Genomic DNA, 144,179 nt, shown 5'->3' with positions numbered 1-144,179 from the left:
GATTTCAAAGTGCTGCTCGCACTGTGGTTTCTGCAGCCGCTAATGGTGGTGCGGCATAAAGTGTGGTGGTGCGGAGGTGGTGCGTTGTAGTGGTGGAGCGGCGGCTGGAGTGTTGCCGCTGACAACAACAACAACAACAAGTGGAAGGCGAGAGGACAAAGCAGCCTAAAAGTGTCGCTGCAAATTGAGTGGGAAAGGCAACAAATCACATCAAAAACATATTTGAATATTTGCCGTCACTTAGCTTTCAGTGGGGAAAGGCCAGTGTTTGAGACAGTGTGGGTGTTGGCGTGGGTGTGTGTATCTGTGTGTGTATCTGTGAGTGTGTTCGTGCTGGTGTGAGTCTGCCTTGGGTCGTATTGCTTGGTGTCTATGTCGCTGCCAGTGTTTGACTAAGCGCCACCGAGGCGCAGTCGATGAAATTGACACTTTTCCAGCATGCAAGTGGCGAAGAAGCTTTCCAAAATGGGTTGGATATGGCGGCCTATATGCAGAGAAAAAAATAATGCACCTTTTCCCTCAGAATAACATTTTTACAAAGTTCAATATATACATTTAAACACTGCTCTCTGTTCTTTGTGGATAAACTAATAATAAACTAATAGTTTAAAGGCAAAACAAATTCTCCAAAAACAGTTTAAAAGTCCACACTTAATTCCTATTTCCTACCTTAGACTTCAGTTTATGTAAATCATGTGCCGATAATATTAGATCGCATAAAACTTATGTTATAGCATGAACTCCTATCCCTTCCAAATGGTTAAAAAAAATTTTAAATATTTAAAACAAAAAAGTTGTGCATTGCAAATTTACATTGTTAACATTGTTGATTTTATATTCTTTATTTATTTGTTTCTCTGTTCTTCCTTCCTTTATACCTCTAATCCAGCTCTTTAGTTATGGAATATTTCTTGCAGTGTATTTACCGACAAGTGCTGGCTGATAAAGAGGTGAAATCTGTACAGTTTACTTTTGGCCGTCGCTGTCTCTCATTTTTCGGTAAGCAAAGCTTAACGGTTAGCTGACACTTTGCATACAGTGGGTGGGTGGAGAAAGTGGGAGAAATGGGGTGAAAGTGGCAGAGCCTATCCACCTGCCACCAAAATGCTCTCTGTGTCTGTGTGTGCGTGCGAGTGCTATGTTTACATGTGTATTGTAAGTAAAATGCCTCAGGCAAAAGTGTACATTACGAAGTTTTAAATTACACAAAAATGTACATACAAACATGGAAAGTACAGAGAGAGAAAGGATAAAGAGGAAAGGAAAGGGAAGAAGGGGTGAGAGAACCGCAAGGATATGTGGTAAGCTGTGCGCGTCAGTCCTGGCTCCTTAACCTTCTGTTTAACATCTTCGCATGTGAGTTCACTTAGGCAAAATAGGCAATGAATTCTAGAAAATCTACTTTAAATAGAACTAGTCTATAAAATAATTTCTTGAAAATCTACTAAAAAAGTACGTATCTATAAAATCCAGTAAACACAATTTTAAAAAATAATCTAGATCTATGAAATTATAGCTTAGAATTTTGATTATACATATATGGATTGTAAGTATCATAGTTTTGTATTATAGTTTTTTTTTAGTAATATTCCACTTTTTGATTAAGTAATAAAACTTACTTCTTTAAATTTTTATTTAACTCCTAGAAATGGTTCACTTTGAAAATATACAAGTCTTACATATTTCTTTCAGTGTTTCCGTGTACATACAAACTGGGTTGGTAATGGAATGAAATGGGTGGCATGTTCGAAAGAGGAGGAGTGAGTCCTGCGGGGTGTTGTATCAATGGCAACTCCGGGATTGGCGGGTGCACGTGTCAAAATTTGCGCAAAGGATATACAAAGTAACTCATGCTAATTTCGCCATTGTTGCTCAGCGATGAGGGGAGCGGGGTGTGTGGAAAGTAAAAAAGGATGGGGAAAGGGGGGAAATTCACAGCCATCGATTTGCGTTCGCGTGTGTGTGAGGCTTTTGTGCAAATTATAAAGCGGTGTGTGCAAGTCTGGTGTAATGGATAATGGTTAAGTGGAGTGGAATTGTAATTTCTATTAAAACGGAACGGAAAAGTCGCTTATCTGGGGCTAGATGTGCCTAGAGGTTTTCCATTAAATAGACGCCTTCAGAAATGGCCGGGGTGTCAATCAATATTAGGCAAAAGTATCCAAGGAAATTCCATTTCGATATTCGATTTTCCTCTGTCATTACGGGATGTTATCAGCTCGGGGCCAAAAAACACAGAACCAAAACAGGATCGACCTTTTCACTCTGCCGGTCCACAGTGGGTCAAATGGGCTCCGGCTTAAGCTTTAATTTCAGCTAAGCAAGCACATTGACAACCGTAAATGGTACACAACTGCCAGTTGTACTTACACTGAAAGAAAGGTTGCAGAAGAAGTTTACATGCATTTTTTATAGAGAAAGATATAAGTAGTTAAAAACCCAATAAAAAGAAAAACACCCACAAAACTCCGGAAAAATGACTTAGTATTTAACCATTATTAACAGAGCAGATTTAGTTATTAATTCATAATATTTTAAAAATATTTATTTATTGTTAAATGTCCAATATAATGTACTGTGGTATCTAATATAATTTAATGTCCTTTTATAAATAAATCTTATTTTTTCCGAGTGCAGGCTTTGCATATTTGCATGTAAATACGTGAAGCCCTCACATTTAGAGATGCACATGTACACACACATGCGGCACTGCAATTCTCAGAGAAAATTGCAATTTCGGGTTTTATTTTATCTCATTTGGGAAGCTGACTTCTAGTTACGGCAGTGACAGCAAATAGCAGCCAGGCAACTGCTAATTGACTGGCCTATGTCGAGACCTTTGACTTTCGAAGGTTGTCCCCCTGTCCCCGTATGCCAAACCCCCTCTGTCACCTGCTCCTTGGGTAAATACCATTTGCGGTTGCAATTGCCCTAGCCTACATAATTTGACCGCACTTAAAGTGCACAACTTTTTAAATGCCAAAAGCCGAACACGTGCAGCTGATGCAACTCAAGCTGCAGCCACAGTGTCAACTAATTGCGAATGGCAAGCGCTGATAATTGAGCCCGATTGCCGCTCATAATTATTGGGCGCCCCACATCAAGGGCCCCCATTGCCCCACATCCACATGCATTGGCACTTGATGGCCTCTCGAGCTCTGAGTCCTGAGGTCTGAGTTCTGAGCTCGCAGCAACCCAAGGAAATTCCACTGGCAACAGCTGCTAACTGCTGGCAATTGCATCGCAGTTTCCACCCCGTGACCCCGTGCGGCAATTCATTTCCATTATCATTTTCAAAACTTTTCTGCTTTTCTCCGCTGCATGTGATGGGATTTTGTACCTTTTCCAGGAGGAGTGGGTGTTTGCTTTGGCTGCAAAACAAGCATTTGTTCGAGGATTAAGTTTCAATCACGAAATAGGGAAGAAGCGTTCTTTGACCATTGTAAAGAAATTTTCAAAAATATTAGCTGAATATAGTAAACGGAATAAAAGTTATATAAAAAGTAACAAAATGGGTTAACAAATTCATAACAACTAAGCTCTTAAGTTTTTGAAAAGCATTATAAAAGTTTAAAGCACAATAAAACAATAAAATTATGTTAGCCTAAAGATGAAATTTTTTTAAATACATCTGAGGATGATGAAAAAGTAATGAATACTTCAAAATTGATACACTTTTTGTTTTAAATACAGTCCCATAAAAAAGTCCTTCATTAACAATTAAAAATCCTTTAAACAAGGGTCCTGACAGGTACTTTGCAGTCGATTCTCCGGGTGACTTTCCTCTCATTTGTTTTCTTTCTTGCACTCACATGTGGGTGTGATTTACGCGACCTTGTGTGTGGGGCGAAAGTGGGTATCTGCGAATGTCTTAGATGGCAGCATCATCATCAAGAGCAGCAGCAGCAACCGCCGCACTTCTTAAAAAAGCAATTACATTAAAAAGGATATGCTTGTGGCAGCCCTTTTTTTGCTGGCTCGCTGGATGGCTGGATGGCTGGCTGCTCACATTACGTATACGTAATCGCAATGCCCGCTTACGTGCCGCCGCTGCAAGAGGACGACGTCGTCTTGCGAAAGAGAGCGAGTGTGTGTCTCTTAAATGTTCATTAAATTGGATTTTTAGTGCGCATCGTAAAAAATTCAAAGCGTCCATTTAATTCGCCCGCCAACAGCCATAACAACAACAACAACAGAAGCGGCCAAAAAAAAAGCTTGGACAGAAGGTGCCGCTTGGTCAGCACTTCAATTCCGTGGGGGTCATAAAAGCGATCCAGTCGCAAGTCGTGAGTGGGGCCAAGTGCTCGAAGATGTCGATTTAAATTGAAATATTTTGCAATCCTATTGATTTTTCGCTTAATGATGCACTGCATTTTAAATGGTCACTGCAGCAAGTGCAGGGCATTACGAAAAGCGGCTTCCCCGGCAACTGCAACTCCATTTCACCCACTCCGTTGTCATTATGTGAGGGCTTCCCTGTTTCACTGCCCTGTTTTTTTTTTTTTGCCCCTTGCGAATGTCGTGGAAAAACCTTTTTACGGCAAATTGTGCTGCATTTTAAGCGGAAATGATGCGCATCCTGCGGCATCACATCCTGGCCACAAAATGGCCACCCCCCTTTGTTTTTCTTTCACCGAAAAATATTTGCATATTCATCTCAAAAACAAAACACCAACTTCCAGCCGGGAAAAGACAAACGGCAAATGGCATAAAAAAATAAAATAAACATTTGAAAGAAGAAAGCAGCAGCCGCAGCCGCAGCAGCAGGAAGGAGCAAAGTTTAATGGCCAACATGGCCATGACCAGTGTGCTGCACTCAGAGAAAATGCATTCTAAGTAGATTAATGTTAGTTTAAGGGACTTTGAGTTTAAGAAATAAATAATATTGTGCAAAGAATACGCAGAAAACTAAAAGGAACAGAACATATAATAGCACATTGATTGTATATAGATTGCTTCAAGTATTCTTTACAAGTATAACTATTTATTCCATACTGTGGTATTTAAATAAACACACTATTGCTTATAAAAAATATTTAAATTATTTTATATATTATATTATTATATTATATTATATTTAACTTTTCTAATAAAAGAGACTTTCATAAATGCAGACCATTTTTATAATTATTGGGACTTCGTATTTAAATTGCTAATATAATTGCTAATTTATTTAACTCTTTAAAAAAATGACTAGTTTTTGATATTTTCTTGGTGACTACAAATTAATGTATTGTACTTGGAAAGCAATGTTTTAAAACCCCAATGACTTAAAAGTAATCTTTTAAAAGAATATTCACCATCTTTAATTTGTAATTAGTCACTTATAATACAAAATTAATCTATTTTTCTCAGTGTACGGTACGTGGCAGAGGTTTGCGTTGGGTGGTGGGCCTGGCTGGCTAGGGGGCGTGGCAGCAAGCCATCTCCAGGCAGTGGAAGTGGCCCATTAACCGGCCGCCCCACCGTCACGGAGGTCTGCGGCATATTGGTGAAAAAAATGCGAAATAATTGACACCAACAGCTCCGTCTGATGAAGGGGGTTAGGAGGGGGTTTTGGTTGGGGTTAGATCGAGTCAGGGTAACTCTTTTTTTTTCGGTGCACCGGCGCTGCGTCAGCGGACGATGCGATGCGATGTATTTTCTAATTGCCTTATCGCTTTCAGCGTTGACGGGCGCTCGGGCGCAAGGACTCAAAGTCCTTTGACGATGAGTGGACACTTTTCGAGCTGGGCCATGGGAAAAAAGTGCGGGAAAGAAGCAGTGTTAATTGCAATTTGCCTTGGTATTCGTGTTCGGCGGACACTTTGAACAGTGTTTGCATTCCGAAATGGATTTTGGTCCTGCGTCTGCAACAGAAATATTTCATAAGCGTTGGCCAAAAGGATCAATTAATGTCAACCGCCATGAGAAAGCGACAAACTGTTTGACATCAATTTCGGTGGATTCACCGGGATTGCAGATTTCCATTTGGCTAATTGCGGTGCCTGGATAAAACAGATCAGGGGTTAATTGAAACCCAGGTCCCGGAAGGAACCCTTATAAGTGTGGACTACTTTTTCAAATAAGAAAAGGCGACGACTCACCTCGCATGCAAACTTTCGAGCACTTTGCCGGCTTGAAAGATGAGGCCAAACTTGCGGATATATCCTGCAGGATGTGAGGGGGGGAGGGGGTATGTCCACTTGACAGAGGCAGGACAGCAAATTTATGGCATTGACCACAGAATGTGTTAGTGAGTCGAGTCCCCACATGTGAGGGCCACTGCTGCTGCAGCTGAAACTTCACTTTGTAAGTAACTTTTGGGCAAAGTCTAGCAAGTGCGCTACTAAATAAAAATTTATGGGCAAGGGGTCGGCAAAAGGGGTGGGGAGGGGGGAGTGAGGTGGGCAGAACTATTGCCCAGACACTTGACCACTTCCACACTTATGCAATTATGAAATTGCCATAGAAAGTGACACTTTTATTCGTCATTCTGCTGCCATTGTCCTTTAGGTGGGGGTTGTCCTTTCAGACTAAGGAGAATTGCGCAACGAAAACTCTTAACAAAGTCATTTGGTCCAGCTGCTACCAGTTAAGTTAGTGGGAGCTCCAGACTCTGTCCCTCCTGCCCTCCGATGTCTCCCCCTTTTTCCACCCACAAACAACATCCGCTTTTCCGGGGGCAAGGAGTTTTCCAAGCTGGCCGGGCAAAACACATGTGGTTAAGGCCGGCCCAAGTGGACTGCGAAGGGTTAAGTAAGCGGCTGGAATTTCGGCAAAGTGGGCTACTTAGGGTGGTGTTGCCAACCCACCAACTAAACACCCACCCACCCACACACACTGCACGCACTCCGGTCACTTACTGTAATTGTCTCTGCCCCAGCGGGAAACTAAGGCGGCGCAAATTAAGTGCAGAAAGCGATTACACTACTGAGAGGACACTGGAAAAATAGTTTCTTTAAGAGTACATAAAACTACAATTTATTATCTGCAGAAATTGGGTACATTAAAAAATCTGCTTTGGCAAAATAACAGGAATTTAAATACTACACATGTGTTTTTCAGTATATTATTTTATTCTAATTATTTTAAAATTTAATTCTAAAAATAAATTGTCTATAAGGGATATTCGCTTTAATGTCGTTTAAAAAAATTATGAAATTAAATTGAATAGTACCATTTAATTTTAAAATTTGACTTTGAATCCGCTCTGTTTTTATTTTATTAGATATAAAAAGCAGATATTCATAAGATGCGATTAAATTTAAATATGTCATATTGGTATTATTTAAATTTTATTAATTTTATTTTTCTAATCATTGATCTACATTTTTCTTTGTGTAAAATGGAGTGAGTGATTCTGAAGCAGTTCCCAAGTGTCGCAGCAGTAACGTCAGGGTCAAGGCGCAGCGTTTGATGAACTTGTGGGAAGAGTCCTTGGCAGGATGGGTGGCTCAGTTCGAGGATGGTGGCTCTATCACCATAACTTTGGCACAATATGCTGCGCAAGTTTCCCAGCTGAACTTCGCCGAAAATTCTGTTAGACATTTACTTAGCTAGTTGGACACGTGGCCAGCAATTGCCTTTTGCGATTGGAATAAACGGGTAGCTGAAAAAAAACAAACTAGTTGACTCTTTTCTCAGGCGCTATAAATTTTCCGCAGTTCGCTTTCAATTTGTTGATTCTGCTGCTGCATTGTCAACGCTGGAATTTTCATTGCATTTCGCTTGGTTTTTGTCAGTACAAAGTCGTTTGCTTCACTCTACTGCATAACTATTCATTTGTTTGATTTCAGAAACATTTTCAGAGTTGTGCTTATCAAGTGCAGTTGTCTTTGGCTTGGATTGTCCCCTCATGAGCAACTTTAACCAATGCCACTTGGCTTCTACAGGCATGTTAGCGATGTCTTCTTCATTGTTAGACTGGCAAGCAGAAGGAGTCCAAGTCCTGTGAGCAGGCGGAAACTCACAAAATAAATGCAACATTTGGCAACGCATTGCATGGCAAACGGAAAAGTGGCTCCCCTGCACGTGTGTTGGTGTCACTTCTTTAAGTGCACGCAGGAAAATAATTAAAATTTAATTTTACCAAAAGAATAAACTGCTTATATGCATTAAGATTTTGATATAATTTAAAGATTAATAGAATAAAAAACAAAATTATAGTGAAATCATAAAAAATTGTATTTCCTTTTTAATTTCATGCAGATATTCCTAGTTTTTCGCAGTGAGTATGCAATTTCTCGTCTGTGGCAAGGAAAAACACACAGGATCTGCTGTTTTGGGGCACCCTGCTGCTGCTTCTTTAGTTGACGTTGCATCCGAGCAGTTTGGCTCATCTTCAGCTCCGCTGCCATTTGCGTCTTCACTCGGCAATTTCCACTTGCTGCTCTGGCAACTTTCGGGCATCGTCTCCTTGGCTGCGTCCTTTATTGTTTCAAATTTTATTGCTGCATCAGTTTGTGGCAGACGCACCAGCTCAAAGGGATCTGGGTGCATCCTCTGGCAGTCTTCTTGATGCCTGTCCAAGTGCTCCACTTTTTCAGTATGGCTGGTGGGTCGCATTTTATGGCCAGCAAGTTGGTCACTTCACAGTCAGCAGCCAAAGCAGTTTCTAATCTTTTGATTATGTACGGCAGACGCAACTGCGACTTGAGTTTTGTGCATATGGCATTTTGAACTTTCAACTCTGGTCCTTTATTTATGGCTCTATCAATAAAAAATATAAATTATGGTTATTGTTGTTCCTCAACTGCAACTGCAACTGATGTTGCTGCTGCTGCTCTGTATTGAGAATCGCCCATCGTGCAAAGGTCAGTCAGTCATTGTTGTTGCAGCAACTTTATTTGCGCATCTTGTTCTTCCCCGTGATGTCCTGCCATTGGCAATGGTAGTCGTGTTGGTATTGGTATTGGGATCCTTCCATGACCACACGTGCAACCGCCAATGTTTGTTCATGTTGCTGCTGTTGCTGTTACTGCTGCTGCTGCTGCTGCTGCTGCTGCTGCTGCTGCTGTTGCTGTTGGACTTCCTGCTGCAGCTGCAACGGCAGCATCAGTCGCTTGTTGACTCGGTTTTCTGTATGTTTGCAGCGCCTATGCAGCTTGCCTTCAACAGCAACAACAGTAAAAACAACATCAGCAGGAGCAGGAGCATCGTCCATACAAAGCGCTTTATGTTTGCCTTTAATTTGCGTTCGCCGCCTTGGCGAATACAGCGATTTTTCTGTTTGCCGCGAACAATGCCGAGGGGCACAAAGAAAGCGCTTCCATAACATCAGTTCGCAATGGTTTGGGAAATTGATTGATTAAAGCATCCAGCTGGCTCTGAAAATATGCTAGAAAATGGTGTCTTTAATGGTCAGCCTGTTCTAATTGTAATGATTCTATTAAAATTAAGGCTAATGCTTAAAAAAATAATACAATAAATAAATAAATTGTTTTTAGCAATTAAGATATTTATTATTATAGTTTTGGCACACAATGAAACATTTAATATGTAACCAAAACCAGTCACAGAGCAATCTTTGAATAAAAGTATTTATATTAAAATTCATTACACATCAAATGAGATTATTCTTTGCTGAGACCTCTCACCCATCGCATTCCTTTTTTATTTTAATATTTTTTTCATTGAGGAAGCTCAAACTTGTGTCTGGAATTGATTGAAAATCAAAACGAAACCCTCGAACCTTTTAAGCATGTTTGAGTTATGCCGAATGCATTGTACCATAAATATAAACACAAACAGAAATGCACTCCACCCAAACACTACCACTAGCAGCAACACACAAACGCATCAAAGAAAAGCCAGTGGGGCGGGCGATCCTTTGGAATTTCCAACTATAAAACAGAGCAGGAGCAAAATGTTTGCAAAAGAAATGTAAAAGCAGGGAAAAAACACAAAAAATTGCATATTAATTATGTTTTTCTGGCACAGTTCCACAAGTTGATGGCGGGGATGGGTGAGCTGGGGACGTTCGCAGGACGAAGGCAAAGGGAAGGATATTTTTTACTTTGAACGTTCGGGGCGTGGCAGATGGTGAACAACAAAAACTTGTTCGGGTTGTGTATTGGGGGCGCGCAAAGTGTTTTACTACAGAGCAAAGAGTGTGAGAACCTGTGCACTGAGCAAAATACTTTTTTCAGTGGGTTTTACTTTGTTATTTGTAACATATATGCGGGAAAACAAAATAGCTGCAATGTTTCCAAATTGATAAAACGAATTTCACTTTATATTTCATATAATTTTAAGTGAAGTCAATTTAAATTTACAATGATTTTTACTGTAGTTTCTTATTAAATTTATTTTCATTTAGAATCTGAATTTCTACAAGTGGAAAACACTTATAGATGTGGTGCTAATCACAACATTAACATTCTGAAAGCTATCCCATAAAATATAATTAGATAAGATTATCTTAATGACTTACTTGTTTAACCTTCGTGTTTTAGTTTTATGAATGTATAATTATTTTATTATAAATATTTACTTGAGTTTTCTTGACTTTTTTCTTAGTGCATCTAGCCTGACTTTTATAAATACACTCACTCACACACTCGCCAGTGCACCCCTTGCATTGCGTGTGTGTGTGTGTGCGTCTCTCAAAGGTGTTTGTGTTTAGCCGCATTCTGTTTGTTTACAGTTTTTGCATGGCTTTCAACACACACACACATGCAGCTCATTCTCCTCATGTTTGCCATTATCTTACATGGCGCTGGGTCCTCAGCACTTCTTTTTTGCCCACCGTACCGTTGCCACCCCCTCATCCGCTTCGCACCCCCCTCCTTCGGCAACGGCTGGCAACTAAAAATGGAAAATTGAACAACAACTTCTGCTCGTTTTGCTGCCCGAGCGAGCGGAAGTCCACAGTGGCTGTGCCTGTGCCCCAGCCCAGTTTTCCACGCAGTGTTTTCCTTTTGCCGCACACACTCAAGCCCTATACAAGTGTGCAAGTGGGGAAGGGGGGAGGGGCAGTGGAAAAGGGGGCGGTTGCAGGCGACTATCAAACTGCAAGGTTAAGCCATAATGAAAGTAAAATGATGTACAAAATTGTTGCCCCTGCTGGTCCAATGAGAAAGAAGAATTTGGTGTGGTGCGGTGAAGGGGGCGAAGCGAACAACATCGTCACACATTCACAATGCCATCAAAGGGGTGAAGGGAGGTGTGGGGAAAAGGAGAAGTGGGTGGCAAGGTCGCTGTTTCACGAGGTGTCTTCAACCATATTTAACATTGCTTTTGATTAAACAGGACACACAAATTAAATTGAATACAAATTTCAATATATATATTTTACAAATAAATGTGTTCAAGGAAGTTATTTTTATACCATCCATAACTAATGATAGTTTTTAGATTCACATTTTAATCTAAACATTTTTAACAATTTAGTGATGTAAATTTTATTTAAGACAAGAAATTTATTTATTTGCCTACTTAAATAAAAATGAACACTTTACCCTTTTGTAAAACCTTAAAAAATGTATCTTTGATTTGGTAAAAGTAAAAATAAAGCAATTAAAATGTCCTTCTTTAAAGTTTGCCCCTGACATTAATGCAGTTACAGGTAACTGACCCACCTGCAGAACTAATGGGGAAATGATTGCGAAACGAACTACGGTCACTCCCAATTAAATCTGGTCCCTCCTCCCCGATCCTTCAGTCGTCCTTCTGGAAATTAATTACATAAAAATATGCCGCAACACTTTGGGCCGGCATTTTTCGTTTTTCGGCTTTTATTTCGCCATATTTTTTGGAGGTGTGTGGAAATGGGCCAGACGTCGCATGAAGAGGAGGAGGAGATGGGTGCCGCATGTGGCAGGCTTCCAAGGATGTTGGCGTTGCACTGTCAAGAGTGCGTTGTGTGTGTGTGTGTATGTGTATGTGTGTGCCACATGTACGTATCCTGCCCTGTATGTGTGTGCGTGAGTTATGTGTTCCGATCCGTCCATCGCCTTTATTTGCCTTCATGCGTTTATCGTGGCTCCGCCAGCAGCAACAACAACATGAAGACCTACCTCCAAGGGAAAAGGATGTGGGAAAGGGGCATCCTGATGCTGATGCTGCGTGCAGTTGTTTGTCTTTAATTATGTTTGGACGCGATGCCATTTTTGCGCTGCCCAGAACCTACTTATGTGCGTCCCGAGCCTGCCAAGCAACAAGCACTCCGCAGCGAAGCGGAGTGGAGCGTTGTCCTGTCCTCATTCGGTTCCACTCTCCCATGTCCTGTTGCCACACTTGGAAAAATATATGTTCCATTATTATAAAAAAAATATGGCCTTTTACTAAAATAAACTTTTAGTAGTAGGTATTGATTGTCCAAGATAATAATTTGTGTAAAAGAAAAGCGGCTATATTTTACACCTAATACTTTTGTGTCCTTACAGTATAACTACTTTAAAGTCAGAGACAATAAGATTTCATAATTCAAGGATGAAAACCAAACACATTTTGTGTGAGTGCAACAGCTCCTTTTGCTCTGCACTCGCTCGCAGTTATTATGCAATGGCGCCAATGGCGAAAATAAAATTAAACGATAACATTTCCTTTTCATTTGCGCACGCATAAAATTCCAGTGAACCCATTATCGCTCACTCGAAGACAGATGCCTTTCGGCCCAGACGGGCTAATACGAGATCGCCGGATGGCGAAGCCAAGGAGTAGTGCTACATTTTCCATGTCAAACGCATGCGAACTAATTAAAAGAAGCGACCGGAAATATTGATTGGACGAGAGGACATGGCCCCCGAAAATTGGAACCGGTGCTTTATGGCTGGTAATTTTAATTGGCAGCCCAAGCCAAGTCCCGTTCCGCACTTCATTGCGAATGTGAACAAATTCACTCCGGGGCGGATGAGTCCGAACCGCACGGCTCCTGCAGGACAGCTTCATTTCGCGACACTGCATGTCAAAGTGAAATATTGGCTGGAGACATGTAATAAATTTTAAAATTTTTTATTATGCGCTGCAGCAAAAATGCGGGCAAGTTGGCAGGGGACAAGCCAACGCATTGCCGCCAAAGTGGTTTGCACGGCTGCCTGCGCGTCTGTCATGCGTGTCCTCACCACACACACATACACACACGCATGCCGCACACACATACCACACACACACACACTCTTGTAGTGTCGGTGTACTCATCCAGCGGCTCCTCAGTGTGGCGTGAATCGTAAATCAACGATTTAGGCGCACATGCAGCGACTGAGGCAAATTTTTTAACCATTTTTTTCTGTTGTCCTCCATCTCTTTTCTCGCCATTTGACATTTTTGGCCTTTCTACAATTGAGGCTATTGCAGTTGGCAATGCCCTGCAATAAGTTCGAATGGCGAACAATAAATCTACTTAGTCGCGCTTAAAATAATTTAATTTTCTCTTGAAATAAAATCAAATAGAATTTCATATTTATGGATTTCAATTGGTGTTTAAAACAGATTTAAGTAATTTTCTAATTATACCATATATATAAAATGCACTAATAAATACTAATTTGTTCTATATATTATTGATACTCAAGTCAAAAAACAAAAGAAGCTGATCATGGCGCCATTGCAGACCTAGACCATTGCTCATTTGTAGCAAGCACAACGTTGCGTATACGCAATAACGCGTTATTCACTCACACAAACGCACATTTATACAGGAGGCAACACCGTCAACACATCAGCATGATACTGTTTCCGATGCCGCAGCATCAGCGGCATGGGGGCAGCCCTTCTCATGACATATTGATTTGATGCCCCGGCTATGTCGAGAATTTCCATTAAATTCGCCTACCGAAAGGTCGGCGAGCGAAGACCGATACACAGGGCTATATATGCCTATGGCACAAAAAGAGGTATGGAAATAGGGAAGTTTTACAGGCATTTGCCATTAGAAAAGCTGCAGCCCCCCATCCCTCGATTGTGTTTTTGCAATTGCAAATCGCGCGAAAAATTGCGACGCACATCAATCAGGGGATGGAGGAACGACGACGTCGACGTTCGGCGGCTGGGTAAAATATTAAATTGGCCATTGTTGCCTAATTGAAAACATAATTAGCCTTAATTTATTAGCTAGCCACGCACCGCGTCCAAAGGGAAACGTGTCAGGTCGCTCGATTACCGTCTATCGGTGGAAAAGCGCGTCAAGAAAATCTGAACGACATGTCAAATGCGGGGCGAAGGGTTATTGGCGGGGAAAGGGCTGCGCGACAGGGTCCTAATTTAATTAATCCCTGCAGGCGTAGCACAGCTAAAACTTAACTACACTGGACTGCATGCTATTAAATATAAATAAAACATTACCAATCATAAAAGGCGAGCCGTGCAATACAGAATAAAATAGTAACTAATTATTTGAACTCTTATTGAGTTCTTTAAATAAAAGTCAAAGCCTTAAAACAAACATGTTATATTTTAAAGTAATATATTGTGATAACTAATTTGAGTAGTGTATTAAACTAAGGTTTATCTTATAGTACTTAAATATATAACATAAATTCTTCCAAATTAATAATGATAAATATTTAGGTGGGCAGATTCTAATTCATGTTTAAGTTCTTTAAAGTTTTTAGAACTTAGCAAGAAGTTAACTTTATTGTTTGTTTTACAAATTTGGCAAAGGATATCTGTTACTTTCCCCGAGCCAAAGGACTTAGTACCTCAGCCCGGTTAACTAGTGTGGCTGCCATTGATGTAGCTGCTGCTAATACCTTAACTAAATATATAATGTTGCAGCCGCCTCTGGCCGCGATCCTGGGTAAGCTTGAGAGCGGAGCTTGCAGGCAGTCAGCCTGCCAGAAGTCCTAGTCCTGGTGTCCTGGCGTCCTGGCTCCGTGTCCTTGGCATCCATCCCTGCTGTCGTTGTCGTGGTGTCGCTTGCAGGCGCAGTTAGTTAATGCTGCACATTATTTCGACAAGAACAACAATCTCGGATACTTTTTTTCGCTAGTTTCACTTGGCAGTTTTCTTTCGCTGCAGCAGCTACTTCTTCCTCCTCTGCTTCTTCGGGGCTCCTGTCGCTGCCAGAAGGACTAACTAGGTTTTTTGACAAGCTCATGCATGTGACTTTGTCGTTTATAACTGCCATCCGCCGTGCACATGTATTGGCATCCCCTCTGTTCGCGTTTAAATGTGTGTGCAAGACGGCGCTTGTAAATGTCTGCTGGTGCAAAAGTCTTGTATCCCTTCTTTCAGCTCCGTGCATTCATTTTAATTTTGAAACTTGTACTTCCCGGCTTTCCTTACACACACACACACATGCACACACACACTTACATACTAGGAGGCTCTGCACTATGGGGTTTTTGACCACTTTATGTGGCATTTAGTCATTTTTTAAAAGTGCTCTAATTAAAAAAAAAAAAATGGGAATGCATTAACAGAACATCAAACTGTTATGCCTCATACTCAAAATGTTAATACTTAACAGCATATGTTAGCATAACAGCTGTAAAGTCAGCTGTTGCATGCGAAAGTACCAGCGCTAAGTTTGCAATTTTTTCAAGGCGTTCTTTGAAATTAATTTATTCGTGTAAAACACCATTTGAAAAGAAAAAAACAAATGTAAACTGATCTCACAGGCTTGTACTATATGTTAAATGTATTAATTTTTTTAATTATGCGTGTTTATACTAATATTTTGTCACTTTATAAATGCACCTTAAGCTGAATTTTGAGGAACAAATTTCAACTTTGGGAAGAGTTTTAAAATAGAAGTTTGCATTAGTTTTCAATGCGTCCAAGTGTATGTTGTAGCCTTGTCAATTCTGAGCAAAAATATGTTAGTCTTATTGTGCACTTTTCCGCACTATTGGTGCAATTTGAATTTTTCTTAGATAACCTCACTTTCTCCAACGCCGACTTGGTTGCTGTTTGGAATAGCGGAAAGGGCCGGCTTGAGCAAGAAAAGGCTATACAATGTTTGATGAACAAATTATTTATAATATGAGGATCATTTTTAAATGTTTGTCCTGTCAGTTGCCCGTTAATTTGGACAAATTCGAATCATTTTGCCGACAAACTGGCGAATTGTTAGTCGATATGTATCCGTGGCTGCCGATGAGTTTTGAGTTTGACGAATTTTTTTCTTTTTGCTTTTGTTGCACTTATTATCATCATCTTTTATAGGCATGGACCAACAAATTTCAGCTCTTTAAATTTCATTAATTTTTTTTTAGTTTTAACCGATCGTTCCTATGGGAGCTATAGGATATTGTTTCCTGATCCAAACGATTTTCACACTATATGTGCCTAGGGACAAATAATGACGATTGGTAAAGTTTCATGTCGACATCTCCAAAACTGACCGAGTTATTAATTAATGCCACAAAAACAGGTCAAAAACCCCATAGTGCTCTGTCTCGCAGCCTGTGTGTGCGTGTGTGTGCCATCCATATTACTTCCGGTGCACGTTACGTATACGCCAAATGTTCCGCTGCCAGTTTCCTTCTCTTTGCCACACAACTAATTATTTCTCGCTTGACAATGAAAATGTTTAAGTTTAATTAAATGCATCTTGCGCTGCTTTCTTTCTGTCTCCCCGATGTCCTTGTTGTTGCTCCTGCACCTGTGTCCCCGAAGCAACAAAGCAACAATAGCGAAAGCAACTTTTGCTGCAGTGGCTGGCAGTAAATTTATGCTGCCTGTTTCCATTCGGAGCGTGTTAAACGAACTCGGGATTGCCGGGTGCCTTGTTCGGCGATGGCCGTCCTTTTGGTCCTGCAATAAAGTTGCGACTGGGAGGCGGCTAATTGTAATCCCTTCAATCGCTTAAAGATTGTTAGCACACATTCTTAATGGCTAGGGGTAAAGCGATCCAAAAATTGCTCAATGGATTTAATGGATAACTTAACAATATAACCTGCAATAACATTTTATAGATTTCAAGACCAACTTTTGTTATGAAAACAATTTGGAAACAACAGGCTTTATGAATTTTAAGAGAAATCGATTACTTTCCTTTTTTCTTTATATTTTTGTATTCAAAGGAACTTAGAGAATTTTTTAGAAATAAAATACTACATTCACCTTTTTTATACTTCCTTTTTTGACCCCCAGACCCTGCCCATCGAAACTCTTTTAACCCATTTATCGGCACTCTAGTGTTTTTTTGATCTTTCCAAGTCATTGACTGAAATAACTTGACATGACTGAAATTTATGCTGTTTTAGCCCCCTTACGAACCCACCTGCTGCCGCAAGTATGCTTTGACAAACAAAACTATTTGTCTTGGCATGACTTTCGGCAAAAGTTGCCGCCAAGCCATTAGGAATCAATAGACGGAAAAATGCCTGAAAAACGATGTGTGGCAGGGGCGGAGGTATTTTTTGGGGCAAAATTCAAGGGTTGCCTTGCGGCCACACTCGTCATGCCTCTGATAAATTTTTAAGCGCGCTCTAAACACTTTCTAAGCACAACTCATGCAGTTTATGCCCGCAAAGAGTTCGTGGCTAAGATACGCGCACACACAATTGCAAACTCACTTTGTAGGCAGCAAAAAATTATTCTAAAATTCCTGCAAGCAATTTCGTAGAACTGGGCCAGATCCTTGCTACCACTCGGAACATCCTTTTCGTCGAGTGTGTTTGTGTGTGTGTTTGGTAACTTGCTGACTTCGTGGGTGACGCTTTTTAGGCACTGCATACATTTAGGATAACACACAAAGAAAATGAAATATAAATACAGTTTGTTGTAATTTTCTTTAATATACAAACAAATATAATAGAATACAAAGACAGATGAGGATATAGTTAAAGTATTTTTGTAGAAAATTTTAAGGACTTTTAATTAAACTTAAGTGCCTTCTCCTTTTTTTCGGTGCATCCTGCCTCCATGTTTGCCAACGTGTTTTTCGGTGTCGCGTCCATGTCGGCGTGCTAATGTTTATAAATGCTGCGTGGCGGAGAGTCCTTTGAATATTTTAATATGATTTAATATTAAACATCAGGGGTGAGGGAGGCGAGATCGAGATAACAAAGGCTTACGAAACGCTTTCATTGCCTCGCCAGGCGCCGTTTGCCCAAGTTGCGAATATTAAGTAAATGTTTTGAATAGTTCTCCGCCAAGTTATTTGGGTTAAGATTTTTTCGCCACGCCCCCACCGAAAAAAGCTGGCTAAAGTACCCATACATACATACTGTATATGTGTGTGTAGATGCCTGGGCCCAATTGCCGCTTGCTGGTGTGTGAAGAGCTCAAATAAACGCATTTTAATTCAAAGTTTTTGGCTTGTCTTTTGTGCGGGAGGGACACGCTTAACCCACTGGAGTCCACCCCGCCTTAACCCATGCTCATGTGTTTGCGTTCGCCATTTTGTGTGCGGTTGAGCGTGTTTGTTAAAAGCTTTGAAAAGATTTGCCATGTAATCGCATGCGGCAGAGGGACACGGGCAGGACATGGCGCGCCAACATGCTAAATCGCTTTGATGACATTGTTAATTTGACATACTTGGGTTTCTTTCTCACTCGCTTTTCGCCATTCGCCACTCGCCGTTGTATCACTTGACTCCGGCCTGTTTGTATAGGCTTTGATTGCCACATAAAAGGCCCATATAAAATATGAATAAAAACTTTTGTAGTGCGCAGCACAATGAGAGCGATAAGTTAGACACATGACAGCACCAAAAGCATTTCGCACACGACCGAAAAGGGATATCAGAATGCATAATCACTGTGGTCGCTGGTACTGCTTCCGCTCCTCCAAGATCCAATAAAATGGAAATAGTTTCTTGTCGCCGATTGCCATTCGCCACAAGAAACGCTTGAGATTGTTGAGATTAAGCACTGACAGTAAATATTGTAAATGTTAAATCGCAAGCAGCTAAATAACTTACGTTTAGTCATAAAGGGGTAATAAAAGCCGAACAAGTTTGGGACAATTCTTCTTAATAATTATTGAAAAATGTTTATTTTAAGTTGTAGATCTTTTAACAAAATATTCATATTTTTCACTCTTTAAAATCGTTTTAAGGTTTTCGATTTAAGGCCATATTATATTTACAAATATGCCAAACAGGTCTTACTATTTACATAAAACGATATTGATTATCAACAGCTTTTATTTAAAAGTAACTCATAGCTCCTTTCTGATTCGCTCATGCCTGCAGCCTCATTCAGCTGACTGCAATCCCCACGTAATATGCTAAGTAAGTGGAAAAAGTGTGTGAAATGTATAAATGAGACGCATACGCACCGTGGTCCACTGGATGTGTGTAAGCATTTGAGGACATGTCAGCTACACATGTCTGAGTACAAACCCCGGCAACTGCAAATGCAACTGCAGACAAGAAGACGAAATGTAGACAAGTTGTCGTCATGTTGGCATCCTTTGCAGAATGGCGTTGCCGGCGGCAGGTGACAACCGACGCCTTTCCATAGGCAGTGGCTCAGAATCTCATCCGAAGGATGGGAATCTGCGCCGCCAAGAATCCCAGAATCGCAGAGAGCCCAGAATCCTGGCTGCAAGTGCATTTGCCGTCTGTCGGAGGAGTGGAATCACACATGCTTTCACTTGTCGCCCGGCAGGCATTGCGTTCCTTGTCTTGTCTTGTCTTTGGCAGTGTCTGCTCATTATGTCTGCCGCAGTGCTTGGGGGTACACTGAAAGAAATTAAATCCAAATTCAAACAACTACGTCTTGAGGTTAATAAGCAAACATAATATATAATTTTGATCATACAAGATTAATTTTAATAAAATGTAATTTGCCAATTAGATTAAATGGATGTTAATAAATATTTTAAAATTATTTAAAGATTTTGGGATCTTTTCTTAATCATCTCTATTTTTTCTGATCATAGTAATCAGTGTTATAATAATGTTATGCTTAATTTAATATGTATTTTATATTAGCAGATAGATTGAAATGAGAACCAAGAAAGTTTAAAAAAGTTTGACAAGGAAAAGTATTTAATTTTAATTTTAGATATCAATAATTTGTGTCAAGTGCAAACTTAAGTTTTAAATTTAAGATAAATGGATATCTTACAAATATATTTAAAAAACAATTTATCAGGCATTTTACCATTTTTTTTTTTGCTTATACAATTTAAATAAAACTGTCTTGTTTTTTTCTGTTTACCTGCAGACGTATGAATGTGTGTGTAATGGCAGCTGCTTATTCGGCAACAAGTTCCACCCTCCTTATTTTTTTGGACGCCTCAGCTAGCCAGAAGCAGTGGCGCTCGTGCGCTGAATTCTTCTTAATGAGCGACATCAAGTGTTGTATTAAATGTCAGTTCTGTGCTTATGTGCAGTATCTCTATCTTCCAGTGGGTGAGTGTGTGTGTGTGTGTGTTAGCCCCGTCCCCTCCCCTGAATACCAAATACCAGAATCGGAGGCCCGCAGCCTTGCCGCAGGGTGAGTGCCGGGCAAGTATCTGTAATAAAATTTGTAATGAGTTGCAGGCACGGAAAAAGGATTTTTGAGTGCAATTTATTTTATTTCAGCGCTTTTATTTTTATTTCCTCTTTCGCTTTGGCTCGCTTTCCTTTTGGCATATTTTTATGGCACTCGCACAGCTACATCCACATTTACAGATGCAGATACAGATACAGATACAGATACAGAGATGGAGATGGAGAGCTGCAGCTGCTTTTATGCTCTCGGCTATGGCATGTTTATTTCTGTTTGTATTCCATTTCTTATGATTTTTAATTACGCCCCCCGAACCCAGCCCTCGCAGGCCCTTTCCTTTTCGTCCATAAAACGTTGCATACTTTACGAGGCTGCAGGGGCTGGGGATTCGGTGCCGAAACTGGAATCTCTGGATCCGAAACTGAAACTGAAACTGAAACCGAGCTGAGCTCCACTGCAGCTGGGCAACTTCATAGAGTTGCAAATTTATCGAATGGCCAAAAGACAATTCATTACATGCTTAGCCATGGCCATCTCCCCTCGGATTCGAGCCAAGCAAAGCATTTGCATTTCAGATAATTGCCGCAGCGTTTTGTATGCATAGCCGTTGGCAGTTACCAGCTACCAGCTTCCAGCTCCAGTTTCAGCCATTCCCCCAACGCTTTTACCCTTTCCCGGACTTTTGGCCGGACAAGTGCGTCACGAGCTGGGCCATAAATTCAGGCCCGCATGTGCAGGGGTCACTCCGTGCCCTCCGCATCCTCTACATTCTCCCATCCTCCCAGGCTCCTTTCTCTCTGGGCCAGTCTGTTTACAGTCATTGCTACAAATTGACAAATTCGCTGTCGCCTGTCACCCGCCTTTCATACCCTGTAATCGCAGGGAGTAATGTCTATCGTTTTGCTGAAATCCACACCAGCAAACAAAAACTTTAAATTTCATTTAAATGGAGCTGGGTTTTCTAATAGATTTTTACGATTTTCTTAAAGTTTCAATTTGTATCAACATCAGACCTAAATTTACTAGGAAAACCAATAAGTCAATCATTAAATAATATCTCATTTATTTTTCTTTAAATTTTCATCTCAAAAACTACATTTTTCTTAAATATTAATCAAAATAATTATTTATATTGATTCTAATTGTCGCTATTCAAGCTTTCAAATCAAAAATATACAATTTACAAATTTGTTGTGTGTCCAAATTTAATGTGTTTTTTTCAAAGTCAAGTTGGTAACTTGAAAACCTAAAAAACTTAGATACAACTTAGTTTTTTCTGATATCAAAAGTTGTAATATCTGTTTGAAACTAACTTTTATTATATATAATTCAGCTTGCTGATTACCGGATACCTTCTAGTCGGCTCACTTGGCACTACTATTCTTTCTGGTTTTCTCTGGGGTTGAGGGGAAAGGGGAAGGAAATCCTGGCCAAGCTGGAAATTCTGGGGGACATAAATGATAACAGTCGCAAAGCGCTGATTCATTTACTAAATATTTGCATAGGCGGCCTTGTCAATGCTGCTGGTTCGTTCTTTTGGACCTCGAGCGTTTGAGCGGACAAAGCGACGCCGCTGGTCATTTTTTCTGTTTTTTTTCCTTCCTTTTCGGCCATGCGTGCTCTATGTCCTGGATTCAGCCTTAACCCCCTCTGGACACATCGGACATTGGACAAACATTGCTCAGATATGTTGGCCAAGATTTACGATTGGCGCATGTCAAAGGCTTAATGCCTGGCCTCCCAGCGCTCCAATCCTGTGTTCTGGCTATCTATTTGCTGAGCTTTATTAAAAGGCCGACACACTTGTGCACCCAACCCCCTTCTGTGCCACCCATGATCGCGGTTGTCCGGCGGTTTCTTCATTAATTAAATGCGTTGTCCATCGGGGCTGTTTCGTATGCCGGACGCTGACAAAAAGCATAAATATTGTAAAGCATAAAAATAAATAATAATGCCGCACGCGTATATAAAAGAGCGCTTGTTTGCACACTCAGAGAAGAGAGTTGAGTAATATCAGACACTTAAGATTATAGTATGGGTAGAAAATAAGAGTTAAATTTATTATCTTAAAATGTGTAAGGTTTATTCCTTTCATATTTTTTTAAGGGATTCACGGTAAGGGAAGAAAAAACCATAAATATACTAATAAAACTGCCGTTTTTCTCGGTGCATCTGTGTTTGTTATTCGCATACAAATTGCGCGCACATGTCACCGATTGAGAAATGTTCGGGGAAACGGAAAAATGGATTTTCTTATTCGCTTCTTAAATTTGATTGTATGCAAATTTGTGCCGCGCCTGGCATTTAATTAACATGTTTGCCGTTGGACAGCAATGTTGCGTGATTAAGCCGTTTAATTGTCTTTAATGCGAAAAGGGATGCCTTGAAAAATACCCGGTCGAATCGCACTGAAATCGCATCCTTTGAGCACTCCTCATTAGGGCAAGCTCGCCAAAGTCCCAGTTTTGTGTAACAGATTTCAGTCGTTTTCTCCTCCATGCCAAGGACACACGTTCCGAATTTCAGCTCATTAAATACTTCAACCTTAGCTACACACAAAACCACCCGCACACGTTTCCCCAGTCAAAGGCCACAAAAAGTGGAGGAGCAGAATAAAAGTGCCAAACATTTTGAGGCAATTTCATTTCCCCCGAAGCAGCAGCAGCAGCACCAGAATCCCCACAGTCACTGATCACAGCAACAAAGTAACGAAATGTGGAAAAAAAGCAAAAGTTAACCACGTTGTCATGTTGCCATGCTTAAATTATAATGAAAAGGACTCGGGCCAGGAGCTGGCTGCTCACGCACACATACTAGCGCAGTGGCTGTGTAACCTTATTTCGCCCGCCTTTCTCCTTTCTCCATTCGCCTTTCGCCTTTCTCCATTCGCCTTTCTCCATCGTGCAACGGCGAATGCACAAGTCGATTTTGTCTCATTGAAGGTTGTTTCTGTCGCTGTGTGAGTTTTCCGTTCTGCCTTCTCCGTTCCGCACATTTTCCCCCAGCTTGGACTCCACAATCTCATCTCGAACCAAAAACCCCCCCTACATTTTCCGTGGCGGAGCTGACTGGCATCACTTACCTCTCGGAAATGGGATCATCAGCCTGCCATTTCCTCGGTGCTCTGCTCCACTAGACAACAGCCCCAGACATTTGGGGCCAAATGATTGTTTATGTGTACACGGTACACTTCAGCGAAATTGTCATTTTAAACAGATTTCCCAGTACTTATAGGTCTAATTTGTGTTTCTATTTATGTAAACTTGTGGTGCTTGTATTCCGTTCTTGGTCGAAAAGAGTAAGATACTTTGTGCATATATTTCCAAAAAAGCCTTATTAATTTGGGAAATGCTGCCTTTTTAAACCTAAAAATTTCAGATATAAACACTCTTGGATGGCCAAATTCAATTTCTAAAGTTATAGCTATTTATGATGCTTGTAACTTATGTCCATTTAACAAAACTTGTTACTCTGTATGAAGTATAAGTTCTTAAAAACTTAAACATTTGGTAAACAGCTTTAAAGCCTATTTTATATATATTTTTTTTTAAATTTATAAACATTGTTTTAGATATTTTATTTATGAATTATAATATTATTTTTGTAAAGTATTTATTTCTTCTTTCTCTTAGCGTTTTAAGGTAAAGTTAGATATTTTTATTCAAGTGCATGCTATTCTTTGTGTATTTTTGTGTGTGTGCTTGCGGCCATACATATTTAATATTTCATATGTCTGCAATGATTTTCTACGCCTTTCCAGCTGTACAGTCCACATGCTGAGGCACATCCATCCACATCCAGAGTCCCTTGACGCGTCGCTGCGTATTATATTAAGTCCAAAATGAGGCTCCTGATGACGACGAATTGTCCTCGTCTGCCGCTGCTTTATTTCGCCCGTTCGTTTGTTTGTTTGTTTGCCTCCTGTCACTGTTTATTTGTCACTGCCTGGCCTAATGCCCCGACCCCCCTCCCCCCATATATATAGCATAGACCAGCTACCATGAGAATATCGAAGCGGCCCATGTGTATTTCATTGCTGGCGTTGCCAGTTCCGGTTGACTTACGCGCCATGTTGACTGCAATTTGTATGGAGGACGAGCCGCGATTCGCTTGGTTAGATGGCCAACGTACATTCGTACATTCGGTAGCAGATCTCGCAGGCGAAGGCCACTCTTAAAGAGCCCATCCCGCTTTAATGCAATTTTAATTAGGCCAAGAACCGGTCCCGGGCCAACACAAATTCTCAAATCTCAAACAAATTGACCATTGACTTTGCCCATAAACTCGGCAAGTCGCAAACTTTCGACCCCTTTTTCCTTTTTGCAGGGCGTTTAGTTACCAGCACTTGTGCAAACACGCCGGCTCTGAAGCTTAACGCTTCTAATGTATGCGCATACACGTGGATTTCATGGCACCACCACCCACTCACTCAGCACCTGGGCCACCTGAACTACCTGATCCACCTGCACCACCCGCACCACTTACACACCCTCGCCAAATCATAAGAACGGCCCGAGTGGCTAAGAAAATATGCTGCCCGACTGCTCGCCACTTTCCAGGCAGCTGGCTAAAATCACTGGCAAGGTAAAAGCCAACTAAGTAAAGTCAAAGTGTATAACCTGGCCACGCCCAACGCCCACTGGCAGTGCATACACGGAAAGAAAACAGTTAGTCTGACATTAAGTTAGATTACAACCCATTTTTAATGTTAAGTCATACGAGTTTATCTTTGATTTATGTTAGGAAGATAGGTGTAATTTAAATCATTTAATATTATATGTACTATTCACAAGATGTTCAATTCAATTTCATGGCTTAAAGATTAAATAAATGGTGGCTTGTAAAACCAAATGAAAAAACATTGTGGATATAATGTATATCATTTATCCTTATACCAAACATTTTCCAAGAGAAATTATACGATATCATTTTTTTATAGTGTATAGGCTGCACTTTGCGCGTTGTCCCAAGTATTTCCAGGAAATTTCATTGGTTTCGGCTCTACGCTTTGCAGTTCTAACATAAATAGTTGAGCACTCTGGACTCGGACTCGAAGCCAAGTGAATGAGGGGGCGTGGCCTTGGGGGCGGCACTCGAGGGGTTGGGGGATGGGAAAAACATAAAGTTTTCACTGCATAAATAGTTGTCGAAAAATTGCGCATAAGTAGGCGACGATGCTTGGCATGCAAGTGTAAAAGATTCGGCCCAAAACTTTTCCACCCAAATGTGGCTAATGAAAAGTTTGCCCAGCGGACCAGTCAAGTCCAGAAGTCCCGATTGCCATCCACTTCAGAAATGCACAAAGGACAAAAATCCAGAAGATTTTTAATTAGTTTTCCGGTTTGGTGTGGCGACACATATACGACTTTATGGGTTGCAAGAATGTCCGGCAACGTATTAATCAATCGAAAGAAATAAAACTAACTTTTTAACTGCCTAAAATACATAAAGTGTGTAGCCGAGTTAGATATTTCAAGGTTGATATTTTACTTGGACTTATCATGAAATATCATCCTCGATTCCAGGGAAGAAATTTGTTTTTCTGTTGGTTGTAATCGGTTTACAAGAAATTAATAAGTTTTAATATTGTAAATGTACTGTTTGGTATTTATTTGTGAGGTTATTATAATTTTGTTCTAAGGCAAATATTTATTCTTTAAAGGAGTAGACCGAATTCCCACTTGTCAGCCAAAACTCAATAGTCCCCTTAGTCAAGTCATTTTCAATTTTTTTATTTGCTGTTTTTATTTTCCATTGATTTACGGTAATTTGCATGCTTAATGAAAGGACCAGGTCCCAACCAATAATGTAAAATCCAAAACAAAACGAGAAAGGAAGGTAACTTTGAAAAGCCGATGTTTTAATCATACCGAAAATTGATAACAGCGAATTTACAAATGCCAGCTGTTTGATATTTGTAACTATTATGTTACGTTAAATTCAGAAATGAAAATTAAACTGTTTTTTAATAAATATTTGTAAGCTATTAGAAAATAGTTAAATTCATTTATAGTACTCTCTGCAAGGGTATAAAAACCCTTGTAAATTTTACATATTAACCAGCAAATGAAGAATTACAAAAAGTTCTTTAAAAACAGAAAATATACCAAATTTTACCTCGTTTTCAACTTGATCTGCGTACAGAAATCAATTGTAAACGTTTTAAGAAAGGTTTGAAAATGTTTCTATTACTGCACTACAAACTTCTCACCAAAACTATAACCTCCTGTGCAAGAGTATAAAAAAGGATATTAAGCTCTTTGGTAAAACCCCCCACGAACACACACACTCACAATTATAAGCAGCTTTATCAAATGCAATAGCACTTGTTCTGGGCTGGCAAATAAGATGATTCAGAGATTCATTCGTTTCGATGGAGATGGATTAAAAGCTCGTCCCAGTGCGCATAGAAAAATGACCGGGCAGCATTAGGGTATTAGTACTGCCATGTTTGCTCGTTGCCACACCACTCTATGCAATTGCAGCTGCACCTTGACTGACCGGCAGATGGAATAATCTAAAAGTAAGTATGCCAAGTTTTTGCCCCTCTGATAATGACGATGCCGTTCTTGATGACTGGCTGAATTTTCATTGGCCCCCCGAAAGGGGAGAGAATTAAATTTCCAGAAATGCACAAATTCTGTGCTCACGCACTCCCGCAAAACTCTTCCGTTGCCAAATCCTGCATCCTTCAGCCTGCCATTACTCTGGGTGCGCATCTTTGCCGCCTGGCATTTTGACTGCTCGTCGGCTGCTACTAAAAAATTCCATTTGTAAACGGCAACCGCATTAAACCAAACTCATCTCCGGTTGTTAATGACTGCTGCCTGCCACTGGAAGACAAGCCACGTAATATGCTCAAACATCCAAGGCGGCACGAAGATTTTCAGAGCCTTCCACTGTAAGAAAACAATACTACTCTTGATACTCTTCACTTTGATTTACTTTTAAATGACAGAGGAGCTTGTATTATAAAGTTTATCGAAGTTTAAAAGATAAGCCAAGCAAAAAAGGGGAAAAATAATTTAATGTTTCTTGGATTGTATTTAAAATGTAGTTCATTTAATAAATCTTTTAAATAGTTGGTAAAGAATCTACACTACTTGCATAGAATCATAGAATAATTAAAATCCGAACAAGCTAAAAATTAATTATTATTCTCATATAAATATTAAATTAGAATCTTCTGTTTGTTTGTCAAATTAAATGTGGTCTCACGAAACGGGCAATAGCTTTCAATGCAGAGATAAATAAATCAATTTAAATTGTCTGTAAAACATTAGAGTATCCCAAACCCAGTTCAAAACCCCATATTTTTTCACTGCAAGACGCTCTGCAACCCACTTTGTCTCCCCTTTGACATCGTGAAGCTTTAACCAGTTGCAGACAATTGACGCAAATGAAAACTGACGCCCGCTAACTGTGACTCTGCAGCTGCCATTGAGTGATGGGCCAGCCATCACGCATACGCCGTGTGAGCCGCGACTCAATTCACGGCGCGTAAATGATACAAACTGGGTGGCTGATTGGGTGGCTGGCTGAATGGGGCGGTGGTGCGAGTGGCAAGCCTGCTGCTGAGTGGACAGCTTGTCGCTGCTTGTTGCGACTGTCAGGAGATGCGGCCGCAAATTAGTGCAAAGTGCCACCCGGGTTGCGAGGATACGGCCAGGATACGGCGAGGATTTGCCCAGGACCCAGCCTTTCGTTTGTTGTGGTAAGATTTGAAAGTTGATTAATGAATACAAAATGCGGAGTACGAAATACGAAATACGGAATACGGAGACCGGAATCCGCAATCCAGAGTCCAGAGTCCAGAATGGAAAGAGATCGTTGGCCTCGGCAGAAGGAAAGCATTTGATGTCGGACGGAAATGAATAAAGTGCGAATTTTTGTGTTCTCCTTCGCCTTACCCACTCCTCTCTCTCTCTGTTTGAAGAATGCAATTTTGTGATGAAGAAAAATTGATTGTCGTCGTCCTTTCGTCCTCGCAAAAGGAAAAGCGAGCAACGACCAGCGGGAAAACTCTGCCGCCACAGTCACAGACGGAGTTTGTAAGGAAGAGGAAATTCACAGACTTGGCGGACAGGTTCATGAATAAGAGCGGGGAAGAAATTAATATTTGCTCAAATTGCGGCAAAGAAAAATCGTTCATTCTCGGGCTCAATAGTGCGTGAAATAAATTGTTTCCGGTTTTAAATCGCCAGAACACTGAGAAAATCATAATCTTGAAAAAAAACTTCTTTTAAATATTAAAGTCAAGATGTTATATACAAAAGTACTTTCAAATTGTTTATGTTTTTGGTTGTTGTGTATTTGACTTTTAGATCATTTAATTTTTTATTTTTATATTTTATTAACAGTTAAAACAAAAAGTTTATATAACATTTTTGCATAACTTTTACTTTCTGCCTGCACTGGCTTAAACTGAGGACGGTAATTTAAAGGGCTGCCTTCCGTGTGCATAAAGCATGCGAGTTGATAATCAATTTGTCACTTTGGCCCAGTGTTTTGCATACCAAAACTCAATTAAAACGCACACGCATAGATACAGATATAATTAAAGTTTACAGCTGCAGCTGCGACTGCGACTGCGAAATGCTGAACTGCTGAAATCGCCCCAACGCTCCATATATTGTATGAACAATATTTGCGCATGAATTATGAATTGTGTAAATTGTGGACACTGTGTGTGCTTGCATCGGCCAAAAAACTTGTCGCCAGTGCTGCCAAGTGCCCCAACCGAAAGGACCAGGGCTTGCCAGCTGGGTCCTGGATCTGCAGGACGAAATGCAGAGGGGGGGATTCGGCATGAAGGAAGCTCTTTTCGGGGTACCCGCAGATACACATAACTTTACAGCCGGAGCCTACAGACGACAAAATTTAAATCACTGCGTGGCCTCGAGTGCTTTTTGTTACAATTTACGCTTTATGGGTGACATTTTACAATTTACTTTGTCGCAGAAGCACTTTGCGACCGTGAGTGTGTGAGTCAAAGCGAAATGGGCAAAATAAATTACACAGTTATGTGCAGCCAGCCAGTGTAACTCTCTCCTGCATCGCGCCGAAGTAACGAAATATTACTTAAACACTAAATTGTGCCAGCCGAGAAGACCGAGTGAAAGACAGCGACAGAGACAAATCGATGGGACGCGCTTCCGGTTGGAAATGCGGGCCCATCAAATGGCCAAGGATGGCGGTAATGTCCCAGCGACAATTACTGCGAAAGCCATTGAAAATGAAAATGGTCCTCGAATGCTGCAGTTGAACCTGCCAGACTACAGAAAACATCTAGGTAATACAATGAAAAAGTAACCCTTACCTTACTTGTTCATAAATAAGGTTTATCCTTTATTTATTTTTGTATCTTATTTTTGGCAAGGAACAACTTCTTTAAATTCTTTGGTATGCCATATAACATTTTTTACATTTTAGTTTAAGAAAGATAGACAGAATAATGGCATATTAATGATTGGTATATTTTCCTCTCTAAAACCTTTACCTTAACTTATAGACACCATTTCGCTTTAACTGCTCCACTAACTCAACCAAAATGAAATCCAGTAAAGGGTGCGTAACTCTTTCGCCGGCAAAAGTGACTGTAAATGTTCGCGCCTTCTCTCTTGATTATTGGCAGTCATAATTTGGTCATGCATAATGGGACAGGCGGAATATATGAACACCACGATTTGCTACAGTTTCACATTTGAATTATTCGAGTTATTTCGCGCTACATTAAGTCGGGCAAAAGCAGAGAGATACAGTTCGTTCTTGGCCAGAGGCCTCGCAGCTTTATATTTGAATGCGATAATTCATGCAGGCATTTCCCCGCCCAGATTCAGATTCAGAATCAGATCCATGGACCCAGACCCCAATGCCGGAGCTCCCAGACTGGAGATTTATCTGGCAGACCGCAGACTGACGAGCTGGCAGTCGCTCTATTTTAAATTCCGAATTTTTTGCGGCAGCAAAGTTGTGTGTTGATTTAGTGCTTGCTTATTCTTTATTTTCCACTGTATGGCAGTGTGTGAGATTTTATTTGTGTTTGACTTGCTTTTTGCGAACACTTTTGTGGCATCCGTTCGTGTTTGGCTAACAGGCGTGCTTGTGTTTCCGTGGCTAGTGCACATTTTAATTAAAAAATATTAATAATTAACATGGCAGGCGGTCGCTCGGCCGACCGGAGAGCTCAAAATGAAGGCTGGGCTTGGGAACGAACGCGGGATTCGGCCGCTCTTTGGTCACATAATTTCATATCTGCGTAAAGTACATTAAAGGGGCATAAAAATTCATTACGCAGCGGCAGTGCCGCCAGTTGCCAAACAAATTATCGTTAGCCAAGTTAAAAGGCAAATGGCGACGGCCTACAAGCCGTGTCCACATCACAAGGCCAGGAAAATTGGGGAAAGCTGGAGAGCAGGGAAAACGGAAACTGTGACACACCACAGTAGCAGCCCGAAAAATGCTCGTACTTTTCCCAGCTTGAACTCCCCTGCCGGGTACTTATTTTCATTATCTGACACACCTATTTAAAAATTTAAATCTCCAAGTGTGACCCCCATTAGGTGGCGCCTAAGACCAAAGAGGGCCTGCATAAATAATTTACTTACTTGGGGTCGTGTAGTCGTCTTGAGCATGCGAACATGAATTTATTTAGTGGCAATTTTTGGGTGCCCGAAATTTGCAAATTCCTTGCTGAGCCATCAAATGTGGCAAGTCTTCCCAGTGCGTGTGTTTCGGCCAAAAGGTGCTTAGTTGTTGTGGCCCAAAAGCATCACCAGTGGATTCGCCACCAACGTTTGCTCCTCTCCCAATTATCCAGCTATCCTTTGCCTTCTCGTCCATCCCATTGTCCTTTAAAGGGTCTGGCTTCGACCTATTTGGCTCCTGCCCAGGCAATTGGTTATGTCAAGAAGTGGCATGTTTGTTGTGGCTTAGTTTTCCAGGGTTTGATTTGGCTCGAACCCGATTAATTTGCACTTAAAACTTTTGCTTTAAAGACTTAAGAGTTATTTGTTCTTTTTGACATATGGTAATCCCCTAAAAATTGGGCCAAATTGGTCAAAGGATTTTAGATTAAGTTTATTTGTAATTTATTGAGCTTTAATTTTAATTTCACCAAAAATGCAACTGCCCTTCTCATAGTTTTCAAGAAAATTCCCTTGAAGTTTTCCCTATGGTTTCGCGCTCTTATCCTTGGCAGCTGTCAACCGCCATAAAATATCACGCATACGCCGTGTTGTGTCCACACGGCTTTCGCGACAGGGCTCTCGACTAAATACCCTAATTGGCTTTAACAATGCCTTAATTTTCTGCTTATGCGGGGGGTGTGGAGGGGTTGGTCCTCAAGTACAACAACAATAGTACCCAATGCGCTATTGTTATGTAGCCACACTCACACACACACACACAGTGACAAACAAACAAACAAATGTATGTATGTGTGTATATGTACTTGTGCATGGTCACAGGTCATACTCACACAGTCGTGCACTTCATTATAAGCAAATATTTTTAGCCTCATTTCAGCTAAAGACGCTTAAGCACGTTATAACTTTCCGCATGATGATATTGTTGTTGCTCTCTCATTGTTGTTCTTGCTGCAAAGCACTCACACAATCAAACTGGCGCTGATTTACCTAACAAGCGAAACTCAAAGAACAAAAGGCCAAAGGCTGGGGGAATCCTGTTGTTGTTTTCATTTAAAGGGATTTAAAAAATTCAAAGGGCAATTGTCATCACAGACATACGAACACAAGTGCATGGAATCGGAGAAGAACACAGCAGGACACATATAGAGAGAGAGGGAGAGGGATGGAGAGTGCGAGTGAGAAAAAGAAAGAAACTCGTCTTTTCCATCGCTCTAAGGGCCGGTTCTTATTGTTTACTTCACTTTTGTTATTACGTCAAGTTGCTGCTGTTTTTGTTGCATTTAAGCACATGCAATGTTGCACAGTAAAAATATATAAGTCAGTCGTTTATTTGCATTTTTCCATTCCAAAGTTAACACTTATAAAGATCTAACAAACTAAGGATAATATTCCGTTTTTTTAGTTCCTTATACTCTGTTAGATATTTTATTTTATATTTTCTTTGGATAATCTATAGAAAAAGTCAATACAAATTTATGATCTTACAATAACTTTTTCTCCAAGTATATACATATGAGTGAGAAATCAGGGACAAAGGACACTGAGGACCCGTCGTCCGCCACACGAGGTATTCCACGGACACTCCATGTCTGTGTCGTGCGACGTTGATTCTATGCTAAATACGAGCAGAACAATGATAATGTCGCATGCTAAATTACATGTAATTATGTATTTTTCTCTTTTCCCATTTCGCTGTTGGTTGCTTCCCATTCTCTGCTCCATTTTCGAGCAGTGCTCTTTGCAACATTACCTCAAAACACCGTCAACGTCTCGGTCGCTGTCCCTGTCACCGCTGTCGACACGAAAAAGTATGTTAATAACGAAAAAAAGAAATAAACGTGAGGAGGAAAGAGTGCAATAATAAGGAGCTACACCTGAAATTGCATTCTTTCTCTTGTCCTGTTTGTGTTACGTTCCTGGGCTGCAATTAAGGTTGGAAAAGCAGGAGACAGGGATATACAACTCATACGACTAATAGTCTGTGCAATTTTCAAATTCTAGAAGAAAAACTCTGTCTCCAAAAGTCAGCCTTAGGGCAGGATTCCTACAGATGATGGTGACAGTTTATTTATCCTTACCCTTTCACATTTGAACGTTTCCTGTCTGACACTCACCACAATCGTTCAGTTTGATGCTACTGTACCTTCCCCTTTTATCGTAAAGATAAAAAGGTATTTGCAAAAATATTTTTAATAGCTTAAAATGCATACTAAATTAGTCTATAATTGTTTAAAAACAATACTTGTTGATGCAAAAGCATCCAACATTTTTGGAGCTTAAAAAATTATAAGCTAAAAATAATATTTTGCCGGAAACCCTTAAAGAGCAAAAATAAAAGCAATAGAATACGCTAGTATATCCCATTATACATATATTCACTCAATAACCACATATCCTCTTGTTAAAATTTTTTTAATTATATACAATTTTATTTTTTTTTAATTTTCAGAGAAAAATATATTAATAGTATTTTTTTAAGGATACTTTATCTAATTAAAAATAGCAAATATATAAAGGTATTGATGTTATTAACATTTGCTTTGGCAGGCTGCGTATAACAGTTTTTAATACCTTGCCATAAAAATACTGGGATTTTCGATTAGGCAGGCAAGAGAAGGAATTTTTTCGAAGTTCCTTTGGAATACCATGAGCAGCAAGTTACGACGCTTTTGATTACTTAAATTACAGATGATTAGATAGTAATTCTTAGTATAAATATGTTATGTTAATATGCTAGTTTAATTAAAATATATTTCAACATTCCTAGAGTAAAGTAAAAAGTTATTAAACAAAAACTAAGGCCCCGGGATTCACAACCAATTTCAAATGTGTCTGGCGCTTTCGAAAATGCCTGCTCTCTCTCGCCGATTGAGGATTCTGCGCTCTGCGGCGAAAGGAGCCGAAAGGACCAGAAAGGACGAGGCGCCCGAACTTGTGAATGGCGCCCGGAGCGAGGAAACGAGGCAGCCGGGATTCCGAGGCGGAGGCGGGATGGAGAGAGGCCCGGAGAGCAAGGACTCAGAAAGGAGACGGCGGCGCGAGTGAGAGCGAGCCATTCGTGAATATTTCATGAACGAAGGCAGCGATGGCAGCCAGCCTCGTGTACGTTTGCCGAGGTCCCTTGCCGCCGAAGAGAAATGTAGGGAAACGCATCATCGGCGACAGCAGCAGCAGCAGCAGCAACAGCAGCAGCAGCAGCGATTTCAGCGGCAGCAGCAGCGGGAAAATCGGCAGCAGGAAAATCGGCAGCCTTTCTGCCGTCGTTGCAGTGGCAGCAGCGCCTCCGAATTTTGGCCAATGCGTGTGCTCCTGGCGTTCAGTAAGAAAAGCGTCGCCCAGCGGTCTAGTACGAACGTATACCGAACGCTTTGTATATCCTGTAAATTATATCCTGTGTGTGCGATTGGTCTCGTCTGCCTGGTTCGTGCGTAGTTCGAAACATTGACTTCTGATTGCCTCTAGTGGCAAATTATTCTGGGCTTGGGCTTGCATATTTTTTGTTTAGCGATCATGAGATGGCAGCATACGTTTAAGTTTCCTAGCATTTTCACAACTTTCACTGAGGTGAATCCACGCACTCACAGTCACTGACTTCTGAAGTTGCCAGCCGAATTCGCGCGCGACAAAAACCCCAAAAGCTGCCGGCAAAATAATTGCCATTGCAGGAGCTGCCTTTAAACTTTGCCAGCGACTTTGAGGCGGCTGAGCAGGGCTTCACTTTTTTGTTTGGCGCTTATTCCCTGTTATTTTCTCACATATTTTCATTATTTTCCCTCCTATTTTCCATTTTTTTTTTGGCCTGACATTTTGCATACCAGACATTGATATTAAAACAGAAGACGTCTGGGGGCACAAAACTCGTAGTACTCGCATGACAGGAATATTTATAATTTCCGCTGCCAGCAGACACAACAGAAAAGAAAGAATAATTTGCGATTACTGGCAGGCAGAAGGCGAAGGAAATCCCTGAAACGATATTACAAGCCAAGTGCGCTTGAGTTCGTGTATTTCCGGTTGAACAAACACATAAGCGAAACATAAAGGAAAGGCGAAAAAAATACACATACCCATACTTATGCCAATAAATATATATGTATAGTATATAAAAAAAAGAGTACCCAGCCAGCACGAAAAGTGAAAATACATAAAGACGAGGCGAGGCGAGGCAAGAGCATATTTCATAAGTTTGCACTCCGTACATATAGAAAAAAAACAGAGGCGAGAGCCAGAGAAAGCTGGCGACAAAGGCTAACGCACGACCTTTGGCACCGAGTTCAGCTCCTGCGGAGGGGTCAGCAAATCAATAGAGACAAAGCCGAAGACCGAACCCCTTGCATCCCCTTAGAGCAGGTCCGAGTCCATCCCAGTGCAGCGACCAAGATTCACTCGCAAATAATGCTGACCATGTCGACCCTGATGATGCCAGCACCGACCATAGCCATGGGTGCCCCGCAGATCACAATGGGTCCGCACAAGCCGCCGGAAACGAAGCTGCTGGCCATCCATCCCGCAGCGGCGGCCGCAGCAGCCGCCCAGCAGCAGCAGCAGCAGCAATCGGTGACAGCTGCCCATTTGCAGCACAATGGCCAGCAGCAGCACTCGCAGCAGCAGCAGCAGCAACAGCAGCAGCAGCAAATGTCGCAGCAGCAACAGCAGCAGCAGCTCGTGGGCAGCAACTCCAAGCCAGGTGAGTGGAAAAGCGAGTTTCCCGGGGTGAATGTCCTCCAACGTTTTGGCGGAATTTCCACCGGCAAAAGGTGTTGCATAAATTGAGAAATGTCGCTGCCATTTTGCCCCTGAGACGTGTTTCGAATGCTGCTGGCAACGAACTCGTTTTTATTGCGGGGTCATTTTTCCCATCAACCTGCTTATAATTTATTCTCAATGGATGCCGATTCCTTGGAAAAACTAACGACTAGTTTTCTTAGTAAAATTAATATTTTATTGAACGCAAAAAGTGATTTGCTGGTGATTTACTTCTAAGAACCTTTTTTAAGTAGGAAGCAAATTATTTTAAAGAAGATAAACAGAGTTAGAAAAACTTAATTTGCTTACAAAACAAATAAGCTCAAAGACAAGTGTCTATCAATTCAACATAGTATTTAGTATTTAATTCAACATAACTTTCCATTACTTATAAAAAGTTCAAGTGAAAGACGCAATTTGTTTATAAATGAATTAATATTTTACATCCCAAAAGAAAACAACATTTAAATCGCCAAAACACTTAAGCGGAATTCTTAAAACCAGCAAACAATTTAATACTATGTAAAAATTAATAAATCAAGTATTAGATTAATTTAAAAAACGTCAGCAAAGTCATTTGCAATTCTAAACGTATTCAGATTGGCTTTTAGCTAGGATTTAATTGAATGAATTTTATTTTGCGATATAATTGTGTTTCATTTTCATGCCAGGATTTGTGAGAGCTTAAAAAGTTAGCAAATCATTCAAACGTGGCCATGGCAAAAACATAATTTATTGTATTAGTTGTATCTTAATGAAATGCTGTTTGTGCTGAAAAATATTTTAATTGCCAATGTTTAATTTTTTTGCCACTGGCAATTAAACTTGTTTCCACATTTTAGAAATTATAAATTTGATAATGAAAAACGAGGAAAAGTTAAAGTTAAAAAATTTTTTAAAAACCTCTTGCCAAAATAAATCCCGTTAAAGCTTTAATCAAAATCATGAATAAGCCATCACCTCTGCAGAGAAAACATCAGCTTATATATTCAAACCAAAGTCTGAACAATTACAATTCAAACCGAAAAAAAGCCTCAGGCAATCGATATCAAAGTATTTCATATTTATAGAAATTTGTATGCGTCACATGGCCAAAATCATCCTGGCAACACATTCAATTAAACGTGTCTCAGACAGTCGGAAGTCAAGGGGTAGATTTCAAAAATTCCAATAAAGCACACTTTCGGCCAGTTTTGAATGAGTAAAATTCCAAGGGGGCAAATTCGCACACGTAATCCGAAAATAACAAAACTCGAACACGCATTTCGGAGATGAATTATTGTGGACACCACCCCTCCGGTCTGAAAATGTCAAGCGTAGGCATTACAAGCATAAATATCAGTTACAATTTTCATATTTTTAACCACAAATGAAAAATTTGATACAGCCTTGTCGGTCGGGGCTGGGAAATTGCATGCCCGTAGAGATTTACAACTTAAAAACAACTTAAGCCGAAACTTGGAAACAAAGGCAGGGATAGAGGCAGAAACTGGGACTGTTCACCAATTTGTAGGCCCTTCTCCTTCAGCTTAACAACAACTACAACGACGGTTGCTAATGGCAAAAACTATACACAAATAGACACTGGCAGGCATAAAACCGGAAACAACGGCACAGGAAGCTGCATGAAAATGAAACGAGGAAGGCAGGGAAAACGAGGAAAAGCGGGCGGACTGGCGGGCGGACTGGCGGCCTGACTTTGGACTGTAATGAAAAATGGAAAATGTCTACTATGTCTACTTCTACTAAAAATAGTGAAAAGTTGAGTGTGCGTCGGTGTGGCATCTCTCGTTGAGTCGAAAGCCAGGCAGCAAGAGCAACTTGAAAATGAATTTAATTATGGCAAAAAAGTGAAAATTTCCACACTTGAGTCTGCGAAGTTTGCCTTTCCCTTTGGCCGCCGGAGCGTTGATGAGCGGCTGGAAAAGTGTGAGAAAATTACTAGACAAGACAACACCAACTGGCAGGGCATAAATAGGAGCTGCAAGCCGGGGCGAAAGTGAAGAGTCTGCCGGTTCCGGGCATTGTGTAAGTTGGCTTAATGCGGGGCGGCTTACTACAAACCCGGGAAATCGTTGGGGGAAAGCCCAGGGAAATGAGCAGTGCGAAAGTGGAGCAAATTCACTAGTGGTTAACCGGACAAAAAAAAATGGAGAGTCGTTTCCAGGACAATTGACTTTGCGATGAGCCGCACTTAGTTACTAATTAGCAGGGATATAGAAAAAGTCGATAGCCGCACAAAGGCAATTGATTGCTGAATGAAAATTAGCATACCGATTAGTTTTTCATTGATATTTAATTTGTCTCTCAAAAGAGAGAATTACTGACTATTGATATGGCAAATTAAAATGTTAATATATTATTATAATATTTTTAAATACTTCTCAACGAATAGGTTTAGTCAAAGGTTCAATTTTATTTGTTATTAAAGAGATTACATTACTTCAGCGAACTGTTTATTAATCTATAATGCTGATTTGTTAATTAAAATGTAAATCTTCTTAAAATCTAAAAATAATTATCTCTTTACTTAGCATAGTTGTATTTACCATTGTAAAAAGTATACCAAAAAAATTCGTAAAATTTTATGCAACAATTACAATTTGTTCTCAAAACTGGAGAACTTTCTAACATGGTTTGCCAGTGAACAGAATCAAATAGGAAAAAAGGAAGGAAGGACAATCGACTTTGCGATGAGCCACACTTAGTTACTAATTAGCAGAGGACTAGAAAAAGTCGACAACCGCACACCGACAAAGCAAACATTGATTACCAGGCCAAATGATTGCAAATTGAAAATTAAGCACGCCGCTGAATTTCCAATTCAAATGCGAGGGAGTCGGCCAAACTGCCGGCAAAGCGAAAGGAGCCGAGCGTAACAGGCACATGCATATAAATTTATATATGCAGTGAGCACACACACACACAGCTGCAGTGCCACACGGTGCATGAACTTTCGAGCAGCACTTACACCCACCCATACACAGGGCAAAAAGGGGGGCGCGTTACACCTACATGCCGCTGTTGCAAAAACAAACAGCGACTGCGAGTTTCTCAAGTGTCGCAACTGCAACAGCAGCAGCCAAGCCAACAAGTGCCACAGTAGTTGGCTGCGGAAAGAGTTCCATCCACAGCTTCGCAACGGCATCACAACAGCATCAACCTCCATAATGGCCAACTACAGTGGCAGTTACCCCTAACTGAAAGTCCATATGCTGAAAAATCCTGGCCTTTAATTTAGCTAGCTTTAGGCCCGTTTTCCCTTCTAATTTAAACTTTAAAATTTCCTACGTTTTCGTGGATTTTTTTTGTGAGATAACTGACCCTAGAAGCAACTCACTCTGGTTTAATTAAATATGGCTTTAGTTATACAAATAATACAATTATTAAAATGACGTTTTAAGCATTAGACAAACCAAATTTAAAAAATATTATAAATGTGTGGAGAACGCATTTGAATGGTTTTATTTATTAATAAATACAACATTAAACATTAAATGATTGACATTCAATTTCTTAGTGATCGAAAAGCAAAGCCTAAACAAAAATATTTAAAATCAAAGTCTTAGAAAAATGTTAAGTATATAAGAGCCTTGCATTTTAACTATCAGTATATTTTCTGAAGATCTTTCTTTGAGAAGAAACACATGTTTTCCTGTCCAAAACGTGATGGAATTTCCCTAAGCTAATTTCCACTGTATTTGGCTGTATTATCTCCATCTGCCTGTGATCCGCCTGCACTTGGCTGTTTTTGCTTGCCCCCAAACGATGCAGCAACAACAACAGCGGGCGCGCTTTACTTTCGCTCAGGCGACGGCGACAGCAAAACTTTTAAATTGGTTGGCAACACTTGCAGCTAACATACACATACAGACTCACTCACCCCCGCGTACAGACAAACACACATACTAAATGTTTGTTTTGGAAATGAATTTGCCAATTTTTGTACAGCAGGGAAGGCAAGGGAAAGCGGGGAAAAGTGGCAAAGTGAGGCGAGAGACAGCAGGCAACACCTCAAAGTAATTTGCCAGCAAATCATTGGAAAGAGTCAGCTGCGAAGGCGGAATAGCCGAAAAGGATAGCAGCAGCCGAAAAGTATGCAATGCCAAATGAAACACACAGACACATGTGAAGCGTATAATAGCTACGTTGTGTGTGTGTGTGTGTGTGAGTTTGTGTGGGTATAAAAACCACCAAAGTGAAATGCATTTATCGACCGCAAAGCGTTCGAAATGAAATCTGTTTAAAGGATTTTAATACCCAAGCAGAAACGTGGAGTCTGCATCAGTATCTTTGACTGTGTGTATGTGTGTGTGTGTGCAAGGAGCTGGTTGTGCGGGTGTGTGGGTGCATGGGTGTGGGCGAACACAAAAAGTCAATGAATTCGTTTGGCGAATTGAAAAATTAATTCAGTTGCCGTCGCTGGCATTGATAAGGAGAATCACAGGGAGCTGGAAAAACTTTTACACGCCGCTTTCCTTTTGTGTGTGTGTCTTTATCTTCAGTTCGTCTGTGTTTGTACTTACACACACATTGACAAGCTTTTTACTTACTAATGATTTCTCATTTCGCTTACGGTATTTCTCAGTTACTTGTGCTTTTTGTCTTACTTTGCGTTTTACAGCTCACACAAACACACCCACACACACACACACTTATACCAAATTACTCACTGACGTTGTTGTGGATTTTCTCCATTTTCCCTCTCTGGCAAAACGAAGGAAATTAAGCAAAAAGCGCAAAGATTTATTTCGCTTTGATCAAAATTAAATGAATTGATTTTAATACGCCCCGTGGGCAAGATATTTTCTCCGCTTTCGCAAATGAAAACGCATAAAAAAGGTGTTGGTTGGCCTTGTGGGCGTGGCCGTTTTCTGAGCGCCCTCGTTGTGAGCTTTATTTTATGCCAGCGGCCATTACAATTGAGTAGCTTTGGCCATAGCTATGCGCCAGTGTCTGTGTGAGCCATTTGAATTCCCATCCGCACTGGTAGTGGTGTGGAGTGCTCGTGCTTAAAGACTCTCAATAAATTCCACTTGAATTGGGTACAAAGTGGAGGATGCGATAAAATGTTTAAGAAAAGCGTGTCAAGGAATTAATGTTGTATTGCCCTAAATAAAGGAAATAAATGTAAGAGCGTGCAATGTGGTTTTGTAACTAAGAAAACGAATAATTACTTCGGTTTTCAGTAACGATTCAAGTGATTTAACTAGGTTTTAGCAATTATAGCACTACAACTCTTAGGTATGCAATCAAAAAATTAAATGGTTTTCTGCATATAAACCACATTTTTGTCTTAAACCTTAATCAATTTACTCAACGCAAGCATACAATCAAAAAATTATATTTTTTTGTCTTTAAACTATGTTTATGTAGAAGAGTTTGTTTTATTATGATTATTGTCTGATTACCTGATAATATTAAAACCTGAAAATCGTAACTTCCATCTAAAAATAGGAAGTAAAGGGCCTCGTCGGCGGGTGAAACACAAAAATCGTGGCTCGATTTGATGTCTCCCCACTGTCTTGTTCATTCCGTTTGATTACGTTTCATTTGATTGGTAACATTTTTGACTGTCCATTTTTACACTGCAATTTCTTTTGTTCTTCGTTTTGCTTCCTGTTGGCGGCTGCAAATGAAAAGTTTACATTTCATTGCTCAATTCGACATTTGACATTTGGCAGCGGCACTGGCATAGAAAATGAGGTTCACTTTTTTTTGCCCAGTCTCCGATTTTCAGTGTTTTTATTTTCTCCCTTTTCGTTTTCAAAATTCAGACAATTGACAGCGGCGTCATTGTTGTTGTTCGTATTGTTTGTCATCGCATTTGTCGCTTTTTGTCTGTCTCTTTTTTCGTCCTGGCGCCGTGTAATAAAAGTGTCTGCGGATCGTTCGCTTGTTGCACGGTGTAACAAATTGCTCATGCCCGCATCGCATCCGAGCAAAGCGGATTTGTGAGGATGGAGGTGGAGATGGGGAAGGGGAAAGGGAAAGGTGTGGGTCCAGCCACTGGTCAACACTTTGGCGCAATTTAAATTTCATGCATTTTTCATTAACGCCAAAAAGAGGCGACCACTCGACTGGGGTCCTGGTCCTCCATTACCCAGCGACAAGGACGTGAACTGTTTTACAGAGCTTGGCCAAGAAAGAGTGCCACAGCAGCGGGAAAAATAGTAAGGGTACAAACTATAAGTCTTATTTATTTTAAAACATAATTATAGGACCCTTAAGACATTTCTTGGAATTAAGGCATCCCAAGAAAAGGCATGGAATTTTTTTACTTACAGTAAAGAACGCTTATAATAGCTATATTTAACATACAGTCATTTTATAGAAAATGTCTTGCCTCTTTCTTTGTTCCGGACATGAGTTTATAAGCAAAAAACATAGAAACATTTTGGCAGACAAAGAAAATTTAAAAACATTTTACTAAATGGCTTTTCAATGACTTTGGCCAACTGATCTGCTGACCGCAACTGTAGATTAAGAGACTGAGAAAAGGAGGGCCGAAACGGGAAGTTGGCTCATCTTAAATGCCCATCTATTTTACTGCTGCTGCCCCATATACCAAAAACACACAGAACACTTGGGCTCGAGAGCCGAGACCCATTTACATTTTCGTACTTTGCAATGCCCAGCCTCTCCACCATGGCCACACTCTGAACACAAGACCATCCTGTAGTTCGGTTCGTATCGATTTTGAGTGTCGCCTGCCATTCAAATGGTTTTTATTTCGCATTTATGTGCCCGTCCCAGACTTTGTCCTCACACTTCTCAGTTTTTCCTGGGGCACTGACTGACTTTGGCACGTTTTAATGCATCGGCCACAGTACCTCCTTCAGTCGGCAAGCTGGGACCCAAGTTACACAGGGAACTAATATTAAAATACAGTTTGTTATATCTAAGCAACTTAAAAAAAAATATGTTCAGCTGAAAAAAAATCAAACAATTTTTTTTAGAAATTCAATAGAACTTTTCCCTAATCAAATTATTTTAAATTGTTCTTATAAAAATATTTCATAATGATAAATATGATAATATATTAAACATTTGACCACTGACTACGTCAGAAAAAACAATAATTAAATTTTGTCATTAATCTATCTAAACCATCTTCAGGCAAACAACAAATAAATAATTTTTTAGATACTTGGACGGATAGAAAATTCCACAAAAGGCCTAAAATATTTTCTCTCCGTGCACATTGTACGTGTGAGTCCTTTTCCTCAACCCTTTTCTTTGCCGCCGAGTCCGCATTGTTTTGCTCGTTTGGCACTACCGCTCTTCGGCCTTCTTTGCCTTCGTTTTTATGCCTGGACAAACTTTTGCATAAAGTCATTTGGGGCGTTGATGGAATTTTTGAACGGACCTCCCATCGCCGATCGCTGGGAAAAGCGTTTAGTCTTGAGCTAAGTTTTATGAGCTGTGCGTGCGAACTTCTGTTTGACTTTGGTCTCACTTGCGCTGGCAAATACGGCAATTTATGCAAATAATAATTTATAAAATTTATAAAATTTCGCATAGTTTTCCGGGGCCCAAAAAGAGAACGAGCTTAGCCGAAAATAAAAACAGTTTGGGCTAAATAAAACAAACTGTAGGTAAATAAAACATGGACTGCGGGCTGGCCATGGGTTTCCGGCTTGGCCAGGCCATAAAAAGTGCTAAGTAAACACATGTGCCCGAGACCCCCGCTCTTTGCACATCCGCACCCGCAAAGCAAATGCCTGCACATAGTGTAAACACATAAATTTATGCATTTTCAATGGAGAGCTGTTAGCATAAATTTACGGCCCAAAAAAAAAAATGGGGAAAAATCAACGACTGGTTGGGAGGGGGGCGGGAAATGGTGTTGGAGGGTCAGCCAGCAACAACAAACTGTGCAAAAGTGCTTAACAAAACAAAACAAAACAGAGCGAAAATAGCGTTAAAGCAACGCAAAGCAAACAGTCGACAGTTGAGTTGCTGCAGAGCTCGAAACAAACAAAAAATGCAAACAGAAAACAAACACAGCAAAAAGGCAACTCGCCGGAAAGCGGAAAGGGGGTCGTTTGGGGTGCGGGTGGTCGGTTAAGGGTTAACCGGGGGGAGGGGATGGACAAGCGGGAGTGCCCAGCTGGGGTGTCCTGCAAAAAACTTGAAGCAAATAGAGAGACTGCTTTAAAAACCTTAACACATTTCCAATGATTGAATCAATAAACGGCGACAAGTGCGTTTGTATTGTTCGGTGGGAGTTTGTTTGTGAGCGGCCTTTTACACTGAGCGAAAGATGGCGAAATTTAAAACAAAATTACTTGTTTTTTTCCTATAATATTTAGATCAGAAGAGGCTGAAGTTACTAGAGGGTTTACAATGTTCTTCATAATATAATGCGGTTTTCATGTTAACCTAAAGACAATCATATTTTCTTTACTTATTTAAATTTATATTAATGGTGCAGTTATTGTTTTACCTATTTTTGATCAACCTATTGTAAAATATAAAAATACTCTTGGGATCAAAATATTTCTTGGGGTTTTCCTCAGAAGTAAAATCATTCAATTCCCAATGTAGACTTTTCGCTGAGTGCACTTTTTGCGACTGCCGCTAACTACTGCCAATTGGCGATACGGAAAAGAGCAACTGCTGCCCTTTTTCGGCAGGATGTGTGTCTCCCTGTTATTTTTGCATACTTGCGTTTGTTGCCAGCTGACACTGCTAGGTACCAGAAGCTTTTTTCTTGGCCAAAAAGAGCGATTTTAACCTGCACCTCTGGCCTGGTGTTTTTTATTTGCCACTTTTGGCCGAGGGCTGTGGCCAACTGCACTCCGAATTTCATATGGCAAACGTTAAAAGCTTTTCCTGCTGGCCAGGGGAAAAAAAGGATTTACCGAGTCAATTTGAGGCTTAAGTCCCAAACCGTCTAATCCTGAAAATGCAGTATTATTTAGATATGTTTCCGGCATAAACCACGCTCAGAGCACGCTTTGTGCTGGCTGCAAAAACTTTCTCTAATTATAAATATCAGTTGCCATGACCGTTTCACATTCGTTGCTCCGGCCAGGAGTTGAATGGAAGCCGCAGAAAACAATTTGCAAACTTTGCAGGATCTGCGGTGGCTTTTTCTCATGTCTTCTTCGTCCTCAAAAGAAAAACTTTAAACATTTTCATCGCACTTTTCAGCGCAGAAGTCATGGCGAGTCGGAGTTAGGTATGTCAATAAGCACGCACACCGTACATCCCCGGCAACTTATCAATTTTTCCATGCTCAAACCCACTTAACGAAGATCCCCAAAGGGGTGCACTTTTTTTTCGGGGAATGGGGGCGGATTGCAGGACTGTAGACTGTACAAACATTTGACTCCGGCGGAGAGGCAATGGCAAAGTCAAAACGAAGCGGAGATGCAGTCGGAAATGCCATTGAAAATAGTTTAAAGTTGCACCAAAAAGGATATTGAGCTAAGCCAGTTGCGGCTTACAAGGAGGAGTATATGTGAATGTGCGTGTATGTGGGCTATTCCCTTTACACTCGAAACATTTTGTAGGTTTTATCAATAATTTTTGTAGTTTTACAAGATCTGACAATATTTTTCACAACGAAGTCGATTTATCAGTAGTATTTTTTGATAATGTTCTAAGAATAACTGAAAGTAAGGAAGACATTTATCAATATTTATATTTTATAATATAAAAGGATATCAACAGAAAACTGTTTTCCAGGCAATAGTTACTTATCGATGAGGCAGACAAATACCTAAGTACTTCCTTCGAAGTTCCTTAAAATAATTCTGCCTAAATGCCTTAGCTATGACCAGGATTTTCCTCGAGTGCACAGTGTGTGTTTGCCCATGTGCTGGTGGTGTCCTCTGTTGGTTTTCTATTTGCCTTCGACTCGCTGCTCGCTGGCTGCTTATGGAAATCCGCATGATGATTGCATATCCTTCGCCAGAGACGCTGCCATATCCCTAATGCCGCCGAAAGTTTGCGTTCATTTGGCTGCTGCATGCCAGCCGGATTCCCGCCATCCTCCTCCTGCTCCTCCTGCTGCTCCTCCTTCTTCCTGTCATATATTTTCTCTCCTCTTTTTCTGTGATGCTTTCAGCTGAGAAAACTTTTACTTGGTTTTTCCTATTTTCCTTGTCGGCTGCGGTGGCGGTGGCCAAAGTGTTTCTCTTGCATTTGAAGAGCTTTTTCTTAATGTCACTTATGCATAAGTTCCTATGAGTTTGGCCACACACACATTCACATACACTTACACTCGCCTATATACATACGTACTCGCACATATATGCATATCCATGGCCGGGGTGGAAGCTCACTCATGTTTGCATGTGGATAAAAGTGCAGCGGGTGTGCGTGTGTTTGTGTTTGAGACTAACTTGATGGCACATCCTCCATGGGGATTTACAAGTGCTTAGTTCTATGTCGCAAAAAACGCTTTAATATTATTATACTTTCTTCTATATGCTCTGGCAATTTTTGCTATTTTTTCATTTGCTTTTAAATTAAATGAAATGGCCCGGGAAAGACGGAGACGCAGGCCACACAAATTGAATGCCCAGATTCTTAAAGCCATCCCCCAAACTCCAGCCACATACAGCCACATCATAAATAAACACCGACGGACACACGCGCCTTGATGTATTACATGTGTTGGCATTATTTACTTAACTCGGCTCTGCTCTATTTTAGCCGCTCCAAAAAGTCAAGTCTACTTTTGTGGGCGCAGCTATTAGTGCAGCAGCAACAACAATGCCACATCCCTGCCACAAGGATGAAGACATTACGGCCCAGCATGCGTTACCAACACACACATACACACACACACAGGCAGGGGCGTAAAGAGAAAGAAATATAATGCCAACATAACATTTAATCCAAGGAATTCCATATCGCAGCCAGTGGGGAAGCCACGCGAAGGCAAACATTTGGCACCGTGAAGCAAAGTTGGATGTTGGCGGGCGGCAAATGTGGTCGAACAAACAGCGGCGAAACCCTAGAAGGGCTTTGAGAATTATCAGTTTAGGTGTTCACCGAAATGGCATAGAATAAGTATTTAATTAGCCGAAATGATGCCTGATTTGCTATCAGCCCTCAAGTGTGTACACAGAAAATTAGTATATTTGATTGGGGTTTTGGATGTTCTATAAATTAATAGGTAAAAAAAAAACACATAGTTTATTTGTAAAAAAGTTTCCAAATAGATAAGCTCTATATATTAGGGTATAAGCAATTGAATGACAGCAAAAAGAAAAGCCCAAATAATGAACAAAGAATAAAAAGTAGTAAGTAAATAATAAATATAATTGAACAAACCCTTTAAAACAATCATTCGATCAAAATTACTGTCTTGAAAGAATCAATATCTAATTGTTGCTTATAATCTAAGAGATTAATTTATAAAATGTAAAATTGTAAGAAGTGTTTATTGTGTAGGAAGCCTTAATTCAGCTGATATAATTTTAAAAATATTCTAAACGTTTTCCTAGTCAATCGCAGTCAGCTTTCAAATAGCAGAATAGCCTGCAACCTTCAGACAAAGTACAAAGCCTTTATGGCTAATGCCTGGACGATCATTGCGTAATCTGAGCAGCTCCCACAAAGATTCAGGCTGCAGGGCCACTCGTAATGTTTATTTCCACTGTGCTTATCTGGACAGAGTCAGATTCAGAGGCGGATTCAGGGGCTGTGTGGTCCTAGCTCTGGCTCACTTAAATGGCGCACGAGAAAAATGGAGGAGCGCAGCAGAAATACTTTTAGCAGCTGAACTGAGCTGAGCTCTGGTCTGGCTTGGTCTGGTCTGATTTCTGGTCTGGGTTCCTGGTCTGAGTTTCTGGTCTGGGGATGAACCAGCAGCGGAAGGAAGAAATAATCATAAAAATTATTTCAGCATACATGTGTGCGAGTGGTGATCATAATGTTGCAAGGCGTCGCTGGGGGAATCTCTTCATTTTCGATGCCTTGGCAGGATTTACACTTTAATGGCGGGGCGGCCAAGAAAAGAAAACGGAGGCGTGGCTGGCCTTTTTAATTTTCGTGCTTCATATTTTCTATTTAGCAGGAGACCTTGGAGGCATGTGTGGGTGCAAGTCGGTGTTAATGGGTCTCGTGTCTGGCCAAATTGATATCCCGCCGTCGTTTTTAATGCCTTATGAATGCGGCTAATGAAACTGTGCGCACTTTTTATGATTATTTTTTAAACCACACTTAATGCTCATCGTGCTCCCTCGCTTTTATTTACTTTGCAGGTAAGCCAGCCGTCTCGACCGAGACTTCATTTGCCAAAAAAAAGGGAGCCGAAAAAGCATGATTGGAAGTCGGTAATTTTGAAGGTCGTGACGGTGAGTTGGCAAAGCCGCAAATTTGATTTATTCGGGCACGTGGATGCACCCGGGGGCGCCAAGAAGCAAAATAAAAGGGCAACTCGGAGACCACCACTGACAGCATCGTTAACATTTAATTATGCCATTTTCATTTCCGTAATGAAATGAACTTGTTAGGGAAGCCTTTGTTCTCTTATTCATTGCCCTGGCAAATTATCATTGATTTTGTTGCTTAATCCGCCTGACCGTGGCACTAAGGTGAGCATTAAATCGAATTAATTTCGGGGAGCACTCGGTGGGTGGGTCCCTTCCACCCCATTTGTCGGTTTCCAGTTGTCCGTTGGAGTGGCCATTTGACATTTGTCGACAAAACGTTTACATTAAATGTCTTGTGCCGTGTGACCATTGCCTGTTCCTTCTTCGTTTTTGTTTCGTCCTTTTGGGGGGCGAAGCCCCACATTTGTATTATACCAATGTCTTGGTGATGTCTACGGGTCGACATTCCTGGAATTTTGCGCATTGTCCGGACGGAGCGAAAGTGACAGGGATGGCAGGGAACGAGAGCTGGACGCTTAGCGCCCAAGTTGAGACATTTGCGTTGACAATTGCTCGGAATTGGAAATAAGATATTTGCCAGTCCTGACTTTTATGTGGGGCTGGGGCGTTTCGCAGCTCGAATTGTATTTATTGCCAATTCGGGGAATGTCATGACCATACATTAGTCAAGTCCAATGACAAATGCAATTAAACACATCACTCTACGACCAATCTTCCCTCTCAAAAATCACTCAATTTGAAATTTCGTGTCGGGTTCTTTGGGGTCTCGCACACGCTCCATTAAACGGCAAACAAATGCCGAGAAGTCGAAGCAACCCGGCGGCATTGTACGCAAATTTTTTAATTTATTGCATAAAATGTTTTCGGGTTTTCCTATGCTGGCAAGCCACAAAAGCCAAAGAAATTGTTTCAATTTGTCATGACAATTTCTTTGAAATGCCGCAGCTAAAAAATGTCCGCCCCCGCGAATTCTTGATGGGCGGGGGGGCAATGGCAATGTCGTTTGCCATCAAAGCACTGAATTCAATTTGGTTTAGGGCGAAGCCCGGCTCATTCCTTTGGTAATTTCCAAAGTTCCCACGTAGGTCTATGCCGCCTGCTTTATTTGCTCGGCTGTAATTTGCAATTTTCACCTTGCCGCGGAGGCAAAATTCGCAGGAAGGAAATCGTTGAGAGCTAGACCATTATCAGAATTGCGAGTGGGCCGTGGGTCTGCGAGTTGACAAATCAGCGGCGCCTTCCCAATGACATTAAAGCCAGTTCAGTTGAGCCGAGGCCGTAATGCTTGGCTGCCGCTGATGATAATGGATGCTGCTTTTGGCTCAGCCATTTGGCAAGCGGCTGCAGTAAATCTGATACTTCCCTTGGCATAAATAAATAGGCACATACTCGCGGTATGGGGGGCCTAAAGCCGATCGCAATCTGAAATTGCAGGCTGCAAAATGTGGAGTCAAATGACCTAAATTAATGTGGTACAATGCTGCTGATAGCGGCCAGCTTTATAATTAAATAGGGACTAACAATGGTCTCTCGAGTATTGACTTATGGAATTTATAAAATTATTTTATAGCAGGACCATATTATAAAAGCATTTGCATCTTTAGTTTCATATATATTATATGACCACATTCATTGTTCTGTTTTCTAAGTCCATTCAAAGAAAATGGTTGAATATACAATTTAAACAAATGCTCTGCTTTCATATAGATTTATTTGAAATTTCATGTAAAAGATTAATTTCCATTCTTAAACTTTGACTGTACTACCTTTTTTCTGGGGAAGTACTCAAATGAAATACCCAAACAAAGGTCAAGTAATAGAAAATCTCTTATAGTATTCATTATAAAAATACCATTCCATATGCCACTACTCTCATGAAATGAAATCCAACCTCTTAAGCGACTTAATCTGAATGCGTGGAAACGAGAAAACAATTTGGCTAATAGATGCATTCTTCCATTCGCTATCCATTCGCCTGCATCTTGTGGCTGCCACTCGAATTAAAAGCAACGTGTCCCTGGGCAACGCAAAGCATCCTCGGACCAAACATCTCACGTGGCAAAACCAAACTGAGCCCGAACAGGACGATAAATCTCCAGCTGGAAGCGTTGGCATCGATGATGCGCCTTTAAGCTGCTTAGTCTCTGTCCGCATCCTGATTCCCCCCTCCCCTTGACTCCCCTCCCCACTCCCCCCCCTTGGCTTTCCGCCGAACTCCATGGCTTGGCTTGCAATTTCCGCTGCGCCGGCGGGACGCATATTAGCTGGCTGTCAGTGGATTGTGAATTCTGGACTCCGGGTGGACAGGCGACGGAAGCATCACGGCGGAAGCGCAAGAACAAAGTAGCTTGATCCGGACAGCTCTGGGCGAACAGACACTGCAGCTGGAATTTCCACAGCCCCTTTTGCGAACTGAACCTGATGACTGGCAGTCGCGGATGTAACAATATGATTGGATTATTATTATATTATTTATTGAAAGGGCCCGGCTCAAGTGTTGCCTGCTCCGGAGATCGGGGGCGGCGGATAATGAATGGTGGCATCGGCATCGGCATCGACATCGACATCTTTTCCTCCTTTTTTTTTTTGGTTTTTTCCCTACTCTGCACTAGTTTTTCTCACCCGGACTCTTTTTTCGTTGGCCTCAAATGGCAGGCAGACATGCAATCAGCCCGGCATCTCTGCCGGTCGGGCGTTTGTAATTGGGCCCTTTTATCTCGTCCACCGTTCGGGCCAATTAAAGTTAGTTTGCAAAGTAATTAAGACGATTATGTGGCGCTCAAGTATCAATAAGCGCCAATTATCCAAGTATTTCGCATCGATTGTTACCCGTTGCGGTGCTCTTTTCGGTTTTTCGCTTGAAATAATTTTGTTAGATAATTTTTTAGCGCCACTTAAGTGATTGCTTTCGTTGGCCAAGGCAAGGTTATGTAAATGGAAAATGGAAAACCTAATTGCGGACACGAAAAATAATTATGGCAGAGGGTCGGAGGAAAAGAGTTGGCTGACATGGATTTAATTGGGATCACAGTAGGTGATGGAAATACGAAAATTGGTTTTTAGAAATTTAAGTATAGGGAAAATATGTTGGCATTATTATTTAAGAATAAAGAGTCAATATTATAAAATATTTTTATATTTTAGTTTTAACCTAGATAAGCCTATAAAAAGCTTTTGTTTTTACTTTACAGAACGTAAGAAGATTTAATTTCATATAATCATATTTAAAGGAATAGAGATTAATCCGAATTTATACTTTCAAATATAAGATAATATTTTTATAATCCCAAATTTAATGATAGTTTTTCACTGTGTACGGCGAAAAGGGTTTCCAAAGCCAAAGCCAACTGTCAAGTGCAAGTAGAAATCATGCAACTTCAGCTAGCTAAACTGCAGTCAATGCTGGGCGTCAATCAAGCAACTTTTGGCTTTTGCTAATGAACTTCAGGGCGCATCCACTCATTTGAAAGTCACTCAGCTTAATTCACAACACTGCCACGCCCCCCGTAAGTCCGCCCCCTCTACGAAGCAGAACTAATTCCAGAGTCTGTCGCTTCGGCAGTGTCAGAAAGCCAAATTTTAATCTGTGAATTGCCAAAACTTGATAAAGAAAGTTCAGTCTTGTATGCCACATGCTTAGATGGATGCCACACCCAGTGGATCAGTGGGTGCAGGACTTGCAGGGATTTCGGGGGCACTGCTGCACTTTGCAGGCCATAGCTCACTCTGACATCGCAATCCCCCATCTATGGCGATTCATACATCTGCTCTCTGCTCTGGCTGAAAATTCCTTTGCGTCATTGGCAAAAGTTACGCGCATTTGAAATCCCCCCCAAAAACCCTTCGGGGAAAAAATAAATCTTCGACTTTAGTGTGTTTGCACTGCACAAGGGGAGTGCTAAAAAGCATTTGTTATCGCCGCAGCAACATAAATTCACTTTTGTAATTATTTCTGGTATTAGTAGCTGAGGTAACAAGCGGAGAAAAGTCAGCCAACGACTGCTGGCTCTGACCGAACTCCATCATGGCAGCAGCTCCTTCCGCCCCCCGAAACCCCTAGAATCCTTAGCACCCACTCATGTCCCTACACTGAAACACAATAGTTTTAAAATTTATAATATATCAGACACAGGAGCTGAAATGTAAAGGGTAGAAATAGCTAAGCATTTAGATAATAAGGGACTAGCTCATTTGTAATATTATTAAATAACTAGTAGTTGAATGCTGAAAGATCTTGACAGGTTAGATTATACATTTGGTAATGTATGAATAGCTATTCTTTTTTCAGAAGTAATAAGAACACAATTAAACTTATTAGGAAAAAAAATTGTTTTTAAAAGTTAATATTATGTTTTGGAGCGAAGATATGGCGATTTAAAAATCCACAATTTTAGTTGCTCATATTTATAGTGATATTTTTCTTAGGTGTACCAAAAGCAGCAACGACTCAAAACGAATGGACGGCAGCGAGATTATTTGTTAAAGCTGGCAACTGAGCAGCAGACTGTGCTTAAAACACACACCAGCGCCCACCCACCCACACACACACACACACACATACGCAGGAGCTTAACCCACCAATACACACATAGCAACAACTTTAAAATTGAATCAATCATTCTCACTTTGATGCACATCAGCAACAGAAGCTGCCATCGTTGCCGTCGACTGCAGTTTTAGCCAAAGAAAATGGTTCATAGGCGAAACGGCTTGGTCACTGGAAAAGCGGGGGAGGGGAGCGGGGGAAAAGCGGGAAAGGCCAAGGAGAGTGGGTTAGGTGGCAGCATAAGCTGTAACTATAAACAAGCAGCTTATGTGTGTTTCAGTCGTTCGTTTTCTGCTTTTTGCACTGGGTGTTAATTTTTGTTGGTTCATGAAGTCGTCTGCTGCTTCTAAAGCTTTCTGGCTGCTCGAGCTCCTTTTTCCCTATTGCTACAGAGAGAAAAATATTCCAAAGCTATATTATATTTTATGGTTTTAATAACAGCGAAGATTTGATTATCAAATGTTGATTAAATGTGTAAAAGAAATGATAATAAAATTTGAATAAATAACACTCAGATAAAAAGTGCAAATTATTTAGTTTATATATTTAAATTAACTTAATCCTTTGTTTTTGAAGAAATATTAACAGATTTTCTAAGGGTTTCACAAAAAGTAGGATTTTAAATTCTTTAAAAATCAGTTCTAATACATCCTTCTGATAATGGATACATTTCTGGTGATATGTTCTCCCTGTGTAGCCCTGCTTAAACACTTCTCAACATGGCCCGGCAGCTGTGCGCTGTTCTAACGAGCAAAAACTAATAAATCCCCACGAAAATGGCTGCGGAAACGGAAGCCGTGTGTTGTGTTCAGCTCCCTGTTCACAGACCCGATCCGATCCCAGTCCGAGTCCGAGTCTGAGTCCCAAAAAACAGAGGAGAGTCGAATCCGAATCCGTATCCGAATCCCTGGCCAGGGCTTGGATGTCTATGTCTGTCTGATGTGTTTTCTTGCTTAATTCTTATTATTATCCCAGCCATTATTATGGCCGTGGCTGTTGCTGTTGTTGCTGCTGCTTTTGCCGACGTCTTTCACAGATTTCCTTGGCCGGGCTTCTTTTATTCATTCATTCTTTAGCACTTGGCACGCTGCCTCTCCCTGTTTCGTGTTGCTTATCGTTTGCTTGTATTGTTATTGCCACTGCCACTGCCACTGCCACAGCCATTGTTGTGGTGTTGTTGTCATGCAATAGTTCATTTTAATCTAGCAGCCGGATAATGCAAGAAGGATTCCGTAATTTAGCCTCAGTGTTTTCAGCTCCTTGGGCCGCCTTTCTTTGTCTTCCCATTATCGGGCGGCTATATCTGCTCGTTGTTTCTGCCGTTGATTGCGCAAAGTTTGCAGTGGCCAACTTGAGTTATAATAAATTTCATCACATTTCCCGGTGCTGACCCCAAATAAAATAGAATACGCTCAGAGCCATAACATGATTATTTCATCGCCGTTTTCAGTCAACTTTCCACTCCAGCATGCCCAATTGCAGTCAAGTGGCCGCAGTTCCAGATGAAATCAGATGCAGCAGATTTAGTTGAATCCATTTACGGCTCCATGGGCGGCGGCTTCAACTTTTTAAACAGTTTGTCACATAAATTAATTGCCGGCAGTGGAAACTATTGCGAGTAAAAATGATAGCAGCAACTTTTCAGTCACGTCTGGCACATGGAACATGGGACATGGAACATGGCAGCTGCACTTCGCCCAACACAACCCCATTTTGCGTGCTCTGGAAACGGGATGTCCTTTAAAACTAGAAGTCCTTTAAAAGCTTAGTTCACATTCAAGGACAACTACCTTTGGTGCTCTGCGTTTTTGTCTTGTAATGATAAAAATTGGTGTACTTTATTTGAGCATAGTTTTAATGTACTTATAAAAAGGATTTTTCATGCTAAAAACACTTAAATAAATAATCTTTTAATTATTTTTGCTATCGTATTGAAACCATTTCTGCGGCTTCGTTTGAAAGATGATATTTTTATACCCAAACTTTCCTGGGGAATGGCTCCCTTCTCATAAATCTTCCCTCCAATTCCTGTGGCTCTCAATTACACATCAACGCGTTCGGCCAATGACCAACCTGCTAGTGGAAAGGAATCCCCATCACATTGGCTCCACTCTGACCCCTTTTACAATCCATTCCCGGCAAACTGCAAGACAAACTTTACAACTGCCCCAACGGATCCAGCAGCAGAAATATATTGCTGGGAAATAGGGTGAATGGGATTTGGGTGGGAAGTCCTGGGAGGTAAGGACTAGGGTTGTTTAAACATCGATGGTGGACACTATCGATGTTTTCGGCTATCGATGGTGGCCACTATCGATACTATCGATAGTATCGAACATTTTGAAAGCTAAAAAAAATAAAACTAAATATTAATAGTAACAAATTCAGAATCGTATTTTATTTCACTGGACGCATTTACGATTATACATAACAAACGAAAAAATAAAGACTTCATATTAATAACATATTAAAAAAATATATATTTACGATACAAGTTTGTAATTATATTTAAAAAATAAGAAATTCATAATAAAACAAAAAGGAAAATTATAAGAGATACACGTTTCTTAAAAAAGGTATTTTTGGTTAATACATAACTAATTAAAAAATGAGAAATTCATATTAAATTCATGTTAATTAAAATTGCTACAGGTCCACGTTTTTGTTCAAAAACAATAGCCGGTTTACATTTTCCGGCTTTAGCAACAAATCTGAACTAATAATATAATGTAACAAGAAAGGAAAGCTAACTTCGGGCGGAGCCGAAGTTGAAATACCCTTGCAGAATATTCTGTAAATTATATTCTTCAAAATTATTCATATGATGCATTCTTAATACTCATAAAAAATCCCAACTTCCTAACGTTAAAAACACAAAGTAATGGCATTTCCAATCGTTCAGTTATATGGCAGCTATAGGATATAGTCGGCCGATCCTTATGAAACTTAAAAGGTCGGATTGATTGGCCAAAAATAAAACCCATAGAAATTTTCAACTTCCTAACTTTACAAACACCAAAGTTATGGCATTTCCGATCAATCAGTTATATGGCAGCTATAGGATATAGTCGACCCATCCTTATGAAATTTGGTACGTCGGATTGGTTGGCCAAATATAAAACCCATAAAAAATCCTAACTTCCTAACTTTAAAAATACCAAAGTTATGGCCTTTCCGATCGTTCAGTTATATGGCAGCTATAGGATATAGTCGGCCGATCCGGCTCGTTCCGACTTATATACTACCTGCAATAGAAAGACAACTTTTGGGAAAGTTTCAAGCAGATATCTTTGAAACTGAGGGACTAGTTTGCGTAGAAACGGACGGACGGACGGACAGACGGACAGACGGACAGACGGACAGACGGACAGACGGACATGGCTATATCAACTCAGGAGGTGATCCTGATCAAGAATATATATACTTTATAGGGTTGGAAATGTCTCCTTCACTGCGTTGCAAACTTTTGACTGAAATTATAATACCCTCTGCAAGGGTATAAATATAGTCAAAAGTTTTTAATATACTCGCTTACATTGATCCTTCTTTAATTTCGTGGAATTGCAGTGTGACCTTAAAGTGGAAAATTCTAGCAAGCTTCCAGAAATATACCACAATATACTAATTTTTTTGTTCAAATATACCACAAATACTTAGAAAAAAATATTCTTTTTCTGAAACGATAGTATCGATGGTGGCCCAAAACCATCGATGTTTGCTAAATTTTTCGACCATCGATACTATCGATAGTACCATCGATTTTTTTAACAACCCTAGTAAGGACAACAAACCGCAAACTTTCGTTTTGTAGTTTAACTAATGAAACATCAGAGTGCACGCAGCAAATGCACAATGCAAATGCCAAAACAACAATGAAATTCAAAAGCAAGTTTCAAAAGTCTACCCACAAGGGTATCGACTATAAGGTATCCAGTACTTAGTATGCTTAAGAGCTGAAAAAACCCGATCATGATAACAATGTAAGTAATCAAATGTTGAATTTATATTTTTAATTTGGAAATTAGTTTTGAAAACACCTCTTTAGGACGGTTAAAAAGTTATGAAAATAAAATTTTTAAAATACAATAAAATAAACAAGATTGCAACGAACAAAATAAGCTCCTTAGTGAACATAATACCCCTCTCAACACTACATAAAGTGCTTATAAAAAAGTGCGCAGCCAAACTAATTAGAATTTCCGTTTTTGTTTCTACACTCCCGTGGGCTCAACTTTTTCGTTGGCCATTCAAATTTTTTAGTTGGCGCTTTGATTTGTCCATCTATCTATCTCTTGCATGAATTTGAAAAGTTTTGAGTGCGAAATACATTCAAAGCCATTCGGGGCCCAGTCAATCGTTGCCATGGCCAGTGGCAAAGCGTTCGCTCAATGGCCAAAAGTTGGACGGCGCTGCAAAAGGACATAAAAATGAAAATAAAAATGAAAATAAAACGGATCGGATCATATTGGAAAGTTAAGTCTCGCGTGTGTGTGTGTGTGTGTTCGCCCCTCGACAACAACAATCTAATTGCGCACAAAATGAATTGATGTCGGTTGCCAAGCGCAAATGAAATGGATGTGACATTCGAGGGTGCGAGGGGGGTGTGTGGATGAAGTGGTGGGGGGGTTAGGAGCGGAGGGACGGAGGAAAGTGGAGCGGTCAGACGACGCCGCTCAGCCTCTCGAGTGCTTTATTAAGCGCTTGTATCCAATTTCGCAGCGGGACTCAAGTGGCCGAGAAGAAGGACAGCGCCACTAATTTATGGCGTTCCATTAAAACTTGAGTTCAATTGCCAAAAATTTCATAAAAATTTTATTTAAAAAGCAGCAACTACAACAACCGACTAGGAGGCTAAGAGGGGTACGGAAAAGTACAACAAAAGAGATGCGCAATCAAGTTTATTACAGCACCAAGAGGGTAAAGGGACTGGGCTTTACACTGAGATAATTGATTTGGTTATTGTAATGGGGCTTTATTTCTTAAGCAGCAACGTAATAAATATTCTTAATATTTTCTATTAAATATAGAATATATATATATATATTTCTATTAAATAATATTATCTATTTGGACTATTTATTAGTTGACCTTCAATATCCTTTTGTTTGAGCCATGTTTGGCCATTTGTTTTTTAAGTTATCTACTATTTTTATACCCTTGCAGAGGGTATTATAATTTTGGTCAAAAGTGTGCAACGCAGTGAAGGAGACATCTCCGACCCTATAAAGTATATATATTCTTGATCAGGATCACCTCCTGAGTTGATATAGCCATGTCCGTCTGTCCGTCTGTCCGTCTGTCCGTCTGTCTGTTTCTACGCAAACTAGTCTCTCAGTTTTAAAGCTATCAAGTTGAAACTTTGCACACAGCCTTCTTTCCTTTGCACGCAGTATATAAGTCGGAACGGCCGGGATCGGCCGACTATATCCTATAGCTGCCATATAACTGATTGATCGGAAATGCCATAACTTTGGTGTTTGAAAAGTTAGGAAGTTGAAATTTTCTATGGGCTTTATATTTGGCCAATCAATCCGACCTACCAAATTTCATAAGGATCGGCCGACTATATCCTATAGCTGCCATATAACTGATTGATCGGAAATGCCATAACTTTGGTGTTTGTAAAGTTAGGAAGTTGGGATTTTCTATCGGTTTTATATTTGGTCAATCAATCCGACCTAACAAATTTCATAAGGATCGGCCGTCTATATCCTATAGCCGCCATATAACTGATTGATCTGAAATGCCATAACTTTGGTGTTTGTTAAGTTAGGAAGTTGGGATTTTCTATGGGTTTTATTTTTGGCCAATCAATCCGACCTACCAAATTTCATAAGGATCGGCCGACTATATCCTATAGCTGACATATAACTGAACGATTAGAAATGTCATAACTTTGGTGTTTTTAAAGTTAGGATGTTGGGATTTTTTATGAGTATTAAGTATGCATCATATGAATAATTTTGGAGAATATAATCTACAGAGTATTCTGCAAGGGTATATCAACTTCGGCTCCGCCCGAAGTTAGCTTGCCTTTCTTGTTTCTATTATATTCTGGCATTATTTCTTAAACAGCAACGTAGTAAATATTCTGAACATTTTTATACCCTTGCAGAGGGTATTATAATTTTGGTCAAAAGTGTGCAACGCAGTGAAGGAGACATCTCCGACCCTATAAAGTATATATATTCTTGATCAGGATCACCTCCTGAGTTGATATAGCCATGTCCGTCTGTCCGTCTGTCCGTCTGTCTGTCCGTCTGTCTGTCCGTCTGTCTGTCCGTCTGTCCGTCTGTCTGTCCGTCTGTCTGTCCGTCTGTCTGTCCGTCTGTCTGTTTCAACGCGAACTAGTCTCTCAGTTTTAAAGATATCGAATTGAAACTTTGCACACACCCTTCTTTCCTTTGCACGCAGTATATAAGTCGGAACGGCCGGGATCGGCCGACTATATCCTATAGCTGCCATATAACTGATTGATCGGAAATGCCATAACTCTGCTGTTTGTTAAGTTAGGAAGTTGGGATTTTCTATGGGTTTTATATTTGGCCAATCAATCCGACCTACCAAATTTCATAAGGATCGGTCGACTATATCTTATAGCTGCCATATAACTGATTGATCGGAAATGCCATAACTTAAGTGTTTGTTAAGTTAGGAAGTTGGAATTTTCTATGGGTTTTATTTTTTGCCCAATCAATCCGACATATCAAATTTCATAAGGATCGGCCGACTATATTCTATAGCTGCCATATACATAACTGAACGATTGGAAATGCCATAACTTTGGTGTTTTTAAAGTTAGGAAGTTGGGATTTTTTATGAGTATAAAGAATGCATCATATGAATAATTTTGGAGAATATAATTTGCAGAATATTCTGCAAGGGTATTTCAACTTCGGCTCCGCCCGAAGTTAGCTTTCCTTTCTTGTTGTTTTATTTAATATTTCCAATTTTTATCTTAAGTAGTCAACCAGTATTGATTAAGGTCTATTAAATACTATTGGACTATTTGTTAGATGACTTTGAATATCCCTTTGGTTTAAATCATTTTTGGTCATTTGTTTAATAAGTTATCTTTTTTTTCCTGTGTAGCTCCTGGTAGGCAAGAGGGGGTTGTGAAGTAATCGTCCTTGTCGCCTGGCTGGCGTCATGGCAGCCCCACGTTCGTCGGCGACCCCCCATCATCATCTACATCTACCAAAACGGCAGGGCTGCACTTTGGCCATGTCCTGCGCAGTTCATTTGAGGGAAAATGAAATAAATTTAAATATATTTTTAGTGCATTTCGCATAAAACAAAAAGATGCCTCGCTGTGCTGGGGTTGGCTCCTTTTTAGTAAGAGGGGCGGGAGGGAGATGAGCGGGAGGGGGCGGGTCCTTTGGCGCGGCTTTGGTCGTCCGCTTTTATTTTCCGGCCGTTTGCCGTCTCAGCTTTTTGCGCCTGCCGCCTTTTATTGTTGTAGTTTTGCGTCTCCGCTCTGTTTACTTATTTACTTTTGCGCTTTATTATTCTCCATTAACTTGACAAAATGAAGAAGCTCCAAGGCGTGTCCTTCAGCATGAAATTAAAAAACACAGGCCGCGGGAGAAACAACAAAAAAAAAGAAAAATAAAATAAAATAAGGGACGGCAATGTTTCATTTAATGCGGCAACTCAAAGATTTACTCGGCCAAAAAAGGATTTTCGGGGAGGGTCTCGTAAAAACCAGGAGCAGGCCTTCCAGCTGGAATAAATTTTCATATTTTGATAGCAATCCAAGCTAATCCTTTCATTAGAGGCGTTCCAGCAATTTCAATTTCTTTTTGCTCTGGCCCTCGAGGCAAGAGTGTAATTGATGTTGTTGGCGAAATTGTTGCGAATGCTTAGCGCCTTAAATGAGTTTCTGCTCTGATTGTGTTTAATTTTGACGCTCTTCTGGTTGCCGCTGGTGGCTTTATTGCCAACATGTGTACAAAGGCAGAGACACAAAATGCTTATGCAAATAGAGCTTGTGTTAGTGTTGGTGTTTGTGTTTGTGTTTGCGGAAAATGAGAGCACAAGCGACATTTCCATTTCCATCTCCATCGCCATTCCCATTGAGCAGCTGTTAATGCGAGCGGAGAAGGGAAAAGCGGAAAAGTGTGGAGAAGAAGACGAAGTCTCTGAGCCAATTCGACTTTAGCAACTTTCACAAAAGCCGGCTCTTGTCTTAGTCCAATTCCCAATGCAAATTCCATTCATACACACACACACACACACACACAGGCGTAGAAGTACGCCCAAGTTGGATATTCAAGTGTGGCCAACTTTTCAGGTTTTAATTAGCCGTCGGCTAGTTAACTTAGCCTCCACTTTGATTCAACCCCGAACAATTTGCGCACGCCTCGCATGTTATTTTGCCTGCATGCATCCAATTAAGAGGTTCGTCCCGCCCCCTTTTCCGAGCCCCCTTTTCCATTTTTTATCCAGCCGGACCGGAGGGTCCCTGCCCCCTTTGCTTTTTGCCTTGCTGCATTTTAAGTGAAAAATACTCAGCGCTATTTTACTTATTTAGTACGTAACTACAATTTACGCCATGCATCTGCATATAAAATGCATTTTTTGCAGCATTTCTCTTTCGCTTTTTTTTTTCTTTTTTGGCCGGTTTTGTTTCGACGGGGGCGGCACGCCCATTTTTTGCACACACACAGACACACACATTCACTCGCCCACAGACTTATTATTTATATCTATCTCTCTTCCACCCCTCCATAAATGGGTGCATGTTGGCCCCTCTCAACTTGTTTTTTATGTACTCGCTGCTATTTGCCTTGCCAAAATAAAAAAAAATGGGGAAAAAAGCGGAGGGAAAATGCAAATAGCATGAAACACAATGCCGAGGCGCCTCCTCAAGCTCTTCGCTCTATCTCCCTCGCTCAGCTCGCTTTTTCACTTAGCTTCTCGTTGCGGATTTTTGTGTATTTTAAATGCATTTTCAGCTTGCACAAACACTCGCAGTCTGCCCCTCCAAATCCTGGGCAGCAAAAAAAAATCTTGCCAAAGTTTCTTCTTTTTTCCTTGTTGGGGTGCAGGCAAAGGACCTCTCTTCCTTAACATTTGATTAATGAGTGCAGCTCGAGCTGGCAGTTCATTTTTGGCGGCTTCAGGCAGTTGCCCCGAATATTGCGCATACGCAGCATTGGCCGCTATCCATTCAAGTTGACTGGCAGTACGAGAATTATGCCAACATCGATTGGCTTAAAGAAAGTCAAACAAAGTAGTCTTTTTGAGAATGAAATCGGATAACTCGAATATTCTTTTATCAGTGGATAAAAGTATGCAAGTATTACATAAAACATGTATGTAATGGATAATAGTTAACATCATTACACCCCTCGAAATCAACCAAATATAAACTCGATTTTTGATAAAAAAAAAATCAAGGGAAATAATATTCAAGTGTTGGAGTGTTATATATCGTTAAACTCGTCATTAAATTTCCGGTCGATTGGCACTCACATCTAAACATTTTCATATTGACATTATTTAAATCTATTTGAACAAAATACACCTTTAAGCCAGTTTAAAAGATAAATTTAACAAAATACTTAAGTAAATGTATACCTTTGGTTCACAACGTTTTTTAAGCCCCTTAAAGCAATAACAGAAAATATTAAGTATACGCACCGGTGAAGACTCAATCAGAAAAGCAGAAGAAGCCCAATGCATCTGCAATAATATACCGGCTTTAAGACCGGTCAAAGTGCTTCCATTGCAATGCTGCGGGCACAAAAGGCAGTCAACGATGTGGCCTGAGCCAAAGTCGGTTCAGAAATTGAATTGTAAGTAAGGACAGCCGGCAAAAGGAAATGCCTTCGCATAAATACGAGGCGAAATAGGGAAAATGAGAGGGACCGAGGAGTCTGTGTCGCAATCGAGGAAGCCCCACATCAATTCAGGGATTAAGGACACTGATTTGATTTACTTTTTATTACCATTAAGCGTAAGTTGCCCGAGTGCGCCGGCGAGTGGAACTGCGAATGCGGCAATTTAATATCCAGCCAGCCAGCCAGCCAGTATTGGGTATTGGAATTTAAAGCTCTACACCCGCACTACATCATCTCTGGGGCAACGGCCAAAACTTCCCAAGCCCCTCACCCAGTCATTAGCTGCGCACCATTAGCGCTGGCGACACCCCCGCCGCTCCAAAAAAATGCTCGCCAGCTCGGGCCACCGAAATCGTGGCTCGTTATTATGGCTGATAACATTTTTACGATGCCGACAATGACATGACATGATTTTTTGCGCCTCCATCCAACTGATGCCGCCCTGTCAGGACACACAAAAACGATTTTTTATGCCGCCCAAAATGACGCAGTTTTATTGCGCTACGGCCGATGGACCCAGGATCCAGGATTTCTTTCCATCCCATCGCCATCGTCCAATTCATCGCCGCTTTTCTTTCGCCGCCCACTTCGTTTCTCTCGCCCCGCCGAGATTTTCATTTTTAAAGCATTAAAAATCGCTCATAAATTTATGGTTAAAGTTGCTGAGGACGACAGAAATATGCTGTCATGGTAATGGCGGCTTTAGTTCCACAAACGGAAAAACATATTTTTCACAATGCGGATTCTTTTCGTAATTTCCCTCCCGAAGGCTTTTAATTTTCCCCCGATTACTCTCATTCGACCACAAAAAGAGATGTTGCTTCGGCCGGCTTTCCATAAGGACCTTAACTAGTAAACATCTCATGCATAAATTAGCGGCAAATGATGGCAAAAACAGCTTTGTCTAGACAACGGCGAGAGGGAAACATGTGTATTAAATATTATGTAATTAATTGGCATTAAAAGCCAAACACTAATACCGAAGTAGCGACGGCGGCGGATCCCACCGCAAAACAAAAAATATTCCTGCCCAACTTGAATATTGAATATGCCATGCGCCGTGGTTACCTCATTGTTCCACTTTTCCACTCCGCCATCCGCCCGTGTTTTATTAATGAAAGGGGCGTGACGCACTGTGTGTTTGTGAGTTCTTGCATAATTAATAATAAAACCAGGCTTTGCTGCTATTATTTTAATTATACACACATGAGGTGAGTGGCAGGAGGAGCCACTTACCGCAGAATCAAAAGGAAAACAATCGGCAGTTTGGGGCATCTTCATCTTGTTTGTGGGATATATGTTAAGCGGTTGTAATCCACAGATAAACAACTTGTAAGTGTTCAATTGAACTCCAATCAATTTGGCAGGGAAAGAATAAGAGTCGTTGAAGTGGTGAGCACTAATTAATTCTGAATATTGTAAATTCTTTTGAATTCCACAGTCCGTTTCCATTGAAACCTGATAATACCTGCTGTACAATAGTTTCCATTTAATCTCCAACCTCATTTGTCTGCCAAACGCACCCATATCCGTGTGCACTAATACGTTAATGAAATTTCAATTCAATATTGTGGTTGTGCACTGCTAATGCTTGAACACCCCTTTTACTAGCCCCAAAAACCCGCCCACACTCCGTGTTTTGGCCGACTGCCCATTCGGCAATTAGTGCATCGAGAACAATTCTCGGCCTGTGTTCGGATTACCTAGCAATAATTCGAAATTACCCAAATGATTATTTAATATAAGCTGCCAACATTATCGGGCAATAAGTGAAATTTGTTTTGGTCCAAATGTCACGTACCCATCGCCAGTGTCTTCCATCAGATGTGCAGAATCGCCTGTGGGGATCTCTCTCTGGGTATGGTAATTGCCCAAGTGAACCGCAAAAACTGGAGCACTTGGGCGATCGATGTGCCTGACTTTCGGCCACTTAATGCCGTTTCGGTCACAGGACGTTGCACAAGTCGGCCAGGACTCCACAGCTCGAGTCCTGTCTGCAGTCTGTCATTATTATAATTTCTGTATTTGCACAAATGTCGCCCGGACGTCGCCGGACCGCAAATTGCAATTGCCAATGATTATTGAATTAAGTTAAACAGCGTTTGTCGTGGTCGGTCATCCAGCCCCTTCCACCAGTCATCATCCTTCGTCTAATCGCCAGCTGTTGTTGGCCTGTCGCCAGGACATTGCCACCTCCACTGAGACCGAGTCCTTGTGATCCACCTCCTCCTTCTCTACCTCCTCCTCGTCCTTGGTCGCCGGCTCATTGCAATTGAACTTCCGCTGCGCTTACGTATCAAAGTCTGTCGGCTCCGTCTGATTGACTTCCGTTGTCCACGTTTGTCAGTTTGGCCATTAGCCATTACTTTTTGTTGTAATCGGTTCTCGGGTCATTTCTCAAATGCTTGGAAAGTAGGCGATTTCGCCGTTGCCCCAAGTTTTGTGGCAATTAAAACGTTTCGGGTTGGACTGTTGATAGAGCTTCACCTTTCACCTCTAAATTGACTTAGCAACACAATAAAATTAGATGAGTGAGGAGTTGGCATTCTCAAAGTCACCAAACATTTTGGGTTTAATAATTAATTGCTCATTAGGTCACCAGAATTGTCTTTCATTGATAAATAAGTAATACACGGAATTATTTTTGAAACTTTGTCAAGAATTGGTTATACATTTTAATCAAGAAAAAATTAATAAGATTTTTCCTTTTTTTCCCTAGTGTAGAGCACATTTTTTCGTGCTCTATATGTCGATTTTAATTAGGGGCGGATACGCAGCTGGCAATTGCAGGGGGCGTGGCTCGCGCAGATGGCAAAAACGAAGCCCGCAATTAAACAACAACATTGTCGTCTGGTTTTGCAATCTCCCTGAAAGTTTCTTTCCCTCACACACACACACATTAGACCCATTGTAATAATGCCGAGCAGACGTATGAATTGTAAATTTAATTTAATCAGACATGAGTGCAACGGCAACTGCGGCATATTTGTGTGTATGTAAGCATAACGTATACGCCACGTTGCCCCGGCAAATATTGAAATTGTATTAGGCAGACAGTGCAGTGGGGAAATGGGAAATGGGAAAAGGGAAAACTGAGCCAAAAGGATGAGTCTCGGGTTGGCTAGACGCAAGCGGACTTTCGCTTTGTTGCCCCACCGGCAATAATTGTTAACAATTTATGAAAATGTCTATTGGCAGTGCTCCTTGCCATGTGTGTGGGTGGATAATTGTTGTTCCAACAACGCACAAATATGGCCATACGTGTGTGTATCTATATATATATATATATATATATACAGATATATTTGTACGGTGGCTCTAATTATATAGAGCTACTGGAGCACAACAAGAAGGCAGCCTCGCCGGGAAAACAAAGGGAACGAGCGTCCGACGAGGCGTGTAAATTGAAGTTGTCGTTGCAACAATGCCAATGAACGCCACAAGGTGCAGGGGCAGGGCCAGATCTCGGATATATGTATACGCACAGGCTATATATATATGCAAGTACACACAATTAACACCGATTAAGATGGGGGCCAACGAGATACGATTATACGTGCACACTACAGTGAACCTCTAAAGGCTAAAATTGAACACTCAACTCTCTTCGACTCAAGTTTTAAATTTAATCAATTTAAGGGGAAGCTTTAATTTGGTCTAACAATTTGACTAACTAAAGTTTACTTATAGATTGTTAAAAATATGAAAGGTGTGGATTTCTTTGAATAACTTTATTTTTTGGAAATATACAGAAATATACAGAATATATAGAAATATATTATATACCATTATAGAAATTCAAGTTCTTGGTATGAAGATATTATATAAGTGTCCCCCAATTTGGGTAGCCTGCACTTTTGACCATACTTCAAAGTATCCGCTTATTGCTTATCAATCAACACAAATTGTGGATATGAAATCAGCAAAAATAGAAGAGGAAAAAGGCAAGGATACTGGCAGGACAAAGGCAAAAGGAAGCAGCAGCTGCTGCATGAATGCGAAAATATGAATGTTTATGAATAAGAAATGAGGACCCTTTCGCCCCCACTCCGAGTCACTCCACTCAAGGGTCTCCCTTTGCCAATTTGGGCTAATGCCCGAAAGTTGAGCCCGCCAGTCTTTGGCTTTGTTAAGCAATCGCATCGATGACCCCAAGGTTGACTTCTTTGCATCAATTTTGTGCGTGTCCCAGTGTGAGTTTGACCTTTTTTTCTGGGGCCTGCGAGGCGAGTTATATATATGTGTTTGCATCACGTTAAGTTGTATTCTTAGCCCGTAATTACCTGTTTAGCCAAACGCCATAGTTGTCGAGTTCTGTGAGGGAAAACGAGCATTCAATTAGGTTATTCTGTGTCAACACTTATATAAATTGAGTTCTATTTATGTGATTTGAGTCATGATAAACTAAGGCCATTAGGTGACTTGACAGACTAAATGGAAAATCTACTAGTTCTTCAAATATCTAACAAATGTTTAGTACTTGTTCTTCTCAACTGATAATTAGCATACTAGATTTTTGGTTTAAAAAATGATTCAGCTGCTTAACAAGCCATCCTTCTCATTTCGATTTTTGCAAACCTTTCACCAACGTTTACCAATATATAAAGTATACACATCCCGAATTCCCCGCTCGCCTTTTTATCCTTGGCACGTGTCAAAGTCCTTGCCGACCGCTTATGAAATTTTTATTGTGTTCGCCTCTCGTCCTTTAATATGCAAATCGAAAAGTTTTGCAATAAAATTACATTAAAGTACAATTTGTCTAAGCGCCAGTCGACGGATGTGGACTCGTGAGCAGGCGGCAGGCAGCTTAAGTGCTCCAGCCGGATGGATATGGATGCCAGCCCGTATCCTGCGGTCCTGGCTCCGCAGTCCTGCCGATCCGAGTGAATCAATCAACTGCGGAAATTATGTTAACAGCGGAAAAAGTTTCTTTCCGAAAGAATAAGACAAGTGTGTGGCAGTCGAGGGGACTTCAATTGTAATCGCCCCGAGTGTGGGTATCTCAGTGTGTAATATATCATCGACTGACCGCAAATGGGACTCGGATGGTGGATGGTTGAAAAAGTGTCAGTAATACCAGCAAGTGAGTGTGGAGGACCTCAAGTATTCATCACTGTCAGCCGGCGACTGAATGAAGGAGAGAGCCCCGGCTCATGCTAATTATTTTACATTAAATTAAATAATGATTCACTTGGCAGCGGCGACACGAAAGGAGTGCCAAAAGGTGGCTCAGATCCTGGCGACTCCTGCGCCATTGCCTCGAAAGAAATCATCGGGGCACGTGACGCAATTTGCATAAATTTCTCGAGCGGCCTTCGTCGTCACGGAAGCGAGCGCGTAATTTCAATTGCGGTTAAACAGCAGCCAAGTAGAAAAGTGGCAAAAAGTGGCTGCGGGACAGGAGCAATCAGTTAGTTTGGGTTGCCAAAACGTAATGCCGACTTTATTGAAAACGAGGCCCCCCATTTAGGTTCGATATAATGGTCTACGAATTTATTGAAAAATTATGAAAGCCAGGTGGCTTTTTGGGTTCGCTTTCGGTTCGCAAGTCGAAAAGTTATTTCGGTCCGTTTTGGGTCCTAAACAAACATTTGACCCAACCGAAGCATTCATATCTATCTGCATGTATTTTTTCACCCATTTTTTCATATTTGCTGTGGGATTTCTAATGAATTTGCCACTCCCTCAACTGCTGGCCAAAGATAACGAAAAGCACTTGAAGTGTTTACTTGCGACAAATTGATGTGTTTGCATAAGTACGAAATAATAAATTAAGTTCTCGTACAAGTCTCTGTTGTGTGAGATAAGTTCGGCCACAAATAATAAGCAGGCAAATACAAAATACTACACTCAGCCAGGACCTCATGCACTCTAATTAATATCCATTTCTCTTGTTTTCTCCATTGCAGGTAAGCAGAGCCACTTTTTGCCATGCATAAGCAAACATTTCCACTTTGGCCCCATTTTGCCCCGAAGAACAAAGCCCGAATCCGAATCCTTCGACTCGAGTGGCGTACGTACGAGGTAAATGTAAGCTGAGTCTGCAGACTGCCAGTGGAAGTGGGGTAAATAGTGCCAATATTTTCTAAAAATAAAAGCAGACGCTTTTCGGCCACCGGAGCCCGGCAATATGCGGCGGCTAAACGTTTCCGTGCACGCGAAGACTCCGGCTTAACCCGGCTATAACCCACTCTAGGCCACACTGGGCCACTCTGGGCCATTCTGGGCCACCCCAAAAAGGATCCTGCACCACCCGGACTTTGCATTCACGACAGGCCAGGCCATTTCTTTACACTTTTCGTGTGCATTCATATTTTTTCTTCTTTTCTAACGTTAATGTGGCCACAAATTGAAAAAGAAGCAAGGGGGCGAAATCAAAAGTTGCCCAAAAGAAAGCCAGTAGAGTTGTACACTGAAAAAATTCCATTAATCTGAAGATTGTAAAGTACTTATAATGTATAAAATTTTAATTTAATTAAGGTTCTGTAATATACCAAAGCAAATGAAACAAATACTTCTAATTATTGTCCTATACATTTTTACTCTATAAATTATAAGAATAGGATTGATTTTTGCAAAAGCCAATAGATCTTAATTTTTTCCGTGCAGAATGTAGACATTGGCTACAAACATAGCCCAAAAAAAAGGTGGGGAAGCACAGCGCACCTGAACTCAATAAAAGCTTCATTTTAGTTTGCTCAAGCAGCAGAAAAGTAGAAGGAAAACAAAAACCAAAAATAAATTATTTAAGAAAAATATGTTTTACATAAAAATGGAGCTGAGCTACGGGGCGAAACAAAAGCAAAAAGCCCTGCTAAATAAACAGAGCTGAGATGGGGTAAAATGGAGAGAAAGCTGAAATAAATGGCATGCAGTTGGAGCGTTGAAAATTGCAAAAGTAAACAACCCAAGTGGGGTGATGGTGATGTTGGGGGTGGTTTTGGGTGGATCTGGGTGGTTCTGGGTGGCTTTGGGGCAACCGCAAAAAATAAAGCATGAAATCCGCGTTAAGGCAGCCCCGGCAGCGAAACAGTTGCATAAAGTTGTAAAAGTATTATGAAATTTCAAATAATAACTACATCTACATGGCGAGAGAGAGTTTCGGGGGAAGTGAATAAGTTGCAAATAAAGTAGCACGTTAGGTTTTCAACTTGTTGTTGCTGCTGCCGCTGCTGGTTGTTTTCCCGTTCAGCTGGTAATGGGAAAAAAATGCATAAAATGCCATGGCCACCATAAAAAAATGTGGCGGCTGTAAAAAACGGGGCATCAACAATAACAAATAAGCAGAAGGTGAGGTTCAATTGAACTCATACTCAGATAGCAACACTGTTTCGCAACCGATCTGACTTAAAGACTTCTCCCTAATAAGTTGATCGAATGAAACACTTTGGCATACAAATTGCCGTAAAGAGCTGCGAAATTGCAATCCATTTATGCCTGTGGTCTTCTGGGGCGGAGAACAGGGGGCGTGGCACACCCATGGGTATCAGCAGAGGGCCATAAATGTTGCAAATGTCAGAAATGTCATGCCACCAAGGGCAGCGGTTGGCTTCGCTTTTGGGCCTGGTCGGAACAATGGCGCCGGCAACTGGAAACTGAAAACTGAAAACTGAACTGACCCATTGTCAGTGGCCAGCAGCATGCAAAAATAAATGTCACACATGCAAAATAAATAGAACTGAAATGGGGCACAGGAAAGTACAGAGGTCTGGGGTCCTGCCAAAGGATCGGGTGTGGGGTGTGCAAAAAGGACCCTGTCCAAGTGGACGGTTGAATGACAAATCAAATGCATCCATCTCTCAGCGGCACTCCAAATACTCTTGCTACGAAATCAGCTCAGATGGATTGGCTATTTACTTGATTTTACTTTTTTTTGGTTTGATATAATTAACTCGAAATCAATCATTTGTTGTTTGCTGTATTTATATGCCTTAAGCCTTACTCTTATGATTATTTTTGAAGTTTTTCTGAGCTGAATTTTGAATAGGAATTTTAATTTTGAAGATTTTTTGATCGTAGGTCTTTGCTTAAATATAAAAAGATATCCTTTTTTATAAAGGTAAAAGGGGCATATCTTAGATGAAAAAAGGTTTATCACCATGCTAAAACTCGCATTTTAAAAATACAATGCATTGACTAATTTTCTGAGATTAAAATCAAAAATTCTAAAATTTTCTTGGCACATAAAGTAACACATCGTTTACTACATCTGCAACATTATTAAGCGGGAAATAGGAACACGCCAAATAAGGGCTGACATTCCGGGCTCATTGGTCTTGTGCGAGAATCCCACCCACTCTTTTCAAGCCTTGACGTTCTTGTGGGCTCATTTTGTTTCTGCCGCTGCATAAATTGAATATTTTGACATATGTAAGCGTGGCGGCGGGAAAGGGGCTCTACAAAAATGAGCACAAATAAATTTACATGCATGCAGTTTTGGTTAAGCTGTCAGACCACAAATCAGAAATACACTAACACCACGACTGAGTCCCTGCCATTGTGGCCCCACTGTATATTTATATGAATAACTACTGACAAAAGTGGTGGCATGGCCATGAGGACGAGAGCCTGGTAGAGATTTATGGATGCGAGGCGGTTTTAGTTGACGCTCCAAATCTGTGGGTGGGTGTACGTGTACACGAGTGCTGTATGGATGTCGTGCACTCTATATTTAATGAATGCCATAATGACTGCAGTGCAACGCATGAAATATTTATAGATGCGCCTCTGTGTATCCTGTGTCCCGGCATCCTCATCCTCATTCGATGCTTTAAGTGTTTGCTCGAACTGGCTTTAAGCTCGCTGGCAAACAGCTGGCGGGAATCCGGAATTTACATTATCCCACAGCCATTCACCATCCTTTGATCGCGGCTTTCCTGTCGTTGTTATTGCGAGTGGTGGTTCTGCGGTGGTTGCCGCATTAAAATACGTAATTTCCTTTAATAAAGCCGCACAAATTTAATTAACCAGCATGCAAATGCATTTACACCTTAATTATTAATTGAATTTAAATACATAAATACGCATCCAGTGTGTGTGTTTGTGTGTGTGCAGCCCTTCCATATACAAACAATAATTCCATCTTTTTCATCGGGGGAAATATGGTAAATAGTTGCTGGTGTTATTGTCTTTGCTTTTGTTTGCCCGCTTTTTGTAATTTAATATTTTTCCGCCACCATTACAAGATAAAAAGAATACAATTGACCAACACAAAGTTTTGTTAGCTGCTGGCGCAATTTTTTGCGCATTTTTTCGCAACAATTCCCTTGTGCATTTAATTTGTATTTAAGTTGAATTCTTGTTAGTTTTATGGTTTCTGCGGTCATGTTCGCTTAACAACGAATATCGAATAGCCATCGAGGGGAGCCGGTGTTTTTTAACAAAGAAAACGAGAATATAATTGTAATTTAAAAATTTTCGCAAAGCATAATTTGATTGCAAGCAAGGGTTTATTATGGAAATATTTTTTTAAATTTGTTTACATGCAATCTAGTTTTTTGCATTGAAGTGCAATAAATGAAAAACCATGAAACTTATTTCTAAATTTTAAAGTATATTTTCATGTAATGGTAAAAGATTTTGTTATCGTTTGTAAATAAATACATAACATGTAATAAATACAGAACATTTTTTCTTTGATACCCAGTTTTAATAATAAATCCTTCTATACTCTTAAATTTTTTCTGCTGATAAATTCAAGTTTTTCTGCCCATAAATATCATTTAAAATTTGTGAAATAAATAGAATAACTGCCAGGAAAAGCCAGGGAAGCCAAACATAGTATAATTCGGAATGCCACCATATTAATGCACTGCAAGCCACTCCTTTTTGGTATGTTCTGCAATCTGACACACGCATTTCATCTCCAGCGATTGTCTTTCGAGGCTTTTGGCCCACAGACGACATACCGATGAACAGAGGGATACGCTGCTATTTATGAACTGCCAGTGGGAGTGAATGGGTGGGTGCAAGTGGGAGTGGGCAGATGGGTGGGTGAGTGGGTGGGTGACTAACTGTCAACGGCAAGTGCGGCTGGGTAATGAAACCGCGAGGAATGCACACCAGCGGATCGCAGCCTGAACAAACAGCGCAAGACACTTGAAATGAAATGGAAGCCGGTCGGTTGGCCGTCAGGAAGCTCGGTGGTTAACAGCCCGATGGCAAGTGGGCGGTCGCTGTGGGCGCGGCCCTGCGCAAATGTCATTATGTAACGGCGTATAATTAACCGAAAATCGTTTAAATGCGCGCGCAATCCGCCCCGCCAACCGCAATGTGCAAATTAAAAACGCAGCAGAGGCGGTTGCGAAAAATGGGGCTGGGAAATGAAGAGAATGAAGCGGAATTTCCAGGTGACAGAGTGGGCCAGAGATACACTGCGAAAATAGTGATGAAATTATGTTCCAAAATTCGTTTGACAAGATCCTTAGAAATCAAATGATCATCAAAATACTTTAGCCAGACTTTTATAAGCTGCATTATTTTTTGGAATAATTAATATTTAATTTGACAAGTTCTCTTGGCTAAATAAATTTAAAACTGCGGCTGATTTTTTTCAAGTGCAGCATCTGCAGGGCGGTGAGGCTGTGACAGCGTGTTTACTTTGACATTAAATAAAGTTGTTTGACTGGACTGATTGTGCCGTCGAAGGAAGGAGCCATCACTTGTCCAACATGGCACGCATAAATAACAAATAAATCATTTATGGTCAGGACAAAAACATTTATTGAGGCGCTGCCAGGCAAACAGACAACGTCAGCGAGACAAAGCGAATGTTGGGCAAAATAAATTAATTAAAAGTTTCACTCGAACGGGAGGATGTCAAACTTTGCCTTGGCCTGGGGGCCAAAATCCTGGCTACCACATACATACTTACACATACACGAACTTAAACAAGTAACAGCACATACAATTGCCAAGAAAGGAATCGCAGTTGCTTCGATTAAGAAACGCTTGCCTGCGCTCGCATAAATGTCAAATTGAGGACACCAGTCGGGAGCTGCAATCAGCAGCCAAGTGCAAATCTTTTCACTCTTATCGCTCCTTGGCTTATTCCTTCAGCATTTGCAAGTGTTACGTGTGTGCACTGCAAAAAACTATGGGAAAATAGCTTACAAACTACACAATTTAGAGTTATATCATACAAAAATTAAAAATATATTAAACAAGTTATAAGATTAAGTAAGGTAAGAATTGCCATTTAAATATTTAAATTTAGTTTTGAGATATCACTGGCTTTAAGTATTGACTTATAATTATTTATAAATTTGCCTATTTAGTTCTTCATTTTACACATTAAGTTATTTGTAAGCACATTTAATATAGGAACTAATAAATTTTAAGTTAAAAAATGCATTTTAGGCAACCCTTATGGTTTACGATTTTTTCTCAAAGTGCAAAACTTGCAGCTTGCCGTTTTTAATTTGTCTTAAAATTTTAATTGCAACGCCGTCGATGTTCAGAACGCTGGCAGGCAAGCGGGCAGCGCTCACACATCTTCATATTCATTTTCATTTCTTATTGACATGTCAATGCACCGCACACACACACACACACACACACACCCACACACATTTACACACACAGTGTGAGCCGTTTAAATATGGCTAAAAGCCCGCGCGAAAAATTCTATAGCATACCTTTGGGCGCAGCGAGAGAGGAAAGAAAATTAATTAAAAATGCGCAACAAACTTGCAAAAAGTTTGCCCTCGTTTCGCCTTGGTGTGCAATTTAAATTTTCATCCCACTTACTCTAGATTTTCCCGCAGTAATTTCAATGCATTTAAAAATTCAAAAGCCAGCACAACAAGTTTCCCACGTCACTAACTCTGTGTGCTTATTTTAGCATACAACTTTTGACGTTTCCTCTATGCCAGATGCTTATCAATAATTTATTTATAAGCTTCACCTCAGAACACATGTTGTCAGTATGCCATGTTGGCCTCAACAGGCTCCGTGTCTTGCCGTCGCTGCCGTTTTGTGTTTTGTGTTTAGTATTTTGTGTTTTATGGCCAGCCGAGTCTCGTAGTTGGCTAACAAGTTGCTGCCAACTGGCAGAACTGGCAACTGGAACACACATGTGTTTTGTGGGGGAAACTCTAGCTGGTAGCTGCTTTGTGCTATTGCATAATTTATGATTGCGAAATGTGTTCATTTAGTTTTGCAAATTGTTGACATGAACAATCATTAGAGCGTTGCACAGATTTCAGCATCATTTCATCCACCGTCGGTAGTTATAGTTCTGGCTTCCAGGGAAAATTCCTCGTCGGTGGAATTTCTCTTATTAACGGGCTAATTTCGGGTGCAAAATGCGAGTGACAGTCGTCGTCAGACGTGCGCTCAAGCTCAACCCCCCTGGCAGCCAAGTCAAATTCGTTGTATTTGGTTGCTAAACAACTTAAGAAGTTGACATTTGCCAGGCAAAATATTTTCATCAACAACTCAACAAAAATTAGCAAGTGTCAAAGATAAATAAAAGACGGCAATGTGCCCCTCCCCATGTTTATTTGCCTGTTGAAATAGTGTCAAAGTGAGTGGACTCTTCACATGCGGGAAACAGCAGTTGCCACTGTCTTAGCCACCCGACCCCAATACTTGGCCATCCCCATTGGGCCAAAGAAAACTTGACTAACTATGCAAATAAGACTGCCATGTGTGTGTGCGTGCAGTGCCAGAAGTACGGGTGCACTGATAAAAATATTTACTTATTAAGAATTGTGTACCATTATAAAAATGATTTGTTCATTTTAATTTATCAAAACGTTTTAATCTTGAATCACATAGATTGCAAAGAAGGTTTTATAGAATTTAAAACAGAATATTGTGTTCTTTTCCTCTAATCAAAAATTTAATTAGCTTTGTTTTCCTTTGTTGTTAACTTTTCATTAAATAAATCTGTCAAAAAAATACACATATTTTAAAGTATAAAAAAACAGATAAGGCTCGAAGAAGTACAATGAACTCATCAGACATTTTTTCTCCGTGTAGTTTGTGGAAAAGAAGTAGTATAACCAACTCCTCCGGCGACAGTTGGCGCAGAGTAAGTGCAGTTGGTAGAAATTAAGTAAGTTTTTAGCTGCAATTTTTGCCGAAATTATGTCAAGTTTGGTTTTAGTTGCCAGCAAAGTTTTTGCTTAAGAAAATGCCATGTATAAGTATATCAAAGGAAGCTGGAAAAGCGCGACTTGCGAGTAAGACACTAAGCAGACGTCGGCAGAACCTAATGAATTTCATGCATGGCATGCAACTCACGAGTCGGAGTTGCAGTCGCTTAATTAAAACCATTAGGCGTGTGTCAAACTTGCCGGGGGAATTAAATTTGATAATAGAATGAGAACGGGGAAGGGGAAGGAGAACACACCAGCTCCTTCAGAGGCCACGCCCCCAGCAGCAGCAGCCAATTTACATAGTTTCTTTAATGTTTGCTGCATAATTTTCACATTTTTCAGTGTCAAGCTGCATGGCTGCATTGTCTCTCTTTCTCGCCCAGCCCTTGGCAAACTGCTAGCGAGAAATCTTTTGCATGTTTCGGTCATATTCTAAAAATAATAGCATGCCACCGCACTGGGAATCCCCTGAACCCCGGTCAAGTGTCCCACTTAGCCTGACCCTTCGTGAGATTTTTATGACTCGCCCAGCCAGCGACAGATGCAGCTGTGGATAAAAGTAGGGGCGGTGTGTGAAATTATAACATTCGCCTGCAACTGAAAGCGAAAGCTTAACAAAATTTAGACCGGAGATTAGACAAGCCAAGGAAACCCTTTCGGAGTTATGAGCCCCGTGGGAATGCTTTAAAGGGTCGGAAAGATTTAAAACAAAGCCAATATATGTTCATAATAAAAGATTTATTAAACGATTCACTTACAAATTACATAATCGTATCTGAAACTTGATTAAGCTAGACTATATTATTTGAATTATCTTCACTGCCGACAACCAAAATTCTAACAAATTTCAAAGTGTATTCGCTTACCAATTATAAATTTGGTAGCTTAGAAATATTTCCTTTAATATAAATGATAAATTCTTACGATGTTCATTTGTTTGTATTATATTATTCTATTGTCTCTAAACTTATATTATGGTATTGAGTATATACCTTTTCGAAAACATTTTCAATTAATGCAACCCACATTAAACAGACGTTGTGGTGATTATTACTACCCGTGTAGTTACTGGTAACGTATCTGCTGCATTTGGCAAAGTAATGAGACTCTCGGAAATGAACTTGTTTCAGTTTGGTGCAAAGTTTTCGCCCAAGTGGTTGGCGTTGGCCAAGATTGCCACAGCGGGCTAAAAGCTCGGCAGTTGCTTTGCCAGCTCAGCAAAGTTTAATTCAAAAACTTGTACAAAAATGCACATTTAATGGAAATTTACAACCTGGAGTCGCGTCAGCGACAGCAACAGGAGTTTTTCCCAGCCCGGAAGCCCCGAAACAAGCGCCACAAAGTTGCAAAGTGAGGGGGGGAGTGCAGAGTGGTGGAAAGAGCAGCGCAGAAAAGTGTTAACGGATTGTTTGTGCGCCAAATGGCTGGCGAGGATGAGGCCGGGATGTTATCCTGCAGTTGTCTGCTTTTGGCCCTGGTCCTGCGCAACCGGAAACGGAAATTGCGTAGCGCAGCCAAGTGCGTTGCAGTGGTGCAAAAAGGCAGCGAGCCATAACGTGGACACCATCACTCTGCCCCTTACCCACCCCCTTGTTGCACCACCGATCCACCGGCAATGTAGCACAGGTGCTGGTCGGGCTGCCATTAACGCGTTTTGCATTTTTAAAGTGCTGCGTGGGGGTGGAGAAGGGGCGGAAAAATGTCAAGGCTGCGGTTGCTGGGAAATGGAGAGGAAATTATATCTGCGGATGAAATGGATCAGCCTGTGCAGCTTAGAAGGTTGAAAGAGTTTGACTTGATCTTTCACAGCTTCTAAAAATAATTACTTTATCAGGGAAATAAGACAGTTTGAATGGCAGAAACCCAATTAGCTAGATAGGTAAATTTAAATTACTACACAAACATTTATTAAAATATTCTTTAAGTCTAAGCCAAGAATTAAGGTTAAAACATTGGCTTTACGATATTTACAAGGTAAGACTTTGTAATTACCCCAGCTAAAATCGTCTTAACTTCAAGTTGGACAACAAATTAAATAGTTTGCTTCTCAGCACCTCACTTTCGCTCCCAATACATAAATAATTGGGATAATCAGAAGCATCTGTTAAGAATAATATTTTGCATTTTAAGTAATACAAAGAAATTCGCATAATTAGGCAAAACTTAAATTGAATTCGTTGCGCAGCTGGCTTCATTAGCATTATTCCCCATTACGACTGCATGGCCATCGAGAGATCATCCAATCAGCTCTTAACTCTCGACTCCTCAACAATGCTAAGCCATTTGCAAAACCGAATCAAAGCCAATGAAAATACGAAAAGTTTTTCATGTGCAATATCCCGTTGCCCAGAGAGTGAGAGCAAATGAAAATGGAGCACTCCATTTGCCGGCCAGTCGCTGCCACATGGCAATCACAGTTTTCCCCGCAGTTTTCCTCGCAGTTTTCCACGCTGCACCGCAAGAGCCAAACAAATAAGAAATTAGTTGGGGCGAAAGTTGTTGCAGCTGCAGCCGAATGAGAGAAAAATCGCAAACAGCTCTGCGAAAGAAAAAAAAAAAACTTTTCCGCTAATGTCTTAATGTAAAAGTTTGTTAGCTGTAAGTGGTGGGAGTGGGAATGGGCGGTGGAGCGAATGGGGCGTGGCACCACCACCTGAGTGGGGTGGTGCAACTTATGGCAACTTTTTAGCGAGCACGTTTGATTGAAATTTGTGGCAAATTGCTTCAAGCTGCAGCGAGCTGTAATGGAATGATCAAACTGCTATCAGTGAACGGGGTTCTTCGAACCACTGGAAATGAGGCATAAAAGGCGGCATCGGCACTCTTATCAATTCCACCTCAAATGAGTGTAGCAACTAAGCCATTCCAGCACCCTAAAAGCCACCCACACGTATCTGCAGTTTGTGCAATGGCCAAAATGGCAACGGCAAGAGCCAAACAAATTGCCAGCCATTACCAGCCAGAAGGGTAATTTTTACTTTTCCAGCTTTTCCAGGCGCTTTATTTGCCAGCCAAATTTGTACGAATTGCTGCAGGAGCAGCACCACCACCACCACCACCAGCAATTGTAAGAACCAACAAAGCTGCCTGTCGATTTGTAATAGGTGATTTGGCAAAGGAAATTGAGACATCAATAAATGTGGCTTGCCTTGGCTCGACTTTAAGTTGGCTAAAAGGGTGGCCGGTGATTGAGAATGGGGGATCTTGCAATATGCAGGAATATATTTGCAGTGGCATGCGTTCGCGTTGCGCATACGACACGTTGTCTGTGGTGATGGTAAGAATTGTAGACAGGAGAAGATTTGAACACTTCTTACCCAATTGCAAGAAGGAATATATTCTAAAAAAAGTTCACCTCATCTATATATTTAATTGGAATATTTATTTAGATCAAACATGTTTTTCTTTATATAAATCAAAGATTTTAATAATTCTTTGCTTCAAAACCCATACTGTTTTTTTTACCTAGGTTAAGCACTTGACAACACTGCTACTCTGCAGGTGCAATTACAAATTAAAATTGCCCGAACCGAACTTATTTTGTGGTGAACTTTTTCATGGTTTTTGACTCCTTTTCCTTGCAAACTTGTTGTGGCTTGGACAAATTGAACGTTATTGCCACGATTGCACAATAAACGTGACCAGGAAATTGCTCGGGCAGCCAAAATCAATGCAGCTTGTTGGCCATCTAAATTCGATATGACAATTTGACGAGACAGCCGCAGGAAGTGGTAGTCCCTTTGGAAAATAATCCGTGGGTGAAGGAAAAAACGAATGTCACGTTTAAAGCGTCAATAGAAGGACAATATAAACCTAGAAAAAAGTTTTTTTTTTTGCAAAATGAGACCCACAACTGTTGGCCGTGCACAGATGATTGCGTTACATAACGCTTCAAGTGATTTCCATGACATGTGGCACAGGTGCAAAAGGAATTGGTCACAGAAATATAATTTAATGTTAAATTTAAAGAAGAGGCCTAAATTCGATTTCAAACATATGCTCACTGTATTATGTTAGAACAGATTTGAAATACCATATTAATATTTCTGCATTTGAACTATTTTACACATGAATAATTATAATATCTTAAATAAAAATGAACTAAAACATAAAGCACTCACGGTAAGTTCCCTGATCCCTGTTATAAGGTATAATAATATGTTTTCGTCCCGCAAAAATAAGTGAAAACAATAAATAACAACGAAACAAAGGCGGCTAATGAACGTCATCACAAAATAAAAGGGAGCACAGGGAAAATGTGACAGCAAATGCAGATGAGTAACAGAATTGGGATGAGCTAAATGTTTGTTCAAAACATTAAAATAATAATCAAAACAATGATAATTGAAAGCACACAGAGCGAAAAGAAACGGGGAAAAAAATTAAAACAAATATCAGATCTGCCATGGAAAATCGTCTGGCGTGTGGATAATTTCCAGCAGACTTGCCGCAGCATTAGTGCACACAGACATATAATCACACATACAGACACACACACACACACTCATCCTGACAGGCAGGACAATATAATCTGCCGACAATTTGCGCCTAAAAGTGGGCTGCATTTTGTTGAAATGCAAACATGGCTGGTTATTCCGCTAGAGCGCCGACACATTGGCAAATCCAAATATTGTTGCAGCCACCTCCACCCAAAACTCTCACATATCATTTAAAATGCATAAATTCTGCCGCCTGCCGGGCATTACACAAAATTTCCGTTAACAGTTTTCGTTGCCAAAGTGTCGAGTGTTTGAGTTTGAGCCGAGTTTTCCCACCAGCAAGACAAATACCCGCCTTGTTCATATATTATTTGCAGTCAAATTAAATCTAACAGCTGTGAATTTTACATGTGTGCGGACGGCGAACAAATTTCGAGGCAAATATGAATTTTTAACACAATTTTTGGGGCGAAACTTTTGTGAAACGTTTCTGCTTAATTAAGTATGCTTGTAAGAGGATGTAAAGGGGGCGTTTGGAATATGTCGTCAAACGGTTGAAATAATCAAATGACTTTTCATAACATCATATTAATTTGAAATAAAGTTTGCCAGGGAAAAGTTGTGGCAATAATTTACACAAATTGCCAATTCTGCTGGCCGAATAATGTCCGTCAAGTCGAGCTGGGCAAAAGTCAGAATTCGGTCAAAACTTTTCTCCGGCTGGCCCACAACTTGTTCTCACTTTATCGCATCTTTATCGGCTCCAGCTCGACAAACACGTCGCCGGAAAATTCAAATGATAAGGCTGTGGCGCACCGAGCTCAATCTGTGGGTGGTTGGGTGGTTTGGGTGGTGCGGGCCCTTAAAAAAGTGGGTGTTGTGGGGGGATGGAGCCTGCAGGGCATTGCGCGTTATGACAACATAAACGATATTTACTTTTTGTGCCTGGCTATTGCCATTTCGCCTGCCATTTCTTTATTTCTCTCGATGCCTTTTATGCGGAGTTTTGCTTTCCCTGGCTTTCCCATTTTCCCACCCCCTCCCCCCCTCTCGCTGTCCCTTGCTCTATCAAAAGTTTTCGACTGTTTCTGTGTGGCGTTTTCTTTTTGTTCGTTTCGTTTGGGTTCTTTTTTCTACTTTTTGCTATTTGAAGTACTTCAAAGATTTTAGCATATTTTATTTGAATACTTTATTTCGTGAAATGCGTTTGTGTGTGTGTGTTAGTGGGTGGGAGTAGGGCGGCTGTGAAACGACATGACTTTTTCAGCTTTGTTGGCCCTACTTTTCACTAGCCTCCCGTCTCACATCCGCACTCCTAACTAGTTTCTATGTCTTTGGTGCAAAGTTTTCCTTCAGTCGTTGTGAAATGAAATTTTTTGAAAATTTTTCCGCGGGGAAATGAAAAAGTTTGTCCTGGTGGACACAATGCGGCTGGCCCTCGATCTTTTCACCCCGCTAGCCCCACACACACACACACCACTTGCCCTGCAAGTTCTAGTTAATATTACGCATACGCCGCGTATGCCCTTTTGACTTTTCGCCCCCTGAACCCGAGTTCCAACCGTTCCTTCGTCCATTTTGCGTGGCAATGTGTAGGGACACAGAGCAAGGCGTGGGATAAGCAATAAAGGATAATGTCATTCAATGTTTTGTGTGTCCCGCGCACAGCAACCAGGACAACAACAGCAACAATAGCGACAACGGTGACAACAACAAAAGCGGAAACGCTTGCCATCATCAGCGTCGTGCTCATCGTCTTTCGTTGTCGTTCTCGTTGTCATTGGCAATAGTTTTGTACACCTAGCAAAATAGCATCATTTAAAATACTTTCTTAAAATAAACAATTATTTTAAGAAAGAGTTTAAAAGTAGACTTTCCTGCTTAAAATCAAACAAACACGATACATTTGTTGAAATCAATGAATAGTATAAAATATTTAATAATATCCAAAAATTGCCAGCAAATAGTATTGTCATAAATGAAAATGTATCTTTTAAAAAAAATCTTCTTTCTCATAACAAAAATCTTAAGTCTCAAACCTTATTTCATTAGTTTTTTCAAGTGTACCGACATTGTTGCTGTTTTCGGCTGCCTCAGCTTCTACTTTTAGCTCGCTGCTCCGCCAGACAATAGTCAAAAATGTCTTCATGTCGAGGGCGAGGAGCATAACGGAAATTCGCATTTGAAAAATACTTTCTTCATTTAACAACAATGTCAGGCGACGACAAGGGCATTGGGAAGGTGGGAGGGAAAGACACTGGCAGGGTGGCAAAGTGTTGGCATTACTGTAAATCGTTTTCGTTTTACGTTTCATAATGACAAAGACAGTGGCAGCGGATCCAAAGGAAGGCGATCCAAGTCGATTGACAGACAATGGGCGGAAATGTAAGAAGCAGCTGCCAAAAAACACAGAAACTGAAACAAAGAAATCAAACGAAGTGTTTTTTAATGAGTGGTGCAGCTTAGGGTCTGAATAAATCGGATCAATAGTTCTTAATAACTTACAGAGCTTTTATAGTAATTATCTAATGTAAATAATCATATTGAAAATATGTAATCCCCTTTGGATTGCCGCCATTGTTCCTTTGTGCAGGGAAAAGCGACTCAAGTTTCATGGGAAAACTTTTCACATAAGCGTGTATACGGATAGGGAATTGATTTTTATATAAGCCGCAGTGAAAACTTTCAGTCGCTCTCGTTGTATAAAATAAAAATAAAAAACAATCAGCAAAATGCTGGCGTCCCATATGCGCGACAAAAAACACTTCACCCTGCCGACAGCTCATTTTCATCGGGATGTGAGTTTCCAGGAGCAAGCGCAGGACATGCGGTGACATTTCGCCAAGAGGCGTTTGCGGGTGGGGCATATTTAAATCTAATTTTGTCACTCAACAAACACTGACAAGCTTACACATTCTCCATGCAACTGATGCTGCTTATACACAGGGACAAAAATTGAATACGGTTAATATATAATATATTACAGTAGACGAATAAGCCCAGAAATATGAACTTTAGATAAATGAGACTCAAGAACTTTTCAGAAATAAGTATCTAAGTAAAAAATGGGGAAAAATGTTATAAAAGTAAGCAAAACATTGAAGAGCACATATATCAAACCATTTTTTGTTATGATAAATAATGTGTATGTGGTAAGAAACTTATGTTGATAATGATATATTTTTATTGCAATTGATGGAAGGGTGTCGTTCGATGTTTAAAATGCTTTTGTGCATTTCGTTAATATGATATTGAGCAATGTATATATTCATAAAATTTTGTGGACTTTCGATTGATTTTTTCTCAGTGTACTACTGCTTTTGACTCAGTGTAATCGTGATTTCCTGTGCAACAGACGGTGAAAGAGAAGGCGACAGGGTGAGCGAAAGAAGTGGAGATAGAGGAGCATTGTTGTTGGCGCTGCAGCTGTCTTTGTTGGACGCGTTAAAAATGTCACAGCGCATTGCATACTTATTGGCGCATGTGTTAATGCACCACCACGGGCATCGCACCACCACAGGCATCGCACCACCACACCACAGCTCCATCGCTCTAACGCCGGCAGGCTAAATGTTACGCGCTGCATGCATTTGCGGCTTGCAAAATCCTTTCGCTTTTTGCTATTTTTTGTACTTTTATTTTCTGCATTGTGTGGAGCGGCGCATTCGACGTTTGCATATTTTCAGCTACTCACACACACACATACACACACACACACAGGAGGGTTTTTCCACCTTTTGTGGCAGGTGTTTGAATTAGCTTTCTGTGGGTTGGCCGGGCAAAGCTGCAGCACAATGGCTTGCAATTGCACAAAAGCTTATTAGGTTTTCCCTGCCGCTCGTTTCACTTCTTTTTGCTCTCTGTCTGTGTGTGTGATTGCCATTTGGTTTCTGCCCGAATCTGGGTGTGTGAGTGTGTAATACTTTTTTTTACAACAAATAATGCGCTTTGAGGTCGCGTGCCTCACGTGTTTTAATCCATTCGCTTTTAGCCCCCACCCGCGATCCTCCTGCTGCGCTCTTAACTTTGTGGCACTTTTACGCTTCGCTTTTAACGGCGGCGGTGCAAACGGCGGCTCCAAATCCATTTGACAATGTAAACAACAAAGGGAAACTTGGATCCCATAATGCAGAGTTTACTTTTATAAACAGAAGCAGTAGTTCCGGAGTTAAACTACTGGGAAGTGGGTGCATTTAAACCGCTTTAATAACTTATACGTGAAGTAAAACTAAAAAACTTTTAAATTTTACTCGTTTTGGGGTAAACTAAATACAATGTACCAATTATTTTTGTATTATTTGATATTCCAATTAGTTCTCAGAAACACCAAATTTTCGGTTTCTTTATTATCAAAACTCTGAAATGCAATACTTTTTGAACAAATTTTACATTTTGGTAAATAATAAGCACAGCAATATTTTGATTTCAATTTACTTTTTTATATTTCATCATTGGTAAAACCATAAAATGCTATATTTTTAACTTCGAAATGATTTTGATAGACAACAATTTGAAATGCCATACTTTTAACATTGATTTATTGCTTAAAAGGAATACGATGAATATTTTCTATATCTAAAAAATATATTTTCTGTCTAATTGAACCAGCATTATTGGAATGCCAGTTTAAAATTGCACTTCTGTTTTTTACATTTTAGTTTTATTATTCGGAATAAGCTTTATTTGACTTTGCCTTTATTTAGTTGCTATTCAGCATTTATAATATTCGAAAAGCTGGACGAAGGGACTTGTCTGGCTGAGCCATGAATTATATTCGCACAACAATGGACGGCAAGGGCTCTCTGGGCCTGCAGATGCGTTGCCCAGGGCTACAATTCGCTCCGGGGCACTCGAAATTGAATCGAGGTATAGCCGGGATATACTCCCTCTCGTGGACACGGCATTTTAAGCTTGAGTTGCTGTTGATTTAATTCAAGAGCCCATGCATTTCCAGTGTCGAGGACTCGAATGAAAAATGTACAGCGATTCCCCGGGCCTGTTATACATTTTTTCGACATAATTGCTCGGCTTTTGGGCGATGCAAATACGAGTGGCATTGTAACATAATTTCCGTGCAAAGTACATCAAAATGGACCATAGTGGAAATCTCCACTTTCATATGTTTGCCCAGCAGTCTAAACTTCACACACAGGCAGATATGTTGATGTGGTTAGTTAGCATCTGTGTTTATATTTGTGTTTGCATTTTGCATTTTCTGCCGTGGTTGAATGGTGGGGGTATGTGGGGGATGGGGGGGCATACACATGTCCATGTCCGTCACATTTGTCGGCGAACATGTAGTGGTGTTTACCTCCGTTCCACAACCCATTTTATCGCTTTTTTCTCTGTCGATTTGGCCTGGCACATTTGTGTTTGTTCAGCTACTTTTGCGGTTTGCCGCTTTTCGCGCACATTTCAACCACATTTGTAGTCACTCCGGTTTGGACAAACGCCAAAAAGAAGACCGCCGAAAAAAGAGTTCAAGTGGGCGAAAGGAGAAGGACAACGAATGTTTTGACTACAGCTTCAATATAAATCAATCTGTATTCACAAATTTTAACCACTAATTATATTTTTGAAAAGAAACAATACCAAATATGAAAATTTCCAATTCTTTCTAATAAATGTAATACAAAAATACATGTGCTCAAAACAAGTTCAAATATAGCTTCAGCGGTCCATATATTGATTGTCCATTGATCGCCGCCAATCGCCAATTTTTCGACCTTAATAAGGGCAGTTCAGTTTAGATAGCCACTCCTCGTTTAATGCCCCATCATTTGAATTTTGTTCGATAATCGGGAAAGCGCAGGAAATGAATTAGAAATGCCGGCAAATTGAAACGCATTACCATACTAATCTATAATTTCAACGAAATTAGTGAATATTTTTATCGCAATGCAATGTTTTTGGAACATTTTGTGTACGCTTGTGAGTGTGAATGTGTTTCCGTACAACGGGGCGTATGTGCAATTTGATGTGCTCGCAATTCAATTAAATTCGGCAAATTAAAGCGAACTGGTAGAGCTGAAGTGAAATTTAATTGCATGGGGGACCGATTCCCCTTTTGCTCTCTGGCATTTTCTCTGGGGAGGTCAGGGCAAAATGCAGCACGTATTTATTAGCTGACGTGCATTGATGAAGGTCGAACCAGCGAATGCGTGATCCACTGAAACAGGGAATGGCTATCGGTTATGGTGTCGTAGAAGGAGGAGGTTTGGGAGGAGGGTGAGGAGATGGCAAGGATTCCCTCCGGCCGCTGATTGACTCACGATTATGCAATAAAACAGCAGACGACAGGCAGGACAACACTCAAATCCCCGCAGAGACAATGGCCCGCAGACCAAGCCTCCATCCATCTTCCTCGTCTCCCTTATTTGCCATCGAGCTCTGGGTGTTTGTGAGGATTTCATTGGCTCCATTTCAACAGCAGCTTTTCAAAAGCTAAAACTTTTTTATGTCCAACTCATTAAAAATGTGCGCCATTGGACTTTATGCAGGCCAGTCCCGGGATCCTTGATTCCTTTCCGACTTTGGCTCAAGCTTCGTTCTGTTACCACACACACACACATTGGAATATACACAGAATCAGGCCAAAATACTTGTACACAGAAAGAAAATACTGTCTGAGTCATCATTGTTAAGCCTGTCTCATAACTCTAAACATAAGAGTATAAAATTGAAAATAAAATAGTTCAAACAAAAGGAATTTAATCTGATTTTTATTTACCTAAGTAGTTTATTGGTAAATTATTTTTCCGTATGTAGATTTTGGGATGCTTTCCGCTTGAATTTCCCGCCTTTTGCCTGAATGTGAACGTACGACCAAGTTGAAGCCAGAAAGCCAAATGCAATTTCCAAGTTTTTAATGTGCGAAATTTCTAATTTAAGATTTACGATATTTTTATGTCGAATTACGTACCACCCGGCATCCCCGTGCCGTTGATGTTCGCTCATTTTCGTGCTCTGGTGTTTGGCTGTGAATTCTTTTCTCCAGCTGCTTTATGCCCGCTCGCTGGGAAGTTGGCCCATTTTCCCGTTTTAATGGAGCCCGGGACTCTTTAATTGTGGAACTCTGTGTACTGCAGCAGTCCTCGCCGGATGGGTATATTTTTGGGCTCTTAATTATGGACACGCCCAAAGGTCAATGGTCTCCTTTTGATGCAAATTTTATGGACTGGAACTTAATTGGCCCCGGCCCATTGAATGGCCCGCACCGAAAACGCTGAAAAATCTGCCGCCGGCAAATAAAATGCCCTGTCAAAATTGTTTTGCGACTGACCAATTGACTAAAACCAACAAAAATTCGAAACTGGTGCAGATTTAATGTGCATTTGTTTTTGGCGCGGTTTGTTTTTGTTTCGTGAAAGGGGGAGGGGGGTGAAAGGTCAGGGGAAGGTCTGTAAACGCAGCGATTGCAGCTGCAGTTTAGTTAGTTAGGGCAATAAATTGTTGGCTCCGTTTGGTTTTGGTGGAGAGGGAGAGGGAAAGGGAAAGGGATGTGTCAGATGCAGAGATTGCATAAAATAAATTGGTCAGCGATTGATTTGGGGGATTTGCCGAACAATTTATTACCACCGAGATAAAGGCATTTGAGTGTCAACATCAAAATGGCAACATTCCATTCCAGTAGAATGCCCGATCCAGTCAAATATTTTCCCTTTAATCCTTTTTGCGTGACCTACACGGGAAAAAATATGTTTGTGAGATGAGCTTTATCATATTTTAGGTAATGTTTCAATGGTTTCAAAAGAATATAAACTTCTTAATCTTATAAAGTTAGTTAAATACTATTTCAGTTGTATTTTATTTTTACAAATACGTGCAAGACACTAAGGTAATAAAAAGGAAGTTTACTTCATGGAGTATAATGTAAAAATAATAATATAATTTGTATTTACGAAAGGAAGTTTACTTAATGGAGTATAATGTAAAAAAAATAATTTAAATTTGTATTTATAAAACTTATAGTTTTAAAATTATAAATATGACTGACTTCAACATTAACTTATATTAGATAGTTAATTTTGTTGTACCCAAATAAAAGTTGAAAGCGCTTAAATAAAATGACTCAACTTTTCGCTGAGTGAATCTTTAAGGTTACATTTTACAGCACATTAGGCAGACACCCGAATCGAGCGGAATTTAAACCGCTTAAGTGAAAAGAGAAGCGGCGACACGTGCTCCATTGGCCAGACAGGGAGACAGCGATTCCCAGCGGTGGCCGAAAAAAGAAACCGCAAAAACCGTATCTCAATTGCAATCACTCAAAACAACGGAAATGACGCTTAGCACAACTTCCTGTCGCTCCGGCGGACAAGTGGACGGACAAATGAAAGTATCCACAGCTACGGGACGACGCGCAGCACCACCGCACCACCCAACCACCCAACCACCGCCACCCCAAATTGTAATTCATGTCGCTGGGGGAGTTTTCTTTTTTGGCATATTTGTCAACTCTGTTTCCACTGCACACATGATGAGGTGGGGCGTGGGCTGGTGTGGTGGTGGGTGGTGGGTGGTGAAGTGGGAGTATGGGGCCTGCCACGCCCACTGACTGGCACATTCAAGTGCAATTTCCTTGTAATGCGAAACTATGTCATTTTGGCACGGACGCGAGCCGAAAAGCAGTTCCAGAATGCCGGATTCAGAATTAGGTACAGGCAAGCCTCCGTAAAAAATACAGACTAATATAATTAAGCAATTCTTTAATAGACTTAATAATTGGTTTAAGAGAAGTCATGTAGGTATTCAAACAGTAATATATATTTAAATATTCTAATATTTCTTTTTTAATATTAGCTAATCTTTTAAAAAAAAAAAGTTTTTATACCCGTTACTCGTAGAGTAAAAGGGTATATTGTATTCGTGCAAAAGTATGTAACAGCTAGAAGGAAGCGTTTCCGACCCTATAAAGTATATATATTCTTGATCAGGGTCACTAGCCGAGTCGATCTAGCCATGTCCGTCTGTCCGTCTGTCTGTCCGTCTGTCCGTCTGTCCGTCTGTCTGTCCGTCTGTCTGTCCGTATGAACGCTGAGATCTTGGAAACTATAAAAGCTAGAAGATTGACATTTTGCATGCAGATTCTAGGAGTTCCTACGCAGCGCAAGTTTGTTTCAAAAAGGTGCCACGCCCCCCTTTACGCCCACAATCGCTTATATACAATTTTAAAAATTTAAATATTTCGAAAAAGTAAAAATGCAGTTTTATTGTGTTTATCAATACCTATCGAAATGTAGAAGAAATTTTTCAAATCGGACCATTCGTTAAAAAATTATGCGTGATCAAAGTTTCTCTCTCCATCTCCCTCGCACTCCCTTTACCTGAGTAACGGGTATCTGATAGTCGGGGCACCCGACTATAGCGTTCTCTCTTGTTTAAAACCAAAATGGTTAAAACTGATTAAGTATTTGGGTTTTTGAGTTAAGAACAAATCACAAGTATAAAATGATACACTAAACAAATATATAAAGCGACTTTTAGTGATAAATCCTTAATGGGAAACCAATTTATAGACGCTCGTCTGTACTTGTTCCTAGCGCGTGCATGCAAACATGACACGTTGGCGCACTTGTGATGACACTCGTGTCCACCTGGCAGCTAGATCCTGGCACTCGGCTCTCGGCACATGGCACCCGGCAGCCGGCGATTGCAGCTGCAACCGGATGCGGAACCAGAAGCTCTGGGCCTGAGCTGGAGCCGGGGTGCCGAAATAGCCGGCAACAACCGGCAAGCAAAGTGGCAACGAGAGTGACGGGCTCTGGGTCTCAGGGACATGGGAATCCAAGGGAGGGGAGATCCATGGCAACCGGTCTGACAGGCGGCATTTGATAATGTCAAGCCCCAAATCAGCAACAGACACCGACCAACTGGGGGACTCGAAAGTCGGGGTGGACAATTGCACGTTGCGATTTCAGCCAGTTGCCACTTGGCCGGGCACACATGGCCATCTCAAGTGTCTGTCTGGGCCAAAGTCGAGTGCGGTTTGTCTGCCCGGCCGGTGGCAAAACTAAGCAACCATAGTTTAACTCCTGCACATCCCGTAATTGCCGCTGAATTTGTCTCCGTTTTTGTCTTTACAGAACAGTTTCACATTTTTGTGGGCGATCTGAGTGCCGAAATCGAAACGCAACAGCTGAAAGATGCATTCACCCCATTCGGAGAAATATCGTAAGTACCAGGGGAAATATACAAAATTATTATAAAAATTAAGTTTGGTATATGGGGTAATACAAAAAAATGAGGATCTTCTAGCATCTCCTTCGTAATTACCAAAACTGTTAATAGGGTTTCTTACTTTGACCACTCTAAAAACCTTTTCCAGCATCGATCCTTGTTTTGGACGGCACATTAACTCCAATCAAAGAACATTTTGCCGCACTTGTGCAGGCCGAGCAAATTGTTAAATAAACAAACAAACGGCAAATGAAGTCCCCCGTCTTTCTGCGCCTAATTTATGAATAATTAGCCAGCCAAGGGTGCATGTCGAGGGAAACCGCGAAATGTTGTGCCACAGCAACGTTTCTCGTTTCTCGTTTCTGGTTTTGCTTTTGTTTTTTCCCAGCTGCCCAATGAAAATCACGAGTGAATGGACCATAGAAACGTGGGCTCCCAAGCAACGGGCAATAAATTAATAATTTAATTTTCGACTTTTTTGTTTGAGTAGCGCAAAAGGGGGGAAAAACAAACTGCAATGGGGACCAGTTGAAAGCCACAAGCAGCTGTCGACGCCGGGGCAAACAAATGCCGGGCGAGTGGCCCAAAAAAATATTAGAGCAGAACAAGTGAAAGCAAATAAAACTGATTTATATACATACACCCCTGTGCAGGTGGGCTGTCCACATTTATACCCACCTCTACATATTTTGATCCCCTGCTCAGAAATGTTGCGCCTGCTCATCAGGTCAGTAACCAAAAAAAGACGTCCTGGGAGCGTGTTTCGCAGACTTTTCATTTGCCACTTCCTTAATTAATGAGCATCAGCCTTCGTCGCCGTCTTCCATTCGCCCCTCGCTATTTGCTCTCGGTTCTTTTGAGAAACGTTGAACTCATTTTGCCAGAAACTATTTATTCGAGTGCACACGGGAAAAAATATTCAGAATTTATATTTTTGTTAAGTTGACAAAGGGTCTTCCTTACATCGTTTAGGATTCTTGCAGGGTTTGAGTTGTTGAAATAATAAGATTAAACAAATTTTTAGATATATTTACTTTATCTCTGTCAAAAAATGTGTATTTTAAAAATCTACTTTTACCGAAGAAAAATTATGTTTAAATTTGGTTTGAGCCTGAAGCTTTTAACAAATTTTTCAGCATCAAAAAATTATTATTTTTTAAATTATTAAAATATTTCTAAAATGACTTTTATTTCTAAATCTAAAAGAAATATGTTTTCGTGTAACGAACGTTCATTTAATATTTTTAGGGCTTGGCCTTTTGAAGTGCTCGGCGGATTTTCGGGCGCGGTTTGTCCTGCGGCCCGGCATCTGCAAATACTGTTCTTCCGCATGTTTATTTTAAGCGAGCGCAAATCTACGAAATAATTACATTTTTCAACTACACCTGAAGTGGTTCTCTGCCGCCTTTGGGCCCAAGGAACCCGCTTCAAAGTCATCCTCCTGCCAGAACATCCTTCGGCGCAGCCTTCGCCCCTTAATTTATTGCTCCTTATGCCTTGAGTGCCCGCGTGGGAAATAATAGCAAATATGTTGTCGTCTCTGGCTTTACCTACTTTTCATCATCAGGTTAACAGCACTCATGGGCGGATTTTTCATTTAGGAAGCTAAATTTATACAACAGTTCAGCCCCCCGCTTCTGCTTCTTTTTAATTAACTGGCTTAACTTTTAAACTGCGGTGAACGGTGGAAACTTTACAAAGTAATATATGTGTGGAAAATTCTCCATAACTGAAAGTTTTTGTGGTTTTAGTTTTGGAGACGTGCAGACATAGACAGAGCTCATTTTGAAAGTCGATGGAAAGTTATTGAAAGGGAAGCAAAGAGAACTTAATCCCCCAATTAATGGCATGCCTTTGGCATCACAATCGCAACCATAATCACACTCATAATCGCTTCAAAATAATTAAGTCTCTTTGAGTTTCCAAATCAATCAACACCTTGTGCTTAATCAAAGCCACCGAGCACATTTGTCCACTTTCCCAGGCTTCAGGGGTACTAATATATAGTTTCCTTATCGCCGGAATTAAATGGACTGCCACACACCAAAAATCCGATTAGACAATATAGGGCGAGCACTCTTATTCCCATTCTTATAATGCCCATAAAACACAACGCCCCGAGTGTGCTTGTTTTAATACAGCTAATTAATTATTCGGCTGGTCGAAAGGATCAACATAAAACCCAAGCCACTTCTAGCCGGCCAATTAGGGAAATTCGCAGAAATCAATCGACTGCAGCAGTAGCAGTAGCAGTAGCAGTTTCAGCCATAACCAAAGTGCTAAGACGATGACGGGCAGTTCAAGAGGTTCGATGTATATGTGGCATTTAATACTATACTCGTGACCGAGCACAAAACTGAAATTCAATTATCCGCCTGCGGTGGGCGGCTCAAATTGCGTCTGCTTGTCGATGCAGTCGCCGCAACCCAAAACCATAACCAGATAGCAGTGCTCCTGATTAATCACATGCAATATGTTCTGGCCCCGACTTACTCGAACTCGTTTCACGAGGCGTATTCATAAATAAAACCAGATTCAGAATCAGAATCAGCACCACTACAAACAAAGGAACCGGCACAATGGGCAAATTGATTAGCGAGCGGGACATGGGCACGTCCTTGCCATTGGCAGGACTACTGTGGCTCCTTGCCTGATTAGTTTCCTCGATATTGTTGCCGGCTCTCATAATTCAATTACATTTTTGTGCTGCATTGCTAACGAGCCCTTCTCGGCCTGCTGTAATTGGCAGACCTGCCTGCTTGTTGCTGTTTGCCGCCATTCATTGTCGATCACAAAAGGCTTAACTTGGCTTTGTGCACGAGTTTGACCCATTCAAATTTCAAAATTCCTCAGGGAAAAATTCACAACGGAAAATACACTACAACCTGAGTTGTATTTGATCATATTCGAACTGTTTAAAAATAGAGAATACTAATAAAACTAATTCCTAATAAACTTATAGCCTTCATTGTAAGATTCCTCTATTAAAACTTACAAGTGTCTGAACTCCAAATTAAAATCTCATAGATTTAAGAGTACCAAATCATTAATAAAATAACATAAGCACCATATTTTTCCCAGTGCATCCACACAAAACTTATGCTGAACTTACGTGAAAAGTCCTGAAGAGGTCGACGAAAAGAAAGCTAAGAAATCAACAAGATAATAGTTGATAGTTGCGACTGGGAATGCGAATGGAAATAAACTCGCTCGCTATCTCGTTGGCTTTTTTCGGTTACTTTTAATGACACTTGGGAAAGTTTTGATTTTGGTTTGCTGTCTACCATCTCCAGACTGCAGACACCCTTTGCCACCTTGCCGCGACGTCATTACGCTGATGTTCCCACTTTTTTCTTATGGGACATATAATTTTGTCGCCCCGTCTTAGCGACAGCCCTCGATTGGGACGATGCTGGAAATGAGCAAAACTTTCAACTTAATCTATTCAGAAAGTTGCCTTAGCTTCAGCCTCAGCCTCAGCCCTTTTCATAAACTTCAAAATGCGCTTGTGCACGTCGTCAAGTTAACTTCGCTCCTTTCTGCAGTTTTGCAGTTCGACTTTGAGTTGCAGAAAAGGGGAAACGGAAACCAATGATCGGCGACAAGTGGGCGGCGGAAATGGAGGAAAAAGTTGGGCGGCCCGCGCCATCTAACTCTGCGCTTAAGTAGGCGGCGGCTTTTGTTGCGAGGCGGCGAGTGACAAATCAAAATCGCATTCAAATGCGACGCGGCGGGCAGCGGAAGTTAATGCGAAAAACTTTTGCCCCAAAACGCGCACAATCAGTCAAGCATCTCCTTGCCACTCTTCGCGATTTTCCCTGCACTTAGAGAAAAAAGATCAAAGATTATAGCTGTTAGCCTTGTTATAGCTTGTTATCTAGCCATTGAAAAAAATTCCTTATTGCAAAAAAAAAAAAAGATATATAGAATTGAGCAAATTTATTGTTTACGTTAACACCAAGAAAACTTTTGTTTGCTAAAAAATAGTTTTAAGGTGATATGAATAATGACTACAACGTTGAATGATTTTAAAGCCATGTTCTTCTGTCTCGGCTTCATTATTCAAGAAGCATTTTATAAGCATTTTTCCTATGTATTTACAAATACATTTTTATATTTTCTAACCATTTTTTTCTCTGTGATTTTCCCGGATTTTCTCTCAATCCTTCGCCCTGTTTGTGCGTAGTGTGAAAAATGAGTCTTGGCAGTTTGTGTTGCAACCGCAAAAGCCTGACACTTTTTCATGCCGCCTGCGACGATTTATATTTGTGGCAAGTGTCAAAAGTTAGCCCCAAGTTCTGCGACTTTAAAGCGCCACTCAATGCAAATTAAAGCAAATTGAAATCGGTCCAAGTACATTCAGCTGTGTAAACTTTTTAATATAATTTTAATGGCCACCAAAGTTTGCACAATCATTAAATGGCAAACAATTTTCGTTTTCAATTTGTACGGATTCTGTATCAATACACACCGGCTTAATGCTTAGATAATAGACATGGGGAGCCGTTCACAGGCGTCGCCGATTTTGGGGGCCGTGGGGCATAAATTTATTTAATTTACTTTCATGCTGCGGCTAGGCAACTTTTCCCATAAAATACGCATTAATTCATTAAAATTGACAAAGGCGAAACACGACGAGTGCCAAGCACGGTTGGCTGCCTTTTGGACAGCCAGTGAGTGTCCGTTGCCAAATGCTCGGCGAGTGGTGAATGACTGAATGACTGAGTGACTGACAATGTCCTGCGATTCTGGGGCCAACTAAACGGAGCCAAAACCGTTGGCAAAACGGCGCCCCACAGCGGCTAAATGTATATAAATAAAAGTGCTTCAGTCGCGAGAAGAGCGGCGCCTTTTAAAATTAAATCAACGGAAATAAAAGGGACAACAAGGGATAGCGGCGGCGTCCCAAAAACTTTTTTATCGCGCCAACAAAGCCGCGCCAGAAATTATGCTGCAATGAAGACGACAACGAGTAGCAGTCCTTTTCGTCCTTGGACGAGGGGCGACAATTTTTGGCTGGCGCTTAAAATGGCACTTTGGCTGCCTGTCATTTGCAGGCAGCGCGGCACAAATTGAATTTAACTGCAGTTTCTGGGCCTCGACTTCTACTTCTGCTTCGTCTCCATCTCCGGCTCCGGTTGAACTCGCCGGAATTGTGCCGCTGCCAAAAAACAACGTCGACCCTCCGGGGCCCGCACATATGTTGAAAGTTTATCACTTGGCCAAATAAAAATTTGCTACTCGGGCCTCAGCGGCGGCCTTGCTTGCTCTAAACTTTTGGCTACAAATTTATTGGCAATAAATTGACTGCCATTAAAGTAAGCGAATAAAAAATGGCTGCCAACGCATAAATCCCCCAAATAATTTGACAAAATGAGTCACACAGATTGAGTGGCCCATTTTATGGGCCTCCGGCTCTACGAAGTCACAGGTGCAATTTCGACACGGAAATGTAATTTTAAAGCACTCAACGACCTCTGGGCCAGCCAACTTTGAGCCAGAAAAAATTAGCAGGACGAGCGCACGGGAAGGAGGCACAAAATAATATAATCATGGACCAATAAAGTCCGCTTGTGCACCGAGAAAAATCCAAATCCAGATTACTGTCCATCTTTAAATATATATATACATTTTTCGTTAAATCACAACTAAGTTAAGTTTTAATGAACAAAAGTTGAGATAATTCAAAGATCGCATCAAAGATCACATATAATCAGATGTGTAGTCATTACATATTTTGTTTTAAATCAAATATTCTTACTAATACTATAATATGTTGCTGAGGTACTTATTTCTGATTCTCATCATCTAAATTTACATTTTTAATCCCCTTTCCAAGAGTTTTTTATTTAGTTTTGGTAGATCAGCTCATGGTTTTATTCAGAGAAAACGCACATTTATAGTCAGTAGATGAAGCGTGTTTCCCCCAGTGTGCCGCCTGTACAGGTGCCTCTCACTCTTGAGTGACACTCTGTGGCAGGATGGCGAAGGCGCTGCAAACAAGAGAAATCTAATCAAAGCTAATCCAACAAAAGCGAATGCCGGGCAATGTCAAGCGCCTTTTGTTTGCCCCAAGTGGCGTAAGCGCGGAAATTTGCTTGGCCAGACTCAAGGGCCCGAGTGCGATGGTAGACATTTATTTAAAATACAAGCTATAAAATGAGCTGCCGGATGCGGATGTGGCGGATGCGGATGCGGATGGCCATGCAGATCTGCCACAGAGCCAGCCAAGTGTCGAGTGCCCTGTAATTGCCGGACAAAGGTAAACGCCCGAGGGGCGGGCTCAAAGTAGAAAAGATAAGGGCTGGGCGGGGCAAGGAATGGGGGGGAATTAAATGAATTTGATTTACGTTTTTAAAGCCAAATAAACGCCTTTCAATTAAGTCGAAAGCAGGAGCAGAAGCAAAAGCAGCAGCAGCTGCCCACGATTTTCCACCGTCGCCGCGTCCGTTGTCTTTTATTGACTTTGGCAGTGGCTGTGCCGCTGACAGCGTTCGTTGGCAATGGTCTCTGGCAAAATACTCGAAAAACCACCGCAAACACCTGACGAGCATTCATTCGATGCCACCTGCCCCGAGCTGGCCATCTCCCTCGCTCTCCCCGTCTTTGGCTTGCTCCCTCTCGCCTCCGCCCCATCCACAACCGCCGTTTGCATAGAGCGCTCATACGCCCTGTTGCCTCGTTTCGCTTTTGTCGTTACATTTTCAACCTAAAGTTTACACTGCGAAATACGAGGTAATAGTTTTTGTTTGCATTATTATTAGATATTTATTGCCTTATTAGAGCGTCGCTAATAGAAAAGTATTGAAAGAATAAAACGTAAAAGTATATTGGATTTGATCTTATTATTGGGAAAAGTAAGCTTATATATATTTTATATATCCATATTACATATATGTTTTTAAAGGTTTAAAAGACAGTTGCTTAAATATTATATTTCCTTTGAGTGGAAGCCAATACTATATTTTGTAATATTCCATTTATTAAGTACTCTTAAAAACTATTACGAAAATAAAACGTTAGTGCTATCAGTTGTAAACAAATTTAAGCTGGAATTTGGAAAACCTGTTTTTCTTGATTAAAATTCCATCCCCAGAAAGAGGAGCTGTATTTTGCTGTGTGCATGCTCTCAGCTTGTTGTCATTTCGGTAGCGCCGCACCGTGTTCACTGATTTCGCTTGCAAATTAATGAGAAATTAGAGACAATGCCAGAGTCAGAGCCACAGTGCCGCAGATAGGAGCCGATGGGAGGGCCATTGCCACTTTTCCACCTCCACCGAGTCCTTTGCCATTGCCCGTTGTCCGCTTTCGTCGTCGTAAAAAGAACATTTGTGCTAATTTAGAAAAAGGCAAATTTGGACAGGACTTCATTACGGGCACGTAACGGCATTGGCATTGCTTTTGGCCTGGCCCTTGTTTGATTGATTGAATTTGTCTGGGATTGGTCGTTTTTGGGGGTCGGGGGTCGGTGGCCGTTTGCAGAGAATTTTGGGGGTTCGTCATCTGGTATAATGGCCAAAGTGAAGCCCCGGGTCCAGCAGCCATACATATTTAATATTTAGATTATTTCCTTGTAGATTGATATTAATTTAATGTGTTTCTGGGGCCAGAAACAATTTGCATAATGTCTTTTTGATTTGCATTTAGTTTCGGGGTCTATCAATTTGTTCGAAACCCAGCGCAATGGTGAATGGAATGCATTTCAAATTAATCTTTTTCACTAGAAAGCCGCAAAGCCAACGCGCAGAAACACTCCAGCGCTTGTCTGCAATTAAAATTAATTAAAACACATGAATAGCGTCAGTTGCCACGCCCCCAAAGAATAGGTAGGGCCGCTTCTGAAAAGTCTCCGCCCCTTCAACTCGCAATGTGCGCTGTAATTTCAGATTAATTTGCATATTAGACCGCTGACATTTCCAACTACAGCCGAGGACAATGACATGTGTGCGTAGTGACGAGTCGATTAATTGCGTTAGATTATCCGCCGGGCACGCACACACATAACCACTTGTGTGTAGTATATGGAAGGTCGCTTAATTTGCGCCTTGAGCTAATTTCATTTCTTTGTTGTTATTGCAAAACGCACGAAGGACATTACGATTCTGGGCTGGCATCAAACGAAATTATAATTGAGACCCGGCCGCAGTGAAATCCTCAAGCGCACGCGCTTTTATGAAATCACCAGCTGCACAGAGAGAAAATATTTATAATTTGGTAATGGAAAAAATAAACAAACTCCCATATTTGTTAGGCATACTTTTCACAATACTGTAAGGTGCTTTCTAAGTTTCAGGATATATAAAATAGCATAAATATCATTCATTATCAGTTATGAATATGATTTTATTAATTTTAAATAAATTTGTCATTAACCTAACTTGAATGTGGTTAAATGTTTTCAATCATCAGTTTCATTTCTCTGCCGTGTACAAATGACTCGCAATGGAAAAAGCGGAGTGAGATCTGTTTGTATAGCTAAATAGCTATGCATGCCTAATGTCTGTATTTAACTGGGCATGAACCATGAGCAAAGTCTGGTTCTGGGCACGCTCGTAATTATAGAAACAACATAACCACCCAGGACAACTCCATCCCCCACTTCGTCACCCACTCACACCAGTTAATAATCAACTTACGCATCTGCAGTGGAACACACATAAATACACGGACATGGGCAGGATAATGCGTGCGTGGGTAGTGGGTGATTGGGTGGCGAGTCCCCCCGCCTCCTGGCCATGATAATGTCAATTTGTCCGTGCCACATGGCCACGCGCTTTTTATGATTAAAATAGGTAATAAAATTGTGCATGTGTGGGCCTTTCGGTACTGTCATCGTACGCGCCTGTCTGTATGTGCGCGGGGTGCGCTTAAATTAATTAAGCCAAATAGAAAAACTGAAGCGCAAAGCCACAACGAATTAAATAAAAACGTTGACAATTTATATGAAGTACCCAGAGAGAATTCCCAAAATGCTGGCAATGACGCAAAGGTGGCGAGGCGGGTTAAATTAAAAATGGTAATTTGATTTCATTTAAGCGGCTTCTGCCTTCTTCGCAGGTTCCAAGAAAAACTTAATTCAAAAAGGGGTTTGAAAGGCTACAACATTTAATAGAATCAAGTCAAAATTAAGCTTATTATGTTAGCACACGTATTTGGTTTCTGCAGAAAAAAATTGTGCCAGTATAAGAATTTCCTAAAAAATGTTTACAATTTAAAATTAGGTAACTTCAAAATAAGATTTTCAAAACTAGAAAATTAACTTCATAATTTTAGTTATAATTCTTGGATTTTTTATAAACTTGAACAAAAGTGTTTCTTTCTCGCTGATAATAAAACACTAAAACATTATTTGACTATTTATTTTTACTAAGACCATTATTCCTTAAACAAGCTATTCATTAATAAACTAATATTTAGACTGAGTTTCTCTATTAATAGTAAGTTGTAAAACAAAATCCGAAAAGTAGTAACTCTCCAGGATTTAAGTGGGTTGATCTGTTACCAAAGTGTCGCCAGATGCTGCCAGTCTCGGCCTGATGAATTCGTTGATTTATCACAGACATCTTGCCCACACCTACGCACCCCAAGGAATCCCAGACTCGGCATATGAATATATATATTTATATATATATACGTACGTAAGCCATACTGTGTCCACAAAGAGCTGACTTGCAAGTTGTGAGGATTTTGCCAAATGGCGAGAATTTATTTTCCAGATGTAAGCAGATGTGAAGTGAGGAGAGTTCATTGGCATCGTGTAACAGCTGCTGCAGTGAAAAGAGGAAAGTCCTCGGACTTTGGCCAAAAGCGGATGATCTGCGCCAAGATGCTAAGCTTTGAGACGGACTGATTGCTTCCTTCTTTGAGAGCCAGCAGACGCCAAGATGAAGTCGTCAGATTAGTTAGTTTCAGTTTTCCCCCAAGCTCTACACTCTTTCTAAATCAAGTCGGAGATATTAATTCGCCACCACACCTTAACTGAACTTCTGGTTGAGTAATTATGTGCGCCAATGCTCGAGCTCAGGTGGAAATCATGTTGTGTATTTCCGTTGCAATTGCGAAATTTTAAACTTGTTAACAGCAAATTGAAGTCATTTCCTGTTGCAACAACAGTATGTTGCGGCAGAGTGCAGCACAAAATAAATGAGAAAACCACAATGCAACAGCAACCGACAAAATAAAAAAAAAGAAATAAAAAAGCCAAGGCACAAGGACTCAGGATAAAGAAAACAAAACCGCCGAAAAGGTACAAAAGCGGAAATAAACGAAGCAGGCAGGCAGCCAAGGACCCGGGACTACGGAACAAGAACCAAGGACCAAGGACCAGTCGTCCGGACAGGATAACCTGTTGACCACGTGCATACTGCAATTCAAACAACCCAACTCAAGTTTTGCCGAAAAATGCCAAGAAAATTGCATTTTCGCCGGAGCAGGAGAAACATGAAAAAGGTAGCAACCACGACTGGCGACAGTGCAAAATAAGTAAAAGGCAGCTGGCAAATAAACTCCGGCGTTTTGTGTTTGTCGGGAATAGGCAGACGGAACTGTACACTCGAAAAATATAAGGTTCTTAAAAATCGAATTTATTTTAAGAACTTTGAATAGCTGAAAATTTATGTTCAGAAGTCCATAAGTCTTGAAAAGAATTTAAAATGTTGTATGGTATTTATTTACCAATAAATGAAAGTAAATAATCGGAGCTGAAAATCAGGGTATTAGCTCAAATATTTGATTATGACAACTATATCTCAGATATATAATATTATAAAACACAACTTTACCCACAATTTGTGAACAAATGAACTGAATATTTCTCCAAGTGCATTTCAAAGAGGTAGATGCGAAAAGGGAATCGAGGAAGGGGTGGCCAAGTGAAATGCGCGCATCGCGTGCTGCGAATGCAATTTCGGAGCTGCTGCACGACCACGCCCCTTTCGCCCGCCCCACCGTAACAATTTTGCAGGGCAAAACGTAGAGAAAGGGGGCGACAAATGCAATCTACAAACAATGAAATGAATTGTCAAGTGCAAACATGCCACTGACGTGCAATCGCAACGCGTATGCAACAAGCCTTCATTGGCCATCCACACCCCCCGAAAAAAAGTGGGGAAAAACCACCCACACATCAGCAAGTTCGCATTGCGAATTTATTTTGCATGCGGCTGGCAGTTAAAAAACATGCCAGAAATGCGAGCTGCTTAGGCGCTTCCGCCGGGCGACTTAACAAGAGCCCATCAGCCGTCAAAGCGAGCGATAAAATGTTTTGGCCAGAAAAAGGAAGGCGGCAGAAACGCTGCCACTTTTATGACACTGCAATTCGGTGAAAGCTGTTTTGGCCCCGTCTGTTCGTCTTTTGGCCTGTTTTGGGTGTGTTGTGACACGATTAAAGGACTCACTCGTCGACTCGAGGACGCTGTTCTTTTGCCATTTGCGCTGCTCCTTAAAGATTTATGGTCCGCGCCATGCACTTGCAACTCCGCCGGATATCCGGAATGACACGACAAGCAGCCGAAATGCATTGGCCGTAAACGGATACTTGGCAGCGGGCGATTACTCCGGCCGACAGTAGAGGCTTTATGTCCACTTCGAGGACATCTTGTTGGGCCCATGTGACCACAATATATCCACTGAGAAATGAGAAAAGGGGTCTATTGGAATCAAAAACATATAGAAAAAATTCCAGATCAAACTTAGAAATTGATTGATCAACAAAAGGTAAACATATTCAGTAAGCTAAAAAAAATTGAAAGGCCATAAAGCAATCGATTTTTCAACTATATGTAGTAAACCATCGCGATGCATCGGCTTAAAACACATTAATGTTGCAACTTCCTATGTTATTGCCTAGATTTTAAGCCTTTGCAAGTTCCCATTTATTTTCTTAGTGCACTCAGATTCCTTGTTGCATTCAACTATCCCGCTGCTGGCTGCTTAATCTTGACTTCATTCAGGTCACCCACTCAGGATGTTTTCAGCAGCCTTTCGGCTGACTTTGAGTTGGATTTTTGGTAAGCAATACAAGAGTGAAGATGCCAAAAAATAAAAAAAAGGAGAAACCTGGATGCCTCTGCCCACAATTGTTGCTCCGAGTTGAGACTTGGCTTTTGTTGATTTGAACTTTTGTTCATTTTTTCCTTTTTTTTTCTTTGACAAGGGGCAGCCGATGTGGGCATGGTCATGTTATCTTGTTGACATGCCGGACGTTGACATATCCATTTTTTACAAGCCTAGACAAGCTCACTGGCCCTCCGGCAGCCTGGTCATTCTTTTTCTATTTGCCAGGACTTATGCTGGCTCTCTGCGGGTCCTTCTCCTTCTCCCTCTGTGTGTGTATTATAGGAATAACAATGCCATTGGCCAAAGGCAACGCAAATAACAACAACGAAATTCGGGCGCTGCCATGAAGGTAATTTATTATTTTTTTGTGACTTGATTTTTCTGTTTTGTGGGTCAATTCCTGTCCTGATCACCCCCCAAAATAGAAATAAATCAATTTTAGATCACGTCATTATTAAATGGCTATAAATGCTTTCGAGGAATGCTTTGTTGGTGGCTGAATGTGGGTGTGTGTGTGTGTGTGCGGCACTCACACAACAATTAACACTTGGCCATTACTTCCATTTGCGGCATGTTAATTTGTTGCCACATCAATTGCTGTTGCCAATATGCGAGGCGAATGCACAAACATACGACGCGCACACAATCAAAGGCGCACCCATACACTGAGGGAATATGGAAATAACTAGAAAAATAACTAATTATTAAATGGTTTTTTAACGGAGCTATTAACTACCTTTAAGTTTAAAAAGCAAAAATACATTACCATAAAAAATATAAAATTAATGTTAGGTCTGCATGGTTTAATATCTTTCAAATTTTCTATGATTTAAATTATTGACATCTTTCCAAGTAAGATTTCGATATTTAAAAGATATATTTGTTGTATTTAGTAGTAGAAGAATATACCAATTAAACTGATGTAAGGAAATATAGATGTGAGGCCTTGGGATCATATTTTTTAGGATCTACTAAAAACTAGCAGATGCTGATTTAATTCAATTCCAGTAAGACCTTAATTAGTTTTCCTCTGTGTACATACACATAGACACCCGTTCAGGACTCTGGATTCAGGATGCTTGTGTAACAATCTCACCGACAGCTGCCGCTGTTGCGGTTTGCAGCTACAACTATTACAGCAACAGCAACATGAGGGGCAGCAACAAAAGCGGCTGCAAGGCAACTTGGTGGGTGGAAAATGTTGGGTGGCTATTGGAAAAGCAGGGGGAGGTGGCAGTGCTTGCTGACAATTGCCTGACACTGGGCAGCTGCTTTATTTGTCCCACACACGTGGACAAACCCAAACCCCCAGTTGGCCCATTGATTTGCCCCGGCCAAGTCAGACAAACAGAAGTCAGGAGATGGTGGTGGGCGGTGGGCGGTGGAAAAGTGGGCGGGGCAGGGAACCAGCCAAAACTGAAAGCAAGCGAGAGGCAGACTACGGCCCAGCGGTCGAACAATAACGCTTGAGTGATTATGCAATTGACAGCTAAATCAATCAATGATGTCAACTACATGCCGGCGACACACACACACACTAGAATACACACACACACATACTCCAGAGTGTGCGGTGGAAAACTGGCGAAACGTCCACGTTGTTTTTGACATTTTCAATTTTTTATGACAAAACTCCAAATTGGCACAAGTTGTTTTTTTCTGCCTTTTTTTCGGCTGCCTCTCTTCGAATTGATTGCCATAAAAAAGTTGATGCCATTTCAACAAATTTACTTGTTGTGCATTAAATTTTTCAATTCCTTAAATATGTTTTTCTCGTTTTGTACACTGGGGATTGGTTATAGCTAAAATATTAAATGTTGTTTTTAATAGAAGTCGGAATTTTGTATGATGCCGCATATTAAAGTGCAATCATTCCACTTTAAAAAGCTTGTGTTTTTGTTTAAGGAAAGTTTAGTGGGATTGTTTTAATTTTTGCATAACCAAAATATAACTAAATATATTAAAGAATTATTCCACAATTCAATTTATAAATTTATTGACCTAAAATCATTTTCTTAGAACCAATTTTAAAACTACTTTAGAGTCACGAAGAAATTATTTCTTTTCAGTGTTATTATTGAGCAAAAACCAATTAAGTTGTTTTTCAGTTTTTTATTGCTCAAATAAACCTTTAATATTTCGAGAAAAAAATTGCCATTTGATAACCATTTTTTTTTCGCTGTATGAGTAAATAAAATGACCATCGATGAATGCTTATTTGATGGCCTCAACTTTTGCCCAATGGCAGCCACTCGAAGGGAAATTAAACAGACGCGTTACCAAAAACCAATGACAAAATGATGACAAATTTGAAAGGCAGGACGAGGACTGGTATCCGTATCTCCCAGTCAGCCGCACACTTGAATTTGTCAGCTCTCGTCCTTTTTGGCGCTGATTGCCGGCAATCGGCAGATGCCAACGCACGTTCGCAATCGGGCATTGTTATTGGGGCGTCGAGTGATACCGCCCAGATGATAAATATTTCATTTTCATGTTTCGGTTTCCCACTTCCACCCACTTCCCCCACCTCCATCGATGTATCGTATCGATGACGTTTAATTTATAAATATGATGAAGCTGATGTTTGTCTAGCTAACACCCGCAGCATGCTCAGGAAAAAATCTACAACAAAATATACATCTTCTTATATCTGATACCCACGCACACACAATCGGTCTTCAATCAGCTCCGAAATCGGGGGAAAAGTTCACCCTCAAGTTTACATCTCGTAAGCGGAAGTGTACGCTTTTGTGTGTGCTATTAGCTGAGGAATATTTATGTCTACGGAGTGGCTGCTTCCTGTTTGTTGCCGAAACAGTGGGGTCAATATTAAATTTCCCCCGCTCGGCTTTGGCCCACTGTATTTATCTGTGGCAGCACATCATCAATTATGGCCACCGGAAGTTACATTTTTGTCTACAACGTATCTTTATTTTGTTGCGAAATGAGAGCAACATGAGAGCCGAAAGCCCACCTCATGATTTGGTAAGCCCCCAAACCTCCTGCTACCAGTGAATAATTAATGACAAGGACAATGGCAACTTCCGCTGCGACGGGATATGCAAAACACACTCGGGGGAGAACTCATAAACAGAGAGCTCCAAAAGCAGCTAAGACTCGTCGATTCAATTCCGTTCTCAATAATGCGTGAAAAGCTCCGCTTTCACTGCGGGCATTATGCAAATCACGGCCGGAGACGATTTCTAAAAATCTGTTTACGAACGAGAACATCTGTTGGAAATCTAAAATATTTCCCAACAAAGACTGCCGACGAGGCTTACTCCTTTGCAATGGAATTTGATTTCACGTTTTGTTTTCTTTACCCATCGGTTTTGCAGTCTGCGTCTGCGAATCATATATCGTGCTTCAATAAAAAAGAAAATTTTCAATATTTCTAACTTACCCACACAGGCAAACAGACTAAGCCTGGAAAAGAGGAAAATGTAGGTGGGAAAGTAGAGCTCCATCATGACTATTGTTGTTGCCAGGATTAACCCGACTCTTTGCTCTTTGTTGTGTGTGTTGTGTTGTGTTCGCATTTCAGGACGATGAGGATGCCAGCCAGCCAGGATGCGTGTATTTCATGGCATATGTTGCCGAGTGCACTGAAATTCCTTTCAATGCGAAATACCGAAAATTGATGCCCGGCCAGCGCTCTCATGAAATAAATATTTTGCCAATACCGTAATGTGTGCAATAACATTATGGCCCCCATCGCACCGCACTGAAATTCCAATTCCAAAAATCTCAGACGCATTGGAATGCTCTTAAAGCTGCCGGGGACTTAATGATCGGGACACTGACCGGTGAAAGCTGGTAAAAGCTGGTGAAAGCATTCTAAAATGCAACTGCTACACTTTGGAAAAGAATTCCCAAATGGTTCCCAAATTTATATACATAATATAAGAGCATCACAAGATAATCTCTGCAATGAATTTCAGGTGCGAGTAACTCTAATAGGCGCAGTTTCCATTTGTAAATAACTAGCTAAGTCTTATGTAATGAATTTTCCTCTCAGTGTGCTAAAAGAAAGCCAGATATTAGCCACGTGCAGATAATCAGCACCCAGAGGTGCACTCGCCACCAAAACCCATAAAACGAAACGAAAAACAAAGAGCTACAAAAACCAACAAGCGTCAAGAAAAAGCTGCTGCAAAGGCACACAGCTTAAGCGGCGATGGACTGGCCGAGACAGACGGGAAAAGCGGGGTCGGGAAAGCGGGGGAAAAGCGGGCTCGGAAAATGCAACTCCCAGGTCAGCTGAGAACGCTGCTGCACTCGAGACTTCGCTGCTGGCCGTTGCAAAAGTCAAAAGCATAAAATCCGATAGCTTCCGCTAAGCTGGCTTATTCAAGCGTACGTAGGGCTAATAAAACATTTCCAGGGATTTCGCTAGGATTTCACGGCCCAGGTCAGCTTTGAAATCTCGAGTTTTATTTACGGACTTTTGGCCATCCACATGCCCGGCAATAGCAAAAGGTTACGCTGCTTGGCAGGTGGCACTGAAAGGTCACACTTGTTAACTTGTTGGCGCTCTAAATTATTTCTTAATTGTCCTGGCCGGGCAAGAAGTACTGCAAATGAACCCACTGCGATTGGTGTTGAATTCAAGATTAAAGTTTTCTTTATCGGCTTACTTTGTGGCCCAACCCCCCAAAAAAAAAAACTTATCTCAGGGAAGTGAGTCGCACAAAGCGCAGAATGGCAACAAACAAATTCAAAGCCAGCCAGCGATGCTTATCCTTAATGATGCTGTAAAATGTGCTTCTTATACCAAGTACTTTTTGACAACCAGGGTATATTAAGTTCATTGAAATTTTGGTCGCAAGAATTCCTGATTAAAGTCAACACCAGCATGCTTAAAATATATATTGCAGGAAAGTTAATTTTCAATAATATTTATAATATATAAAACAACTAATTTCTTGAGCAAATCAGCAGCCCTTTTCAGCCGTAGGACATTTGGTAGTGAGTATCTCACAGTCTCGGATATTCAGCTCTTTTTTCATATCCTCAGCTGTAGCTTTATCTCGGCCACCGGTGGGTCACAGTTTGCCAAGAAGAAAACTTTCTTTTAGTCCCCTTCTATCCGCTTTTTAGCCTTTTCAGCCCCGAAGCAATCAAAGTTTCGCAGCTCAAGTAAATGTCTGGGGCATTTGTCTTGGCTTTTTCGAACTGGCTCTTAATTGCCGCCAGTGCTGGGCTATCAATAAAACTATAGCCAGCGATGTGACATGCAAACGAATGCCGGATGAAATTATGCTTACCAAAAAATGGATAACGAGCCAAGTTGTTACAAGTTTTTAATAGAGCGAAACAAAGAACTTGGGCCGACGGATAGCAGACTCTCGAACTCCAAAAAGTAGGCAGCAAACTGGCGCATAAACTGCTGAAAAGATGATGAATTTACAACGGCTCCATAAAGTTGGCCGCAGTGAAAGCCACTCTCGTCTTTTTTTCTGAGTCTGTGTGTGTGTGTGTGTCCGTTGTCGGTGTAATAAACAAACTTTTGAGCAAACTTTAGTTCACTACTTTCGCATCGCATTTTTTTCGACCCACTCGGATGCTGAGTGGTGCATGTACGACAAGTTGAACACCAAAGGAGCAGCCACGCTTAGTTAGCCATGTAGATGATGTAGCCGATGTGGCCGATGTCCGGGGGTCGCTGGTCGCATCCAGTCCATTGACACGCCGGGGTCGCTCATCTTTGGCATCATTAAGCGCCGTTTTGCGGGCTGCAGGTGCAGAATCGCCGGGAAACGGAGTTAGCCAAGTGTAGTCGGGCAGAAAGTGAGTCTCAACTTGTTCGAGGGGCCGACGCAGAGATACAATGGCGAATATTTCAGCTTTTATGACGGCCAGACGCTCTCTTTAAGGCTAAATAAATAAATCTTTAGGAAAAAAATACTGCTTTAGAATCTTTTTGTAAGGACTTAATTTTTAGGAAATAAATTATCAAGTCATCGTGCTAAGAATTAAATTAAACGATGTAAGATAATTGCCTATAAATTAATAGCCAAATAATTATTATTAGTTATGACTTCAAATAACTGAAAATGGCCAATAAATGTCTAGATTTAAATATGCAGAAAGTATTTCATTCCTACTTAATGATTAATTGCTAAAAGTGTTGCCTACCCTGAGGCGTTTCAATGGCATAAGACACACAAATTCACACATAGAATTTATCCTTAGTAGCAGCTTTAGTACTTGCATAATCATGTTAAATTAAAGACATCTGTTTGGAAAATCAAAGCGAATCTCTTTTGGAATTTACCGCTTTCCTGGTGAAATTTAAGCTTGGCCGCAGGACCTCGGCGTCGCCTTGGTTCGCTTAAAAACTAATTAATCTAAATGGATTTTTGTTGTTGCATTTTGCACTGGTGCATATAAAGCAAACACACACACACACACACACATGATAAAGTCGAGTTAACTGTAAGCGGAGCACTCAATGAAAGCGAAAAATGCCGAAGGGGTGAAAGAGTGTGAGTGAGTGGTGAAGGGGGAGGGGGTGAAAAGCGATGGCGGGGAAAACCGAAGCGAACCGCAAGCAATTTGCATGTTTGAAACCGCCATTCCATCCACCTTCCACCATGCACCACCCGACCATGCAACCACCACCCCCTCCACTGGCCATCAACCACTATTGGGGGCAAACACGAAAGGGGCCGACCGTGTGTGGCATCATGCAGAAATCGGGGACAGCGTTAAAGTAGCCTTATCGCCCAGGCATCAGCTTCAGTTGCAGCGGCCAACAACTTCAATGTGGACAGTTTGAAGCAGTTTTATTGACGTGTGTCCGGGCGTGGTCACGAGGGGTTGGATCCCATGGATTCAAGGAGATAGTATATATATAACACGGGGTCTTTTTTTTTTGTTTTGGGGCAAGGGGACGTGGCTGTTGCGTTATAAATAACGCCATTCGGTTGGTTCGGGGAAAATGCACTCTACAACGTTTAGCCTGCGGCTGGCATCGGTTAATGGAATTTATCCATTCGCCAAAGCCTTAAAGTTTACGAGAAAGATTTTCAAGGGAATTGCTCTTGTCCACTGGACGACGGCACGGCAATAATTCATGTCAAATCAATGCCGAAAGGAAGAGCGCGGCTAAAGGCTATATCTTATATAATTTATTGAACACACATACGGAAGGAAAAGTTGCTGGATTTGCGTGTATGTATGGACATCGGCGCCATTTTAATTTGATTTTACCAGCTTTTTTTTCTGCGCTCAGCCCGTTGTCTGCCATTGGCGTCGTTTTGGCCATATGTGACAGGACTGACCATTTAAGGATTTTAGCTGATGAGGATTCAACTAAGCGGACGCAAATTGAATAAAAAGAATTGCCAAATGTCAGGCACAAGGCACAGGCGCCCAAAAGTAGGCAAAGCAATTTTCGTGAATGGGAAACCGATTTTCTTTTATAAAGAATTACATAAATTTTGGCATCAACATACCAGTTTTTTTACTGAATATATTTAATAAATGGTGCTCTTACATAAGTCATAATAAAAGACATTTTTAATTCCCCTTCATAGAATGCAAAGGCATCTTGACTTTTCAGAATAAATGTTTAACCATTTTCATTGCGATATTTGATACTTTAATTTGAATATTTTAAAAGAAATAAGAAATGCCAAAAGTCAGTCACAAGGTAGAGTGGCCTAACAATTTTCTTTAAGGAAGTTATTTATAATGTTTTGTATTAGCACGCACAAGATGTTTATTAAATGGTACTATAATTACATTTCTAGCTCCGTTCATTAAAACAAGGTATAAAACTCATATATAAAGGCACTATTGCATATTATTTCAAGTCAATAAAGATTCTACTGATTAAATGGCTAATAAAACGCATTGCGTTTTTTTATATTTGCATAAAAATGAAAAAATAATTTAAGCGGTAAAAATAGTCGAAGGCCCCGTAGCTCGTACTATGACCTTTTATGTTAGCTTTAGTTCTATAAACTATTCTATCATTTACAATAATTAATTATTTTAAGCGGTACCTAACAAATAAAAGTAATTAATTGAAGCTGAGGATTTCCCACACTCCGATTAAAAAATAGATTTCATCGCGCATAAAATATGCGATCGATTCAGCAGTTAAACCGTCGCTGTCATAAAACAGTTTCTCCTGTTTTTTAGCCATATTGTTTACCCTTCGTCCTTTACAAAGATCCTCGCATTGTCCAATGTGTGCATGTGGTATTCTTTGTGCGGTGCAGCTGTTGGTATTTCTGCGTGGTTTTTGGCGGTACTCTTTCGGTTTCTGTGTGTGTTTTATTTCTTTTTTTTTTGTTTTTTCTCGGCACATCGTTTATTATGCCAAGCGAGAAATGCAATATTTTCTCCTGCGCCGCTACGTGGCCGACAAAAATATTTACAATTTGGCAGCGGCAGTGTCCCTTCAGCGCGCCACAGTGGAACCCCCACCACAGTGGAGCCACCACACAGCGGCAGCTGCTATAGAAACGGAAGCCATAAAAGGAAGCGCACTCCATAAAAAAGGAGGCCACACACCATTCGGCTAAGCTCAAAAGCGGCAACTTCAATCTTTGAATGTTTTATTTACTGCAAAATCGATATGGCTTTTTTCCTCCCATCCCCACTTTTCTTTACGTGCTCGCAAGGGGTGGCAGGGGTTAAGGGGTGAGCGGGCTTAACACACAAGTGCCAAGCGTAACGAGTTGCATGCAAATTTCTCCTTTTTGTTTCTCGTTTTCTGCTCTGAAATATCACCGCCGCACCCCTCTCACTCTCAAAGGGAAATTTCAATAGTGAAGCGGGGCAGAGCTCGGGAAAAGCGATTGGGGGGCAAACGGGAAACGTTCAGTGTCCATGGCAAATCACACACCACATAATTTTCCCGCTGCACTGGAGACACACACACACACACACGCTCACCCAGACAGACGCGTAATGGCTGCCCTGGAATTAGTGAGACAGGCGCTGCTGCGTCGCCGCTGCCAGGATCCCCAGGCGCATTACGTATGCATGACGTTGGCAGGACGAAAAAGGGAGGAAGGAGAAAGGGGGAGGGGGTACTGAGGCTGGAGCGGCCACCAAAGCAGCCGCGTCGCATCGTGAATGGCGTAAATGCCTGGACAGCAGCAAGAGCCTCCTGCTCCTCCCAAAAAGGAGGAAAACTAGCAACACAAGTCAAGCAGCCACAGCCACCAGCCAAACGATAGATGCCCTTCTGTACACTCAGAAAAAATATATACATTAGCTTAAATATGTTAAAAAAATGGAATGACCCTTGGTACTTCAAGTTATAAATAAACTATGGCATCGCATAATCTTTGCTTCTGTCAAATGACAATATCAGTTTTGAAAAGCCAATTGTAATATTGTTATTCTTGTAAAAATTAGAAATCATTTAGAGTTCATAGGAGAAAAATGGTACACGTTTTAGGAAGAACAGCTAATATATAACAAATTTATTTTCTCATCTCTCTTAAAACTTAAATTACCAGCTATTTGAAGAGTAAGCTTATAAGGAATGTAATAATGGATATGTATATGTACTTTTAAAATAATTTAAAATATTCTTTATCACTCAGGCCAAAATTACATAAAACAAATTAAAGTAATACATAAATCAACATTAGATTTGGAATAATAAAACAATACTGCATTGCTACTAGCTTAAAATTTTTCTCAGTGCCGGATAGAAAAGTGGGAAATAGGAGTAGTTGGGAGTTAGGTCTCAATGCTGATTGCGATCGCTGCCGGTTTGGCCATTTTGCCACGACTCCCCGACGTCGGGTCCCATGTTGATAATTCGAAATTTGTATTCCAATCTTCAAATTGTCTCCAAAATGGAATTGATTTTATGCAGATGAGCATGAAATTGTCTCAATGCGAGTTTTGCATGTTGGTGTAAATAAATGTAACGATGTCTGGGCACGGGGAAAAGGACAAGGACGTGATGAGTCCGGATTTTCTCCGGTTTTTCCGTTTGTCTTTTTTCTCTTTTGGTCTTTTTTTCGGCCATTTTGCCCATTTTGCAGAGTGCATGCCGCATCAAAGATGCGACGTTTACGAATTCGTAATTCACAGCAATTCAGCACGGTCTGCCGTTTCGATTCGGTTACCGCATACATATTTCCTCGAACCAAAATTTATTACTTAATTCTCGGGGACGGCAGATGCCACTGGCCGGAAAATCAAATCAAATAAAAGAAGGCAGCCGCAGTGAAAAGCTCATAAAATGCTCCAAGAAATCCACTTTAAATATTTGGCTAACCAAAAAGCCAGAATTGAAGCCCTTGCCCCCCATTCCGTAGCTCAAACAATGCGCTCGCTTGCATTTCATTTGAATTTACAACTGTATTCGGTATTTGAACGGGCAACGAAGTAACTCTGCCACGCCCCCTACTCCCCCGCATCGAACAAGGAAATGGAAATCATCATCATCAGCCATCAGGGTTATCGGCGCAGAGGAAGCCAATAAAATGCAAGCACGAGACAAATACAAATCGAATAAAAATGCTCGGCGAAAAGCTCGCTCTGGAAATTCAAAACTGAGTAGCGAAAAAAATGTGGAAAAAACTGTGCGCAGTCAATAGCCCGATATGTAAACATGGCCAACAAAAATATTTCAATATTTCAAACACGCAACTCAATGTCGATGATGATGCCAATGCTGGATGAGATGCGATGAGCTCGCATAGTAAACTTGGCCAAAAGGAAATTGAAGGACAACCGCAATTCATTGATTTAGTGCCAGGGATTTTGACTTGGCTCCAGCATATATATGTATATACGTATATTCTCCATTCTATATTCTCCCTTGTGGTTGTACGCGATGTTATCGCTTTTCATTTGTTTGCACTGCTGAGTAATTTGTGTTTGCCATTGCTGTTGATGTGTTTAGCATGTCCTACCACCCCGATCCCGATTACCCGATCCCCCGATTCCCCGATTCCCCGATTTGTAAATTATATGTCTGCCAAGTGTGCCGATGGGGTGCAGATAGCGCTCTTAAAGTGGCCAGGAAATTGCAAATTGCTGGTTAAATTGCGTAGCCAAGTTACGCCCTAATAAATATGTTACTGGTCGATTTCTTGGCCATTCTGGCTTTCCTTATGTCTATATTTGAATCGGCGATAAAGGGAAACCAATGGCCATATTGTAGGCCACACGCAAGGATGGGTTGATCTTGACCACTTTACTGTTTTGGTTTCTCACAGCTACATGATTCATGCTGAAATCGGACACATATTTTGCTTGGCCAGGAAAAAGCCCACTCAAACACAAGAGCTATATCTCTCGCAGTTATCAATGGCTTTGGCTTACGTTTCCCATTTTGACTATCGTGGTGCACAAAAATCCCATGCATAAGTTTATTTCGCCCGGCCAACTTCGAATCGTCTATAAATCATGTAAGCAATTTTAATTCAAATACAAAAGAATTTCCAACACATGGCTGGGGCTGAAATGGGAGCTGCATTGTTGGCATAAACCAATTGCAAAGGCCAAAATAGCGAGGACTCCACAACTAATGCGCTCAGCGCGCACCGCAAACATTCCTGTTCCTCCGTCCTTCGTCCCCTATACCCCCAAAACCCAAAAAACACATAGATCGGGCCAAGAGCTACTCGACTCCCGGGCCAAAGGCTTTGGGAATAAAGCCAAAAAAATATGCAGTATAAATAACCACATTTGTATAAGTGCGTTTGCGTGTGTGCGTGTATGTGAAATATTTTGTTTAACGTTTATAGTTTTATGCACTTAAGATAGCAAAATATTTTCATTCTCTTCTGGTTAAATTTATTTTCGAGTATCAGGCACTGAGCTTAAGCCAGAAGCAAAACTTCTGCCAATATTTGTAAAAAATATATTGATTGGCCTGAGTCGTGGGCAAAGGGGGAAATAAAGAGGAGGAAACAGCTTATACACATGCATGTGCACACAGATTCTACTTATGCATTTATCCTTTCCTTAAGAGTTTTTCAAATTTTCCCCTTGACTTATTGCTACGCTTTTTTATGGCAGTACTTCTCTGTTTGAATTACTTTATATTTAAATAGGGGAATTTGAAATAGGAATAAAATAATTACGTTTATATAATATCATTAAAGTAACTCAAATTTTTTTTGTAATGCTAACAAAATTTAGTTAATACACATAAATATCCAATTTAAAACTTATAAGAAAACCTTTTTAAAAAATAACAAGACATTTATTAAATCCCTCATAAATATATTGAATGTCTCTTGATTTAAATTTATAACACAAATCAACTACAAATTTTTTGGAAATCTAATAAAATTATATTTAAAGAGTATTTAAAAGTCAGCTTCGAAAACCAAAGTTATGCGGTTGTCTTTTGCATCTTCCGAGCTCCTCACACTTTTCACATCGACTTCGTCGCTCAATTCTTTGGACAAACATTGGGCACAGCTGCCGCCACGCCCCCAAGCCCTATACGTTCCGCCCCCTGGCTGCAGCCGTTGCCTGAAATTTTCCAAGCTTTTCGTGCATGATAACAACTGTGTGGCAATGCAGTTCGAGGGCCATCGATGCTCCTCCACGGAAATCTCTTGGCTTGGGGCACAAAGGTTGTGTTTGTTTTCTGTTAAATGTTCAAATATATTATTGCAGCCCCGGAGATGTGGGTGTGGAGCGAAGAAGAGCACTTGCAGACATTTTCGAGCTCGTATTTACATGCAAGCAGAAAATTGTACACCTCCTCCACTGCCCTGCTGTGTTGCGTCTGCATGTTAAAATATTCAAACAAAAACGTTATGAAAATATGAACTGTGATGTTTATCGATTGTGAAATATGATATACTCTGGGGAGATGGTTGGGGCGGTCTCAAAGGGTGTTCACACACACTGTCCTGGCCTTTAATTTGTTAGCACAATCCTTCCCAATGGCAGTTAGTCTCGCTGACAGGCGGCCAGGATGTGTGTTCTTATGCACAGGCAAAAAATTTCATTGATTCGACAAATTGATGAAACAAATTAATATGGTTAAGAAAAAATAAAATGAATTTAACAACAAATTATACTGGATTATCTAGTACCTTTAAAGGAGAACAATTTTGATTTTTAACCACTCTTTTTGGCTTTATTTCTTTTTATCATTTTATTTTACTAAGGTGTACTTATATACCCTGTTGGTGTTTGTTCTGGCGTTTGTTGGTGCCGGGCATGCCGTGTTTGAGTGTTTGTTTGCGTGCCAGCCAGAAAACCTTTCGCCTGACCAGACCAGACGAATTTCGGCCCCGAGCAATTGCAGACGAGAATTCCTCTGGTAGCTAATAAATATTAAACTTTAATTAAATATGTTTTTTGTTCGATATTTATGTGTGCATCGACTGAATATCTCGATGGCAATCGCATTGCAATTTCGCTTCTGGCCAGCCCAGCAATAAATTTTCAACCTTGAAGCGCCAACGAAGCCAAAGCGCCAAAGGCCATTAAAATACGTTTCTTTTTTTCGCCGGCCACTTAACATTGGTGGACAAGGGAAAGGGGGGAATACGGGGCTAAACTAAAACTCATATTAAAAATTGACTTTTATCGTGATTTACAATCAAGTTGGCCTTTTTTAAATGCCGTGGTCGACATGCGGGTTTTGCCTTCCTGGCTCCAAGTGCACTTTGAAAAAAATGACACTACAAAGAAAATAAAGTACCAGCAGTATCAAAATTGTTTCTTTTTAATTTAGCAGAAGTTTTCTAAAGTAGTATTCTTGTTATTGACAATTTACTATCTGACAACAAAAGCGGCCAAAATAATTGCTTTGTTCTCTTCAACTATAACTATTTTAATCAAATATTAACATTTTGGAATTTCTAAAAATATGAAAAATAATTGGGTGAAAATAAGGATTAAAGTATTTAAGTCCAAAGGGTTCTTTAAAATGCCTGAAGAATTCCGAAAAGTACCTTTGATAGACTAAACTAAAAAACAATGTTTTTTTTTACAAATTTTAGTTTTCAAAGCGTTTTCTGAATATTCTTTTTAAGAGAGTGTGCTCAATTTTTCTTGGAGTGGCCTAAACTGGTTGCCTAGTAGCTCCGCCAGCTTGTTGTTGCTGTTGCGGTTGGGCCACACACTCTCACACACACACACACGCACTCGTGGTAGGCGGACTAGAGGGGAGGGGGCTAGATATTTCTTCGTGGCTTAGATTGGAAGGGCCAACATATTTAAGCCGAATGCTAACGCCCGATTCTCGAGCAGCGTCCACGACATAGCACGACACGTGGTTTGGTGGTTTGGCAGGGATATGGGCAAGAGCTTTGGATTGGGAATGGGAATGGGATCGAGAATGGAGGCCGTGGCAAATCCGCTTTCGCCACGCCCACCGATACACCCTCGAAGGCGGTGGCCTGCACTCCATATCTCTGCACTTCCATTACGAAATCCCTTTCCCGTGAATGGTTTTGGCTTTTCCTGCGCAACGCTTCATATTTCTTCACACGTAATTTCGTTGGATTTCCAATGTCGACATCGACTTTGCCTCCTGACTTTTACTTGGCTAAAGGTTGGCTTTTAATTTACTGAAGGGCTCTGCCATCCTCCGAGGAGTTTTTATCCCTTTGTTCGGGTCAGAGGTGTATAATTATGAAACAGATAACTCCAAGTTACCCAAACAAATTACATAAAGCTACATTTTAATTGTTTCTCCTTGCGTCGAAGAAAGTTTTCAACTCCAGATTAAACATTTTTATTTTCTCCCTCTTTTGCAGAGACTGCAGAGTTGTGCGTGATCCGCAGACGTTGAAATCAAAGGGCTATGGCTTTGTCAGCTTTGTCAAGAAATCGGTAAGCTATGCCAGCAAATTTGCAACATCAAAGGCTTCCTTCGCATTAGTCGCTACACAAGTTTAATTTTCTAAGTAAGCACACACACACACACACAAAGCACCTGCTCATATCCTTTCGGTTTTCGGGAAGTTGTCATATGAAATCTTAATTAAAACAAGTGAAAACTATAGCTGGAATCTCGGCGGTTGAAGTCCCAGCAACTTAACATATCAAAAGACACCTGTGGCTTTCCCCACCCTTCCCTAACCCCACACACACACACACACACATGTATCCCCTTCGTTTCCTTAAGATACACATAAGCCAAAGAAAAGCCAAACGAAGCGCACACATTTTTAAGATTTAATGCATTCTGCTTTTCCTTTTCTCGGTTAACTGCCAAGGGGCGAGTATTTGATTTTATTCTCTTCCTCATGGACACACTCGTATATCAAAAGCGTGCGCCTCACGAATCTGTAATGTTTTTTTATGGCCACAGATGCAGCGAATCTCACGGGTTCCCGAGGCTGAAAAAAGAAGAAAACCAAAAAACCACCCTTGTGCTACTGTAAACATTTACACATCATATTCAATATGTTTAAACCGCAACTGATAAGGGTCCAAATAACTGCTGGCAGGACTCTATATCCCTGTGTGTGTGTTCTGATTGAATTTCATGTGCCTAATAGGTAGAAAATTCGACACAGAGCCATAGAAACCGGGAGAATGGGACTTTTACTAGGTTTATGGGAGGTCCTTATGGCAAAACCATTTCATGAAAAGCTTCTCTGATTTAGGACAAGAGGTTAAAAATAAAGCAGCTCTTAAAATTCATCTTTAAAATATTTATCTTCCTTGATATTTAGTCCCTTCTTTTTTAACCAACTATTTACGTTCCCATTCTAATTATATTACTAAATGTTTTATATATTTTATAGCAAATTCTAGAGAAACGCGTTGACTTTCTTTTGAAATTCATAAAATTTACGGCATAAACACGACTTAAACCATCAAAGTAAGCCAAACGAATTGCGTGTCAGCCAGTGGAGCTCAAAAAATGCGCATGCTTAAGGCTTAGAACTCGAAATCACACAGACACAAACTTTAAGAAAAGCCAAATCAGATGCCGGAGAAGGCGTAAAAGCCAAAGGTGCTGCTAGTCAATTAGGCGGCAAATGATCAAAATTATTAATTAAATTTGAATGCTAATACCCTGAAGTGTGCGCCAGACATGGCCCAATAATTTGGCAGGCAAGCCAATGATTTGTTTGACATCGAGGAGATGAGCGCGGATTTGCGTGGAAATGTGTCGTGTGCAAATACAACCTAATCTCTGACACTTGCCTGCTGCCACGCCCCCTTTCACGCTCTGCCCAGCTGTCAACTATAAGTATATACACATACATATATTTAAGCCAAAGTCGAAGTTTGCGTTGCGAAGCCTTTTGGCAACTGACTTGTTTTAGTTTGAATTATGGCCAATGCGGCGTATACTTAATGCTTTTCCCGAGCTAACTAGTTAACTTTTTGTGCTGCAACTGGGGAATGGGATGCCAATTTTCGAACTTTCTCGATTAGTTTCGATGCAAACGAAAAGAGGAAGAAGTGCAAACACACAAATGCACACACACACACACTCGCTCACACTTCCACTCACAGACCAAATAGCAAACTCAAATATTTCAAATTAAGTTTCTCGACATGCGTTTTGTACACAGTCGGTACGCCCTAAGCTGCCACGCCCCCTTGTCCCTGAACCGGCGTCGTCGCTTGCAGCTGATTTAATGCAAATTTTATTTATGCGAAAAGTTTTATTAAATTTTTGTGCAAAGTTGATATTTTCTGTGGTTTTGCGGAAATTGAAAAGTTATTTTTCGAATGGCTTACTGCACTCACACTCACTGAATACTCATGTGTGCAGTGGCAACTGCCAGCGGAAAAGGAAGAAACAGTTTTCTTTCATTCAGCACTTCCGTTTGCCGGCGCATGAAATTTTGCCAATCGCCAGGGCCTTGCATAAAGCCAATGCCGAAATGCCAGATCTGCTCAAGCATCTCGGGCAATATTTAACGCAAATTGTTTGGCAACATGTTTTAAATAAACACCAGAACATTCTCCGCTCGCTAGCTCCCGTTTTTTGATTTTTTTTCTCTCCTGTGCGACGCATACAAATTGCCATAATTTAATAACCATCAAGGCAAGCTGAGCATTTGCATGGGATGTCGGGAAGACGATGCCTGTCTGCGTGTCATTAGCATCATAAATCACAACAACAACGCCGGCAAGTACGAAAAAATTTACGCAAACATTAAACGCAATAAACATGTCGATGCCAGGCGAGAATACACAGAAAACAATAATCATACAGCATCACCTCATTTCAGGAATCTTTTTTTAATTTTCTTTAGTATTTATTTATTGCATTTTAATATCCAATTGAATTTACCAACACAATATTTCTTGTAAAAGAATTGTGTAATTCACAGCGATGTGTTTTTTATTACTTATTTTATTTCCATTATTATATTTTTTTATTTTGTATATTTAAAATACATTTAAGTACTTAAAAGTGCATAATTTTCGACTAAGAGGAAAGTATCCGTTTATATATGAATTTAAGATTTTTCTTTCAATGCGCGAGTACTTTCCGCTTCTTCAGTCCCAACCAAAATGCTAATGTGTGCCGCCATCGTCGACGGCTTCTGTTATTGTCACACAGCCGAGGCATATTAACATATTATTGCATACTCATACGGCAAAAAAAAAGATCAGGAGATTCTGCTAAGGGAAAAATCACCGCCTGCTGCATCTTGAGTGGCTTTTCTTTTTGACACAAAACTGATTTGCCAACGCTATAGCGAAAAGGGAAGGCTCAGAGAACAAGATGCATTTAATCGCATTACTCCCCCTGTCTTCACTTCGCCTTTTTCAGGACAGATTTTTCGTTGTACAATGCACTTAAATTTATTTAAGAGTTGCCGCAACACAAGGAAGGCAACAAAAAAAAAATGTGCAGGACGAGAACGCAAACGAATTGACAATGTGTGCAGCGAACAAGATATAATGTCGACTTCCCGGCCACGCCCCCTCATTCTTTTCATCATCTTCTTGTGCAGTTCATTGTTGCATTATTATCATTTGTTCTTATTGTTGTCGCGCACAGAATGCCTGTGGTTAACCTCGCACCACCCAGCCACCCAACCTCCCAACCACCCAACCACCCATTTGAATGCCAGTTGTGATGTTTCTTTTATGATTTCGCTGCGTGTTGCTCCTGCTGGCTGTCTTGTCATGTGCATGTGCACTTAAATTAAAAAGCATTCCGCGTACATTACCCTTAATTTGCGATACGTGGCGTCTTGCCAGCGCCGCGAAATTTCTAGGAAGTATCATCGGCATCTAGTAGATTGATTAACCTTTTTAGTTTATTTTTGGTAATTAATTGTACCTAATTTGAATGTCTTATATTTTTATCCTCCTTTGTAGTTAAAGACATTCTTAGTAAATATTATTGGCCTGACTTGACTTTTATAAATATGTAATGAATAGTTTTAATCCAAAAGCAAAGCTAAAAGTAGCCCTCTTAATTAGTGTAAACAATTTAAAAGCAAAAATAAATCAATCAAAACTTAATTGACCCTAGTCTGTGGCAAAACATATGCAAAAATCAGAGCTAATTGATCAAACAGATTTCCTGGCCTTTTCTAAATTTTCTTAATTTATTTCTCTCCAATTCTGGCTGGCCTTTAAAGTTTCCTACCCAGCCTTAGTGCTTTTCAATTTATTTAATTTCAAGCGAGGCAATAAATCTGCTGAAGCGTACCAAACTCGGTTATAAATATAAATGGCCTGGACATTCATTTTATGCTTTCCATAATAATTCAGGAACTAGTGATTTGAGGGCGATGTAGGGACACCACGGACTACAAACTGCCTACACACGCATAAGCTCGCAGCTCGGAGGCAGTAACTATAAAAAATGGGAAAATATTGTGGGAAGGGGGAGGGGGAATGGGAAACAACGGACAGAGCTGACATACATAAATAAATCCCATGGAATTATGCCTTGACAAAAATGCGTTCTAGCGTGAAATACTGATTTTTTGGTCAACAACTTCCCCAACAACCCAAACTCAAGCCCAAACGTTGATGTGTGTGGTCAAAAATCGAAAAGCGTTTTGGGCCTAAGCGGAATGAAAACAGTTTTTACCGATGACTGGGCCAGACAGATTCAAAGATGACTGGGCCTTATCTGCTCCATTCGCCGTCCACATCATCATCATCATCATGCTGGAGGCCATCATTATCTTGCGAGAAGTCGGCAAATGGAAGAGCATTTCCACTGAGCAAACGATTTGCCACTTGAGTTATTTTATAAATATCAAAAAATCATCATCGGAACTGCGAGCTGGGGTAGTTTTATCTGGACAGCTTTAATATTCAACTTGGGGTTGGTTTTGTTACTTTCACGCTTATCTAAATAGCCACGTTAATGAATCTGACCAAAGAACAAAGCTAAACCGGCTTAGGAGTTGCGATGGCAAAACCTTTTAGCTCAAAAAAAATAAAAGGAGAAAGGCCACGGCACTAAATACTGGACGTCTGCTACCTTTTTAAGACAAAACGGTCGCCGAAAGAAAAGCCAGAACAGAACCTTCTTATTTTCCCAGAAAGTGTCCATGTGTCGGGGTGTCTATGTGCAGTCGGGGATTATCCCCTTTTTGTGTGCGTTTAGCTTGCCTTTTTTCACCTTCTTTCGCTACAGTTTTTCCTTTTCCTTTTCCGCCTGGCCCTTTTCCGTTTTTGGCACAAACCATTTCCTTATTGTTTTAATAAACATTTAAAATGTCTTGCTCTCGGCTTACGGTGTTTTGTGTACACACGAAACGTCAGCCGCAACCAGCGTTGGCCCCCATTTTGTGGCCATAAGATAAAGGGGTCGATCCCGGCGAGATCCACATGAAAAGTATGACAAAACCCTTTTAAACCACTTAAAAATTCTTCAACTTACTTTTGCTTTTCTTCATTCGCTTAATGAAGGTATTTCGCCTTTTTGGTCTTGTTTCCCCCCACCCGCCAAAAACTTTGGTAAGCCCGCCTCATTTCCGTTGTTAGCCATGGTCCGCAGCATTAAAGGATTCTGCGCCTTATCAAGTAATCAATATTTACAAAAGGCCCAGCCCCATCCGCACTCTTGGTTTCGGTCTCAGTTGACTTTACACAAGTTTCGCTGCAAATTGAATCTGTACGCAACGAAAAATGTTCTTAAATTTGAGTGTCGCGCGGAGGAAAAGTTTTCCACCAGCCATGTCCATGAAAATTAATTAACTTATCTCGAAAGCGGAAGTTGTCATTTAGGAAATTTTCCAGCGACATGAAAAAACTTCGACACAAGCCTGAACTTTTAATCAAAGGGGAATTCATTTGTGAACTGGGACAGATAGTGGAACTAGTACCGGGAAAAAATTACATCAACAAACTAATATATAAAAATTTAATTGTTGTTTAATTAGAACATATTTGATTTGAAAAGTTATAAGCTTTACTATCATTTCATCTTTCTATAACATAATCAAGTTTACTCCAGGTATGTTTTTCTTTCGGTGCAAGCCATGTTGGTTGTCACAGCGACAGACCGGAAAAACGATTCAAGTTTTCCTCCTATTAGCTGCAAATTTGCCATTCACCATTAATTAATTTCGCCCAGCCGAAACAACAGCCAAAGCCGCACACAAAGAAAATGTGTCGCTCCAACTGCCAATGATTCGAATGGGCCGAAAACCCAGAAACCCCAGTTTCCATTGTCATCTGTCTCCAACTTGACCCAATGCCGTAGATTTGCAATTAGCCCAGACGTTCTTGCCAACAACAGTTTTGGTTTCGATTTCGGTTTTGGGCCAGGGCTTTCATAAATAGTTCGACAAGTCGTAGTGGGTGCCATATTGCGGTCGTCGAGCTTCCACTTGAGCAAGATGAATTGCTAAATTACTCGAGAGACTCTTGAGCCCCGAAATTGTGTTATAATCAACTCATTAGGGGGGCTTGGAGATTTCCGAATTGAAATGGATTAACTCCGAGGAGAAAATTCAGACATTTGCACCTTTTAAGTGAAGGTAAAGGAAGTATTAAAACAGTAACTAGTTTGGGCTAAGAGAAAAAATACTTTATATTCTTATTCTAATACTAAAGTATTTAAATTGGACTTCTAGAGTCCATAACTTAACCAAATTTAATCCGATTTCAAAGTGGCATACCTCTTACGACTCGTAGTTTGATTCTCTAAAAATCTGCTTTCAAAATTTTCATTTTAACGTTCATCAAAATTTTGACCCATTTTCATGTTGATTTTTTATAAGTTTCCGATGACTTGTAATGAGGTAACCTCCAATTGGACTTCTAGAGTCCATAACTTTACCAAATTTAATCCGATTTCAAAGGTGCATACCTCTTTCGACTCGTGGTTTCATTCTCTAAAAATCTGCATTCAAAATTTTCATTTTAACGTTGATCAAATTTTTGACCTATTTTCATGTTGATTTTTTATAAGTTTCCGATGACTTGTAATGAGGTTACCCCCAATTGCACTTCCAGAGTCTATAACTTTGCCAAATTTAATCCGATTTCAAAGCGGCACACCTTTCACGACTCGTAGTTTGATTCTCTAAAAGTATTCAAAATTTTCATTTTAACATTGATATGTTACCCATTTTAATGTTAGTTATTTTTAAGTTTCCGATGACATGTGACCAAATTTTTGGCAATTTCAAAGTGGATTACCTCTTAAGACTTGTGTTGAGAAAAGGAGATATCTAGTTGCAATAAAAATATAAGCTTTTCATAATATTGTCGTCGAATTTCGTTTTTTTTATCATTAATCGGATATTTATTTCAATATCTTAATTCTACAATTTTTTATTAGTAAACAATATTTACTTCCATTTGGTCTACTACCCAATTTTATTTTTCATTTTTCTGTTAGTTTTCCTTCGCTTTTCACAAACACCACTTCCTGTTTTCTAAGCAATTTACCACCAAAATGATTGATAAAGTTTGCCAGCTTCAAAGACTTGTCAAAGCTTGGGAAAGCTGAAAAAACTCAACCGAAAATGTCCGTTGCAGTCGGGACAAGTTTTTGTGTGGCCGTGTCTGGGCCTGGACATTGCATTAGCCGTGGCCAAAGTTGCACTAACAACCTCTGTCTCGGACTCCTTCCTCTAATCCTCACACAATCATGGCCAGAACAGGGCGTTTGTTAAGACAATTTTCATTGACACATGCGATTGCAATTGGAATTGGCAAAGAAGGCGGCAATTGCAACTGCACTTGAAGTGACTGTCCTTTGATAAGTCCTGAATGATGTTTCCCGCAGCGAAGAGCCAGCAGCAGGGAAAAATGCCAGGCTTAAAGCTGCCATAAAGTAAATGGTGAAATATTTAAAAAACATTTCATGCCCGGTGGGAAATCGCAGGACGAGGAGTGACTGCGGTATGGTTGTTTGCAGGACTTGTTCTTGTTGTGGTTGCCATTGTTGTTGCTGTACGGGGACGTGAGTGTATATGTAATCAACGATGCGTATCGCTTAAAAAATGTAAAATTTATAGTTTATGCAAATATGAAAAATGCAACTGGCAATGCATAAAAATGCGCACGCACGCAAACTGAGCGACGTTGCCCGGGAACAAACGCACACTTGCACACACATCCTGCAAACACACACCGCACACACACTCACACACACACACATGCAGACATTAAATTACGGCCAAAGTTGGGCGACAGTTGCGTGGTTTATCGCTGACGGGGCCGGCACTCAATTGTTGACTTTTGCTCAAGTGGTTAAATTAAGGGCCCAAGAAAACCAATACACAGCAATTTATGTTGAAGGCATTTAAGCCCCATGTAAATGCCATTTAACATTCGACGAGTTTTAATGCGAAATTCCCTTTAATGATCATTTTCTTCGCAAGAAGTCACCAGAAAATGGTTGAATTATGGGCATTTATGGGATGTCCTTACTTACAGTCCACGAAATCAATGGTTTAAACTTAAAGTTTCGCCTTAAAGCCGATTTTTTGGAACACATTTGGAAACCAACTAGAATATCCTTAAAAGCTTTATAATATAGTCCTTTAAAGATGAAGGAATAATGGTTGGCGTGTTAAATCAAAATGTTCTTTTTAACTTAAGAACTCATATTCATGATAGCCTTTCATGGATTATTTTTTTGTCTTGGGATTTCATGCAATATTTCTATTTTATTTGGAATTCAATTCGACTTCTTTATGCTCCTTTAAAACACATCTGCTTTTTCAGTAGCGCCGATACCAAAGATCGAAAATGTTGCCAATGGGGATAAACTTTAACTGCGCTTGGCAATTGGCAATTACAGACTCTCTCGTATGAGATCTGCTCTTGAAAACCCTCTAAAGTTTTCCCCTTCAAAAGTTCAGGTCTACTTTCGGTTTGAAAACGTCGTTTTTCAGCCGGTGCACGTCAACGCTGATTTCGAGCGTTGCACGTAGCCGCCACAAAGAGTGGGAAAATTAATGGAAAAAAAGAAAGACGGAGCACCGAGGGCAGGGCGGCCAAGGTGGGGGAGGGGGTGGTCTGTTGTAGGTGCCTAGTTACAGTTGCTGCCAGCCGCAGTCGTATCCGGATGCGGATGCGGATGCGGATTCGACTCTGCCGCCATTTAAAGAACGTGCAATGAGCAGCTGCAGCGTCTGCAGCGCCGCAAATGCCATTATTGCATTGCATTGCTTTAGCTGCCTCGGTCTTTTGGTGTGCCGCAAGTAAATTGCTATGAAACGCCCACCACACACACACACACACATTCACCCGGGCTCACACACATATACTTTCCCTCTGACACACACACACACATAGAAAGCTGACTGCATGCAAGACCTTCTGGCAGTTGCAATCATTTCGGCATGAATCACGTTTGATACGCACGAATTACCTTTTATGCGAAATTGAAATTATAATTTGTGCACGGCCTTGTAAATGCTACGTATAGTACCACCCCATTTGCCCGCCCACCTCCCTCCTTCTTTACTTTACTTCACTGTACACACACAGCCAAAGAAATCAAAGAGCAGCAGCAACAATGTCGCCTGCTAACCACAAGGAGCAACTTTCCAGCCAACGCGATTGTGTTTTCTTGTCTTCTTTCTTTTTTCGTAGCCGCACTCAAAGAAATCATAGAAATTTGTATAAATTAATCGTTTTGAATTTTTATTTGAATGGTGTCTTATATACTTTCAATGGCAATCTCTTTAAGTATTTAAATAATAATGTGAGCTAAAATTTAACTGCGAAAAATAAGTACCTAAAATTCGAAATCCATATTATGGTTTTACAAACAATTAGCAAAGCGAAGTGAAGTAAACTAAAAATAAAACAAAACAAAGCATACAATTTTTTTAATTTCATGATTTTGGACTGCTAATAATTTAAGGCTAATTGTGTTGATATTGTCCTGAGTGTGGCTTTACTTTGGTTGCTTTTCCCTAACACTTTCCAAGCTGTTTGTATATAAATTTGGGTTGGCCTCGCTAAAAAAGCAGCCAAGGTCTTAGCAGCCGCTGTAAGCGGCTTAAGCGGCTAGACAAACCCGCGTAAATGGGATGGGCTTTTAGCTAATTGCGCTCTCCATTTAATTTGGCTCGTTGCAGGAGGCGGAAACCGCCATCACTGCAATGAATGGCCAATGGCTGGGTTCGCGCTCGATACGCACAAATTGGGCCACACGAAAGCCGCCGGCAACCAAGGCAGACAGTGAGTATCCCCCTGGACCATACCAATCCATCCCAGCATCCCGCATCTCATTGTCATATCCGCTCGTTGCAGTGAACGCCAAGCCGCTGACCTTTGACGAGGTCTACAATCAGAGCAGCCCCACCAATTGCACTGTCTACTGTGGCGGCATCAACGGAGCCCTGTCCGGCTTCCTCAACGAGGAGATACTGCAGAAGACCTTCTCGCCCTACGGCACAATACAGGAGATACGGGTCTTTAAGGACAAAGGATATGCATTTGTGCGGTAAGTGAAATTGGGAACTTCATGGTAAATAAAACAGCTTAAAAGCCAAGTCAACACAAGCTGCTCGGTAATAAGACGTATTTGCTAGACTACTGTGCGTATGAGTAATTTTTAGCATATATTATTACTTATACGTACTGTTGCCTGAAATGGCTTGGGTGTAAATCACTTATACGTACTGTTGCGATTACTGAAATTCTTGATAACATCTTGTACAACTTAAGGTTGGCTTTTATTTACATAAGAACGTATACTAGTTTTACTATTGTTAATAAAACATATTTTCTGGACCCCTGTGCGTATGAGTGATTTTGACCATATATATGTTACTCATACGTACTGTTGCCTGAATTGACTTAAATATAAATCTCTCTAACGAAATACCTCAAATGATCTTGTTAAAGTTAAGGTTGTCTTGTGTTTACACTAAGAACGTAAACTAGTTAAAATATTGTTAATAAAACATTTTTCTGGACCCCTGTGCGTATGAGTGATTTTAACCATATATATATTACTTATACGTACTGTTGCCTGCATTGACTGAAATGTAAATCACTCATACGTACTGTTGCGATTGCTGAAATACCTCAAAGCATCTTGTACAACTTAAGGTTGTCTTTTATTAACACTAAGAACGTATACTTGTTTTATTATAAGAATGTCGGACAAAAATATTTGTAATGCATAAACAGATGCTATTTTGATTCCACGTGTTCAAGAATTCATGAAATTCATAGCATAAACATAGTAATAGAGCAATCAATGGACAAACTACCGCTGCCGCTCCTTCCCCTTTCTTTTTATGCCCTCAAAAGTGTGCTACATTAACCCGTTGTTGCCCGCCATTTTGATTTGGCGCCTGTGTGAGTGTGCGTATCCGTGTGCTGCGGTCTGCGGTGTCAGCGTCATCGCAGTATTCCCATTGTCGTTGTCGCCGAGTGCACACACGCCACATCAATGTGTGCGGCCCCCATCCGAAACCGCCCGCCGTTAATAAATCAACAACACTTTTACACAAGACAACAAAAAACAAGAGCAGCAGCAGCAACAACAGCGAGAGGCAAATTTGAAGTAACAAACAGAACAATGAACCGCAATAACAGCGACAACGATGGTACGACAGTACGGCAAAGAGCAGAAACCCAAACAAAAAAAATGCTACGAGCCCGCAAAAAACCCTACCTAGGAGTCGGTGGTGCTGGAGGTGGTGCAGTGCACTATGGGGTTTTTGACCACTTTATGTGGCATTTAGTCATTTTTTAAAAGTGCTCTAATTAAAAAAAAAAAAATGGGAATGCATTAACAGAACATCAAACTGTTATGCCTCATACTCAAAATGTTAATACTTAACAGCATATGTTAGCATAACAGCTGTAAAGTCAGCTGTTGCATGCGAAAGTACCAGCGCTAAGTTTGCAATTTTTTCAAGGCGTTCTTTGAAATTAATTTATTCGTGTAAAACACCATTTGAAAAGAAAAAAACAAATGTAAACTGATCTCACAGGCTTGTACTATATGTTAAATGTATTAATTTTTTTAATTATGCGTGTTTATACTAATATTTTGTCACTTTATAAATGCACCTTAAGCTGAATTTTGAGGAACAAATTCCAACTTTGGGAAGAGTTTTAAAATAGAAGTTTGCATTAGTTTTCAATGCGTCCAAGTGTATGTTGTAGCCTTGTCAATTCTGAGCAAAAATATGTTAGTCTTATTGTGCACTTTTCCGCACTATTGGTGCAATTTGAATTTTTCTTAGATAACCTCACTTTCTCCAACGCCGACTTGGTTGCTGTTTGGAATAGCGGAAAGGGCCGGCTTGAGCAAGAAAAGGCTATACAATGTTTGATGAACAAATTATTTATAATATGAGGATCATTTTTAAATGTTTGTCCTGTCAGTTGCCCGTTAATTTGGACAAATTCGAATCATTTTGCCGACAAACTGGCGAATTGTTAGTCGATATGTATCCGTGGCTGCCGATGAGTTTTGAGTTTGACGAATTTTTTTCTTTTTGCTTTTGTTGCACTTATTATCATCATCTTTTATAGGCATGGACCAACAAATTTCAGCTCTTTAAATTTCATTAATTTTTTTTTAGTTTTAACCGATCGTTCCTATGGGAGCTATAGGATATTGTTTCCTGATCCAAACGATTTTCACACTATATGTGCCTAGGGACAAATAATGACGATTGGTAAAGTTTCATGTCGACATCTCCAAAACTGACCGAGTTATTAATTAATGCCACAAAAACAGGTCAAAAACCCCATAGTGCAGTGGTGCTGGTGGTGGTGCTGGCGGTGTTGGCGGTGGAGATCGCAGCTGCCGTCACGAATGCTGATAGGGTTTTAATGGCAGCCGTTGGCCCACGACGGACTGAGTTCACCCCACCGAAACCAAAAGGGTATATCCGGATAGAATTCATGCACCTAAAAAAAATTATTGGTTTTCTAAATATACTTAAACATATTACAAATATATATTTTTAAATTATAAAATGCCTGAAAATCCATTTTATTATTTTAAAAGTAAACAATAAAAACGATCGCAAATACCAGTTAAATTTATTTAGAACTCCTGACTCTAAGACTAAGCAAAATCTATCTTCCAGATTAATAAAATAGACATTTCCTTATTTTTTATATATTAGCTTTTTTTAATTATGCCAAATGCTTTTCAAAATTATTTTTAAGTGCAGCAATGAAGTGTGATGAGGGCGAATAGCGGGCAACAAACGCATTGCAGTTGCTGGCCATGTCCATGGGCGCCTTTTGTGCACTGCTCCAAAACTCATTTGTGTGTTGCAAACGTGATGCTAAAAAAAAAGGCGGAGGGGAAAAGAAAGCCAGGGAGAAAGTGAGTGAAAGGGGCCGAGGCGAAGCGGAGGCATTGTTTGGCATTTTGTAACATAATGAGCTCGGGGACTACAAGTGCAGCAGCAGCTGTGGCAGAGTTGCTGCATCATTATAACCAATCCGGCAACAACGAAACAATTCCACAGACGCTTGTACCACTTTTGCGCTTTGTTGCCGCAGCGGGTTAAGCGGAAATTAAACCAGGCCAATCTGCTCACTGCTAAAAAAAATACGGAAAAAAAAACCCAATAAAAACATTTATTTTGGAATACAAAAAAAATGAAAACCATTACTAAAACGAATCAATATTTTTACAAAATAAATTTTAAGAACACAAGTGACTAAAATTTGTAATTCTTAAGTTTATTCAGACTAAGATTGAAAATTGAGGGAATTCATTTTAAGTGAATACATTGTTTTGCTTTATTAAGAACTAAGCCACTCATTGCAGCATATCGAATATAAAAGGGTACCTAATTGAAGTTTAATTTCGCATATCCTTTTTCTCTGTACCCAAACAGCTTCTCCACCAAGGAGGCGGCCACCCACGCCATCGTGGCCGTCAACAACACGGAGATCAACCAGCAGCCGGTGAAGTGTGCGTGGGGCAAGGAGAGTGGTGACCCCAACCACATGTCGGCCATTGCCGGCGGGGCCTTGGCCCAGGGATTCCCCTTCGGCTCGGCGGCAGCGGCGGCCGCAGCGGCTGCCTACGGACAGCAGGTGGCCGGATACTGGTACCCGCCGGCACCCACATATCCGGCGGCAGCCCCCGCCAGCGCCCTTCAGCCGGGCCAGTTCCTGCAGGGCATGCAGGGATTCACCTACGGTCAATTCGCCGGCTACCAGCAGGCGGGATACATGGGGTAAGTGCGACCATGCAAGCTATACAGAGTTATAATATCACAAAAAGAGTTCAAACTCATTGCGACCTTAATAAGTTAAAGAAAAAAACCTTATTTGGATGCCAAAGAGAAAACTATAGCAATACGTTTCTTAATTTTTATAAACAAGATATTTGAAATATTTACAATATGATGCCATAAGATAAACTTTACTATATTTGAATATTTATACACATTGATTAAAATTATAAGTCTTATGATTGATTATTTATATAAAATTGATTTTGTATCATAATAGTATGTCTGGGTTAACTAGATTTTGAAAAATAGTCCCCATCATTGCAATATATAATAATTATAAAAATATGAAAATGTCCCAAGACACATTTTTATAAAATTTCATTCTTTGTGATATAAATATAGTATAAACTATAAATAGCGGATAATATATTCGTAAAGATAAAGTTTATTTGGTTTATAATCGAACAGACATTTTTTGATATTTATACTCTGTGCGTAAGGGACTTGTCCAAGGACGAAGTATTTATTGTTTCCCTTTTTTCCACCCATTTAGAATGGGCGTCCAGCTGCCGGGCACCTGGCAGAGTGTACCGCCGCAGCCCCAGTTGGCCAGTGCAGCGGCGGCCACCGCTCCTCAGATCACACAGAGTGTGGGCAGCGCATTGCCCCAGGCGGCCGGAGTGGTGGCCTATCCGATGCAGCAGTTCCAGGTCAGTCCGCAGGTGAGTCTTCGATTTGAGGATTTCTGTATTTTATGGCGGTGCCTAACGATTGTGAATCGCTTAGCTGGCGGAGGACGAGTGGCTGGCGCCCAGTTTGCTCGTGTAGCTGCCATGAGGGATGGCCATGTATCCCACACAGCAGCAGCAGCAACAGCAGCAGTTGCAGCAGCAACATGAGCAGCAGACGTCCGGGGAATATGTGAAGGAGCCACCCTACCACACGCAACAGCAGCAGCAGCTGCACCACCAACTGCAGCAGCAAGCCCACAGCCAGCACCACCAGCAGCAACACTACATACCCCAACTGGTCTATCCCTCGCACTGGGTGCAACAGCAACAGCAGCAGCAGCAACAGCAGCAGGTAGCGAACAACGAGCAACAGCCACAGCAGCAACAGCAACAGACGCCCGTGGCCCAGGTTTATGGCATGCCCGAAGTGTAAGAAGATGCAGCAGTATTGGCTGGAATCGAACGTAAACAAAATCTAACCCTAGATTAAGTATTCGAAATGGGGGAAATGCAAGTGCAACAGCAACAACCACACAGGCCAGAAAGTGCAATAGTCATAATCCAAGTTGATCTAATCAATCGAAAACCGAAATGGTTTACCCAAAAACCAAAGTTATGTATGTGTGTTATTTGTGTCTATTTTTGAGAGGCTTTCCTACGTTTCGGGAAAGTCACTTCAGTAAGAAAAACAAAAGATTATAAGGACAGAAAAAAAAAAAAAAAAGCTCTGAATGTATTTTAGTAGGTATAAACATATACACGAGTATGTAGGTATGTATATACCAGAGTAAGAATAGAGTGGGTGCTATTAAGAAAGTGGCTATGATTTCAAAGGGCTTACGTTTCATATAGCAACAGAAAGCGTAACAAAACAGAAACTAATATTTAAGCGTAGATTAAGAAAACAAAGGCAAAGGTTTAGTGGAAAATGTTTCGTTGACTGAAAATTCATTTGGAAAAATTGTCCCATCTTCGATGCAGTTCATAAAACCGATAATTTTCCAATAGATTCTATTACAATGATCATTTCACCGATATGTCGATGTGTATAGGCCTAAGAATTAGCAAGTAGTCAAGGGCACGTCAAATGGTCCACATAAGCTTCTATCAGTTGATTCACGATTATGAGTGTTTATCCAGCATTATCTAGAGAAATATCAACGCAAATGTACTAACTGAGTTAAGCACCGACAACTAAACCAAGCCCAAAAAAAAAGAATAAGACACACACACAGAAATCAAGTAGATAATTGCACTGAAAACAGAACGGATAGATCGAGCCATTGCTACATAAAACTATATATCCTAAACGATATCCATAGAAGAGGCTACTACACACACACACACAGGCGCACGCATAAGCATGCACGCACACATACACACATAAGGAACCTTATTCATGTATCTGTGTTTTTGTGTAACGTGTAAATGTATTAAGGGAAACCTATAAGAAAGTAAGGAAATAGCGAAATATTTAGAAAAGGATATGAAAGGAAAACGTGTAGCAAAAGCAAAATACAAAATGTAGTCAATGTTTAGCTAAGAATCGTAAGAGTAACTGTAACACTATACACTAAAATGTAAGCCTAAACACAATTATTTATGGTATTTACAAAGATGAAAAAATGGCTAGGAAAAGCAAAACGAAATCGACTACAAATTGTAAACTATTTTTTACATACCAAAGAAAACCAAAATCAACAAAAAGTAATTTGAAATGGAATAACGAAGGAATCAAAATTAGAAAACTTTCAATTGGGTAATCGAAGTAGAGCCAAAAAGCGAGTCTAATTTCTATAAGTTGTGATGAGAGCAAATCGATGTTACGGACAAAGGAAACTGATTTATTTTTTCAACTTGGCAAAGCGTGTTTTTTGAGAGCCAACGACAAACTGTGCATCGGCGAATGCATCACTTTACATATATACAAATCTATATATATACACCTATATATATACATACATATATATATACTAAATGTTATTTGAGCAGACAAGAAAACTGTGTGTCAGAGCAAGCTATGCGTAAATATAAAAATATAAATAATTAAAAACTATATGAAGAAACCAATGAAAATTAAATAAAATTGTAGCTGAACATATGTTGGAAATGTTGAAAAATTATGGTAAAACTACGAAATAAATATAATGAAATGAAAGGAAAGGAAAAAAATTAGAAATACTCTACGACATATACATAATAGCATAATTATATTTAATTATGTAAACATAGTTACGGTGTAAGCAAAAGGAATATAAATAAATGATTCAATGTTGTGTATGTACATATAAATATATTTGAAAAAAAAAGATATATATAAAAACCCATATATTTAAAAACAAGAAATATGTGCGCATAACAAAGGCAAACTAACTAAAAAGAAAATTGTATTAATATTTGCATATAAATGTAAAAAAAATGCCGAGTGCAAACAAAGCTGCAGGAGAGCATCTGTTTTTGCAAAGGCCCAGCGCAGACATATGATAGATCATAAAATAGCGCCATCAGACCCAACCAACCAACCCAACTACACGGCTATATAATTGCATTTGTGACAGCAGCATAAAAAATCGAAAAAAAAAATAAAAACAGAAAAACAACAGCATAAAAACAAAAGAGTATTATAAAAAGTGTGCGAGCAAAATGCCATAATTATGTTAAGCGCCTATCAAAAGCCTATCCAATTCAATCAAAACCAAACGAAGCCCCCGGAACAAACCTACAAACACACACACACACACACACCGGCCCACACCCACACAAGCACACTTGAGTGTGTGGCTGCAAACACGTTAATATATGCATAGAAAATGGCGCTGCCAGCGATTGCAGCCGAGCAAGAGAGAAATAATCAAATAAAATGGAAAAATGTTAATCAAAAAACAGAAAAACAAAATTAAAAAACAAATGATTTGACGTCTTTTAATTCTGCTGGGGGAGGAGCTGCCAAGATTGAAAACAGCTTTTGGAATCCATTAAGACGGTAAGGGGGACTGATTTTACTGGATCATTCGGATTTTAGTTGTAAATACCCAATTGCTTACAGTGTAGGTATCATTTTTTAGACAGTTTAATTTTTGAAATAAATGATTTTAAGTCAGTTTTACTTGCCGAGAGACTTAAGCTCTTTAATTAATTTTAAGCAATTAAGAATCAATCTGAATTCCAGTTAAATTAATTATTTCGTTAGGTGGAATCTTAATAATAGTCAGATATTTTTTTGGACTATAAATATTTTATAAAAAAAACCGATTCATTGCCAGTTATCAAGAATCTAGACCGAAATCGATGGATTTACCGGACTTTAAATTATTGGTAATTTCCACCCTGGATTCCGTGGAATTATTTCAGACCGATAAACTGCAAATGAATTTGCAATGCTAATTGGGAATAAGAGAAAAGCTGCTCCAAAGTCACCCACCCACAATCGATCCCCCGGAACATTTCAGAGCTACCATTTTATTTTTCAGTACCCCTGACACTGCAATCGTCGCATGCCAGTCACGTAAAATCAAAATTTTCCCCCACATGAGAGTGCACAAGTAAAAAAAAGGAACAGCAAGAGGGAAACACTGGCAATGCGGCTCATTGCACAACGGGAACTGTACAATTTCAATATTTTACTGCATTTTGCACTTTGGCCGTGTCTCTGGGCCTCTGTTATCCTGCCCGCTGGCCTGTCCTGATGTCCTGCTGCCATGGCCATGTCCTGTTTAATATGCGCGCCCAAAATGGCACAGCGGCGAAATATAAATAAAACAAATAGGCTACCCCCCCATCCATAAAGTGCACATGTTACTCATACGCCCCGTTGGCCGTACAAAACGCAGCGCATTGAGCTCGCAATTGGGTGCACCGTAAAAGAGTCGTGGAGGAGGGGGAGGGGGAGCTGGTGTCCAAAGTTTCGGGGCTCTTGAGTTAGGAGGCACTGTGCATCTTAACAAACACTTGACTCACTTTACAGCAGTTTTAGTGGATAATTCTTTATACTGCCCTGCCATGCAAAATATTCCGCAATAAAAACTAAGCGCATAAAATTTCACTGCATCATGTAGTTGTGCTGGGTTTTGTTTCCTTTTTTTTTTTTCCTTGTGCAGTGCATTAAGAACGGCAAAAGGACAACTGCAGAAGTGCACCTAAGCTGCCAAATATAAAAACTCCGAGTTTGCATGAAGATTTGCCGGGGCTTATTACGGTGCGAGGATCCTGCAGCCAGCCAGGACCTTAACGATGCCTGAAGGCTGGCTGGCTCCGACTGGGCTTCCTTTGTCTTTGCTCCCATTCCCCAAATCGCAATTCACCTTCCACCTTTTTATGCTCTTTTAATAGCACTTGTTTAGCAAGCAAACAACGCTGGCAACTTAAAAAACTCGCTTCTGCCCCCATCCACACACACACTAGCTTAAAATTTTTATAGCAAAAGTTTGAGTGTTTGTCTGTTTTATTAACCGTGCCTGGCTGCCTGGCTGCATGACTGCCTGACTCGACTCCTTGGCGCTGCCAAAGTCAAAAGCCCAAGTTTTCGTCGTGTCTTATTCATAACACACACACACACTCACTCACATGGGGAAGCTGCACTCATGCTGCACCACCACCACCACAAAAGCTCTGAGCCAACATTTTTATGTGTGTGAGCCATCTTCGGCGTCGGCTGCTGCATTAATTGATTGCTCTCTGTCCCTCTCGGCCTGTCGTAAATAAGCACAGGAAAAAACAGCGATCTCCAAGGATCTGATTTTATGAACGATACTTTTTTTTATATTTTGTATAGACCTTTTTAAATGGGAGTTCTAAGTTAGATCCAGTGATATCCTTTATATTTCTCGATAATTTTAAAGAAAAGTCTGCAGTATATGTAGACTTTATTTCTTAATTTAAAAGAGATGAGAATTGTTTAAGAAGTTCTTAGATGAGTACCTTATTAACACCAGTTACATTACGGTTTACTTTATAACCTTGATGTTGAGGCTGTGAGCAAAAGAATGGGACTTCTATTAATTTTCAGGCTATGATTAAAATAAACATATTTTTTTCTGTGTGATATTTAGCCGCCATCAAGCTGCAACATCGCACCACCAGAGCTGCACCACCATTACCAACACACCGCAACGACAAACAACAATCTCGTTTTCGGAAAGCAAACGCTAATGACAAAATGCTAAAATTTGCCCACCACTTGCTAAGGGGGAGAGGGGGCGGCAAGAAAAGAGGGCGTGTCTGGGTGCGCGGCCAAAAACCGCACAAGAGCGAGGCATCCATTAATTTTCGCACAACCGCAAAATTCAAAATTGTTTATAAAGCTACGCAGGATGCGGCGGCAACGACGGCGGCATCGGTGACACGTGCGGAGATACAGACAAAGTCCTGCTATCTCACTACCTTAACCCATTGGTGGCCATGGCCAGAAGGCAGAGCTGGTCAAATTGAAATGAATTTTAACGAGTCAGAGCGAAAAGTGTCGGCAAGTGGAGGACGTTCTTAGCGCCAAACCACCAGAACACGGTCCAAATGAAACAGAAATCTCTAGCACTTATCTTGTCCTGAAATAGTTTCCAAAAATATGTATTATAATAAAGGGTTTACAAATGTATGTATTACAACTGATTGAAACTATTAGCTAAAAGTGGTAATATACAAAAATTATCTTGGCTCTTTTGCAGACTCCCAGATTGTGGTTTTTATTTTTCTTGAACTGAATTTAATGGACTCCGCTTTCTATTTATCTAGCTTTTATATATGCCATATCAACAAAGAACATGTATTATTTCATACTCACAAAACATTTGTTTTGCAATAGTTTAAATACACAATAGGAATGTATCTTCACAATTTTAGTTTTGAAACTCCAAAATTTGAAAATCCAAAATCATGATATCGGATCGCATTGTTTCAGTGCACTTTCTATCTATCTTCGCAATATCCCACCCAGGGTGTTCGCCACTGGGCTACTAAATTATACGCAGCTTCGGGGGGGGACACCCAATTCCATACCCAAGCTCCCAGTTTTGGGTCCAATGCGTGGGCCAAGTTTTTAGCGCGATATCCGACGGAGCTTCCTCTAAAATTGCGAACAAATTACGCAGAAAACTATTATCGTTAGGAGCATATGTGACGCCGTTAGATAGAAAGCCAAAGGCCCGATCCAGAGCCCGGCTAACACACCTAAAGCCATCATCGCCCCTCCCAAAAGCCCACTACCCGATGCCCAACCCAGTCGCATGGCAAATGACTATGACAACGGCGCTTGAGTACCTAAATGCAGCTCCATCTCCAGGATGCCCCTGCTTTTTGGCACACTCTCTGCATGCTGGGCTCGCCTATTTAACCCTGTCGCCTGTGCGAAACGAAGGTGTGTGATGCGTGGTGTATGGTCTATGGTGTGTGGTGCATGGTGCATGGTGTGTGCATATGCAATAACCACCAGCGCCGCTCATCCACCGTTGGAGCCATCACAAATGGAAGAGCTCGCTTATTGTCTGCTTTTGTGTGTGGCCCAAAAACCAGGTCCTCCTCCAGCTCCTCCTGCTCCTCCAGTCCACGATTCGCTGCTCGCTGGCTGCGTGGAAATTGCTTTGCCATGTTAATGTTGTTAGTTGATTTCAGTTTTGGCTTTCAAAGCCGCCGTTGACCCGGGGAGTGGACAATAGGGTCACAGCGCCAAGGGTGGCGAGCATATAGGACTGAGGACCGAGGACACTTTCAGGTGATGCCAGCAAAGAGCATTGCCAAAATTGTTAAATACACGGTGCCCCGAAAGACACAGCAGGGGCCATATAGCCACACAGAGAAATAAAGTTCTTATAATATAGGGAACATAACCTGTTTAAGACAATATATATATAGAGAATATTTTCCTTATAATTTCAATGCTTTTGGCATAAATCTAAAACATACTTTCAAACCGTGAACAATTTAAAATTAAATTTCATATATTTAAAATTAATTAAATAAAATATTTGAAAAAATAAATAATAATTTTGGGCTTATAAATATTACTCTATATAGCTGATTATATAATTTCATTAATTACTGTATAATTTTTCTGAGTGCATCACCCCCAACACTCACATACAGTCCCTGTATGTTTATGCCTTTGAGTTATGAGCGACATTCTGTTTTTAGGGGGCGGGTGGGCAAAATCAGCAGCACCTCCCACTTTTAATGGTAATAAAAACAAAAGCTGCTTTTGAGCGGTCATGAATTCGCCGGCGCTCCCGCTCCCCCTCCCCATCCCGCTGCCGCTGCAGTTGCAGCTGCTGGCGAATGGCGAATGGCTGATGTCCATCCGGCGGTGCGACAAAATGGCCGCTGTGCGCAACGGAAGTGCACTTAACTAAACTAAGCCAAATTAATTGCCAGCTGTGGTTTAATGTGCCAAACAAAACTTTGATTGCGCCCCCAGATACGGGCCATCCGAGCCGGATCATTTGCATATTGAACGCAGTCCGTCGGGACGAGACGGGATGGGGAGGTCCTCCCCTTAAAAACATGAAGGATTCGACACGAAAAGCTATTAATTCCTTTCAGAGACTTTATTAAAGAACAAGCACACAGCCTGTTCGAAACTGCAATAAAACCCGACCGAAACTTAACCCAACCGGCAAAACATCTAAACCCCCAAAAAAAAGAGAGAAAACCCAGAGGTGCATAAAAACAGGACGAGGCGGAAGGAGAACCGTGCACAGTGCGGGAAAATTAATGGCTCTGACATGGAATTTTAATAAAAATGCTTGCGTCTGGATAGCGAGAGGTGAAAAACTGGCCAGATGCAGGCTGCTAATGCTCCGGCCACCGAGAAAGCTCAACTGCACTGCCACGGCAGCTGATTCTGCTACTGCCACTGCTTCTGCTGGCGCTGTCATAATGCTGCAATTGTTCATTATCCACTAATGAACAAAAAGTGTGTGAAAATCGCACAGACAAAAACCTAAATGAAGAAAATGCCGCACAGCTCGCTGAGAGATGAAAAAGGACCAGCGCCGAATGACACACGGGCTGTGGAAATGGAGTAGATATGGATGTGGAGTGGAGTAGTGCAACTGGATTCATCTGAAGACAAAGGAAGGCCTGGAACACGTTGCCCTGTCAGCAGGCGAAGAGTCAATGCACAGCGAGAAATGTATTCATAGTCTGAGATTGTTTACCTTATTTATTATTAAATATTTTACTCCATTCCTCATTTATTTATTAATAGCATTAGCTAAGGTTTTATCTTATTTGTTGTTCTTTCTATCGAAAAATATATATTTTAACACAACTATAACTAATACATTGAAATAGTTGCAATTATGATAACTTTATTTAACTTTACTTTAGTAGTAAAACGAATTAATTCATTTTGGAAAGATTATTAATTGAACTATAGGCACAAATGATTGTTTTATAGATTCTTTTCATTCAATGTGTTGGGTCCTTAATTCACATTTTTGGCCTAATGACAATTTTTTTCGAGGGTTTTTGGACTTTTAAATTTATTATGTATTGTCTATATATAACAACGCATTTTCTTGCACAGTTCTTACTAGCTTTATATAAGTTTTTTTGAGTACAAGCATTCCCAGCTAATTAACTAGTTTCTCCAGTATTTCCTCAAAATGCACCTTTTTTGCCACTGTGCAAGCCAGATCCAAGCGGCATTGGCTTTAATTTGCGCTGCTTCTCGCACGTTTTCTTATTTGCCATCTGTATTGGGGCCAGGACTCGGAGGACAGGGTCTGGGGGCCAGAGAGCCAGAGATCTGGAGCCGGTTTCCTCTGAGGGTCGGCAGACGTTGCTTTGAGTGCATTACGTGGAATTTTTGAAGCACTTAAGCTGCGCCATAAAATGCTGCTGCTGGTGGTGATGCCGTTTGCTTTGCAGCAACCCGCTTTCACATGTGACAGTTGCAGTTGCTACCTCCAAGTCCTGCGACTGCTGCCTTTGGTCCTTTTGGTCCTTTTTGGTGCTTTTCGGTCCTTTTGCTCCTTGGTGGGTCGCCGGCGCTTTTGTCTGCGGCGTTTTTGTTCGTGCGGCATTTTCTAATGACAATTGTTTTGCAATATAAATTGCACAAGTGCGCAATATTTGCCTTTGTTTATGCGAAAACTTCAGCATTGCCTAGACTCATGCGCCTGACACCTGCCACCTGCCCTGCACCGAAACAAAAAAGGGGGGAGGAGATATGGGTGGAAGCCAACCATTTGTCTCGCAGTGCACGTCGCCCGGAGCCCCGCCCCTTGGATCTCCGCCTTTTTGGCCTTTATCTCGGGCGCTTCTTGTTTCATTACGCCGACTGAAATTCCCGAAAGCCCAAGCAGCAGCAGTTGCATTCAATGGCTTTTGTTGGGGTCGTGATATTTGCTAAATTAAATGACGTGAGTTATGAGACACGATTTCTTGACCGGGTTTTCAGTTTCAATGGGCAGACATGTTGCAGGGTTTACGTAACACACATGAGATAATTTAGTTTGGTAATGGCTTTAAAAGAAAATTAACTCGGATCTTGGCTAAATTTGACCGCTTACACACACACATTTTCAAGAACAATGAACGGGACTTAAAGGTCAAATACTCTAGTATTATAAAATCCATAATAATATTATTATTTTATATTTAAAAGCTTAGGTTTGTCCAATAAGCAACAACTCAAATTTATAGCACATTAATTTATTTATTACCTATTCAAAAATAAGTTCTCCTATTAAGACTATTTTTGACTACAATTTTCCTTGAAGAAAATGCAATTTCATTTATTTGCCAAGAGACTTAAAGGAACGGACTAAAGTTTGATTTATTTCTGTAATTAGGAACTATTAAAATTTTCAAAAGCTTAATGTCAGAAATATTGGAAACTTGGAAAGGACATATAATAAAATCGCAGACAACTGGCATTGAGCTTAGTTGATTTCTCGAAAGGTGGGGAGCACGACAAGCAAAGGGTGACGAATTTATCCCTATTTGCATATCATTTCGCGAGTTAACGGTGAGTGCATTCACCACAAACACACCTACGCACACACACACACACTTATTCACCACCGAAAGGACACGGCTCAGTTAGTGGTGCGTGCATGTTTCTGCGGTGTTGGCAGTTGAATGTTGGCAGGCTGTCCGAGGCGGCTTTTAAAATGCGCTCCGAGCACTGCAAATATGTAACATTCTGCTAATGTAAATTTATTGTTAAGCAAAAAGTGGGCGGCGAAACGGGGGGTGTGGCCACGAACCACGTGCGCTGGGCAGGTCAACGCGGTAACCGCAGCGGCTCCACTGCATGGCCCTCTCAAAACCACCATCTGCACCACCCACAATTACACTTGAAACAATTTTTTCAGGCAAGAAACTTAAGGCATACAATTTGTGCTTATAAGAAACTCAATTATAAAAAGAAAAAAATTTACTTTGATTTTACTTTATCATTTAAGTGTAAGCATATAGTATTTTGTTACCTAATAAACTGATTTCCTGCAAGCAATATAGAAAACGATGGGTTAACATCTGAAATACATTTTTTAAGATTGCTTAGACTATTTTTTTAGGTGCACCTCGACAGTGCAGTGGCGTACAATAAATCTAATTTGCGTCGCATTTAATGACTTTGTCCAGGCACGGGCCTCGGCCTCAGTTGCCAGCATCAGCGTGAAAATAGTGGGCGCCTCGAATGCTGGCCCCTAACGAGGCACTCGGCGGATACCTGGCTACCTGGCTACCTTGGTATTCGGCCACCTGGGCAGGAGATGGAGATGGAACCAGAGCTGGAGCTGCGATGACATTTAAGCCGTTGTTGCCTGGGCAATTTGAGCCAGCCATATTTTTAGGGTGCGGCGCAAAGTGCCTCATAAAGTAATTAAAAGCGTTAATTAGAATTATGTGACAAAGTTAATGCGCAAATTGTAAATTAAACAATGCGCGCAAAAGTTGTTGTTGGCTTTTTGAGAGCTGTACTTTTGAGCCATTAAGCCATCCAACTATAATGGAATTGTCAGCTCTACTAACAACCCCATCTGCGGCAATCTCAACGGTTTCTTTCATCAAACGAAATATTGCTGACTAAGCGATAAAATATATATTTTCAATAAATTGTAGCTCATCTGACAAATGGATGCTGAAATCGAGTGCCTGACAAGAGTGTCCCCAATGCAGCCCCTTTACAAAAAAATAACAAACACACATGACGCGCATATTATATATCAACATTTACTTTCGGAAAAAAATTAATGTATGGAGTGGAGAGTTTTTCAGATTCCATGAGTCTGTGAACATTTGTTGCGTCGTGATTTGGCTGATTTATACTCTTTGATAAGTACTTCTCCAGCTGTAGTAGAAGAAAACAAGCACATAGCCTGATAATCGGGAGAGGAGCAGCTTCATTGGCCCAATAAAACGTTTTTTACCACACCACCAATTTATAACAATATACTAAATACGTTTATGCCTATGAATATCGAATATTATATGATACTCCCCCTTCCCAGCAATTTAATCTTAAGTAAATAATAATACTTTACTGAATGAATTACAGGTTAAAATAAAATACTTTTCGTTGTATTGTATTTATGTCTTGACTTTTACGTGACCTTTTAGTGAAGAATATCGTAGAAAAGAGCTCCGCATAAACCCAGTAAAAAGAGGCAAAGGCAGTCCGAAAGAAATTTACATATTTGATGCCTTCGTGCTCGCTGTACTTTAATGTTTTGCCAATGCTCTGGCATTTTGATTTACAACCCACCGAACGAATATCCCCGGAAATTTTAAAAATATTTCCACTGAAATAATTCCCCTCTCCCGTGGGCCCAGCTAAGCGATCCTAATTTGCTTTGTATTCCGGACTGGAGGCGATGCCCCAACCTCTGTAGACATTCCCACTGTTAGGCATTCATTCATTTCATTTGATTTCGTTCCGTTTCATTTTTGGATACGCATTTCACGAGAAATGATTTATTAAAATTCCACAACGCAGCAGTTGAGAGATGAGATCCTTTTCGGAGAGCCTCAATGACATTAATAATGGAAATGCCTTTCAGTCGTCTCAGTCCGTCGGACTCCCATAAGTATGCAACAGTTTGGCATTTGGCCTTAAAATATTTACGGTCTCTTCGGCATGCATGCTAAACTTTGCCAGCAATTGACCTCGGTCAAACATAAACAAAAAGAGGCAAGCCAAAAAACCATAAAGGAAAATTCATTCGCTTTGCCAAATTATTCAAGTCAAACAAGGCCGACAACTCACCGGTTGAGTTGCATAAAATATGCAACAGCCTTTGCGAAGGCAGCTTCAAAAGCCGATAAATTTCTGTTAGTTCGATTCTTAAGTAACTCGCCACTCGAGCTAAAAGCATTTAAGTTCACATAAAATTATGTTGTTGCGGTTGGGGGACGGGTCCATCTTGATTTACGTCTCCCCTGAAACCGAACTGAATCTTTAATGAGAAGCCAACTAAACTGGTCACTGCTCAGTGGTCACATTTTACACTGTAAAAATGTCCTATGAACCATGAAATGTGTTCTCAATCTAAATAACATTTTTGTTATGTCTATTTTTCTTCAAAGTCCAGATGTCCTTAAAATGTATTGTGGAATTCCATGAGCTAAAATTAATTGTATATAACATTTCCGTTAGAAATGGTTCCCAAAAACAATGTAAGTAAACTCAGCTTACAAAACATTACGAGGTTAGCCAAAAATTATAGACCA

General features: G+C 40.6%; 1 protein-coding gene across 9 annotated transcripts; it reads left to right on the top strand.

Annotated features, from left to right (window-relative positions):
* Positions 1-34,248: 34,248 nt before the first annotated feature.
* Positions 34,249-131,725, top strand: LOC108047440 (nucleolysin TIA-1). 9 transcript variants are annotated; one of them, XM_044458588.1, is made up of 9 exons: positions 34,249-34,310; positions 34,911-35,651; positions 90,088-90,175; positions 116,953-117,028; positions 126,688-126,790; positions 126,863-127,055; positions 130,435-130,779; positions 131,333-131,501; positions 131,566-131,725. In XM_044458588.1, exons 2-9 carry the CDS (start codon positions 35,360-35,362, stop codon positions 131,605-131,607), a joined length of 1,308 nt encoding a protein of 435 aa, XP_044314523.1. In that variant the 5' UTR covers positions 34,249-34,310; positions 34,911-35,359; the 3' UTR covers positions 131,608-131,725. The 9 variants fall into 9 exon arrangements, with proteins under 9 accessions (XP_044314523.1, XP_044314518.1, XP_044314516.1 ...); XM_044458583.1 differs by having other exon boundaries at positions 34,298-34,384; XM_044458584.1 differs by having other exon boundaries at positions 34,300-34,384; positions 34,871-35,651.
* The last annotated feature ends 12,454 nt before the right edge of the window (positions 131,726-144,179 follow it).

This window comes from Drosophila rhopaloa, unplaced genomic scaffold (assembly GCF_018152115.1).
Source record: "Drosophila rhopaloa isolate 14029-0021.01 unplaced genomic scaffold, ASM1815211v1 contig_167, whole genome shotgun sequence".
NCBI lineage: Eukaryota > Metazoa > Arthropoda > Insecta > Diptera > Drosophilidae > Drosophila > Drosophila rhopaloa.
The sequence above is the reverse complement of the archived record's forward strand: the minus strand, read 5'-3'. Positions and strand labels throughout refer to the sequence as shown.

Coding starts and splice junctions, on each gene's coding strand:
- LOC108047440 (XM_044458588.1), top strand. CDS start 35,360: ATGCTGACCATGTCGACCCTGATGATGCCAGCACCGACCATAGCCATG. Junction 90,176..116,952: donor ACCCCATTCGGAGAAATATC/GTAAGTACCAGG, acceptor CCTCTTTTGCAG/AGACTGCAGAGTTGTGCGTG. Junction 126,791..126,862: donor GCCGGCAACCAAGGCAGACA/GTGAGTATCCCC, acceptor CGCTCGTTGCAG/TGAACGCCAAGCCGCTGACC.